Source organism: Capra hircus, chromosome 2 (genome assembly GCF_001704415.2).
Source record: "Capra hircus breed San Clemente chromosome 2, ASM170441v1, whole genome shotgun sequence".
Lineage (NCBI taxonomy): Eukaryota > Metazoa > Chordata > Mammalia > Artiodactyla > Bovidae > Capra > Capra hircus.
Window position 1 is genome coordinate 32990539 of NC_030809.1, and position 144179 is coordinate 33134717.

A 144179-nucleotide genomic window follows, 5' to 3' on the forward strand; every position below is an offset into this window, starting at 1 on the left:
AAAGAACTCATTGCACCTGCATCATAATTTACTTAATAGCACTATGAGTAGACCAGTAACAATTATTTGGTTCTCAAAGCATTTGACCAAAATGTGAAATTTTCATTTACGCTGATCACAAAGTAAAGTATGCCCTGATAAAAAATAAAAGGCATCTGATAAAAGTATTCAATGTATTTTAGGATAAGTAAAGCATTCACAGTACCAGTCATCTTCACATTGGTTTTGGGTACTTATGATGTAGGCGATTTTACATTTATTGTATTTAATAATCTGACAAATCTACAGGATAAATCCCTATTTTGTGAGTAAGGAAACAAATTCTTAGAGAACTTAGGACTTGGTGTAAATCACACAATTATTCAGTAGAGGAAGTAGGATTAGAAGTAGGGCTGTCTGAGATGCATGGAAAAAGACAGTCTTGTGTGTATCTACAATGGAATACCACTCAGCCATGAAAAAGCAATAACACCATTAGCAGCAGCATGGAAAGATCTAGAGATTATCAACTAAGTGAAGTGAGAAAGAGACAAATATCATATGATAACACTTTGTGTAATCTAAAGTACAACATAAATGAAACAGAAACAGACATTAAAAACAGACTTGTGGATCCCAAGGGGGAGGGGGTTTGGGGGGAGGGACTGAGACTTTTCCAAACTATTACATATAGAATGAATAAACAATAAGGTCCTACTTCATGGCACAGGGCATTATATTCAGTATCCTGTGATAAACCAAAATGGAAAAGAACATAAAAAAGAATATATATATATATGAAAAGTGTGGAAAGTGTCATTCTCTTTCCAACTGTGTTCCACAGTTGTGTCCAACTCTTTTCCACCTCATGGACTGGAGCTGCCAAGTTCCTCTGTCCATGGAAGTCTCCAGGCAAGAATACTAGAGTGGATAGCCATTCCCTTCTCCAGGGGATGTTCCTGACCCAGGGTTCAAACCTGGGTCTCCTGAATGACAGGCAGAGCTTTACCTTCTGAGTCACCAGGGAAGCCACAGAAGAAATTAATACAACATTGTAAATCAACTATACTTCATTAAAATTTTTAAAATTACGATAAAAAAAAGACTGGCTCCTGAAATTGCCAACTAATTCTCTAAGTTCATTTAACATTTTAAGTTTGCTAAACAATAAACTGTGGAAAATTCTGAAAGAGATGGGAATACCAGACCACCTGACCTGCCTCTTGAGAAACCTGTATGCAGGTCAGGAAGCAACAGTTAGAACCAGACATGGAACAACAGACTGGTTCCAAACAGGAAAAGGAGTACGTCAAGGCTGTATATTGTCACCCTGCTTATTTAACTTCTATGCAGAGTACATTATGAGAAACGCTGGGCTGGAGGAAGCACAAGCTGGAATCAAGATTGCCGGGAGAAATATCAATAACCTCAGATATGCAGATGACACCACCCTTATGGCAGAAAGCCAAGAAGAACTAAAGAGCCTCTTGATGAAGGTGAAAGAGGAGAGTGAAAAAGTTGGCTTAAGGCTCAACATTCAGAAAACTAAGATCATGGCAGATAGATGGGGAAACAGTGGAAACAGTGTCAGACTTTATTTTTTGGGGCTCCAAAATCACTGCAGATGGTGATTGCAGCCATGAAATTAAAAGATGCTTGCTCTTTGGAAGGAAAGTTATGACCAGCCTAGACAGCATATTAAAAAGCAGAGACATTACTTTGCCAACAAAGGTCTGTCTATGGTTTTTCCAGTAGTCATGTATGGATGTGAGAATTGGACTGTGAAGAAAGCTGAGCGCTGAAGAATTGATGCTTTTGAATTGTGGTGTTGGAGAAGACTCTTGAGAGTCCCGTACACTGCAAGGAGATCCAGCCAGTCCATCCTAAAGGAGATCAGTCCTGGGTATTCATTGGAGGGACTGATGTTGAAGCTGAAACTCCAGTACTTCGGTCACCTGATGCGGAGAGCTGAAAAGACCCTGATGCTGTGAGGGATTGGGGGCAGGAGGAGAAGGGGAAGACAGAGGATGAGATGGTTGGATGGCATCACCAACTCTATGGACATGGGTTTGGGTGGACTCTGGGAGTTGGAGATGGACAGGGAGGCCTGGCGTGCTGTGATTCATGGGGTCGCAAAGAGTCAGACACGACTGAGCGACTGAACTGAACTGAAAGCTTGTTTTGTCTGCAAATTGTAAACAATGGCTTAACAGGGTTAAAAATCAAGGATTAACTTCTTGGCTACCCCTGAACTTAAATGTATTAATAAATGCATGCTCAATTGCTCACTTGTGCCTGACTGTGCAACCTCACGGACTGTAGCCCACCAGGCTTCTCTGCCCATGGAATTATCCCAGCAAGAAAACTGGAATGGGTTGCCATATCCTCCTCCAGGGTATATTAATAAATGTTTTAGGCCACAATGGAAAAAATTATTATAAGAAGAATATCCTTATAAAAATTTTGAAATTTATGACATATATAAAAATGTAAATATATACTTATATATAAATAGAAACATATGAATAATATATATTTCAATATAATTTATATGGCTTCCCTGGTGGTTCAGACGATAAAGAATCCACCTTCAATGTGGGAGACCTGGGTCCGATCCGTGGGTTGGGAAGATCCCCTGGGGGAGAGCCTGGCTACCCACTCCAGTATTCTTGCCTGGAGAATCCTATGGACAGAGGAGCCTGGTGGGCTACAATCCATGGGGACGCAAAGAGTCAGACAGGACTGAGTGACTAAGCACCTAATTTATATATATACATATGTGTGTGTATATATATGTGTGTGTGTGTGTGTGTGTGTGTGTGTGCTTAGTTTCTCGTGCTATGGTAGGTCAGTTAAAATCTTTAGTTTTCTCCTTCCACTTCTACTAACCATGGGTTTATTTGGAAATGTTTTAGACAGTTGCAGTGTAGCTTAAAGATTGAAGGGGACTTGGGGGGACACCGGGGAATCAGCTAGAAGGTGATGGGGAAAATCTAGGCTAAAATGATACAACTGGACCTGTTGTGACGACAGAAATGGGAAAATCTGCGAGTAAGTCGGGGGGGAAAATGCAAAGATTTGGCAGTGGAGTGGATGGGGGCGGGTTGAAGGGGTGAGTAGTAGTCAGTGTCTGGGTGTATCGAAGTGAAGTTGCTCAGTCGTGTGCGACTCTTTACAGTCCCATGGGCTGTAGCCTAACAGGCTCCTCTGTCCGTGGAATTTTCCAGGCAACAGTAGTGGAGTTCCTTCTCCAGGGATCTTCCTGACCCGGGGATCGAACCCAGGTCTCTCGCATTGCAGGTGGACGCTTTACCCTCTGAGCCACCGGAGAAGTCTGTCTATATATATGGCGATCACAGAAAAGCCTGGGGTGGGGGTGGAAGAGGAAGTAGGGAAAGAAAATAAAGATACTTTCTTAGGAATCAAGAGTGGCATCTTCAGTGTCACAGCAAAGCTTTTCCAAACAAAGCAGCTGTCGAAATAGCACTCCTTATAGGGCTTCCCTGGTGGCTCAGACGGTAAAGAATTCGCCTGCCAATAAGGAGACCCAGGTTCCATCCCTGGGTCCGGAAGATTCCCTGGAGGAGGGCATGGCAACCCACTCCAGTTATCTTGCCTGGAAAATCCCATGGACAGAGGAGCCTGGCGGGCTACAGTCCACGGGGGTTGCAAAGAGTTAGACACGACTGAACGAGTAACATAGATAATACTTAAAACTTCTCGGCTTGTGACTTTCCATTGATTAAATTCAGTGAAAGTTCCTTAGAATCGTCTCAGGTTTTTGCATTTATCCCTCCAGACAGCCTGTGGCCCCGCCCCCTTTCCCTCCAACACAAGGGTTCTGCGGCGGCCGCTCCCCCTGTCTAGGCCCCGCCCCACCAGCTAGAGTGCCCCTGCTTTTGGCGCGTTTCGGCCTTGCTCCGCCCACCCCGCGCGCCCCGCCCATCCCGCGCGCCCCGCCCCCTAGGCGTCCCGCTGGCCCAGACCTAGGAACTGCTTGGGCTGGGGGCGAGGAGTCGGGTTGCCGGTCTCCGGTGTCTCGGAGGTTGCCCGAGTTCTCTCAGCCTCCCGCCTTCGGAGGAGCCTACTCCGCGAGGGCGGGGCGATGCAGGGGAACCGGCAGCCGAGGGTCCGCTCTGGGAACCAGTCTCATCCTGCGCCCGCCATGAAGCCGGCAGGTCGCGGGGCCTGGGCCCACAGCCGCGCCGCGCTTGACCGGCTGGAGAAGCTGCTGCGCTGCTCACGCTGGTAAAGACCGATTCTCGAGGGGGCTTCCGGGAGGGCCGCAGCGCGGCCAGGGGTCTCCTCAAACCTCCGATTTCCTCCTTTCATTCCCGCTTCCCTTACCGTCCCCTATTTGGGCGGGCGAGTAGTGTTAATACATGCCCAGGGATCTGGCCTGCTGCAGTCTAGGGGGTCTCAAAGAGTTCCACACGACTTACGACGGAACAGCAACAGGGATCTGGTGTTCGTTCTCCCCCGTCTGGCCCCCATTCAATCCTTTTCGGGCGACTTTCTGCCTTTCAGCTGCACCAAACACCATCTAAGATGGTAGTTTTTGAACTTTAGCGGGCAAAAGAGTCTAGAGGTGTGGCTAAAGAGGAGGATCCCAGTTCCCGCCTGCACAGTTTGAATCGGTAGGGCTGAGGCATCTGCACTGTTCACCTTGCCCCTGGTTCTTGTGTCCAGGGTGATTTCAAAACCTTAGGCCCAGGGCTGTAAGGTTTGAAGAGGCCCGCTAAATATAAAGCAGCAGTCACTTTGCTGAACTGGCTCCTTTGATCAGTTCTCCGTCGCAGCCTTGTTTGGGGAGGGGGAGTTTTGGGTACCCTTGTTGGCGATTGAAGATGCCAGTGTAATGGACACTGCCAATTGCGCATTCAGTTCCACATTTCCTTGGTTTGATCAAAGACTGTGTGGCTTGGGATTCCAGCTCCTAGAGATGCTGTATGTTATTAACTTTTGCTTGTTTTCCTTCATACTGTTAGACACCATGGGAATCCTTTCAAGGTTTTCATTCCATCATTTTTATGACTGGTACTCCTTGCTTCTCCTTTTCCTGTAGCTTCTCCTAATATAGAGGTCAAGAAGGTTTATAAAACCAGAAAAGGGTTTATCTCACTTTTCCTGCTCAAAAATCATTTATTGAGCCCCTGCTGTGTGCACAGCTCAGTATTTCTGCATCACTATCACCTTGGCAGCTTTTCTCCCTGCTTGTGACTGTTCTATCATATTTCTTTTTTGGACTTTGTTTTCTCACTGTGATTTCCAACTTGCAGAACTTAGTTGTACAGAAAGCATAAGTAATATAGCAACTTTTTCAAACTGAAAGGACTTCACTGTCAGAATTTTGTAGTTATATTTTGTTTTCAAAAACTTTAAAACTTGTGATGAAATGACATCGTGACACTAGGAAAGTGGCGTGTTTGTATATGAAGGCATTCTGATTGTGTGTGTTTTCCCATAGCTCACAGGTCATCCATCTGAGAATAAAAAATTTCAAACAAACTGGCTCTTCCAGCTGTTAAAACAGAGGCAACTGTAGTAACACCTTTAAAAGTCAATGAAAGTTAGACATTCAGATGGTACATTTCAGTATGGAAGGTGCGAGGGTAGCAACATGTTGCTTCATTAGACAGTAGAGTTCAACTGTTGGGGTGGCCATTGTGATTATCATAGAACAAGTGATTGACAATAGTTGTCTTTTTTTTTTTTTTTTGGCTACATTTGGTCTTAGTTGCTTCATGTGGGACCTTTTTCTTTTTTCGTTTTGTTATGTGAGAGATCTTTCCTTGGCGGCACATGGGGTCAGTAGCTGAGTCACTTGTGGGCTTAGTTTCTGCAAAACTTGTGGGATATTAGCTATCCAACCAGGGACGGAACCACATTCCTTGCATTGCAAGGCCGATTCTTAACCACTGGACATCAGGGAAGTCCTACAACAAGTGTCTTAAACATACAAAAATACAGTCTGCTTGCTGAATGGTTTGGGAGGAAGGTGGACAAAAGAGGTAATCTATAGGAATAATCTATAGATTGTCCTAAAATCTAATAAGGCCAGTTTCAGTTTTATCCCCTACCAGTATTTTTCCAGTTTTATTAAAGTGAGCAAACAATAAGAGCCAAAAAAGACTGAAAGTAGACATCGGTAACTAGGTCTAGATTTTTAATACAACTCATCCTGCATGGGTAATAATATTTAACTCCAGTGATTGAAAGCACAAAATTAATATGTGAACCACTGGTGGATTAACTAAATCTTGGCTATTCCTTTTGTGCTTATTTTAACATAGGGCTCTGCAAACTCTAAGGGTCATATGGTATATATTTAAGGCTTTGCTGGCCACACAATGTTCTTTTGTTTTTTACAACCCTTAAAAACATAAAAAAATTCTTAGCTCAGTTCAGTCGCTCAGTTGTGTCCAACTCTTTGCGACCCCATGAATTGCAGCACACCAGGCCTCCCTATCCATCACCAACTCCTGGAGTTCACTCAGACTCACATTCATCGAGTCAGCGATGCCATCTAGCCATCTCATCCTCTGTCATCCCCTTTTCCTCCTGCCCCCAATCCCTCCCAACATCAGAGTCTTTCCCAATGAGTCAGCAATTCGCATGAGGTGGCCAAAGTACTGGAGTTTCAACTTTAGCATCATTCCTTCGAAAGAACACCCAGGACTGATCTCCTTTATAATGGACTGGTTGGATCTCCTTTAGTCCAAGGGCCTCTCAAGAGTCTTCTCCAACACCACAGTTCAAAAGCATCAATTAAAAACATAAAAAAGTTCTTAGCTCAAAGGCTGTACAAAAATAGGCTTGATTTGGTGCATAGGCAATAGTTTGCAAAACTATTTTAAAACATCTTAAGGTTAAAAAATCCTTTTTGATGGAAAATTTAGCGTCAGATAGGGTTTAGTGTTTAGAAATGATTAGTGTTCCTCTTCCTGTCACTGCACATTTGGCATTGTCTGTGGCGAGTAAAGTATGGGAGAAAACCAGCCCAGTCTTCCCACTTATGCTTTGCTTAGTGGCTGTATCATAGCTTGGAAGGAGCAACTCAGGATGCCCTGTTTCTTGCTTTTGCTACCCATCATTCAAAACAAAGTCATATTATCTGCAATTGTGTGTCAGTATGTCCTTTTTATAGAGCTTCACAGTTTTACTCAGTGGGCCAGTGATTACCCCAATTACCCTCACATTCAGCTTGCAGCTGTTATCCATCTCCCGTTCCCAGCTGTCACCTGTCCTGTGTAGAACATTATATCTGTTTTGGAGCAAGCATTACTGGTGGGTGAGGGTGGATTGGCTACATTACAGGGCATCCTTTCTTGACCTTTAACAGGAGTATGACTTCAAGGCGAAGCTGATGAAATTGTTCAAGAGGCCAGATGTGACATTTGTGTTAAGTGCGTGCTTCACAACCAAATAGTAGCTATTTAAAGATTTGCAAAAATGAAACAGGAAGACTGTCGTTTGAGAGGCTGGCCAAAAGCATGAGAATAACGTGTTCCTAAAGGAAGCAGGAATTAGGAAATGTAGTGTGAAAGCCCAGGTGTCATTTGACACTGTTTTGTGAGATAAAATAATTAGATACCTCTTGATATATTTTTTTGGTGGGGGTTGGAGTTTAGCATCTACCACAATTTTAACTTGGAATTCTAGTGACTTTTAAAAAAATTGAAGTGTAGTTGATTTACAACGTGTTGTGTTATTGTCTGGTGTACAGCAAAGTGATTCAGTAATATATGTACATTTTTTCATATTTTCCATTATGGTTTATTACCATAAACCATTGATATTGAATATTCTCTGTGTTATACTATAGGTCTTTATTAGGTCCTTATTCTAATGATTTTTTTAAGTCAACTTTTAGTAAAAAGTAAAAATGTAGTTTTGTGTTTTTTAAGATAGGTGATTTTATTTTTCTAAATTATCTCTGGTCATTTTGTTAATAGTAAAGGTGATTGACATTGTTTTGAAGTTGCATAGCTTAGTGGTTAAGAGAATGGATTTTGGATCCTGGCTTCAAATCCTGGCTCAGCGATTTTGGACAAATTATTTCATTTTTATATATTTCCTTTTCTTCATCTGCGAGATGAGTTAGTAGTTTTTACTTTGTAAGTTTGTTAAGGGAATTAAATGAGTTAATATTTATAAGGTACTCAGAGCAGTGTGTGTTCTGTTTGAATTGCTATATGGATGCTTGTAAAATAAAGGATAGAATTCCTGATGCCAGCATCAGGAATTTGTCTTTCTTCATTAGTTCTGATTGTTCAGAGGTGTTTTTTACAGGCCATCCATCCTTTAATGGGATGATTATTGCCTTCATTGTTAGGACATTGATGAGCAACTGTGAGGCACTTGTGTGTCCCGATGCCCTGAGGCTTTCCACCCTCAAGGAGGGTATCTTGAGCTGTAAGAGGTGAAATGTGTTACCCTAACACACAATCCGGGAGAAGGCAATGGCAGCCCACTCCAGTACTCCTGCCTGGAAAATCCCATGGACGGAGGAGCCTGGTAGGCTGTAGTCCATGGGGTCGCTGAGGGTCGGACACGACTGAGCGACTTCGCTTTTACTTTTCACTTTCATGCTTTCGAGAAGGAAATGGCAACCCACTCCACTGTTCTTGCCTGGAGAATCTCAGGGATGGGGGAGCCTGTTGGGCTGCCATCTATGGGGTCACACAGAGTCGGACACGACTGAAGTGACTTAGCAACAGCAGCAACACACAATCCAGGGTAAATTAGGGGATGCAGAAATGAGTATTTGTGCAGGGCTAATGGAGGAAAGCTTCCTGGGCTTTTGAATTGGGGTTTAGATAGATTTTTATAGGTGGATCCAGATAGAAGATTATAGCACATGAAAATATGTGGAAAATTATATAGAATAGGAAGGGAGTGAGTCAGGTGGGCAGAGTTAGGACAAGGTCAGATCCTAGATTAGAAGCATTGTTACTCCCTAAGGAGAGCCACTTGTGTAACTTTCCCTGGACTCTGGCATCCTCCTAAGTAAAATGAGGAAAATGGATGACTTGATTTTTCAAACTCTTTACTGTTCTCAGATTCTGGAATTATTAGCATGTTTTGGATGCAAAATGTCATTTAAAATTTTTTAGTTAAGTTGGATGTACACATAGAAAAAGGCACAGACCATTGTATCATGTCCTCCAAATTGTGGGATTTATTTACTTCTGTGGTCTTTTGGTTTCTTTGATTGGCACCTTTCTCTTTCACTGATACTACACATTTCAGAAGGGTAGGTCCACATTTGCCACAGTGTTGGACGTATAGTTTCTTAGTGTTTGTTAAATTAAGATATTAAAGCATCTAGGTTAAGATTACATTGCAGGTGTGAGTACCAGAGGACCTGGGCAGTTCATTTGAAATGCCAGGAATCCTCCCTAGGTTCCTGGGGGATAATTACCCATAGTAAACAGTGACTAAGGCTTCATCATCACATCCGGTCCCATCATTTCATGGCAAATAGATGGAGAAACAATGGAGACAGTGACAGACTTTATTTTCTTGGGCATCCCAAATCACTGCAGACGGTGACTGCAGTTATGAAATTAAAAGATGCTTGCTCCTTGGAAGAAAAGCTGTGGCAAACCTAGACAGCATGTTAAAAAGCAGAGACATTACTTTGTCGACAGGTCTGTATAGTCAAAGCTATGGTTTTTCCAGTGGTCATGTACAGATGTGAGAGTTGGACCATAAGGAAGGCTGAAAGCTGAAGAATTGATGCTTTTGAACTGTGGTGCTGGAGAAGACTCTTGAGAATCCCTTGGACTGCAGGGAGATCAAACCAGTCAATCCTAAAGGAAGTCAGTCCTGAATATTCATTGGGAGGACCAATGCTGAAGCTGAAGCTCCAATACTTTGGCCATCTGATCCAAAGAGCCCAATCATTGGAAAAGACCCTGATGCTGGGCAAGATTGAGGGCAGGAGGAGAAGAGGACAATAGAGTATAAGATGGTTGGATGGCATAACAGACTCGATGGACATGGGTTTGAGGGAGTTGGTGATGGACAGGGAAGCCTGGCGTGCTGCAGTCCCATGGGGTTACAAAGAGCTGGACAGGAGTTAGCAACTGAACGAAACAACAACAATAAGGCTTCAGGGCAGATGTAAAGGTGCAGGTCTTTCCCCTGTGGATTTAGAGCTAGAACCAAGACATGCACAGTCCTGTTACAGGCTACACAGACCTGATGTTATATAGGGCTTGTGACTGCTGGGGAAACTTACCAGAGACATTGAGCACCTTTTAGTTACTGACCTCTGTAGCAGAGGAGATGGTCTTGCAAGTGAAGTTACTGTTATGCAGGTCTGAGGCTGAGGAGAGTTTCAGGCTCAGTGCAAATTTGAAAGTTATCAGCAAATACATGGCAATCGAAAGCATACTCCCGGAAGTAAGTGGGAAAGAGGGTATAAAAATGTCGACTTAAAAAATAGTCACAACCTAGAATTTGAGAGTTATGTTTTATTCAGTGGGAATTTTTAGGACTTCAAGCACAGGAGACAGCATGTCAGGTAACCCTGAGAGTATTGCTTGGGGGCTGGGAGGAGTCAGTTTACATAGAAGTTTGCAACAAAAGGTGGGTAGTCTGAATATCAAAAGCATTTTTGTGAATTAAAATCAAATATCTCAGGTTAAGGAATTTAGCACTTTTCTGTGTATGGGAAGATGCAGGTCTGGGCTCAGAGAAGTCATTCCTTTCAGAGGCATCTCAGCTATTTGGGGCCAGTAGCATCTGGGCCCCCTGTAGGGAGTGGCTGCAGGCTACTAACTGCTGGATTGGAGGTATTGTTTTCCTTCCTGGTTGCCCTTCAGGCTCAGACATTCAGGGTTGAAATCGCTGATGACTGTGATCCTTGTTTACTGATGTGGCTGGAATACTTCATCTATCAAAGGTGAATACCTGTGTCTAAGCCTTAAAACTCCAGAGAACCCACTCCAGTACTCTTGCCTGGAAAATCCCATGGATGGGGGAGCCTGGTGGGCTGCTGTCTATGGGGTCGCACAGAGTCAGACACGACTGAGTGCTTTCCCTTTCACTTTTCACTTTCATGCACTGGAGAAGGAAATGGCAACCCACTCCAGTGTTCTTGCCTGGAGAATCCCAGGGACAGGGAAGCCTGGTAGGCTGCTGTCTATGGGGTCGCACAGAGTCGGACACGACTGAGGCGACTTAGCAGCAGCAGCAGCAGCAAGCCTTAAAACTCAGTATATGAACATCAGGTAGGTGAAAGAAGTGAAGTGAAGTGAAGTCAAGTCGACTTGACTTGACTTGTGTCCGACTCTTTGCAGCCCCATGGACTGTAGCCTACCAGGCTCCTCTGTCCGTGGGATTTTCCAGGCAAGAATACTGGGGTAGCCATTTCCTTCTCCAGGAGATCTTCCTGACCCAGGAATTGAACCCGGGTCTCCCGCATTGCAGACAGACGCTTACCGTCTGAGCCACCTGGTAGCGGAAGTGATGCTTTAAGAACAGGAGCATCAGGAGTTACTTAGATACTGTTTTGCTTTGATAGAAAGGGAATATATCGGAAGACAAAATAACCGAAAGTATTTGAGTTGGATGTACATAATATTCTCTGTGGCTTATCTGTCTCCTAATAGTAGATTCTATTCTGTTAGACTTTAGGGTATAGAATTCTATTAACCCCTTTGATGTTTGACTCACTGATTTATTCAATATTTATTGACACTAAATAATTAGATATGCAGATGACAACACTTACGGCAGAAAGCGAAGAACTAAAGAGCCTCTTGATCAAAGTGAAACAGGAGAGTGAAAAAGTTGGCTTGAAACTCAGCATTCAGTAAACAAAGATCGTGGCATCCGGTCTCATCACTTCATGGGAAATAGATGGTGAAACAATGGAAACTGTGAGAGACTTTATTTTTGGGGGCTCCAAAATCACTGCAGATGGTGACTGGAGCCATGAAATTAAAAGATGCTTGCTCCTTGGAAGAAAAGTTAAGACCAACCTAGACAGCATATTAAAAAGCAGAGACATTACTTTGCCAGTCGAAGCTGTGGTTTTTCCAGTAGTCATATATGGATGTGAGAGTTGGACTGTAAAGAAAGCTGAGCATCGAAGAATTGATGCTTTTCAATTGTGGTGTTGGAGAAGACTCTTGAGAGCCCCTTGGACTGCAAGGGGATCCATTCTGTTCATGTCCATCCTAAAGGAAATCAGTCCTGAATATTTATTGGAAGGACTGATGCTGAAGCTGAAACTCCAGTACTGTGGCCACCTGATGCGAATAACTGACCCATTTGAAAAGACCTTGATGCTGGGAAAGATTGAAGGCGGGAGGAGAAGGGGACAACAGAGGATGAGATGGTTGGATGGCATGACCGACCCAATGGACATGAGTTTGAGTAAGCTCCGGGAGTTGGTGATGGGCCTGGAGGCCTGGTGTGCTGTAGTCCATGGGGTCACAAAGAGTCGGACAACTGAGTGACTGAACTGAATAATTAGACATGAATTATTATTTTTCCCTGTGATTTACTTGAATCTGACATACAGAATAACTGTGCAAAATAATATGCTTTCCTGTCATTGTCCATATTCCTTTATTTGCTAACAATTTTGTTTTTTTCCCCTTAAGAAAAAAACCCAGATTGTATAGTTCACTTGGTGAGCCTCTGCATTTTGGTAAGTGTGTTGGTCCACGTTTAAAAGAGCATGGGGATTTTCTGAAATGCTTGAGCACTGTAGTAGCAGTCTAAATCAGCTAAATCAGGTCCAGCTCTTTTGCTGACCCCATTGACAGTAGCCCTCCAGGCTCCTCTGTCTGTGGAATTTCCCAGGCAAGAATGCTGGAGTAGGTTGCCATTTTCTCCTCCAGGGCATCTTCCAGACCCAGGGATTGAACCCAAGTCTCCTACTTGGCAGGCGGATTCTTTACCACTGAGCCACCAGGGAAGCCCAGTAGCTATCTTGAGTGAGTGAGTGAGTGAAGTTGCTCAGTTGTATCCGACTCTTTGCGACCCCATGGACTGTAGCCTACAAGGCTCCTCTGTCCATGAAATTTTCCAGGCAAGAGTACTGGAGTGGGTTGCCATTTCCTTCTGCTATCTTGCCTAATACTAAATAGCAGTTGATATCTCATGGAAATTTAGGGACCAGTTCAGTTCAGAAATAGGTCTGCCTCAGTATTGTTATCTCAACTGAATTTACTTTCTTTTTCTTCTCTGCAAAGAAAATTTTCTGTCAGTAAGACCTTTAAAAAAAAAAGTCTGTTTTCCCTACTTATTTCTTCACTTAGTTTTAATCCTCTGATTACAGGTCTTTCTAAATCAGCTACATGTAAAGTAACAAAAGTATGACGGCAGATGGAAAAAAGTAAAGTAGCTGAATTTTCAAGGTGCAGAAATCCTGTTACCAGGCAAATGTATTTTCTTATTCCTCTGGCTTTTTTCCCCTGTATATCAGACAAAATACAGGGTGAGGATAAAATAGAATTGCTAATATAAATGCATTTTTATATGTAGTCTTCGACTTGATTCATGCACTAAGGATTTATTGAAATCACATGGCACCATGCTAGGTAGGTAATGGTGTGTTGGGGAGCTCAGAAAAAATGAAAGTCAAGTTTCTTGTCCGTAGGACTATGATCTATTTGGAGACTTAAAAAAAAAAAAAGGAATGAGGAAGATAAAATACAAAATACTTAGTTTTCAACATTGGTTTCCAGAGCCCCTGCTTGATGCCCTGTGTGGAACTTTAGATTTTGTACTTAAGACACATGTTAACTTGGCTTATAAAGCTACCTAACTAGATTAGTAAGCCCCTTAGGAAGGAGTATAATGCAGTCAGCTTTGCGTCCAGTGTGTGTCTGCTGCGGGGTACAGATTCTGCAGGAGTGAATGGTATGGAAACAAAATTCCAAGTGTTTCTATGCTTCTTTGTTTAGTGTCACTTTTATTCTGTCATCCTGGAGAGTATTTGGAAAATGTGTTGGAAGAGGAGGAACTGGGGACAGTCTGAGCAGTCCTGGGCTTGGCATTGGACTTAAGGTGTTTGAGAAATGTTAACAGACACTGACTGGTGTGATAAGAGCAGTTTTTGCTTTGGAGTAACCAAATTGTGAAGAACTGTTTAAAACTGTGTTTTAAAACCTGAAAGTAATACATGTATATGAATTAACACAGTATATAGTCATTCAGTATTTGTTAAGTGAATGACAAGTAAGTCTGAACCTTCTTCAGGAACCCACTGTGATCAATTACTTGTGTGTCCCTTGAGTGGTTCTCTATTTATATAAGCACTTTGTACCTCAGATGAGAGGATACAGTGACCAGGTAGATGTGTCATGATTTATTTAACCATTTCCTTGGTAGAAATTTAGTTTTCAGTCTTGTGCTATATAAACACAAGACTTCGCTTAGAGTAAATGTCCTTGTCCATGTGTCTTTACATTAAAAAATTTTAAATTGAAATTATGCCTGAACACGGTTGACAAAATCAGTGGGACAAAGACTGTACTACTGTAATGAAACATTCTTTCGCCTCATTCCTATCACCTTTGAGTTCTATACTCCAGGTCCAGCCTCTTTCATCTCTTAATTCTTTTAACTTCCACGTGACCAAATGTGTTTCTATTGCTAGTTCTAGATTTTTTTTTTTTCTGTTTTGGACGTTATTTGCTAATTCCCTAACTTCCTACTCTGAAAGATGACTTGTCTGATTACCAGTGATCAGCTTTCTACTGTGGGAGATGACTGGGTATCGTATTCAAAGTACAAAATAATTTTTAGTCATTACTGTGAAGACCTAATGCCCGTTGTCTCCCTTGAGATGACTTATACTATTCTGAATTCTTTAAAAAATATGTGTGTATATATATCTAACATTTTATCTTAGTCTCTGGAAGCTTTTGGCGTCTTGTTTAGATAGACATCTCTACTATTTTGAAGTTTCAGTTTTGCAAGCATCTGAGATCATCTGAAAAATAAATTGCTGGCAGTAGAATAGTTGAGTTAAAGTTTGGCACATTTAAAATTTTGATAGGTATTGTCTGGTTGTAATAAGAATTCTTTTATTCCAGAGCATCTTCTCAGCGAAGCTCTAGACATTTGAGAAAGTCTCACTATTGACAGAAATCAGTGTCACCCTCTGTGTAGCGGATCTATTCTTTGAGCTCTTCCATGAGAATTCTTTTGACCTACTCCCAGCTTTGGCTATAACACTTCTCTCCCTGCTCCTTCCCCTAACTCACACATGCACGTACTTTTCATTCACTCTTCCAGTGTCTTTTCTCATTTATTAACAGCAATAAAAAATATTTTCAAGGTCATTAATTAAAATAATTACTATAGTTGACCAGTTATTCATAGTACTAGATTCATTGCTAATTGCACTGTAGTATCTTGTTGCTGGGGTGAAGGGTAAGAACTGTAGATCAAGAAATTCAGAGTCATTTTAGGAAGGAAATTTAAGTTTATAAATAGAATCAAGTCATTGAGTCTGTCATTGAGTATTGGCAGAGAGAGCCAGAAGGCTGTGGGCTGCATCCTGAGGGTATACCTCCATTGAGAAATAGGAAAAGAAGCAGCTAAGGAAGTATTGAACTCAGCAAACTAAGAAAATTAAAACTCAGGGAAGGTTTCAGGAAAGAACGTGAGGTTGATGTTATTTCACAGGGAAGTCGGGGAGAAGGAGGACCAAAACATGTTTTGTTGAGCAGTGTGAACAGAGTGATGGGAGTTAAAGCTAGGAAGAAAAGGCAGATTAGCTAAGGGGTCCCCAACCTCCAGGATCTAATGCCTGATGATCAGAGATGGAGCTGATGTAATAATAATAGAAATAAAATGCACAATAACTGTAATGCTCTTGAATCATCCCCAAACCCCACCTACTCTCCAACTAGTGCATGGAAAAATTGCCCTCCACAAAACTAGTCCCTGGTGCTAGGGAACTCCTGGATTTGCTGGTGAAAGTGAAAGTGGAGATGAAGTCGCTCAATCCTGTCCAACTCTTTGCAACCCCATGGACTGTAGCCTACCAGGCTTCTCTGTCCATGGGATTCTCCAGGCAAGAATACTGGAGTGGGTTACCATTTCCTTCTCCAGGGTATCTTTCAGACTCAGGGATCAAACCCGGGTCTCCTGTATTGGAGGCAGACACTTTACCTCTGAGCCACCAGGGAAGCCAGGGAAGGATTTGCTGGTGAGATTCCTTATTTAAGATCTTAAATATACAAGAAAGGGAAGAGGTAGGGCGGAAGGTAGAGTGGAGGGTAGAGTCTAAAGGGTTTTTTTTTTTTTTTTCTTTTATTGCAGGAGAGATTAACTTTGGATGTTTATATGCAGCTAGCAGATGAAAGGTGGCTATAGTCATGTGAATAGACTGTTTTAGAAAGCAGAGAAGATAAGGGATCCAAGGATGAGTCTGAACCTGGAGGGTGGGGAAGTAGGAATAAATCTGGTGGGACAAAGCTCACACTGTTTGGCTTCAGTAAGATTAATGGGATTTAGAGCTTGGGCATTGCTATTCTATTCGTTTGTTTGTTTACTCACAGAACATCTACTACATCATTTTGGTAGAGATACAACGGTGAGGAAACTACCTGATGAGTTTTAGAGACAAGTTTGTATATATTTCTGTCTTCTTATGGTGGTTATTCAGAGCCTGAGTGCAGGCATAGAAAGAGCTGACTGGGGAGCCTGTCTAGCATTGTAGATTGGCATTCTTGAGTGTCTGAGAGGTTAGTAGAATTGGGGTGATGGTGAAGATGGTGCTGAAGCAGGCCTGTGGCCTGGGCTGGTAGGGAATCCAAGCAGCCAATACTGAATGGAAGTCTCTCCAGATGGAGAGCAACCTGGAGAGGTTTGGTCAGGGTGATGGGGTAGAAGAGAAGGGGGATATTATGATAAGAGGACTTTTGATCACACCACTCTTGAGATCTCAGAAGCAGAGCTTGTAATGAAGTAGAATTTAACACACTTATTCGGAGATCAGAGGTTAGGTTTGGTAGCTCAAGTAATGAACAGAAATTATAGGGCTAGCATGAGCATTGTAGCAGAAATACCTGAATTGCCAGAAGTTGCCAGCACAAGTCATATTTTTATCACTGTGTTCTATGTAGTGTGATAGAGAAATCAGATATTCTGAGTTTTTAAAAAGTGATGGGTTTTATAATGTCAGTGAGCACCATTTTCAATATCTTGAGAATAACATTGTGGGTGTGCTCTGTTTTTAGCACTCTTGCTGAAAACTCAATTTCACTTTAATGTTCATATCTATTAAAATGTGCAGTGTAATGCATTTGATCTTTCAAGAAACAGAAAACTATTTTTATTGATATGGGAGATGTGTGCAGAGATAATTGGATAATAATGATGTAAATACCTAAAGGTCCTAGGGTTAGTATAATAAGCCAAAAAAAGTTCATTTTTAAAAAGCTTTACTTCTCCTGTTTTTTCTTGCCACATTACGCCCTCTGACTAATGACTTGATCTGTGTTTATTAGTTAAGTAGCTTTACCTTCTTCGGATTATCAAATTTAGCAGGTGTTTTTTGATGGACAATGCTGGGGATACTTAATTTTCTGCAGACTGCCAACCTGATGATTCCTATTCCCAGTTGCTTTAAAGAATAAAACAATTTCCTGTAAATAGAAAGAATTGCTGCATTTCTGAAAAGACATCTGTAAAAAATAGATGGCTACTTGACAACAACTGGAAAGCAGTTTTTTTATTTTTTTTTATTATTATTTTTTTTTAATGGGAAACCATAAATTTTTATGGTCAAGGGGACCAGATGTCCTGTTTTTCTACGATAGTCTTGGTTCACACCTGCTGTTCTATCCAGTTATCACTCCCCTTTACTCTCAGAAGTATTTTCATTTGGACATTACACTGTATAGTCATTCTATTTGTGAGTCTCCTTTTGAGATTTATGGTCTACACTTTGAATCATGAATTGAAAGAAGTGGCCAGTGGTTGGTTTTACTTGAAAGAGGTTCAGAGATATTGAGCAAAGTTGCTTCTTTCTATGATTTCATAGCATATGCATTATAAAAAGTGTTACAGTTTGTCCTGAGTTTGGTAGTTGCTATTTGAATTCAGCAGATGTGTGATGATACAATATTTAATCAGGGAGTTACAGCCTTTCAAATGAATATGACCGTAATATCTTATGTTTTGAGAAACAAGTACAGTAGTGTTGGGTCTTGGACTTGTGAAATGTTGGGTAAAAAATGTTTAACAGTGACCTAAGTCTTGATTATTTTTCTTTCTTCAAATAGCACTAATATTCTGAGGGAGCCTGTGTGCTTAGGCGGATGTGAGCACATCTTCTGTAGGTAAGTAATGATGGCTTATGATAGATAGACACACACATTTAATGTAAGTGTATTTTTTACTGAGGTAATAGTCACGTGATCATGTTGATACTGGTATTACTTTCTGTTGTATAATTCTCATGGACTGCAAAATGACTTACTGTACATTATCTCCTTTTGATCCTTTTATCTGTCTTAATTTACTAATCAGAAGCTAAAAGGTCAAAGAGGATAACTTACTGACAGGTACAAAGCTTAGAAAATAGCTTTACTAAGTATGGGGAGAAAATTAATTATTATATAATTCAAATATGCCTCTCTTACTCTTCCAGTTAATGTTGAATCTAGGCCTCTACAAACTGTGAAACCTAAGTTCTTTTCATTTACTGTATTAGTTTCTGAAGGCTGCCATAACAGGGTGCCAAAAACCAGGTGACTTTGAGAACAACAGAAATTTATTGTCTCACAGTTGTGGAGCCTAGAAGTCTGATAGCGAGGTGTTAGTGAGGCTGCTCTGATACCTTCTGAGGGAGGTAAGGGAGTGTCTGTAGCATGCCTCTCTCCTACCTTCTGGTAGAAAGTCTTTGGTTTCTGGCAGTGATCCTGTTAGAGATACATCACTCTGCTCTTAGCCTGCAAGTTCACATGGCAGTCTCCCTTGTGTGCCTTTTGCCGTTGTTGAGTCACCAAGCTGTATCCGACTCTGCAATTTCATGGATTGCAGTAGGCTAGGCCTCCCTGTCCCTCACCTTTTCCCAGAGTTTGCCCAAGTTCGTGCCCTTCACATTGGTGATGCCATCCAGCCATCTCATCTTCTGTCGCCCTCTTCTCCTTCCACCTTCAATCTTTTCCATTATTAGAGTCTTTTCCAATGAGTGGGCTGTCCACATCAGGTGGCCAGAGTAGCCTCTTTGTGTCCAAATGTCCACTTTTTATAAGATTAAAATACCAGTTGGTTATATTGGATTAGGGTGCTCACCCTAATGATCTCATCTACACTAGATCATTTACGAAGACCTTGTTTCCAGATAAGATCACAGGTCCTGGGGTTTAAGACTTAAGCATCTTTTTGTCGGGGGACACAATTCAAGCCATAACAGTTGCTATGAAATTATCTACTAAAGCCCTGTCTAAGAGGTTAGAATGTTAGATTTTCATTTCATCTTATTTCTTAGTCAAGAGGAAATCAATTAAAGGAGTGAATGTCTTAGTTTAATTGTCTGTGAGACAGGGTTAATATATCCTCCTTTGAATCAACCTTTTAATTATTTCAAGTTATGACTGTGATTATCTGGCATGAGCAAACTGCAATATGAAGTTTAAGCACATATGAAAGTAATTTACAGTGTCACTTGGGTGCGCTGGGGACTGGGAGGCGGCTATGGTTAGGGTCCAGATTTTGTTTCTATGTAGAAACATAGGTCTGCTCCATGGGGCACATCCAGCAGGAGGATGGGGTAGGAAAGAGTATCTCTTGCCTACCTGATAACTCCATTTGGATGATGAAGTGGGATTCCAGGCTTGGTATGTTGAGAGCAGGTCTGTTGCTCGTCCTTACCTTTACCCTGTTCTGCCTCGGTAATCTTCATATCAGTAAACCGTGCCGTTGGAATAAATGGTACCAAAGTTGCTCAAAGCAGAAACCAGTAGGCACACCTGGCTGCTATTTTTCTTGCTTATCCCATATCATAAAGTTCTCAGTTTCACCTGAAAATGTACCCTGAGTCTTTCATTTTCCCACGTTTCTATTTCCTGTTTATGCTTTTGTCCAAGCCACCATCGAATGATCTCTCCCTGGCCTATTGTAAAACGTTCAGAACAGGTCCCCTTCTCCATTTTCTACATTCTTGTGAGTGATCTTTTGAAAATCTGAATCACATTCATATCATTACCACTCTTAAAATCCTTCAGTGGTTTCCTTTTACAATCAGAATACTCTGTGCTGGGGTCCGCAAGACTCTGCACAGGGCAGAGTCTCTGACTGCCTCTCGGACCACACTGTTCAGCCACCATCTCCTTTTGGTTCATTAAACATGTCAAACTCACTCCTGCCCCAGGACTTTTGCACTCACTGATTTTTCCATCTGAACTGTACTTCTGCCAGATTTTTGTGAGGCTAGCTTTTCATCAGTTGTATTTCAGCTCAAACATTACCTCCTTCAAATGTCTCCCATAGTGGCTGTCTAAAATTCTGTCCGCCAGATTTTTGTGAGCCTAGCTTTTCATCAGTTGCATTTCAGCTCAAATATTACCTCCTCCAAAAGGCTTCTCATAATGCCTATCTAAAATTTGTCTGCTCCCTGCCTCCACTCTGGAATAAGCAGATTTATTTCATTTTGGGGGTGTACTCACTGTATATAATAGATCAGTTACACATCTAGAGCATAACAAACTTGAAATTGTATGTAAAGCATGTGTATATGTGTGTGTTCCATACCTTTAATTGGATTCTGAAGGGGTCTATATGTAAGGTGTGTGTGTGTGTGTGACCATACCTTTAATTGGATTCTGAAGGGATCTGTGATTTAAAACAACCAATGAAAGATTAAGAGAGGCATGAGAACCATCTTAAAAGAGAAAATGGTCATCTGTATGTGAACAGAAGAAAGAACTGATTCAGTGTAGTTTTGATTCATTTTCATTATATGGTGCCAAGAATTAGGGTAGCTGTTTGTGTTTCCTGGTGATTTGGAGATGTTAAAGCTGTTGACCAGCGCTGTAAATGCCATGAAGTTTTGTTTTCATTTTGGGGCGCTGTGCTGTGCATCCTTGTGGAATCTCAGTTTCCCAACCAGGAACTGAACCTGGGCCATGGCAGTGAATGCCTGGAATCCTAACCACTAGGCCGCCAGGGAATTCCTGCCATGCAGGTTTTTAAAAAAATTAATTAATTTATTTTAATTGGAGGCTAATTACTTTACAATATTGTGGTGGTTTTTGCCATACATCGACGTGAATCAGCTGTGGGTGTACATGTGTCCCCCGATCCTGAACCCCGCTTCCTTCTCCCTCCCCACCCCATCCCTCTGGGATGTCCCAAAGCACTGGCTTCAAGTGCCCTGCTTCATGCATTGAACTTGCATTGCCCAGCTATTTTACATATGGTCATTTACATGTTTCAGTGCTGTTCTCAAGTCATCCTACCCTCGCCCTCTCTGACTGCCATGTGGGTTTAAAAGATGGCTTTAATATGTCGCAGTGCAGCTGAAGCCTTGGAGTCAAGGGAAGGTTAGCAGGAACACAGGTCTTTATCTTACTGACACATTCTGGCAGCTTCAGAATATCATACTTTTGTGCCAGTCCCTGATAAAAGTAGTTCATGAACTCTCAGATGTAAGTCTTCAAGATATGTGGCAGGAGGACCCAGACATTTTGGGCTCAAACCACTGCATTCTTGAAAATTGAGCACTGCTAAGAGCTTTTATTTATGGGTGTGTGTTTTTCCCATGTAAAACTTAGACATTTAAACAATACTAATTCACTTAATGAGAACAAACACATTGCATAGTAATATTAAAGAACACTTTTTAAGGGAAAATAACTTTGGCAAACCAAAGGAAAAATGGCAGGGTGACACTGTTTTTACGTTTTTGCAAATTTCTTTGTTTTGCTGAGTAGCTGCCGCTAAGTCGCTTCAGTCGAGTCCAACTCTTTGGGACCCCATAGACAGCAGCCTATCAGGCTCTGCTGTCCCTGGGATTCTTCAGGCAAGAACACTGGAGTGGGTTGCCAATTCCTTCTCCAATGCATGAAAGTGAAAAGTAAAAGTGAAGTCACTCAGTCGTGTCCGACTCTTCGTGACCCCGTGGAGTGTAGCCTACCAGGCTCCTCTGTCCATGGGATTTTCCAGGCAAGAGTCCTGGAGTGGGTTGCCATTTCCTTCTCCTTTGCTGAGTAGAAGTCAGGTTAAATATTCTGAAGGGGCTCCTGTGGGAGGAGTCCTCTGCCTGTAGACAAGAGGGTCACAGGAAAAGGGGTGTGGTGTTTGGAGAAGATGTGGCTGCTACGGCTATTATTTTACCCCTTCCTGCTGCAGCCCATCTGGTGAAGCTAAAGAAGGTGTAGAAGGCTTTTTTATTCATTTTTTCAGCTGTGCTGTACAGCTTGCAGAATCTCAGTTCCCCAGCCAGGGACTGAACCTGCGCTCTGGCAGTGAATGCCTGGAATCCTAACCGCTCGGTCACCAGGGAACTCCCACCATGCAGTGTAGAGGGTTCTTGTTTCGGGATTCACAGATAGGTTTCAGGGGGGAATTGTGAACAAAAGCTTGTGCACATCTTCATCGGAGTCATAAATGGTATTGTTGTGTTGGGTTGTGTTGTGTTTAGTTGCTCAGTCTTTGTGACCCCATGGACTGTAGCCTGCCAGGCTCCTCCATCCATGGGGATTCTTCAGGCAAGAATACTGAAGTGGGTTGCCATGCTCTCCTCCAGGGCATCTTCCCAACCCAGGGATCAAACCGAGGTTTCTCCCATTATGGGCGGGTTCTTTACCGTCTGAGCCACCAAGAAATTTAATAAAAGCCTTTCTAATTATGAGATTATAACTCTTGGACAGATAATCTGAGGTCATTTAACTGAATCTACAGATTAAAAGTACCTGAAAAAACCAAAATCTTTTCTCAAAAACTACTTTAAAAGCCTTTAGACACTTGTACACAAATAAAAGAAAAAATACCTTTACCTTTGTCTTTGCAGTAATTTTGGGAATTTCTATGAAGCACGGTGTTAGGTTTAGAACAGGCAAGGTTCATATGCATGGCTTGTACGCATTGGGGACTAATTTTTTTTTTTTTTTAATCTCCCACTATACTCTCTTTTGGAGAAGGCAATGGCAACCCACTCCAGTACTCTTGCCTGGCAAATCCCATGGACGGAGGAGCCTGGTAGGCTGCAGTCCATGGGCTTGCTAGGAGTCGGACACGACTGAGCGACTTCACTTTCACTTCACTTTTATGCACTGAAGAAGGAAATGGCAACCCACTCCAATGTTCTTGTCTGGAGAATCCCAGGGACAGCGGAGCCTGGTGGGCTGCCATCTGTGGGGTCGCACAGAGTCGGACACGACTGAGGCGACTTAGCAGCAGCAGCAGCAGTACTCTCTTTAGAAGCTATAGACTTATCTACAGGGAAAAGTTATGCAGACTTTTGTCTGGCCAGGTATAGTCTTTTCGTAGCAGTTACATAAGCAACTTTAGATGTGGATTGCATGATGTCTGTATTAGTGTCATATACTCTTTCAAAAACACTATTTTAACTAATTATTTTATGATTGACCAATGTTTATTAGAATAGCCTCTGCTTCATTTACTTCTGTTCATACTGTTTATTTTTTTGAATTTAGATCCTGCTGAATGTGTGTTGATATCTATATATTTTTTTATCCTTTTTAAGTTATTGTGTAAGTGACTGCATTGGAAGCGAATGTCCAGTGTGTTATACCCCAGCCTGGATACAAGATGTGAAGATAAACAGACAGCTGGACAGCATGATCCAGCTCTGTAGTAAGCTTCGGAATTTGCTGCACGACACTGATCTTTCAGGTAAGAAGGAAGTATCACTGTCTCTCTTAAATAACTGAGGTTCATATTGATTTTATAAATATATAAAATATGAATGACTTATTTCAGATTTGAAGGTTTATAGTGTTATGAATCAAGAGGTGATAGCTACCTTAGAGATAATTAAGTCTGACTACGTTATTTTATAGATGAGAAGCCAGGGTCCAGAGAAGTTACATGATCTTGCCTGAAGTCTCCCATAGTTAGTACCAGGAGCAGGAGAAATAAAGCCTGTTTCTTTTGATTCTCAGTTCAGAGATTTTCCCTCACCTACACTACCCGCTTTTTCAGTTCAGTTCAGTCACTTAGTTGTGTCTGAGTCTTTGCTACCCCATGGACTGTAGCACGCCAGGCTTCCCTGTCCATCGCCAACTCCTGGAGTTTTCTCAGACTCATGTCCATGGAGTCAGTGATGCCATCCAACCATCTCATCCTCTGTCGTCCCCTTCTCTTTCTGCCCGCTTTTTACTGTTAAATATTTTCTGTATAATATATATGGAGTAGTGATTTCTGTCCCTAGTAATAATGATTTTGTCCTTAAAACTCACTTAAATATCATTTCACTAGACAGAATGCAACCTTCTGTGTATCATTTTCCTACAGATTTATTAGATGTGCACATTTTGAAAGAGCAAAACCTAATATTCATTTTCTTTTCTGTTTAAACAGAGGTTAATGTTTTTCAAAATTGTTCTTAGGCTCTGTGTATTAACTATGTATCTTCCCATTTTGCTTTCTGCCGAGAGCTAATCAGCTGTGGAGAGAAAGTAAAGCATTTTAAATCTTCATAATCAGATATTGGAATTGGTTTTTTATTGACCAGGTAATACCATGTTAGCTTGTGTTTATGAGAGAACCTTTTCTTGACTGGTAGGATGCTATGAATGATTGATTAGGCTCATATAAAATGGTAGAATTTCTATTTTTTAATATTTATGATCTTATTTTCCAACATGATAACGTTATTGTCAACTACTAAAGGCGAAGTTGTTTGGGCAAAATAAAGAAATAAGACAACTACTTTGAGTCTTACTGACCAGGTCCATATTTTTGAGAAGACTTTGAACCATAGTTTACCAAAGAAAAGTTTTCTTTATCTAGTTTGCTGATTATTGTATTAGATTCTATTCTTTCATGATAAAATGTGCTATGGTGATAAAGTTTTTCTTATTTTCAGATATAATTTTATATGCACATATTTTTAAAAGTACTTACCTTTAAAAAATAACATAACCCTATTTAAAGGCACAATGAGGAAAAGTTTTATTAGTTCATCTGTGTTCATTTCCTTCTTTACCAGAGGCAGTGCTGATAGTGTTTTACTTTATATTTAGAAAAGATGGGTGTATGATCCTGCTCCCTTCCCATCCCCATACCGTTGATTAGGCAGGAATTCTTAATCAAGAGTCCACACATCTTTAGCAGTGTTGAGGGTGGGGATTAGTGATTCTCTTAAGTGTATGATATGAAAAATGTCATGTCTCTGTGAAAGTAGCTTGCATCAGGTTCTTAAAGATGTGTGGCCTTTTAGGAATGTCGGCCAGGCCTTGTGATTTGGGTGCTATTTTGTTTGTGGCTGTCATGATATTCTGATCTGATTCTTCTTCAGCTTCTATATAGTCAGATATTAGCTTGCTAGGACTGCTGTAAAAAAGTCCCACAGACTGGATGGGTTAAACAATAGAAATTTATTGTCTCATAGTTCTGAAGGCTAGAAATCAAGGGGTAGGTAAGTTTGGTTACTTTGAGGTCTGTGAGGAAAAGATGAGTGCCAGGCTTCTCGCTTTGATTTGTAGAAGGTGGTCTTGTGGTGTTCTCCATATATGCATGTTTGTGTCAAATTTCCCTTTTTTGTTTGATCAGGGTTCATATTACATTAGAGCCCCATCTTCCTCATCTTAACTAATCATATGTGCAAATGAGCTGGTTTCCAAATAAGGTCATGTTCTAAGGTAATGGTATTAGGACTTCAAAATGTGAATTTTGGGAGAGACACAGGTTAGCCCAAAAGCAGCACTGACACCTCTGATGATACTAATGAGGGAGCAGAATAACCTTCGGTGGGTTGCTTGTAGTCACTTCTGGCTCACTGAGGTCTGCGTGCCATGTGATGCCAAGAGGAATCAGGGGGCTCAAGAAATTTTACTATTAGTTAGTGATGTTTGAGTTATCAGTATGGTTTTCACATTTCATGGACCTTGGAATATTAAATGCCTTGATATTTCATCATTAAAAAAGAGATGCAGGAAAATTGCTGAGTAGAGAACAAGTTTTTGTGTGGAACCTGAGGCCTTCTGGAATTCTGTCTTTCTCATCTAAGCAGAGGTGGAGCGTGGGGAGTGAATTACAGCGATTCACTTTCCAAAGGCCACTTTGTGTTTATTTTCCTTATTATAATGAATGATGACTACATTAGTCATTATCAGACTTGAGCTGTGCTGGCTTTAACATTTTACGTATTTTAAAGTGAGTTGAAATTTCACTGTTTACCTAACCTATAATCACAATTTTAGGATTTTTATTCTGTAGGTGAGGAAACTGAGGGCCTAGGTTATGCAGGATGGTAATATTGTCAGTGTCTTGCCTATTGTTTTATCATTTAGCACAGTACTTTTGTTAGAAGTGTGGGTAGTTCATTGAATTGTGTTAGAAAAAAATTGGCAGTGTTAAGACTAATTCATATCCTAGAGACTAAACTTAATTAAAACAATATTAAAACAAATTCTTACATTTTGGTTTCAGTAATCCATTTTATAATGGTAACATCTCTTTTGCTATATTTAGAGAAGATGAAGTGTATCTAGAATATAAATATATTAAAGTATAAATTTCTGTCTGGATGTGTTATTCCCATGGTACAAAGTATTTTCTACTTCTTGTAAGTTGCATCATTATCACCTTTTCCTCTCAAGGTTTAGCCACCCAAAACAGATTTAGTCTTGAAGGGAATTGAGGTGGTTTCTTTTGGTATATCCCTTTGTGTCTTTATAGTTTATTCCATATATTTTTTATCTAGCAAGTACTTCTAAAGCCAAAATATTATAAGGCAAACTAGATGACTATGTAAAGGGAGCTAACAGTTGGTGACAAATAATGGTTCATCCTCTTTGTAATGAGGAACTTGGAAATAATATCATTATAAGATAAAAGTATTAGATTAAGTGATTCCTGAGTTCTAGCTCCAAAATCATATGGTTCTATTGAATGGTAATCTGTTGAATATGATTAATTAAGTGGAATGGTTGGACATAGCCACATTTTCTCTAATTTTTTAAAACCTGTAATTCATAATTTATCTTCTGAATGAACCTGGTTACTTTCATTTACTATAAAATATATAATTACTGTAATTAAAATGGGTAATTAGGAAGAACTTGTCAAATCATGGACATGGTATATGGCATACTGGAGACAAAGAAGCCTAATTTATAGTAATCCTTTCTAAAATGAGCTTTTAAATACTTGAACAGATTTTTCTTGGTTCAGTGTTCTTTAAAGAGAAGAGATTGTCATAAATTTTTCTGACAACCATTTATGGGTAATTTTACCTTATTCTTTAAAACATAATCTGCTTTCTAAGAGTGGCATTAAACTTTTAAGTTTTTATTTTCTCTTGCCCCCCATCTTATTAAATCAGACATTGCAGGTGCTGGTCAGGTTTTGTGAAGCATATGTTGGTGTTGGTGACATTAAAAAAAAAAAAAAAAACAGCAACACTTTGATTATGCTTTCATGGGTCTCAATTTTCCTTTCTGTTAGGAAAGGTTTTGGGAGAGATGCTGGTCTTTCTGTAGCGAATTGCATAGTGTTTCATATATGCTATGACTTTTTTATAATAGATGAAGATGAGCATTTGAATAGCTGTGTCACTGCTGTTTTGTTTTAAATAGAGCTGAATACTTCTTAACTTACAAAATAATCATTCTTTAGTGAAGGCGTTAATGTTGCACAGATGGTAGCAAAGTACTTTCCTTTGATTTTTAATAAGGGACTAGTTTGTCAAAGAGATTTCTCAACTTCTGTTGTGAAACCTATAATAGAGAATAATTTGAAAGGCACACAATGTACATCATTATAATCCTTTGATGTAGATTAATGATAGCTAAATCGCATTTGTTAATTGCTTCCCTTTTCTATAGTTTATTATTAAATTTTAACAAAACTCTTGGCTAAGCAGCTCCTTAGCAGCATGTACATCTCCGTTCCTCAGTGTTTTGTGGAGTACTCAGAAATACTTAAATTCAGAGAATAGAATTCTTTTATATGTCATTAAGAAATTTGCTATGTAGAGGAAGAACCAATATTTTTCTTCATGAAATGAATATGATAATTCATGCTTAACAGCATTCACCCATAAAACCTGTTGTAGCTGTTGATAGTTTGATTTATGTTCCAACAGTAGTGGTGTTTTCTCTTTTTACATTCTTAACTTAGTTATGCTGTGTAACTTAGTTATGCTGTGTAAAATCCAAAACTTAAAATCGTGTTTGCTATAGTCATTCTTGCTTAGTTAGGACAAGATGCATAATCAGAATCATCCTGAGTAAATTTATTACTGGATGATTAGTGAGATTAGTAAGATTATTGTGTACATGTAAATTGCATGAATATATGCTATCTTCATTTACTCCTGTATTTGTGTTCCGCATTTTAAAGTCTGTTGTTGATTATGTTGTTACTGAAGAAAACATGTGCTCTTCAGTTTGAAGTTCTGTTGTCTTTTTAGGTTTAGATTTTTTTTTAGTTAATTATGTTATTACTACCTGCAAGTCTTAATTTTCCCTTAAAATGCCTAATTCTACATTTTGTAAGTTTTATAACTGTTAAGGACTTCAGAATTCAATGTTTTTAATTGAAAATGTCATCACCTGTGTTTAATATTAAATTAAAAAATCAAGTATGAGTTTTTACAGACTAGCAAAGGATTAACCTTTAAGTCCTTGTAATTCTGAGTCTTTCTTAAAAAGTAATCCTGATAACATTTCATTTTGACCTTTTCTCTTGTCTCCAGATTATGTTAGAAAGGACTTAGTTTTGAAATCTATTTGTCACTGCAGAGAAAAGTGACATTTAGATGTTGAATTTAGATGTAAAGTCTGTGTGAATGGATCTTCATTTGGATTGCTTTTATTTCCAAGATCCTGTCTTAATTGCACTTTTCTGAGCATCAGTTCAGTTCAGATGGAAAAAGGGTGTTAGAGGGTCTGCTCTCACTCTGATACCCTCTTCTCCTTCCAGCTGGTTTATTGTTAACTGACTTTTCAGTGCAGTGGCTTCCTTTTCCATTCCCAGGAGGAAGGAATAGCTTCTTTGGAGTGAGTGGGGGTTTCACTGAATTGTTTTGCTTGACAGGGATCATATCTCTGAAATTTCTCCAGAGATAAATACAAGTTGATTTTCAAAATCCAGTGTTTCATTTTTCTTAATCTGTCTAAAGTGCTGTTTTTTACTTGGCAGATCTATTTATAAAGATAGGAATTTTGTACTTAAGAAACATGAGGTGAAAGAATACACCAAAGGGGTTTTGAACTTTAGGGAAGATCTGAGAGTTTATTAATCCTCTCATGTATTAAAATAATTTTAAACTGTTCTTTGTGAATAAAGAGTATCTAAAAGGAATTCAAAAATAACATTTCATAACTTCATTTTCTCTTGCTAATATTTTAAGACATGAGAAATGTTGAAATGTATTCCCAGAAACAATAGAAAAATGAAATTAAAATTACTGTGTATCTCTTTGAGTATGAAAGCTTCGTAGGAATAACGCACTTGACAGTTTCACTGTGGTAACGTCCATACACGCTTACTTCCTACTCAGTGGCTGTTACGGTCCTCAGGAGTAAGATGCATAGGTAGGTTTTCTTCTCAAAGCAACTTAGTGTCAGAACTTCATTAAAATTTTTCTCTAGATTCCATAATGTAAGAAAGATTTTATATAGAACTCTTGGAAAAGAGTCTGCCTGGCAATGCAGGGGACACGGATTCCATCCCTGGCTCAGAAGGTGCCCTGGAGGAGGAAATGACAGCCTACTCCAGTATTCTTCCATGGAGAATCCCGTGGATAGGGGAGCCTGGTGGGCTACAGTCCATCGTGTTGCAAAGAGCCAGACACGACTGGGCACTCGTGCGTGCTCCAGCTTGAATGAAGAGTGACCTTTTAAGAGAAAAACATTAGTCAAATGACTTCCTTATTCTTTTTTAAAACAGGACAAATAAAACCTATTCTACTGTCCTGGTTAGTTATGGGAGACTCAGTCCATGTTAATTCGGGGAGTAAGCGTTAGGAAATGTGAAGTTACTTGTTGGTCATTGTCAGTCCGGTCAGGTAGTCCTGGTGATTGTGGTTTTTTCCCAGTTTCTCTGCTTTTCTGGTGTTCTTCTTCATAACTGAAGTGGCCTCTTGATAATCCATTGTGTGTGAAGAGAAGAGTATTGGATTGGGAGCTGGGAGACTTCCTCTTCTTTCTTTTTAACTTTTAATTCCTTATATTTAAAATGACAGAACTGGACAGTTCCTCAACTTTCTTCTGGCCCTTAAATTGAATTCTAACCTCCCTTGAATAAATACCAGTCAAGATTTAAGAGAACATGAAAGTGAAAGTGAAGTCACTCAGTCGTGTCTGACTCTTTGCTACCCATGGACTGTAGTTGGCCAGGCTCCTCCGTCCGTGGGATTTTCCAGGCAAGAATACTGGACTGGGTTGCCATTTCCTTCTCTGGGGATCTTCCTGACTCAGGGATTAAACCTGGGTCTCCTGCATTACAGGCAGACTCTTTACCATCTGAGCCACCAGGGAATTTAAGAGAACATTCCAAATAATTTATTCATCAATTCATCAGTGTTTTCTGAGCACTGTTTATGTGCTCACCACTGTGCTGGGCTGACTGGGTTGGTTTTACCTGTCCATATGGAGTGAGAAAAGAGAATGTTAAGGGAATATTTTTGAATAATGGTTGACTCATTGGAAAAGACCCTGATGCTGGGAGGGATTGGGGACCGGAGGAGAAAGGGACAACAGAGGATGAGATGGCTGGATGGCATCACCGGCTCGATGGACAGAAGTTTGGGTGGACTCCGGGAGTTGGTGATGGACAGGGAGGCCTGGCATCCTGCGATTCATGGGGTCGCAAAGGGTCGGACACGGCTGAGTGACGTGACTGAACTGAACTGAACTGAATGGGCTTAAGGGCAAAAACAGAACAAGAGAGCTTGAAGAGGGACCACTGCCAGAGTCAGAAAGTGAGATTCTGTACAGTTATTCTCTATTTCTGGAGCCTCTGTTAACAGGCAAGATTGGTAGGTCTGAAAGAATAAAATACACGTAAAGATTATACTATAAGCTGTGTAAAGATAAGCTTTCTTCCCCTTATGTGTCCTCTGCTCACCCGACTGGGCTTCCCTCATAGCTCAGTCAGTAAAGAATCTGCCTGCAGTGCAGGACACCCAGGTTCGGTTCCTGGGTTGGGAAGATCCCCTGGAGAAGGAAGTGGCAATCCGCTCCAGTGTTCTTGCCTGGGAAATCCCAAGGACAGAGGTGCCTGGTGGGCTACGGGTTGCAAGAGTCGGACACGACTTAGCGACTAAACCACCACCACCACTCACCCTACTATCACATACAGTACTGTTTCCCTTCTGACACCAGATGTGTGGGTTTCCGCACATCGAGCCATTATGTGACATCAGCTGGGTGTCAGTTTACCCGCTGTCTACCTGGAGATAGTGTCAAATCTTACAGGTTAGGAGTCCGTAAGACCGCTCCCACTTCCTCCTAGGTGCCACTCTCAGGTCCAGTTTCTGCTTCTGAACCCACTGGCTATAAATTGTAGGCTCCTGTCAACACCTCGAATTTAAATAATTTGCTAGAGTGTCTCACAGAATCCAGGCATACATGTTACTTACCAGATTCTTGGTTTATTATAATAGGATATACCACAGGAACAGCCAAACAGGAGGAGGTCCATAGGGCTAAGTGTGTTGAAGGGGCAAAGGGCTTCCATGTCCCTTCTGGGTGTACAGCTTCCCCAGCACCTTCACACGTTCATCAGCCCGGAAACTCGCCAACTATGTTTTGGAGGGCTTTTTTTTAGTGGAGACTTCTTTATATAGGGGGGTGTGTGGGTGTGGGTGTGGGTGTGGGTGTGTGGGGGGTGTGTGTGTGTGTGTGTGTGTGTTTTGGAGGGTTTTTTTTTTTAATGGAGACTTCTTTATATAGGGGTGTGTGTTTGTGTGTGTGTATGTGTATGTGTCACTCAGTCGTGTCTGTGTGTCTGTGTGTGTGTGTGTTAGTCGCTCAGTCGTGTCTGACTTTGTGACACCATGGACTGTAGCCCACCAGGCTCCTCTGTCCCTGGGATTCTCTGCGTAAGAATACTGGAGTGAATTGCTATTTCCTTCTCCAGAGGATCTTCACAAGACAGGAACTGAACCTGTGTGGATCACAATAAACTGGAAAATTCTGAAAGAGATGGGAATACCAGACAACCTGACCTGCCTCTTGAGAAACCTATATGCAGGTCAGGAAGCAACAGTTAGAACTGGACATGGAAAAACAGACTGGTTCCAAATAGGAAAAGGAGTATGTCAAGGCTGTATATTGTCACCCTGCTTATTTAACTTCTATGCAGAGTACATCATGAGAAATGCTGGGCTGGAAGAAGCACAAGCTGGAATCAAGACTGCCGGGAGAAATATCAATAACCTCAGATATGCAGATGACACCACCCTTATGGCAGAAAGCCAAGAAGAACTAAAGAGCTTCTTGATGAAAGTGACAGAGGAGAGTGAAAAAGTTGGCTTAAAGCTCAACATTCAGAAAACAAAGATCATGGCATCCGGTCCTGTCACTTCATGGCAAACAGATGGGGAAACAGTGGAAACAGTGGTTGACTTTATTTTCTTAGGCTCCAAAATCACTGCAGATGGTGATTGCAGCCATGAAATTAAAAGACACTTACTCCTAGGAAGGAAAGTTATGAACAACCTAGATAGCGTATTCAAAAGCAGAGACACTACTTTGTCAGCAAAGGTCCATCTAGTCAAGGCTATGGTTTTTCCAGTGGTCATGTATGGATGTGAGAATTAGACTGTGAAGAAGGCTGAGCGCTGAAGAATTGATGCTTTTGAACTGTGGTGTTGGAGAAGACTCTTGAGAGTCCCTTGGACTGCAAGGAGATCCAACCAGTCCATTCTGAAGGAAACCAGCCTGGGTGTTCATTGGAAGGACTGATGCTGAGGCTGAAACTCCAGTACTTTGGCCACCTCATGAGAAGAGTTGACTCATTGGAAAAGAGTCTGATGCTGGGAGGGATTGGGGACAGGAGGAAAAGGGGACGACAGAGGATGAGATGGCCGGAATGCGATTCATGGGGTTGCAAAGAGTCCGACGTGACTGAGCGACTGAACTGAACTAAACTCCTGCATTGCAGGCAGATTCTTTATGGTCTTAGCCACCAGGGAAGCCTGATCAAAGTTTTGATTGATTAAATCATTGGCCTTCGGTGATGGGCTCAACCTCTGTCCCACTCTTCCTGGCGGTCAGGGGGTGGGATTGAAAGTTATAACCCTCTAATCCAGGTCGGTTCCCTTGGCAACCAGCCTCCAACATTAGGGACTTTCTGATATCTTATTAACATAAACTCAGGTGTGGTTGAACCAGGGCTTGTTATGAATAATAAAAGACACCAATTTTATCTTTTTACTGGAGCTGTTTCGGTAACTAGGAACACAATTAAATGTAACAAAAGAAGCCCCTGTGGTTCATATAGGAAATTTCAAGGGTTTTAGGAACTCTGTGCCTGGTTCATTGGGCTTCCCTGGTGGCTCAGTAGTAAATAATCTGCCTGCCAATGCAGGAGACACAGGTTCAATTCATGGGTTTGGAAGATCCCCTGGAGAAGGAAATGGAAACACCCTCCAGTATTCTTGCCTGGGAAATCCCATGGACAGAGGAGCCTGGCGGGCTATAGTCCATGATGTCGCAAAAGAGCTGGACACAATTTAGTGACTAAACAGCAACAACAATGGTGGACAAAGACCAAATGTATATTTCTTATAAATCACAGTATTACATATAGCATGTATTTAGTGAAAAGTTTTAATTTTTACATAGTGAGAACTTAGGAATTCAAGTGCCAGCTCAGTCACCAATTAGGTATATAACTTGTATTATACAAGTTTTATTTTCTTTTTGTTTAATTTACATAAGAAATATAAGAGAACATTCTATTAGCAACTGAGTAAGCAGTATGAAAGTGTGTAGAGTAACATGTGAAAGTCCCCCTCTACCCTTTATTCCCAACCAAAAAACACAAAATCTTTTTCAGAGGTACTGTTTTTAGTTAACCTTCCTAATCTTTCTTTGCATGAAATGTTCCCTTGGTATCTCTGATTTTCTCGAAGAGATCTCTAGGCTTTCCCATTCTGTTGTTTTCCTCTATTTCTTTGCATTGATGACTGAAGAAGGCTTTCTTATCTCTTCTTGCTATTCTCTGGAACTCTGCATTCAGATGCTTATATCTTTCCTTTTCTCCTTTCCTTTTCACCTCTCTTCTTTTCACAGCTATTTGTAAGGCCTCCCCAGACAGCCATTTTGCTTTTTTGCATTTCTTTTCCATGGGGATGGTCTTGATCCCTGTCTCCTGTACAATGTCACGAACCTCATTCCATAGTTCATCAGGCACTCTATCTATCAGATCTAGGCCCTTAAATCTATTTCTCACTTCCACTGTATAATCATAAGGGATTTGATTTAGGTCATACCTGAATGTTCTAGTGGTTTTCCCTTCTTTCTTCAATTTAAGTCTGAATTTGGAAATAAGGAGTTCATGATCTGAGCCACAGTCAGCTCCTGGTCTTGTTTTTGTTGACTGTATAGAGCTTCTCCATCTTTGACTGCAAAGAATAGAATCAATCTGATTTCAGTGTTGACCATCTGGTGATGTCCATGTGTAGAGTCTTCTCTTGTGTTGTTGGAAGAGGGTGTTTGCTATGACCAGTGCATTTTCTTGGCAAAACTCTATCAGTATGGCATCCGGTCCCATCACTTCGTGGGAAATAGATGGGGAAACAGTGGAAACAGTGTCAGACTTTATTTTTCTGGGTTCCAGAATCACTGCAGATCATGACTGCAGCCATGAAATTAAAAGACGCTTACTCCTTGGAAGAAAAGTTATGAACAACCTAAACAGCATATTCAAAAGCAGGGACATTACTTTGCCGACTAAGGTCCGTCTAGTCAAGGCTATGGTTTTTCCTGTGGTCATGTATGGATGTGAGAGTTGGACTGTGAAGAAGGCTGAGCACTGAAGAATTGATGCTTTTGAACTGTGGTGTTGGAGAAGACTCTTGAGAGTCCCTTGGACTGCAGGGAGATCCAACCAGTCCATTCTGAAGGAGATCAGCCCTGGGATTTCTTTGGAAGGAATGATGCTAAAGCTGAAACTCCAGTCCTTTGGCCACCTCATGCGAAGAGCTGACTCATTGGAGAAGACTCTGATGCTGGGAGGGATTGGGGGCAGGAGGAGAAGGGGACGACAGAGGATGAGATGGCTGGATGGCATCACTGACTCGATGGACATGAGTCTGAGTGAACTCCTGGAGTTGGTGATGGACAGGGATGCTGCGGTTCATGGGGTCGCGAAGAGTCGGACACGACTGAGCGACTGGACTGAACTGAATCTTTCTTTATGAATTTATGAAAATATTAGAATATAAACACAATAGAATTTTTAAAATTTAAATAGGATTGTACTACTCTTAAAGTGTCTTGAGGATCTTTGCATGTTAGTTGATGTGTATAGCAGCTCCATAAGATTTTGTAATATAAATGCTCCATAGTTAACTGATTTCCAGTTGATAAACACTGACTTTTTTCCTCATTTGGGCTATCACAAATATTGCTGCAGTTAGCATTCACACATCCAGATTTGCAGACACATGAATGAATATTTTGTATATTTTGTAAGATAGGTTACTAGAGATAAAATTGCCTTGTGAAAGAGTACATGCGTAAAAAAAATTGCAAATATTTTATCACATTGCCGTTGAGATTCCTCAGTGCACCTTTGCATTTGTGATGATGCTTGACAAAGGGCCCATCATGGATTGCTACACATACAGGTGGTTGCGATACAGGAAAGGAACTCAGAGCTTTGGGGAATTGACTATATAACACTAGTACTCTTGCCTGGAGAATCCCAGGGACAGAGGAGCCTGATGGGCTAGAGTCCATAGGGCTGCACAGAGTCAGACATGACTGAAGTGCCTTAACATGCACAGAGAAAGCAGAAATGGACCTGCTTTTTTTCCCTGGGGAAACACTGATGCTCCCTCAGGTTTGCTTGCTGCACACAGTCCTGAGAAATGGCCTGGGAAAAAGCATCCAGGGCCTTACCCTCTTAGTACACCCCACAAGAGCATGTCAGTGTGCTCGGGAGCCTGAGCAGATTGTCCCTGCCAGCATAAGTGTTTTTTCTCTAGGTGCATCCAGTGCTATAAGTCAGAAACATATGAATGGTTTTGTCACCTTTTTCTTTATTCATTTCATCTCCAAATCCTGTAAATCTTATCTCCTAAATATTTTTCAAGTAATTCTACTTCTTTCTCGACTGTCACCTCTCTAGGCTGTTATCTTCTCCTTGTATTACTACTTTGCCTCTTGACGATTATTCTTGCATCCATTCTTGCCCTCTTCCAACCTGTTCTCCCACACTCCAGCCAAGAGGGATCTTTTAAAAACACAGATATAGTCATGCCACCGGATTGACACAAAACATTTTAGTGGTTTTCTTTTGCTCTTAGCGTATGTGTTGAAGTCTTTAACATTGCCAACAAGAATTTGCATTGTCTGGTAGTTTACATATGTTCATTTTTAGTGTGTAGGAATACAGTTGCAATTGAACTTGGTATATTGATTTTGTATTCTGTGACCTTGAACAGTCACTTGGTTTATTAGTGATTTTTTAAGAGATTCTTTGGGATATTCTGTATAGCTAATCAAGTTAGCTTTGAGCAGATACATTTTTATATCTTCTAATTCATGTGATTTTTATCTTTTTCTTAACCTTGGTGTGCTATCACACTTTCAGTGTGATGTTGAATAGGAATGATGAGAGTGGACATCTTTGCCTTGTCTTGATGACAGAAACAAGATAATAGGAACAAAATAGTAGTCCAATTTTTCTCATTAAGGATGGCACTAGCGGTGTGTAGTTTTGTAGATGTCCTTAGCAGGTTGATGAAGTTTCCTTCTATCCCTAATGCTGAGCCTTTTTAAAAATAATGAATGGATACTGGATTTGGTCAGTGTATATATTTTTCTATATCTGTTGAGAAAAACCACCTATTTTTCTTTTTAGTTTGTTTTATAGTGAATTATATTGATTAATTTTCAAAAGTCCTCTTTTAAAATTAAGCATCAGCTAATAAGTCTGTTTTTTTTCTTGACTTTATTCCCTCCCCAGCTAATAAGTCTTAATTTTTTTGACTACTGTTTATTAAGTCTCACCTGTTAATCTGTTTATTTAATATAGCTTTTCCCCATGGCTATACTTCCATACAGCAGACTGTATGTTCTAATTATTTGTTTGTATATTTTGTCTTTCCCAGTGGACTGTACGTTTCTAGAACATGGTCTAAAATCAGATAGGACTCTGTAAATATTTGTTGAATGAGGCTATCTGCTTTCATAATCAAGGAAGGAAGGAAGAGGTACACAAATAAAAGGTGATACACCTTAGAAGAACTATCAACACAATTCTTTGGGAGTTCAAGATGGGAGAGATTAAGTTCATGTAACAATTTCTTTTCCTTTTTCCTATCAGATATGAAAGAAGAAACATCTAGGAAACATTTATTTAAAGATGCACAAAGTAAGAAGAATTCAATAAAAATGTGGTTTAGTCCTCGAAGTAAGAAAGTCAGATATACTGTGAGTAAACTTTCAGTGCAAACCCACCCTTCTGTGAAAAATGATGAAAATGCTCAGCAGACCTCCATGTACGAATTTGTCTCTATGACCCCTCCGGTGGAGGTTTCTGAGAGGCCTAAGAAGCCTTCCACAAAATCTAGAAAAAAACAGAAAAAGAAAACCTTAGCTGAAGTCAACCAAAAATGGAATTTAGAGGCAGAAAAGGAAGATGGTGACCTTGACTCCAAAGAGGAAAGTAAGGAAAAGCTGGTATCCTTCTGTAGCCAACCATCTGTGATTCCTAACCTGCAGATAAATGGTGAAATAGACTTACTAGCAAGTGGGTCCGTAACAGAATCTGAAAGTTTCGGAAGCTTGGCTGAAGTCTTTTTACCATTGGCTGAGCATATAGAGTCTCCAGAAATTGAAAGCAAGAATGAAGTAGTGACTCCTGAAAAGACAGTCTCTGCAAACTGTCTTCCGTCCGAGAAATCTTTGCCATCAGGTTGTAATGGGAAGCGTGGGCATCACAACAGAATTTCCAGTCCTGTTTCTAAGAGATGCAGAAGCAGCAGCCAGAGCACTGGTGGAAACTCTGTTAAGCCAACAGTGCTCTCAGAAAACACGCCATTGCCTGCATGTTCTTCACCACCTTCAAACAAAAAAGCTGGGGACACATTAAGGAGGAGAAGCCATACTATATTGGATGAATCCATTAGCCTGTCACCAGGTACGCCGCCTTCTGCCCTGAACAGTCCAAGTTACAGACGAATGATGTGTAGTCCCTCAGCAACAAAGCTTTGGCCCATTAGCCTTACAGCTGTGAAGAGAAATCATCGAGGAGAGACTTTGCTCCATATTGCTTCAATTAAGGTAGGATGCTTACTGTGAAATACAGCTTCACAATGAGACCCAGTATAAAGTGGTTTCTTTGGAGTTTGTGAAAAATGACATGATTACTAGGCTAATTAACCTGACCATAAGTGGTACTTCCTGTGAACCGGGGAAGCAAGAATTGATAAGGACTTGAACCCTACCTCAGAGCAGGGTCCCTGGGCCAGAGGAGCATGACCTTGCAGGAGAAAACCAGTATTTCCATATTTCAGCTTCAACTTTGCCAAGTGCTTTTGTTTTTTTCTATTCCATACTGGTTTTGTTTGGGCTTCCCTCATAGCTCAGTTGGTAAAGAATCTGCCTGAAATGCAAGAGACCCTGCTTCGATTCCTGGGTCGGGAAGATCCCCTGGAGAAGGGAAAGGGTACCCACTCCAGTATTCTGGCCTGGAGAATTCCATGGACTGTGTAGTCCATGGGGTCACAGAGTTGGACATGACTGAGCAACTTTCACTTTCAGTGGTTTGTTTCTTCTTATGCTTTATGGATATAGACACAACATTGCCAAGTTTACTGCTGGCAACATGTCTTTTACCCAGCTTCTGAGCTCAGGGCAGTTCGAGAAGGCATGAGCTTCTGTATGTTTGACCCTCCTAACGGGCCTGTGCAGAGTCCGGGAGGTCTCACTACATGGCCTGGGCATTCCTCCAGTGACTGGAAATTTGAGTGTCATGAATGACTCCTGTGGTTCACCGCAGAGGGACTTCTCTGGGCCCCACAGCCAGCCTATTCCTTTCAATAGCCCATTCTTTGAGTTATGTCTGTTTATTGCCTCTATACCTCGGAAGTGGCAGTATTTGTTTTTTGGAAGCTACCTCTTTTGCTGAGCATGAGGTGTACTGGCAGTGGTTACTCTTTGAAATTGACACAAGTGCTGGACATAGAGGGAGCGCTTAGTGACACAGCTTTATAGACTTTGGTTTGTAAATTCATGCAGGTGTTATGAAACGATAATATAGGAAAGATTAGCACTGAATTAGGATAGCTTTTTTTTTAATCGTACATTAAATTCACTGGGAAACTTAGATCTTTTGCATGGGTAGAGAACTTTGGGAGGTCTGGAGAGAACCCCTTGAGACCCGTGAGCATGAAGGTGGTGAGCATCATAAAATGTTTGGGAGGAACATGGAGTAGGCCAAGTCCAGATATATTCTTTCTGGTAGAAAGGGAAAAACACAAAAGTAAGTTTCTTCTAATATTTTTCTTTATTTCTAATAAATGATGAATGTAGAATATTCTTTGTCTGGTTCCCCTGTAAGACGACTATTTTCTAGGCTGTCCATATACTTTGAACAACTTGAATTTTTGGACTTGGCTCTAGTTCCATTTTAGTCTGATTTTTGCAAGGTATGGTTTTAAAAAATCAGACTTTATTTTGTGTCTTCTTTATATATGTGTGTGTGTGTGTATGTTCATGTGTGTATTACAGTAGGTATAACAGTATTAACATTATAGTGTTAGTAATGCTTTATAGATATAAGTAGTTAGTATAGTAATCAATGTGTTTTGTTCATTTTTCTAGCTAGTACATGAATGTAGATTGCTCTAGTTTCTACATTCTGCTTTCTGGGAATTATTTTCTGACCACTAGTTAAGCATCCACTTACTTTGGTAGAGAATTTTTCTTTCAATCATAAGAATCATTTATCTTTATTAGTGGGGATCTCTAGGACCTAGAGTCCAGGCCATGGTTTGTCAAACACTTTATTAAAGGAGAAATTAAAGTGAATATTTTCAGCTCTGTAGTAATATGGTCTTAACTATTCAACTCTATTTTAGTGCCAGAGTAGTCATAGACAATATTGTAAACCAATAAAGTTTTGTACACAAAATCGGGTGTCGAGCCTTCAGGCCATAGTTTATCTATGCTCAACATGGGCCGTGGAAAAAAGCCCAGGGGAATACTAAGGCAGGAAAATACGGTGGCATGATGCTGTCTTGGTGAATTTTCTCCATTGATGATGTTCAAGATTGCTTCAATGCAAGTTTTGTCAGATTGTCATTTCACTTAGAAATTGTAACGCCAGAACTAGAATTTTGATTCTCTCCAACTTATCAGATACTGTTTTGTCACTCACTGGCAGATTCTGATACAGTACCTTTAAGAAAAGTTAATTGATTGCTATTGTTTTTAAAATACCTATTTAACAGTAATGTTCTTTGAAAAAATTTTTATAAGTAGAGTGTATGCTCCTATCTCAGCTTGATTTTAATAGTCAAAACAAATACTTGAAGAAAAATCAACGAATTTATCAGTATATTTATCTTTTTATAAATAGTATTCATTTCACTTACTACCTTGATTTTTCTGTTTGCAACCCAGAATGAATAATCCGTGTGTACTTGAAAACCGATTGCTGCGGTACTGCTGTCTTGCTTATGCTTTCTATCCACCTACTTCAGAAAAGGATTTGAGGTGACTCTAAAGTTAAAGCTGCAGTTGACCCTTGAACAAGGCCGAGGTTAAGAGGGCTGACCTCCACACAGTCAAAATCCACGCATAACTTGGGATTCTTTAAAAAGTTAATAGCCATCTATTGACTAGAAGCCCTTACTGGTAATATAAACAGTCAATGAATACATATTTTCTATAAGTATTATATACTATAATCTTACAATAAAGGAAGCTAGAAGTGAAAGTTGCTCAGTCAGGTCTGACTCTTTGTGGACCATATAGTCCATGGAATTCTCCAGGCCAGAATACTGGAGTGGTTAGCCATTCCCTTCTCCAGGGCATCTTCCCAACCTAGGGATCAAACCCAGGTCTCCCGCATTGCAGGTGGATTCTTTACCAACTGAACCACAGGAGAATCCCAAGGAAGCTAGAGATAAAAGTGTTAATTAAGAAAATCATAAGGAAAACATTTATGATACTGTATTGCTTTTATACAATACAAAATAACATTAGTTTATGTTATAGTCAGTACATACATCAGTGTTGTCTTGTACGATATAAAATAGTGTACTTGGTATATGGAATACTAACACTAGACATCAAAAATGAAGAGATATTGTGAAAAAGAAATTCATATTTATTAACAGGTATAATGATTCATGCATTGATAGTGAAGCAGCAATGTGATTGCTTTATGGTAGACTAGTGTAATTGATACAGTTGCATCACTGTAGCCCAGCCTATACTCTGTAAGTGAATCATAAGATTTTTATGGCCCACAGTGTCATACTCCTAATACACTATTGGAAATATTGTTACATTTTTTAAAAAATGACTTACCTGTGATGACAGACTGATGTGCAGTTTCTCCATTTGCAAGAGAGAGGCATACTGTACAGAGAGGCATCTTGAATGGTAGTGTAGTTCTTTGAGAGCAAAGTTATAAAAGAGTAGGAATACTAATGCATTATTAATTTAATTTAAATAGCAGCATAGATCAGGGTAAGGACCAACTGTCATCTACATGTATTTTATGCATTCATGACACACCTAACTTTTCTTTATTCTTTTCGACAGTTCTATGCTACCTCGTGTGTCTGCAAGTTGTTTCAAAATGTCACAAACTTTGAAAATTTTTCCAGTATATTTATTGAAAACAATGTGTGTTTAAGTGGACCCATGCAGTTCAAATCTGTGTTGTTTAAGGGTCAGCTATACTATAACGTGGGATAAAGCGCAGGGAAGAGGAAGGAGTTAGAGCAGCCGAGTGATGAATACGGATCTGATGACATTACAGGTCGACAGAACAGATGCAGTGTTTTGCTGTTGTTATTTTCTCCAGAAACATCTTGTAAACGTGCAGCGCCCACATTCTTGTTTCCCCCAGATGCTAAGAGTGCACCGTTGCACGGTGGACACCTGGTGGATGTGCTGAGGTCTGAGAATCCCATAGGAGTTCTACTCTTCTATTGGGCTGGTTAGCATCCCTTGCTACAGTGATGGCTTTATAGAAGGACCTTTGAGCTTGGCCACATCATTACTAAAATTCTTTAATATCTTGCCCCATACCTACTTCGGGCATCTTTTTTGGCCGTAGCTATCACCCTAGTGGAAGTTACTTGTGTTTTCTTGCCCGAGCCACGTGAAATAGCTTCCTGTTGCTGTCATAGCTAGTAACCACAAATTTAGTGAGTTAAACAAGCAAATTAGTTTTCTTACAGCTTTCTGGGTCAGAGTCTGGTATGAGTCTCACCAGATTATAATCAGTTCATCGGCTGTGTTATTTTCTGGAGGCATTGAGAGAGAACCCATTTCCTTGCTTATCTGGTTTATTCGCAGGAACTGTATACTTCCTTGTGGTTATAGTGCTGAGATCCTGTTTTCTTGCTGGCTTATAGCTAAGAGCTGTTCTCAGGTTCTAGAGACTCGCATTCCTGGGTATGTGACCCTTTTCCTTTGTCTTCAAGTTGGCAACAACAGTACTTAATTGCTAAAAGGAGAAACGTTAGGTACCTGGTTAATTCATTTATGTGTAAAAACTTAACCGTTTTGGGTGTTGCTGTGTGTAAGTACTCAGTCATGTCTGACTGTTTGTGACCCCATGGACAGTAGCCCACCAGGCTTCTCTGTTCCGTGGGATTCTCCAGGCAAAAATACTGGAGTGGTTTGCCATTTCATACTCCAGGGAACTTTTCCGACCCAGTTATTGAACCCACATCTCTTGCATCTATCACGATGGCAGGCAGTTTCTTTACAACAAGTGCCACTTTGGGTAGGAATTATTATTGTTGTACTTACTGTCCTGTATTATTTTTATACAGATATTTATTCTGAAGAGCTTACCTTTATAAGGAAAAAGTTTTGTTTGTGTGTGAGTGTATTTGTTTTTGAAAAGTTAACTTATGTTGATGCCATATGCATGAATACGTGAAGAATATTTCCTTTGAATGAAAGATTAGCAATAAGAAGATTCAGTGTGACACATGTTCCCTTTAAGGTATTATTTGAAAACATCAAGTCTGTTTAAAAATTTTTTTATAAGCCTTGGTAAATACTGTTTCCTCTGATTTTTCCTCCTTCTGTGGTTTAAGAGAATCTCAATTATTCTTGTAAGTTGTAAGAAGCCTAGAGTTCTTATTACTCAGAAAATATTCTGTTTCAGAGTATTTCTGTTTTAAAGTAACTCCAAGAAATCAGAAGCAGAAGTGAATTTATTTCCTGGAAACTATATATTGGTTCAAGCTTACCCCGTTACTGTGGACCCTATCAAATTATCATAATTTTATTTATGTGCATGACATTACATCTACATAAAGGAGAAAGAGAAAATATGACAAACTTTTCAGAATTAGGGAGGAAAAAACAGATTGAGTATGAAAAACAAGCAATTTGCAAATCAGCTATACATTTCAGGGTTCAGTTCAGTTCAGTCGCTCAGTCGTGTCCGACTCTTTGCGACCCCATGAACCGCAGCATGCCAGGCCTCCCTGTCCATCACCAACTTCCAGAGTTTACCCAAACTCATGTCCATTTAGTTGGTGATGCCATCCAACCATCTCATCTTCTGTTGTCCCCTTCTCCTCCTGCCCTCAATCTTTCCCAGCATCAGGGTCTTTTCAGATGAGTCAGCTGTTTGCATCAGTTGGCCAAAGTATTGGAGTTTCAGCTTCAACATCAGTCCTTCCAATGAACACCCAGGACTGATTCCTTTAGGATAGCCTGCTCGGATCTCCTTGCAGTCCAAAGGACTCTCAAGAGTCTTCTCCAACACCACAGTTCAAAAGCATCAATTTTTCAGTGCTCAGCTTTCTTTATAGTCCAACTCTCACATCCATACATGACCACTGGAAAAACCATAGCCTTGACTAGATGGACCTTTGCTGACAAAGTAATGTCTCTGCTTTTTAATATGCTGTCTAGGGTGGTCATAATTTTCCTTCTTAGGAGTAAGCGTCTTTTAATTTCATGGCTGCAGTCACCATCTGCAGTGATTTTGGAGCCCCTCAAAATAAAGTCAGCCACTGTTTCCATTGTTTCCCCATCTATTTCACATGAAGTGATGGGACCAGATGCCATGATCTTAGTTTTCTGAATGTTGAGCTTTAAGCCAACTTTTTCACTCTCCTCTTTCACTTTCATCAAGAGGCTCTTTAGTTCTTCTTAACTTTCTGCCATAAAGGGGGGTGTCATCTACAAATCTGAGGTTATTGATATTTCTCCCGGCAAGTCTTGATTTGATTACAGCTTGTGCTTCCTCCAGCCCAGTGTTTCTCATGATGTTCTCTGCATATAATTTAAATAAGCAGGGTGACAATATACAGCCTTGACGTACTCCTTTTCCTATTTGGAACCAATCTATTGTTCCATGTCCAGTTCTAACTGTTGCTTCCTGACCTGCATACAGGTTCCTCAAGAGGCAGGTCAGGTGGTCTGGTATTCCCATCTCTTTCAGAATCTTCCAGTTTATTGTGATCCACACAGTCAAACGCTTTGGCATAGTCAATAAAGTGGAAATAGATGTTTTTCTGGAACTCTCTTGCTTTCTTGATGTTCCAGTGGATATTGGCAATTTGATCTCTGGTTGCTCTACCTTTTCTAAAACCAGCTTGAACATCTGGAAGTTCACAGTTCACGTATTGCCTAAGCCTGGCTTGGAGAATTTTGAGTATTACTGTACAAGCGTGTGAGATGAGAGCAATTGTGTGGTAGTTTGAGCATTCTTTTGCATTGCCTTTCTTTGGGATTAGAATGAAAACTGACCTTTTCCAGTCCTGTGGCCACTGCTGAGTTTTCCAAATTTGCTGGCATATTCACAGCACTTTCACAGCATCATCTTTTAGGATTTGAAATAGCTCAACTGGAATTCCGTCACCTCCACTAACTTTGTTCGTACATGTCAGGGTAGTCTAGGGGTAGTATGTTAACATAAGACACCTTTGATAATATGAAGAGGTGACTTGAAAGAAAACTGCCTCCAGCTAGCAACTTTAAAAGAGATTCTCCTTTTAGTTTCCAAATTGTCGCTCTAATTGTCTACGTGACTTCCATATGACTCTTTATTCCACAGTTGTGTTTATATTATTTTACAGGCTTCTTTAATATGTTTTTGTGACTGCTGTGTAGAATTAGACTGAGGATATTTTTGAGAAGGTTTTTGTGTATTTTTTGTGTATACTTTGATTTTGAAGATTGGGAATGTGTATGGTTCTGGCAGTTCATCTGCCTCTGTATTCATGGGATTGTTTTAAAAAGTAAAATTTGTATCTTGACAGATGTTCCTGAGCTCATTTGGAACTGACTTAAACATAGTGCAACAGTAGCTAAATGTACGCTAACTTGCACCACAGGTGTAGAATTGCTCCTCTGAGGAACTGTGGGAAAAATTTTTTTTATTGGATGTGGTGCAACTGATTTGAAACATGTGGAGTGCTTGCTTTTTAGGCCCATTGAGTATTTAAGGTATTTTTGGTAATCTAGGAACTTAAGAATATATATTGCATGAAGATTTGTTTTTTTTTGTATTTTCAAAAACTGAGTAAGCTACCAGCTTAGATTTGCTGTATTTGCGAGGTAGTCTGAAACAGCCCATAAAAGCAAATGTTACTGTCTTGAGGGGATTTAGTGACTTCTACGTTTTCCAACCAATACAGAATAGCTTATTTCATAGAGTTGGGGCTGCTTATTGTAGGAGAGAGATTTCCTTCTCCCTGAAGAAGCTCTTCTCAAAACACAACATTGGTGTATGTAATTTTTATCACATGTAACTTTTATTTATTCAGCATTTCAGAGTAAGCTGTCATTTTTTTTTTTTTTTTTTGGAGAAAATAAGCCTTTCCTTTGCCTGAAAAATAACTTTGAGAAAATAAGGTGAATAGGATCACTCACACTCACCTAGAGTCAGACATCCTGGAATGTGAAGTCAAGTGGGCCTTAGGAAGCATCACTACGAACAAAGCTAGTGGAGGTGATGGAATTCCAGTTGGGCTATTTTAAATCCCAAAAGACAATGCTGTAAAAGTGCTGCACTCAATATGCCAGCAAATTTGGAAAACTCAGCAGTGGCCACAGGACTGGAAAAGGTCAGTTTTCATTCCAATCCCAAAGAAAAGCAATGCCAAAGAATGCTCAAACTACCACACAATTGCACTCATCTCACACACTAGTAAAGTAATGCTCAAAATTCTCCAAGCCAGGCTTCAGCAGTACATGAACCGTGAACTTCCAGATGTTCAAGCTGGTTTTAGAAAAGGCAGAGGAACAGAGATCAATTTGCCAACATCTGCTGCATCATCGAAAAAGCAAGAGAGTTTCAGAAAAACATCTATTTCTGCTTTATTGACTATGCCAAAGCCTTTGACTGTGTTGGTCACAATAAACTGGAAAATTCTGAAAGAGATGGGAATACCAGACAACCTGACCTGCCTCTTGAGAAACCTGTATACAAGTCAGGAAGCAACAGTTAGAACTGGACATGGAACAACAGACTGGTTCCAAATAGGAAAAAGAGTACATCAAGGCTGTATATTGTCACCCTGTTTGTATAACTTCTATGCAGAGTACATCATGAGAAACACTGGGCTGGTGGAAGCACAAGCTGTAATCAAGATTGCTGGGAGAAATATCAGTAACCTCAGATATGCAGATGACACCACCCTTATGGCAGAAAGTTAAGAAGAACTAGAGAGCCTCTTGATGAAGGTGAAAGAGGAGAGTGAAAAAGTTGGCTTAAAGCTCAACATTCAGAAAACTAAGATCATGGCATCCGGTCCTGTCACTTCATGGCAAATAGATGGGGAAACAGTAGCTGACTTTATTTTGGGGGGCTCCAAAATCACAGCAGATGGTGATTGCAGCCATGAATTTAAGAGATGCTTACTCCTTGGAAGGAAAATTATGACCAACCTAGACAGCATATTAAAAAACAGAGACATTACTTTGTCAACAAAGGTCCGTCTAGTCAAGGTTATGGTTTTTCCAGTGGTCATGTATGGATATGAGAGTTGGACTATAAAGAAAGGTTAGCGCTGAAGAATTCATGCTTTTGAACTGTGGTGTTGGAGGAGACTCTTGAGAGTCCTTTGGATGGCAAGGAGATCCAAGCAGTCCATCCTAAAGGAGATTAGTCTTGGGCGTTCATTGGAAGGACTGATGTTGAAGCTGAAACTCCAGTTCTTTGGCCACCTGATGCGAAGAGCTGACTCATTTGAAAAGACCCTGATGCTGGGAAAGTTTGAAGGCAGGAGGAGAAGGGGACGACGAAGAATGAGACAGTTGGATGGCATCACCGACTCAATGGATATCGGTTTGGGTGGACTCCGGGAGTTGGTGATGGACAGGGAAGCCTAGCGTACCGCGGTTCATAGGGTCGCAAGGAGTCGGACCCGACTGAGCCACTGAACTGAACTGAAACTAAATTGGTGTCTTGAGGATAAGTTGATTAACTACCAGTAAGACTCCAGTTTTGGGTTTAACATTGGCTTCACCAAGATGCCCTCTTGGCTTTAATTTTGTTTTAAATGATAATAAGAAACCATTTTCTTATATGTTCAAAAAGGATGTTTTTCACAAATGAAATGGTGACTTTAAAAACTTCATTATGATCAGATGAACTTTGGCTACTGTCCTTGGTATTTTGACATGAATTTTGATATAGGTTGCTAATATCAGAGATACTGGAGTCTGTTCAGAGATGGACTACATGAGTTTGAGTTGGTATCTCAGAACAATCCATGAATGAGTAACTTATTATTTATTGACTCATGAGCAATGGGTATAGAACAGGTTTAAATTGTATCTTGAAGAAGACAGAATCTTAAAGAAGAAATACAAAATCATGAGTTTTTTTTTCTTTTCCTTTATAATTTTTAATTTTACTTTCTCATTGTTCTACTAGGGCGACATCCCTTCTGTTGAATACCTCTTACAAAGTGGAAGCGACCCCAATGTTAAAGACCATGCTGGATGGACACCATTGGTAGTTTTCTTCTTGTTTGTTTTTTATTATCTTTCTGTTTATGGTTTATAGTTATTATAGTTATGTAGGTTTCTATATATCCCCCTCTCCCATATATATATAATCTCTTTTTAATCTGAAGAACTCATATTTTAAATAAATAAGGGTAAATGTCATGTTTCATCTAGCTTTTCAGTTGTGCCAGGTGAAAAATTGCCTACCTTTTGACGGACTACTTCTAGATTTCAGAGTCTGGTTCCACTATATTGCTGAATTTACCGCATGTATGGAAAGCTAACTGCTACAACAGACGTTAGGCTCTGTTCTGCAGCACTGCATCTCATTGGAACCGCAATTTTCGGGAAAAAGAAGTCAAGAACTGGGTATAGGAATGTAGCACAAGGCAATGGTTGTTACTGAGGATCCGTCTTGGCCTCAGTAATAGCCTGTCCAATTACAGACACACAGAGGTAGTAGAAATCTTTGCTCACATTAAATAATTTTTAAAGTCTTTGCTTTTTATTGCTAGAAATACGATGTAAAGGACAGTCTGGAAAAAGGATGGCACAAGTACATGGAAACAAGTGCTATATGGACCATTGGGACAGTTAGCATGTGGTTTGAATACAACCATAGAATATCAAGAGATGAGATGGATACCCTTATTCTGTGAACTGTAAATTCGAAGAAATGGAGAGATTCTCATTAGACCAGGTGCAAAAAAGGTTTTAAACTCGTCTATACCGACTTCTCCCTGCAATGTTTTAAGCTGGGAGTGTTTATTCTGGATTAGAGTCCCTTTGTTGTTTGGACTCCACACACAGTCTGGCTAACCTTTTCAAAGAAAGGTTGATTTTTCTTTTAAACAACTAAGTCAAACTTTAATAAAAATTGGTGAATAATTTAGGGGACATGAGACCTAATTTGGAAATAGAAATAGACCAGAAGCATTCAGTGTGGTGTTTTGCCTATTAAGATTTGATGGTATGTGCTTAAAGGCATGGTATGCCAGAGATTTCTTAGAATACGACACAGTGGCATCGTTAGCAGATCATTAAACATAAGGAAGATTTGCAGTGTGAAGCATCTTTGAACACTCCACCATTCCCAGTTATGTCATTCATTAAGTTCCTTCTGAGCATCTCCTCTATGTTATATCTTTGTCACTGAGACCAGCCTTACAATATCTGTAGCTTCCACAACTAGAGGCTTGTCTTGTCAGTTCTCATTCTAAGATATTCACTTTGCTGGGTGCTTACGTATATATATGCCACTTGGCTTATGGCTAAGCAGTTGATTTAGTGAATACTTTTCAGCCTTGAAGGATTTCAGGTTTTATGCATGATCTGGTTTTGAAATATTTTCTGTGTTTTTTTTTTTTTTTTTTGCCCCTTGTTTTAAATTTCTTGCTATAGAGCAATTTAGGAGCTGTAATTGGACTAAAGCTACTTTTTCTTCCAAGTAAAGAGCGTTTGACCCAAGGCTCAAATGAGAAAAATCTTTTTTCATGAATTGCGTAAATCTTGATTGCTACCTATCTTACCTTTAAGACTGTTAAGAGTGATTTTACTCTGTCAATAACTTATGGTCTGTGTGAGTATTTAGGAAAGAACCAGTTTTCTGATTCGAGGTTCGTATTATTTTTCTGAAGTGTGGGTTTTGTTATTATTCATTGGTCTTCCTCATTACTCTTCTCACTCTCCTTTAATCAGCATGAAGCCTGCAATCACGGGCACCTGAAGGTGGTGGAATTGCTGCTCCAGCACAAGGCGTTGGTGAATACCACTGGGTATCAGAACGACTCACCCCTTCATGACGCAGTGAAGAATGGGCATGTGGACATTGTCAAGCTGCTACTTGCCTATGGAGCCTCCAGGGAGGCAGTGTAAGTAGTTCACCATAAAGCCTATTTTTTTTCTGCTGACTTTTTATTGAAACCAGGTCTTTGATGAAGCAGAGACTTTACTACCTAAGTTGATGACTGTTTCTTTTTTTTTTTCACAACTATATTTAAATGTGGCCAATATATTCTAGACTTAAAATCAGCATTCATGCCCTTTTCCTTTATAATTCTTACGTGTCGAAGGGAGGTGTACTCTTTTAATTCAGAAAGTTTTCAGATTAATTTTGGAAGCTTCGAGTTTCTGGAAAAAGTCATTCAGTTTTTATATAGATTGACTCATACTTATTAGTAAGGCAAGAGTTAGAAGCCTGTAAATAACTACTTTGTATGCTCCCTAGCACTTTAGAATTGTTGTAAATCTTCTATTCCTTTTCTTTTCCTGAATATTTAGTATAACCCCATTTAAAATATGTAAGAATTCAGATGTTAGGGAAGTGCAGTCAAATTATTTCTTAGATTTTTCAAATCATTCAAGTGAACCTCCAGGTAAATTGTTTCCCAGTATTGGAGCACAGAGACACATCAGTGAATGCTGGCGGCTGCATTTTAAAGTTGCTGTTGTCAAGAGTGTCACAAGTAAATGCTCCATGTGGATTTTATATCTGTAATCTCTAACTTGGTTCATGTCTCCCTATGTATTATTTTACTCTTTTTAATTAATGAAGTAGTTGGAATGAAAATGCAAGCATTGCCTCTCTGTTTACCCATTACTGCTGCAGGTTTGGAAGTAGCACACAGAAGTCAGGACTTGCTCTGTTTACAGAAGGGAATAAATATTACAAAATGCAGATCTTCTAGGTTTCATTTTTTAAAAAAATAGGTAATCATAAAACATAGTTGAAAGATAATAATGCAGGAATCTACTATACCTTGGTGCTGTTAGTTTTGGTGCTTTTAATGTCCTTTATTTCTCATCACATGTGATAAGGTGGTTGGGGCAAACTCAGAAAATACATCTCTTCTATTTCTTAAATTTTTTTAAAAAATTTTTTACGCACACGTCACATACATGTGTATTAGACTAGGCCGTGTGTTTGTGTGTATGTATACATATATACGTGTCTAACAGGTATGACCCTCTTGTTGGGATAGCGATCCATTTGGTAGAGCAGGTGGTTGCTTTGTTCAGGTGAAACAGAATAGTTCCTGTTCGTGGGCGCTTAAATCAGCCATGACTACTCTAACGAATGGAGCACTGGTCAGGGTGTTAGGGATTCCAGCTTTTATTTGTGACTCCATTATTGCCTTTATAGCTTCAGTCAGGGTCGTTTCTGTGCCTTGGTGTCCTCACCTATAAAACATGGGTGATGCCTGCTGCTCTTCTATTTCTTCAGAGTATAGTGGGGATTCATGAGCCAAAACACAGGATCTGTTGTATGGTCTGTACACCGTGATTCTTCACTGCACTGTGAAGCTCATTAATACACAGGGTGTGGGCCTAAGACACTAAGCGGGTCTGCTTTCAGAAGTGCCTTCTCAGATGGCTGTGTTGTTCCCAACAGGGTTATGGGGTGGAGCAGCAGGTGTCGGCACACCGCTAGCCCGTTACTGTCCAGTAGATCTTCCTGCACTGATGGAAATGCCCCGTGACAGGTGCAGGCACTCAGTAGCCACTGGACATCTCTTATTATTCAGCACTTGAAATGGAGCTGTTGCTACTGAGGAAATACATTTTAAAATATATTTTAATTAATTTAAATAGTCACATACGCCAGATGGTTACTGCATTGGCGAGCTGCTTGGTACCGTTTGGATAGTAGGGAAGGCAGGTTTATTTGGTGACTGAAGTCAGGAATGATTTGGGGTAGAGGATACTAAGGCAACTGTAGGACAATTGCAAGAGTTGATTTAATTTAAGGTGTAACAGACCGGGAGCTATTTCTAAACATCGTTATTCCTTCTGTTCTGGACTGTTGGTCATCATACTTAAGTATTTTCTGTATTTCTTGGTTTCTGTTTTATCTTGTGATAATTGCTGTTGACCTGATTAGCCTCGCCATTTCCTAACTGATCTCCTTTTCAGATTACTTTTCATACTACACAGCCCAAGAGCTTTCAAAATATACAGTTCTGGCCAAATGACTTACTTGCTTAAAACTCTTCCCGGTAACTCTTAACGTTTTTAAAACAGAAGTCAGACTTAAGAACTTGATTTGTAGAGCCTCAGGTAGTCCAGCTTTCCTCATCTCTCCAGCTCCGTCTCTCTGGTCCCTCCTGTTCCCCTTCTTCAACTTTTTTTGCACTAATGAAGTCGCTCAGCTGTGTCCGACTGTTTGCGACCCGTGGACTGTATGTAGCCCACCAAGCTCCTCCGTCCATGGGATTCTCCAGGCAAGAGTACTGGAGTGGGTTGCCATTTCCTTCTCCAGGGGATCGTCCTGACCGAGGGATCAAACCCAGGTTTCCCACATGGCAGGCAGACACTTTAACCTCTGCACCACCAGGAAAGCCCTTAAATTCAAGAATATAGTCTCTCAGAAAACCTCCTATAGAGACACAGAACTTCAGATTCAAGTGCTAACATCAAAGATTTCAAGGGAGGAAAGGAAGCCAGGTTGAAAGACGAGGGGGAGGAGGCGGGAGCGGGGGCGCCGAAAGGGGTGGCCTTACAGATGTCTCCTGCCACCTACAGACACCCAGGTGTTATGGGACTTTTCTCTGGGCCTCCAGAGAAGGGAGGACTGGAACTCGGCCCTACCAGAAATCAGACCAGACCAGAACCAGAATTCGAGTTCTCTACCAAGAGGAGGTGATCAGTCTCCAATCCTCAGCTCAGGCTGAGGGCCCTTCGACCAGATTCATGCGTCCAGGACCGGGAGACTAGAAAAACAGGGAAGGACAGGAGGGGTTAAGGAGAGGAAAGAGAGAGGGAAGGGGAGAGAGGGCAATAAGAGTCTCTTGTTCCTTACTGGTCAGGGCACTCTGGCCAGTTTTTGCACTAGCCTTTCTAAATTTTTATTTCCTTAAGATGTGCAAAGCTGTTTTTTCTCCTAACCATCAAATATGCTTTTGGTTTGTGTGGTATATTCTTCCTTTGGGTTTCATCTTAGGTATGGTTTGTTTTTGGCTGGCCTTCGCAAGTCCTTTGTATATGGTGCTTCCTCCTGGTTATAAATGGAGGTGGCAGTGTACCTGCTTCTTACTATCTTCCCGTTAGGCTGTGTGCTCTTGTGTTCCAGGGATTGTGCCTGCTCTCCCAGGCCCTCCTGAGTGCCTGATGTAGTCTGTTGTTGTTCCGTCACTAAGTCGTGTCCAACTCTGCGACACCATGGACTGTAGCATGCCAGGTAGTCTGAACCCACAGTTATTTGTAGAGTGAATTGGTAAGTCTTTGAATGCATAAAGAGTTTCCCTTGTGGCTCAGCTGGTAAAGAATCCTCTTGCAATGTGGAAGACCTGGGTTCGATCCCTGGGTTGAAAAGATCTGGAGAAGGGAAAGGCTCCCCATTCCAGTATTCTGGCCTGGAGAATTTCATGGACTGTATAGTCCATGGGGGCGCAAGGAGTTGGACATGACTGAACAACTTCTACTTTCATTTTTCTGAGTGCATAAAGGGCTTCCCTGGTGGCTCAGATGGTAAAGAATCTACCTGCAATGCAGGAGACCTGGGAAGTTCAGTTCATTCCTTGCGTTGGGAGGATCCACTGGAGAAGGGAATGGCAACTCACTCCATTATTCTTGCCTGGAATATCCCATGGAGAGACTGGTGGGCTACAGTCCATGGGGTCACAAAGAGCCGGACATGACTGAGCGACTAACACTTGCACTTTTCTGAATCCATAAAATGATGATATGTTTTTTCATCTCTTGGTTAAAGGGACAGACAAGATGAAAATAGGAATTGCCTCCCTCTGCTCCCAACTTCACTATAACTATGAAGAGAATGTGTAAATCTAAGTTTCCGTAAGCTGCACCTTATCTCGGATGGTAGAACTGGTTCCTGGTATTCATCGGCGTGAGCAAACGATGTATGCTCCCTGAGCAGAATTGTTAGTCTCTTGTCCATTGTTCATTCCTATTCCCTTTTGTGGGATCAAGGCCGCCCAAAGTAATTCTAGCCTTGACGTTTTTAAGGTCTATTTTTCTTTCTGCCAATGTTCTATATGTTGTTTTTCTAGAGTTAAGTATTAACAGGTGAGAACAGATGAAATTTGTTTCTGTGCTTTCCTTCATATCTGACATAGAGCATGGGAGGGGCTCGTGGAGACTTTGTAGGATTCTTACTACTCTTGTTTTTTTTTTCGCCTTAAGTTCATTTTCCATTTAAGCCGTTAATATCTCAGACTCTGAAATCTGAGTTGATAGGTGTGCTTCCATTTTTTTCTCTGCTTACCATGTATTTTACTCTTAATATATCTTGTCTCAGAGTAACCAGGACTAGACTTTTTCCATCTCTAGAAGAAGGATAGAGACGAGAAAGGGCAAAAACTGTTCTTTTATCCTTCCTTCTTTGGCCCTTGGTGCTTTGGCTAATTGAAGTTGTAGATAAATAGTGTCCTTTTGCCTATTCTAAATTTCTAAATACCATTCTTTAGCTCTAGAAGAGACATTTTGGAATCTTCTTCATTATCTCAAAGCTAAAGGCTTCTTTCTACTTAGATGCTTTCTTTTCATGAATTTCCAACAGAATGCGTGTTAGATTTTTCTCTTACCCTTTACATCTTCATCTCCCTAGTTGTTTTATCTGCTACTTTTATTCTAGTAGATGTGAACAGACATTTATGTTAGTGGTTACAGAATAGAATGATACATGTCTTCATAGCTCAATGCCCCCGAGATTCTATGAGTATCTAGGATAGGGGCTAGAAATAACGACTAGAGGAAGTCATGAAAGGTTTCCTAGAGGATGTAGCACTTCAACTGAATTTGAAGAAGAAGGATAAGAGGGTGGACTTTGCAGAAAGAGGATGATGGTTGCTAAGGTACTAGGCACTTGTTTCACTTCTAGGAGCTGATACAAGACTGGAATGAAGGGAGGGAGGATGGTGAGACAAGAGGCCAGAGAAGGTGGGCAGAGGCAGTGAAAGGCCTTGTGTGCTAAAGAGTTCACATATGAAGTTGAAAATTTTCACCTCCACACTGGGAAGGAATCCAATTGAAATTGATCCCAAATTGAAAAGGTCTGTTAAGTAATCAAGGGGAGAAGTAAAGAGAAGGATTAAATGATCATATATTAGCTTTTATTTTGTATTGCATTTGTCACAGTTTCCAGAGCAATATTATAAAATAATAGTGATAATCTTGGCACACTTGGCTTTATTCTCATTTTAGAAAAAATATTGGCCATAGGTTTACAGGTCAATATTAAGGTTGTATTAAAAATAATGATCTTGTCATACAGAAGGCTGACAGAGACATGAAAAAATACTCAAAATCACTAATTATTAGAGAAATGCAAATCAAAATATAATAAGATACCACCTCACACCAATCAGAATAGCCACCATAAGAAAAGTCTATAAATAGTGAATGCTGGAAGGGTGTGGAGGAAACACTGTTGATGGGACTGTAAATTGGTACAGCTCCTATGGAAAGATATATGGAAATTTCTTAAAAAAATAAAACTAGAGCTGCCATATGATCCAGGAATCCCACTGCTAGGAATATATCTGGAGAAAACTTTAATTGAAAAGATGCATGCCTACAAGTGTTCATAAAAGAACTATTCACAGTAGCCAAGACTTGGCAGCAACCTAAATGTCCGTCCACACAGGAATAGATAAAGAAGAGGTAGGATATGTATACAATGAAATAATAAGAGCTGGAATATTAATGGAACATTACTCCAAAATAAAATAGAATGAAATAATACCATATGCAGCAACATGGATGGACCTAGAGATTCTCTTCAGTGCAGTTCAGTTGCTCAGTCGTGTCCAACTCTTTTCGACCCCATGGACTGCAGCACACCAGGCCTCCTTGTCCATCACCAGCTCCCAGAGTTTATTCAAACTCATGTCCATAGAGTCGGTGATGCCATCCAACCATCTCATCCTCTATCGTCCCCTTCTCCTCCTGTCCCGAATCCCCCCCAGCATCAGGATCATTTCAAATGAGTTATTTCTTCGCATCAGGTGGCCAAAGTATTGGAGTTTCAGCCTCAGTATCAGTCCTTCCAATGATTATTCAGGATTGATTTTCTTTAGGATGGACTGGTTGGATCTCCTTGGAGTCCAAGGGACTCTCAAGAGTCTTCTCTAACACCACAGTTCAAAATCATCAATTCTTTGGCTCTCAGCTTTCATTTTAGTCCAACTCTTACATCCATACATGCCTACTGGAAGAATGGTAGCCTTGACTAATCAGGTCTTTGTTGGCAAAGTAATATCTCTGCTTTTTAATATGCTGTCTAGGTTGGTCATAACTTTTCTTCCAAGGAGCAAACGTCTTTTAATTTCATGGCAACAGTCATCATCTGCAGTGATTTTGGAGCCCGAAAAAATAAAGTCTGTCATTATTTCCATTGTTTCCCCATCTATTTGTCCATGAAGTGTTGGGACAAGATGCCATGATCTTAGTTTTCTGAATGTTGAGTTCTAAGCCAAATTTTTCACTCTTTTCTTTCGCTTTTTTCAAGAGGCTCTTTAGTTCTTCTTGGCTTTCTCCCATAAGGGTGGTGTAATCTGCATATCTGAGGTTATTGATCTTTCTCCTGGCAATCTTGATTCTAGCTTGTGCTTCATCCAGCCCAGCGTTTCTCATGATGTACTCTGCATATAAGTTAAATAAGCAGGGAATATACAGCCTTGACATATTCCTTTCCCTATTTGGAACTGGTCTTTTGTTCCATGTCCAGTTCTAATTGTTGCTTCCTTCTCACGAGTGAGGTCAGGTGATCTGATATTTCCATCTCTTAAAGAATTTTCCATGGTTTGTCATGATCCTCACAGTCAAAGGCTTGGGCATAGTCAATAAAGCAGAAGTAGATGGGTTTTTGGGACTCTCTTGCTTTTTTGATGATCCAGCAGCTGTTGGCAATTTGATCTCTGGTTCTTCTGCCTTTTCTAAATCCAGCTTGAAGGTGTGGAAGTTCATGGTTCATGTACTGTTAAAGTTCATGTACTGTTGGCTTGGAGGATTTTGAGCATTATTTTACTAGTGTGTGAGATGATTGCAGTTGTGCAGTACCTTGAGCATTCTTTGGCGTTGCCTTTCTTTGACATTGGAATGAAAGCTGATCTTTTCCATTCTTGTGCCCACTGCTGGGGTTTCCAAATTTGCTGGCATATTGAGTGTAGCACTTTCACAGCATCATCTTTTAGGATTTGAAATAGCTCAACTGGAATTCCATCACCTCTGCTAGCTTTGTTCATAGTGATTCTTCCTAAGGCCCCCTTAGTTCACATTCCAGGATGTTTGGCTCTAGGTGAGTGATCATACTATCATGATTATCTGGGTCGTGAAGATCTTTTTTGTATAGTTCTTCTTTGTATTCTTGCCACCTCTTCTTAATATCTTCTGTTTCTGTTAGGTCCATACCATTTCTGTCCTTTATTATGCCCATCTTTGCATAAAATGTTCCCTTGGTATCTGATTTTCTTGAAGAGATCTGTAGTCTTTCCCATTCTGTTGTTTCCCTCTATTTCTTTGCATTGATCACTGAGGAAGTCTTTATCTCTCTTTGCTCTTCTTTGGAACTCTGCATTCAAATGAGTGTATCTTTCCTTTTCTCCTTTGCCTTTAGCTTCTCTTCTATTCACAGCTATTTGTAAGACCTCCTCAGACAACCATTTGGCCTTTTTGCATTTCTTTTCCTTGTGGATAGTCTTGATCCCTGCCTCCTGTACAATGTCAGGAACCTCTGTCCATCGTTCTTCAGGGACTCTGTCTATGAGATATAATCCCTTGAATCTTATTTCTCACTCCACTGTAAAATTGTAAGGGATTTGATTTAGTTTATATCTGAATGGTCTAGTGGTTTTCCCTACTTCCTTCAATTTAAGTCTGAATTTGGCAGTAAGGAGTTTATGATCTGTACCACAGTCAGCTCCTGGTATTGTTTTTGCTGACTGTATATAGCTTCTCCATCTTTGGCTGCAAAGAATATAAACAATCTGATTTTGGTACTATCCTACTGAGCTAATTATCTTAGGTTATCATATCAGAGGTAATCACAGCAGAGATTATCATACTGAGTAAATCAGAAGGAAAAAGACAAATAGTGTATGATATCACTTACATGTGAAATCTAAAATATGATACAAATGAACTTATTTACGAAACAGAAACAGACTCACAGACATAGAAAACAAACAAGGGCAGTGGGGGTAAGAGAGGAATAAATCAGGAGTTTGGGATTAGCAGATACAAACCACTATATATAAAATAAAGAGCAAGGTCCTATTGTGTAGCACAGGGAACTCCTGTAATCAATAACCTGTAATTAACCATAGCGTAAAAGAATATGAAAAAGAATATATATATGTGTGTGTATGTGTATATATGTGTATGTATTTATAAATGTATGTATGTGTATATAACTGAATCACTTTGCTATATACCAACAACTAGCACATTGTAAGTCACCTATACTTCAATTAAAAAAAAAGATTTTCCTTCCGGTTATTTTACCATTTTTAAACAAGACTGGATTTTATTTTATTAAGTGATTTTGAGATGATCTTGCACTTTTTGCCTGTTGATGTTACTACCGCATTTAAAAATATTACTTCATGTTGCATTGTTGGGATAAACTTAGTGTACTGTGTTAATCTTTACACAAATAGTTCGTATTAGTTTCCTAGGATTTATTTAAGACTTTTGCATCTATAGCTATAAATTAGAATAATTTGTTGTTTTAACTTCCATTTTTTACCTTCAGGTTTTGATGTTAAAATGATACTTATAGTTCTTAAAAATAATCAGGATGCTTTCCACCTTCTCTGGTCTTGGGTATGTGAATAGAGTATCTAACAAATAATTCCCACCCTCCTTCCTGTTTCCCATCCCCTGTCCTTTGTCCCCAACCTGACATAACATTATTTATTTTGATCACTTTCATATAGTATATTTGGAGATATCTCTCAGTTTGGTTACTACTAGTAGTTATCACTCTGAAATTCTAATGTATTAACATTAGAATATAATGTATTGAATTAATGAAATTAATTAATTTAATGAAATTCTAATGTATTAACATTAACCTATATTCTACTAGGTTAATATAGGTACTAAAGAGAAGATGGAGTTTTTGTTATCCTTTTAATTTATCCTGAAATTGTCCCTGTGAACTATGAAACTAAGTTGTCTATTTTGTAGTTAAATCTGAGACCATATAAATGTATACTTCTGACTTTATCTTTGATTTTGATTTAATTTTAATATTCTATTTCTTTACTGTTTTCTTATAGTCACATTTTGCTTAGAATACTTTCTTAATGTGCTTTGAGCTTTTGCTGTGCAAACTGGCATTTTTTAAATGGCTCTTGCATTTGAATATAGTATTAATTTGCTTTTTCAAATCCTAAAAGATGATGCTGTGAAAGTGCTGCACTCAATATGCCAGCGAATTTGGAAAAAAAAGTCCATCTGGTCAAGGCAGTGGTTTTTCCAGTGGTCATATATGGATGTGAGATTTGGACTATAAAGAAAGCTGAGCACCGAAGAACTGATGCTTTTGAACTGTGGTGTTGGAGAAGACTCTTGGAGTCCCTTGGACTGCAAGGCGATCCAACCAGTCCATCCTAAAGGACATTAGTCCTGGGTGTTCATTGGAAGGACTGATGCTGAAACTGAAACTCCAATACTTTGGCCACCTCATGCAAAGAGTTGACTCATTGGGAAAGACCCTGATGCTGGGAGGAATTAGGGGCAGGAAGAGAAGGGGATGACAGAGGATGACATGGCTGGATGGCATTACCGAGTCGACGGACATGAGTTTCAGTGAACTCTGGGAGTTGTTGATGGACAGGGAGTCCTGTCGTGCTGCAGTTCATGGCGTCGCAAAGAGTCGGACATGACTGAGCTACTGAACTGAACTAAACTGAACTACTCCTTCGAAGGAAAGTTATGACCAACCTAGATAGCATATTATAAACCAGAGACATTACTTTGCCAACAATGGTCCGTCTAGTCAAGGCTACGATTTTTCCAGTAGTCATGTATGGATATGAGGGTTGGACTATAAAGAAAGTTGAGCACCGAAGAAGTGATGCTTTTGAACTGTGGTTTTGGGGAAGACTCTTGAGAGTCCCTTGGAGTGCAAGGAGATCCAGCCAGTCCATCCTAAAGGAGATCAGTCCTGGCTGTTCATTGAAGGGATTGATGTTGAAGCTGAAACTCCAATCCTCTGGCCACCTGATGCAGAGAGCTGACTTATACTGGGAAAGATGAGGGCTGAAGGAGAAGGGAATGACAGAGGGTGAGATGGTTGGATGGCATCACCAACTCAATGGGCATGGGTTTGGGTGGACTCCGGAAGTTGGTGATGGACAGGGAGGCCTGGTGTGTTGTGGTTCATGGGGTCACAAAGAGTTTGACACGACTGAGCAACTGAACTGAACTGATTAATTAGCTTAGCTCTGAATTTACTGTGTTTTGCATGAGACATTTACCCATTGTTACCCAGGAGGGAAAATTTGTTCTATTTTTAACTTCATATATGAAAATAAATTTCATATCTTATGTGTTTCTTTGTTGCTCAGAAATATGTTGGTAACTATTTAAAACCTCATAGGCTGTCCTTTCCCACGGCTTTCTATGTGTCTCAGAGTGAACCTAAAACAGAAAACTATTCCAGAAACATGAGAAGTATATTGATTGTTTGGAGCATATCATATGCTGTTTTTTTGTTTGTTTGTTTGTTTTAACAGAAATAGATAGAGTTCAGGATTTGATACTTGGTCAGAATAGGAAAGACTAGAGATCTCTTCAAGAAAATTAGAGATACCAAGGGAACATTTCATGCAAAGATGGGCTTGATAAAGGACAGAAATGATCTGGACCTAACAGAAGCAGAAGATATTAAGAAGAGATGGCAAGAATACGCAGAAGAACTGTACCAAAAAGATCTTCACGACCCAGATAATCATGATGGTGTGATCACTCATCTAGAGCCAGACATCCTGGAATGTGAAGTCAAGTGGGCCTTAGAAAGCATCACTATGAACAAAGCTAGTGGAGGTGATGGAATTCCAGTTGAGCTGTTTCAAATCCTGAAAGATGATGGTATGAAAGTGTTGCACTCAATATGCCAGCAAATTTGGAAAACTCAGCAGTGGCCACAGGACTGGAAAAGGTCAGTTTTCATTCCAGTCCCAAAGAAAGGCAATGCCAAAGAATGCTCAAACTACTGCACAATTGCACTCATCTTACATGCTAGTAAAGTAATGCTCAAAATTCTCCAAGCCAGGCTTCAGCAACACATGAACTGTGAACTTCCTGATGTTCAATGTGGTTTTAGAAAAGGCAGAGCAATCAGAGATCAAATTGCCAATATCTGCTGGATCATGGAAAAAGCAAGAGAGTTTCAGAAAAACATCTATTTCTGCTTTATTGACTATGCCAAAGCGTTTGACTATGTGGATCACTATAAACTGGAAAATTCTGAAAGAGATGGGAATACCAGACCACCTGACCTGACTCTTGCATAACCTGTATACAGGTCAGGAAGCAACAGTTAGAACTGGACATGGAACAACAGACTGGTTCCAAATAGGAAAAGGTGTACGTCAAGGCTGTATATTGTCACCCTGCTTATTTAACTTATATGCAGAGTACATCATGAGAAATGCTGGACTGGAAGAAGCACAAGCTGGAATCAAGATTGCCGGTAGAAATATCAATAACCTCAGATATGCAGATGACACCACCCTTATGGCAGAAAGTGAAGAGGAACTAAAAAGCCTCTTGATGAAAGTGAAAGAGGAGAGTGAAAAAGTTGGCTTAAGGCTCAACATTCAGAAAATGAAGATCATGGCATCCGGTCCCATCACTTCATGGGAAATACATGGCGAAACAGTGTCAGACTTTATTTTTCTGGGCTCTAAAATCACTGCAGATGGTGATTGCAGCCATGAAAATAAAAGATGCTTACTCCTTGCAAGAAAGTTATGACCAACCTAGATAGTATATTTAAAAGCAGAGACATTAGTTTGCCGACTAAAGTTCGTCTAGCCAAGGCTATAGTTTTTCCTGTGGTCATGTATGGATGTGAGAGTTGGACTGTGAAGAAGGCTGAACGCCGAAGAATTGATGCTTTTGAACTGTGGTGTTGGAGAAGACTCTTGAGAGTCCCTTGGACTGCAAGGAAGTCCAAGCAGTCCATTCTGAAGATCAGCCCTGGGATTTCTTTGGAAGGAATGATGCTAAAGCTGAAGCGCCAGTACTTTGGCCACCTCTTTCGAAGAGTTAACTCATTGGAAAAGACTCTGATGCTGGGAGGGATTGAGGGTAGGAGGAGAAGGGGACGACAGAGGATGAGATGGCTGGATGGCATCACTGACTCGATGGACGTGAGTCTGAGTGAACTCTGGGAGTTGGTGATGGACAGGGAGGCCTGGCATGCTGCGATTGATGGGGTCGCAAAGAGTCGGACATGACTGAGCGCCTGAACTGAACTGAACTGCTATTAACAGAATTTTCATTTGAAGGATGTAGAATTCTTATAGTATATACATTGGACTTATTATTCCACTACTGTTTTTAATTTTTAAAATATTCATCTTCTATAACAGATAATTTATATTTTATAGCTGTTAAGAATCATGTTGCTCTTTTGAATTTCTCTGCTGTTTCTTTTTCACCACAAATTAAGTGACTTGAAAAATTAAAATCTGTGTGTTTGCAGTTTCATAGTTGTTCATAAAGGATTTCATCGTGCACCGTCTTGGTATCCTGTCATATGTTATAGGTTTAGTATTAGTAAAAATGCTCTTTCATGTGTTATTTGGGATAGACTTGATTTATACATGCAAGTGCAAGTTTAAATTAGCCCATCTCTCCTTCTCCCGTTGTACTAGTGTTCAAGTTCATCTCCAGGACAGCTGTAGGTGCGTGTCTATTCGTCATTCTTTTTTTCTTTTTTTAAGTTTTTATTGGAATATAGTTGATATAAGATGTTGTGTTAGTTTCTGCTGTACTACCAAGTAAATCAGATAAACATATGTATATTTCTTGTTGTTCAGTGGCTACGTCATGTCTGACTCTTTGCTACCCCATGAATTGTAGCCCACCAGGCTCCTCTGTCCTTCACTGAATTTCAGAGTGTGCTCAACACATATACCTGTAACCACTCCTTTTTAGATTCTTTTCCCATTGAGAAGAGTTCCCTGTGTTATACAGTAGGTCCTTATTAATTATTCTGTCATTCATGAGGGGGAGGACATTGAAGGCCTATACTGTATTCTGATCTCTGCCTTTTGGGTAAAACTGAAATGTTAAACACCTGAAAAAAAGGCTGAAATGTTAAAACACACTCCAATAAGTGCTTTCTTTTTATTAGCCTTAGTGATGAGAAAGAATCCGAGTGAGGATTGTGCCTTTCATTTTTTTTTATCCTCGTGTTGTATCTTATGGTTGTGTGCTTAGTCACTAAGTCGTGTCCAACTCTTTGTGACTCCATAGACTATAGCCCGCCAGGCTCCTCTGTCCATGGGCTTTTCCAGGCAAGGAAACTAGAGTGGGTTGCCATTTCCTCATCCAGGGGGTCTTCCCATCCCAGGGTTTGAAGCTGCATCTCCTGTGTCTTCTGTGTCTCCAGCATTGTCAAGCAGATTCTTTACCACTGAGCCACCTGGGAAGCATGTAGGACAACATAAATCTGCATGTGTTTTAATGTTGCTAAAAAACCAGGCTTCTGTCCTTCCTTCCCTTTAGTGCACATCCATATTGTCATTACCGTGCATGCATGAAGTATATCATAAAAATGGGGAAAAATGAAGAGGCCAATACTTGAAATATAACATATATTCCCAAATCTTCATTTTGTTTCTGTCTCCCCCCAAATGCCAATCTGATAATAACAAACAATTATTGAGCTCTTACTGTTTGCCAGGCACTGTCTTACGTGCTCTTGATACATTAATTCATTTGGTCCTTATATATATTAATCCTACAAAGTGAGTTGTATTCTCATTATACAGATGAGAAAAGAGACATAGGAGATTAAATACCTCTAAAGTCATACAGCTACTGAGTGGCAGAGTGAAAAGTGAAAGTGAAGTCGCTCAGTCGTGTCTGACTTTTTGCGATCCCGTGGACTGTAGCCTACCAGACTCCTCTGTCCATGGGATTTTCCAGGCTTTAGTACTAGAATGGATTGCCATTTCCTTCTCCAGGGGGTCTTCCCAACCCAGGGATCGAACCCGGCTCTCCTGCATTGTAGACAGACGCTTTCTAAATTCAGGCTGTCTGGTTGTGTAACCCCAGCTCCCAGCTGTCCTGCTGTGTTGATGCCTCCCGCCTGCTGATAGCCGTTCAGGGAGCTGTTCAGGGTCCTTAGGAGACAGTCCACCTCTTCAGCTCCTTCCTTTTTGTTTCAGGTCACAGTTTACATTTCCAGAACACTGCATTCTTTGTCTTCTCTGTCTTTCTTCCTCTTTTCTTCTTTCTTGCTCTTCTCTTTATATTTTTCGGTGTTTCTCATTTTCCACACTAGCTCATGTCAAGGCTTTCACACAAGCTTTTCTCTCTCCTGGGAGATTCTTATTCTACTTCTCTGTCTCCTTTTATTGTTTCTCCTTTCATGTCTACGCACCTTTACCAAGCTTTAAAGTTCTTCTTGTTTTCTTTCCTTGGCTTTTGCCCCACTGTGCTCTGTGAGGCCCTTTTATCTCGTTGGTTTTTTAGTGACTAAGAGAACTTAGAAGTACTTGAGTGCCAAGCTGATTACAAAATGACATTTGTAGCTTTTCTCCTAGGTGGACAGAATTGCCTCTTGGTGTCCACAAAGGACTTGGAACCAGTCCCCCCATGGATACCAAAATCTGGTACTCAGGTCCCTTAAATAAAGTGGCATGGTATTTGCATATAACTTACACATGTGCGTGCCCCTGCATATCAAGTTGCTTTAGTCGTGTCCAGCTCTTTGCAACCCCATAGCCTGTAGCCCACTAGGGGCTCCTCTGTCCATGGGATCATCCCGGCAAGAATACTGGAGTGGGTTGCCATTTCCTACTCCAGGGTATCTTCCCGACCCAGGGATTGAACCCAGGTCTTCTACATCTCCTGCGTTGGCAGTCAGATTCTTCACCACTAGTGCCACCATGCACTTCCTCCAGTGTCCTTTAAAGCATCACTAGATTACTTATAATACTTAATACAGTGTAATGCTATGTAAATAGTTGCTAGTACATGACAAATTCATTTTGTTTCTGGAATTTCCTAAAAAAATTTTTTTTTTCTCTTCTTTCATGTTTTTGATCCACTCACTGTTAGTTGAATCCATGGATATGGAACCTGTGGAAATGGAGGGTAGGCTGCACGCACATATACCCAGTCTATGTGTGTTAAATAAATAAACAAATAAATGATTATTACTAGTTGTGATATATATACATTATGTATATTAATACATATATGCACTTTTGTGTTGAATCTATTAACCTCGGTCAGTTACAGGTCAGCAACAATGACCCTCCAACATTTCTTATTAATTTTTCTGTAGTAAAAAAGCAATAATATATGGACACTTAGATTGTCAAGATTTTAAACTAAATTTTTGAAGAGAAATTTAAAATCGTCAGTTGTACCTTCAAAACTTTTATGTGAAATATATTTAAAATTATTTAAAATCAGCACTAAAGAAATAGAGCAGGAATATATCAGAGGAAAACAAGTGGTAAAATTTGCTAATATAACGTGTTGTGAAGAAACCGAAAAAAATTGGGATCAGAAAGATACTTCCCTGGTTAGTGACTATATAAAATGTTTTACTTATCAGTTTTTATGATTTAGTATTGATGAAGTATGTTATCTATATGTAGTCATTTGCCATTCACTGAATCATAAAGAGATTTCTTTGATAGGTCGTAAGAGAACTGAACTGTCAAAAATGGTGCATATGAAAGTTGTTAATATACCGTCCTGCACTACGTGTAAATTCAGCACTGAAGATGTTGATGTGTTCCTATATTCTGAAAATAGTTTTAATTATACTGGTGTTACATTGACCCATAGTTTAGCCAGTAGACATTTATGTTTTTCTGCTTTCACAGCTCCATGCTGTCTTCGTCTCTGATGACTGTTGCTTTATGCCTTATTTGTGGCATTCAGTTGCTCAGTCATGTCTGACTCTTTGCAGCCCCATAGCCTGCAGCACTCCAGGGTTCCCTGTCCTTCACCATCTCCTGGAGTTTGCTTAAACTCATGTCCCTATCATCCTCTGTCACCCGCTTTTCCTCTTGCCTTCAATCTTTCCCAGCATCAGGGTCTTTCCAGTGAGTTGGCTCTGCATCAGGTGGCCGAAGTGTTGGAGCTTCAGCATCAGTCCTTGCAGTGAATTCAGGGTTGACTTCCTTTAGGATTGACTGGTATAAACTTGCTTTCCAAGGGATTCTCAAGAGTCTTCTCCAGCACCACAGTTTGAAAGCATCAATTCTTTGGAGCTCTGTCTTCTTTATGGTCCATCTCTCATGTCCGGACATGACTACTGGAAAAACCATAGCTTTAACTGTACAGACCTTTGTCAGCAAAGTGACGTCTTTGCTTTTTAATACACTGTCTAGGTTGGTGATAGCTTTTCTCCCAAGGAGCAGGCATCTTTTAATTTCATGTCTGCAGTCATCTTCTGCAGTGATTTTAGCACCCAAGAAAATAAAGTCTGCCACTGTTTCAATTGTTTCCCTGTTTGTTTGCTGTGAAGTGATGGGACCAGATGCCATGATCTTCGTTTCTTGAATGTTGAATTTTAAGCCAGCTTTTTCACTCCCCTCTTTCACCTTCATCACGAGGCTCTTTACTTCCCCTTCACTTCTGCCATTAGGGTGGTGTCATCTGCATATCTGAGGTTACTGATATTTCTCCTCACAGCCTTGATTCCACCTTATGCTTCATCCACCCCAGCATTTTGCATGATGTACTTTACATATAAGTTAAGTAAGCAGAGTGACAGTGTACAGCCTTGACGTACTCCTTTCCCTATTTGGAACCAGCCCATTGTTTCACGTCTGGTTCTAACTCTTGCTTCTTGACCTGCATACAGTTTTCAATTTTCCATGTTCTATTTGGCTTAGACACATGAGCATAAAGTAATTAGTCTCTTTAACCCTGATAGAAAGCTTTCTTGCATTAATTCCATCCATTTCATAAATCACATTGCTTATTCCCCCAACAAGCCCTTCACACTCATCTTCCAAATTCTAGTTTCTAGTCCTGAGTTTGAATTCATTTTATTTGTGTGTGTGTTTTTTTAACCTCCTGTAAAATCCATCTCACATTTCACCTCATTATTTGTGCCTTGATTAATACTTTTTAGTTTTATACTTACCTATTGGAAGAGTATTTGTCCTCAGTAGGATTACAGGCAAAGACAGTGTTTTCTAAGTATTATGTATTCCTCCAAAATAATCTGTTTTAAGGTTAAGGTTTTAGATTAAAGTATGTCAGAAAATAAAGAACATGCTATATTTAAGAACATTTAGGAAAAAAATTGTTCTATTAGCTCCCTTGGTAACCCATTCTAATAGCAAATTATTGATACTTGTTCTGCATCCATGATATTGCAGTAAATCTAAAGCAAACATAAAACACTTCTTCCTTATATAGTGATGGGGAACAATATCATGTCGTCAGTTAATACTTGATCACATCAATAGTCCCTTGTGGCTTTTCCTCTATGTATTACCTATTTTTTTTTTAAAAAAGAATAAATCTAAGTATATTTTAAACTGATTTTTGACATAAAATGTAAGCAAAGTATTCATTCAAATATATCATCATGGGGAAAAAGTTTTATGCCTTTTTTGTGCCCACATAATAAAGGAGAGATCTTACATATGCTCTGTCTTCTCTTGCTATGGTTTTTGAAGGTGTCACATAAAAACTTGTGCCTAATTCCAAATTTCAGTGGTCCATGGCAAAGCAGTATCATGACAGAATTTAATAGACTACATCTCCCATGATGCAGGACTAAGGGTTAACTGATTATTTCAGTAGCATTTTTAATGTGCCATTCTCCAGTTCATTAGCAATGCAGGAAGGCTAAGCGTTTAGTAAATTGTGTATAAGCAGAAGCCATCGATAATCCAGGTAGAGAAATCACATGTTTAAAAACAATATTGAGGTAGTAAGCTTTGTGTAGTAAGGACTCTAAATGACTAGAATCTTGCTAGTCATTTTATGAAGCAGTTTTTTTAAAATTGTAAAAGCATCTTCCTTGTTCAGAGGCCATTTTTTTTTTTTTAAGCCTTTTTAAGCTGATTTGGTTCTTTGGAAAGTACTTTCATTTAACATTTTTAAATGTTGTCATGGTTCTCTTCAGTTTGTATTTGTATAAAATAATTATGCTGTAGTTACTGTGCATTAAAGTACACTTGATTGGGCTCTTAAATTTCATTTCCTTGGAGAAATCTACATTTGTCTTTGATAAAAAGTCTCTATGTCTGCACTGATTGATTTTTTTTTTATGCATATAGTGTGACTTTTTTGTTTATTTTTGCATCTGGGGATAGAAGATCTAGCATATTGATTCCTTTTTGATTGTCATACTTACAACGTATGTATGTGAGGAGATTGTGTATTTGGTACATGGGCATAACAGATAATAAAATTGAGAAATGTCAAGTGTAGTAGATGAGATCAACTCTCTTTTGAAAGAAAACGAACTTATCTGCTTTGAGAGTGAAAGTGAAAGTCGCTCAGTCCTGTCCGACTCTTTGCAACCCCATGGACTATACAGTCCGTGAAATTCTCTAGGTCAGAACACTGGAGTGGGTAGCCTTTGCCTTCTCCAGGGGATCTTCCCAACCCAGGGATCGAACCCAGGTCTCCCGCATTGCAGGCAGATTCTTTACCAGCTGAGACACAAGGGAAGCTCCCGCTTCTGCTTTAAATGTATAATAATTTGGGAGGACCCAATTTCCAGTGCAATAACTGGTGTCATTCTTTTTGTAATCAGAAAGTTGAAATACAGATGATTGTATTATACTTTGGTTTGAGAAAAACTATTGCCAGAAGAAAGACACATGCTATAGGACTTGGGCATGTAAGGGAATCTGAGAATACACGTTGATCAGAGTTTACACAGCACTTGCCCAAGGAGAAAGAGTGACTGAGCCTGATAGTCGTGAATAGCAGTCATTAGAGAAACATTTGCTGTGGTTCATTTCTTTTCCCAATCTACCATCAAAACAGCTTTCTCTAAGATCATTAATGACCTTGACTCTAAACCCAGTAGGTGCTCGTATCTCTCATCCCTGCGCTCTCAGATTTGACACCTTCATTTCTCTCCCTCTTAATGTTTCCCTGTTTCCATGCAGATCTTTTCCTGCATGTTTGATACAAATTTAAAAGCTCATATTTTACCAAGTTTATAATTTTATATCCTATTTAACACATTGCATTTTTTTTACATAAACAATAATGACTGCTATATGGATATCCTGTACTCTAAAAACCAGAGAAGGTTTCAAAAGACAGGTTCAGTTTAGAAAAGTTTTCTGCCATGATATAATGCATTAAAATCATTTTGAAACTATATGTAAAGAAGTGGACTATTAGACAAAATGCTGTAATTTTAACAGTGTCCTTATTGAAATATGGGCAATATGGAATATTGTTAGAATGAATAGAAGGAAAGCGAGACCTTTGTCAAGTCAGTGGAAGCTTTCTTTCAGTGAAGTAACAGCCATATCATGTGTCTGAGGTCTCTTGCATTGTAATGTTCTGTGACTCTCAAATTTGTGCAGCAGGGAAGTCTGGGTCGCTTTCTGAACTCCATCAGTTTATTCTGTGATGGCTGTAATTATTATAGATTGTAGTGTACATACACATTAAAAATTAATTTTAAAATGCCCTGTTTACTACTTTATTAAATTATCATGTGGCATAGTTTTCCTTCTAGTGAATCTAAATACCTATCTTGTGAATTTGTCTAATTTTTGTGTTTGTTTATATAGACTACAGAGCCTGTAACAGCTATAGTAAGTGATTTTTATTTGCATTTGAAAGCATGTAATCAGCCCATAGTGATTAATGATTATGAAGCTATATTTTCAAATAAGAATTTGAATACCAGTACGGAGTTGTGAAAAAAAAAAAATCATGTTTAAGTAACAATATATTCAGTTAAGAATAGTTCCTATAATGGTCTGGTGTTAAATTGAAATTTCACATCTTTTTTTCTATTTTCACATATTTTTTCTATTTTTCAGCAGATTGTAGTTCTTGATTCTTATACCTTATATGAATTCTTGAGTCATTTATTTTCAAAAAATTGTGTCTTATTAGGGAGATTGAAAAAATTGTTCCACTAGTATATTCATTTAGTTAAAAATCAGATCACACATTTTATTTACTTAAACCCATCTGTACTTATTTTACCAGCAACATATTTGGTCTGCGGCCTGTGGATTATGCAGACAGTAAAGATATGAAATCACTGTTGCTGCTACCGGAGAAGAACGCATCCTCATCAATCAGCCATTGCTCAGTAGTGAGTATGGATGTAGCCTTGGGACATTTATGTGTTTTATTTAAATTGATTATAAAATGGCAAAATTTCTAGTTAGTGAACTGCTTTCATTCACCAGTTGAGCACTTTCTATAAAGTAGCTGTTGTGATTTCAAAGACATAACCAGAATAAATCAACAAATACTTATTGTTTTCCCCCCTCCATATATTAGGTAGCATTCATATAGCAGTAAATATGACTGATAGAACTCTTATTCTCAAGAAGTATACTTTCTAATGAGAGCTAGGAAAGATACAGACTGTTGATATATATACTAATATAAATGAAATAATTTTTGAAACTTACAAATGAGTTCTTTGAAGAAGACTTTATAGAGTGTAAATAGACTGGAGGTTGTGGGCTTCAAGAAAGGTACCATTTTACCTGGGTCATCGAGGAGAGCCTTTAAACATCTGATATTTGGTCGGAAACCTGATTGATGTCAAGGGAGCACCTAGGTGAATGTCTGGAGGACAAGTGTTCTAGCAGGGGGAACAGCAAGTGTGTAGGTCGCTCAGTGGGTGACCTTGGCGTGTTTGAAGGTTAGAGAGAAAGTCATTATTACTGGTGACTCAGTTCAGTTCAGTTGCTCAGTCATGTCCGACTCTTTGCGACCCCATGAACCGCAGCATGCCAGGCCTCCCTGTCCATCACTAACTCCCAGAGTCCACCCAGACCCATGTCCATCGAGTCGGTGATCCCATCCAACCATCTCATCCTCTGTCGTCCCCTTCTCCTCCTACCCCCTATCCCTCCTAGCATCAGGGGCTTTTCCAGTGGGTCAGCTCTTTACATCAGTTGGCCAAAGAATTGGAGTTTCAGCTTCAGCATCAGTCCTTCCAGTGAACACCCAGGACTGATCTCCTTTAGGATGGACTGATTGGATCTCCTTGCAGTCCAAGGGACTCTCAAGAGTGTTCTCCAACACCACAGTTCAAAAGCATCAATTCTTCAGCACTCCGCTTTCTTCACAGTCCAACTCACACATCCATACATGACCACTGGATAAACCATAGCCTTGACTAGACAGACCTTTGTTGGCAAAGTAATGTCTCTGCTTTTTAATATGCTGTCTAGGTTGGTCATAACTTTCCTTCCAAAGAGTAAGCATCTTTTAATTTCATGGCTGCAATCACCATCTGCAGTGATTTTGGAGCCCCCCAAAATAAAGTCTGACACTGTTTCCACTGTTTCCCTGTCTATTTGCCATGAAGTGATGGGACCAGATGCCATGATCTTCGTTTTCTGAATGTTGAGCGTTAAGCCAACATTTTCACTCTCCTCTTTCACTTTCATCAAGAGGCTCTTTAGTTGTTCTTCACTTTCTGCCATAAAGGTAGTGTCATCTGCATGCCTGAGGTTATTGAAATTTCTCCCAGCAATCTTGATTCCAGCTTGTGCTTCCTCCAGCCCAGTGTTTCTCATGATGTACTCTGCATAGAAGTTAAATAAGCAGGGTGACAATATACAGCCTTGACGTACTCCTTTTCCTATTTGGAACCAGTCTGTTGTTCCATGTCCGGTTTTAACTGTTGCTTCCTGACTTGCATATAGGTTTCTCAAGAGGCAGGTCCAGTGGTCTCGTATTCCCATCTCTTTCAGAATTTTCCACAGTTTATTGTGATCCACACAGTCAAAGGCTTTGGCACAGGGCATGTCTAAGAGTAATGGGAAAACCACTGAAAGAATTTAAAGCAAGGAATGGTATAATCTGATTTATACTTTAGAAAGTTCACTCTGGCAGCTTCTAATCAGAAGATGAGGCGGCAGCAAGAGTGGCAGCAGGGAGATTACTTGGACTCTTTCTTGGTAAAGAAGAGAGAGAGACCATGATGACCTGGATTAAGGGAACAGCAATGGAAGCTGTGAGAAGTAATGAGATTGGTATGTATTTTTGAGTTAGTGCCAATAGAACTTTTGGATAGATTATAGGCGAAGTGTGGAGAAAGAGTAGAATTAATATGACTTAGGCCTCACTGTTTTCTCAGATCGTAAAGAATCTACCTGCAATATGGGAGACCCAGGTTTGATCCCTAGGTCAGGAAGATCCCCTGGAGTAGGAAATGGCAACACAGTCCAGTATTCTTACCTGGAGAATTCCATGGACAGAGCAGCCTGCGGGTTATAGTCCATAGGATCGCAAAGAGTCAAACCCCACTGAGCGACTAACATTTCCACTTTTTACTTTAGCAATGGACGAGATGTGGGTGCCATTTGCTGCCTTGTGGAAAGAATGCCTATTTCTTAGGAACCTGTAGTTTAGTCGGGAATATGGATGTAAAAAAATTATTACACACTGCAGTAAATTTGTAATAGATGCCATACAAATATATAGTAGAGTCTTAAAGAAAGAAGCTGATTTTAGGAGGGATCAGAAGAGAAGGTAACATGATGTCTAAGTAAGCCTTTAAAGGTACAAGTTTTAGAAAGATATATAATACTGTGTTATATTGGCTGCAAATAACAGAAAACATTCATTCAAATACTTAAAGAGTATATTCTCTTAAATAATCTTAGTATACCACAGCTCTTGTTATCATTTGGCTTAGCAATTACAAGGCTGCACCAAAGATCTAAATTCTTTCTGTTCTTCTGCTTCACTCTCTTCAGTGTGGTCTAATCTCCCTCCTGGTGATTGTAGGGTGATTGCCACAATTCCAGATACAACAGTGTCCAGCATTAGGACTGAAACCTTTCCCAGAAGCCTTCAATGGACTTCCTCTGATGTCTTATTGGTCAGAACTGGTCACATAATTACTTTTGACATACATTGTGGTTGAAGGTAGGGTCAGTCTTTGAAGATCTGAACAGAATTGGGACTCTACTAGAGTCTAGAGGGAGTGAGGAATGGATTTTCATTGCCCACTGCAATCAGGTACACGAAGCAGAAATAGAAGCCTAGATCTAAGGAACAGCTGCTCAGAGACAAGGAGACATAAAGGACCTTAGAAATTTGAGAAACTAGAATTTAGTGTGAGAGGAGCATGAGGTGCATTAAAGAGGAACTGGAAGTAAAGACCTGGGTTGGGATCAGATTGTGAAAGACCTTGAGCTCTCTGTGGAGGAACAGAGACTTCATTCCCCAATTAGTGAGGCACCCTCAGTAGAATGGGACTCTGGGGGATAGTGAGGGTGGGCTGGGACTGAAGACTGGTGAGGAGGCTGTTGTTGTGTGTCCATGTGAAGTGGAGAGGATTGGAACTACAAGTGGTTTTGGGGATGGGGGTATGAAGTGAAGATGAGAGGCTTTAACGAGAGAGGGATGATGGACTCAGTGCATCTTAACTGCTCAGATGGGGGAAAATGAGAGAAAAGGGTAAACTGAGATCTAGAACTGTTCCGAGAAGGCTTCTTGTCCAGTAAGGGCAGCAGAGTTTGTTTAAGATAAGGAGGTAACTGAAGGTGTTTATAATTTGAGGTGGTCGTTTCTTGGGCTCCAGAATCACTGCAAATGGTGACTGAAGCCGTGAAATTAAAAGACACTTGCTCCTTGGAAGAAAAGCCTAGACAGTGTATTAAAAAGCAGAGACATCACTTTACCAACAAAGGTCCGTCTAGTCAAAGCTATAGTTTTTCCAGTAGTCATGTACAGATGTGAATGTTGGACCATAAAGAAGGCTGAGCACCGAAGAATTGATGCTTTTGAAGTGTGGTGCTGGAGAAGACTCTGAGAGTCTCAGGCAACAAGGAGAACAAACCAGTCAGTCTGCAGTCCATGGAGTCACTGAGTCAGACATGACTGAGCGACTGAACTGAAACTGAAAGGAAATCAATCCTGAATATTCATTGAAGGGACTGATGCTGAAGCTGCAGTACCTTGGCCATCTGATGCAAAGAGCCAACTCATTGGAAAAGACCCTGATGCTGAGAAAGATTGAGGACAAGACGAGAAGGGGGCAGCAGAGGATAAGAAAGCTGGGTGGCATCATCACCACAGTAGACATGGGTATGTGCAGACTCCAGGCGACAATGAAGGACAGAGAAGCCTGGCGTGCTGCAGTCAGTCCCTGGGGTCGCAAAGTGCTGGACATGACTGAGCAGCTGAACAACAGTAGAGGCTATCATAGGCTGGTTACCCTTATTCTTTGAAAGCTCTTAATCTCCTTGCTCCAGGCATCAGCCTTGGAAGTGTGCCCTACCTATAGACCTGGAAGAGAACCTAGAAATCAGCAGTTTAATTTCCTTGTTTTATAAATGAGAAAACTGATATGTAGTGTGATTTGGTCAGGGTTAGCCCACCACAGGAAAAAAAAAAAAAACAAAACCCCACAATTTTTCCCCCCAATAGATCAATTAGAAGTTGAGTGAATTCAGAATAATAAGAAAATTTTAGGTCAGTATTGATTCGGTCCTATTGTACTTAACTATAAATTGATCCTTACTCTATTCGTTTGGACTTGGATTCTGCTGGCAGAACATAATGTAACTAAGTTGTCATTTGCCAATATTTCTTTTATGTTAGAAACGGGAAAAGGATTATTTTAGATGTGTCAAAAATAAAGATATGTTAATGGTATTATTGGAATCTGAGAGTGGCAGTCTTCCTCTTAATTTAGCCTTCCAGTTACTCTTGTGTTTTTGTTAAATGTAAGAAACCTACACTTTCTGCATGTCACATGGACACTGCCCGTGAGTGAGTATGGTTATCTACTCTCTTAATGGTAGATACTTGGCTAAGGAAATGATCATGAACGGTAACAATTCCTTAAGTTTTAAAGAGTTGTTTCTTTGTGTATACTCACTAAAGACAAGATCTTTGCCAAATAGCATCAGTCTCCCTTTCACTCATCTCTTTCAGCCCCATAGGCTGCCTTGCTGTTTCTTGAATCCCTCAGACACGTCCCCATTTCAAGTCCTTGGTGCTAGCATTTTTTTCCACCAGGAACAAATGTAGGGAGCCAGATGTACACGTGGCATGCTTCCTCACTCCCTCTGGCTCTTGTTGTAGTTTTTTAAACTCTGTTTTTGATAAACTCATTAATTTTGATAAATTCAGAGTAACTAATTTTTCCAAGAAAAAGTTTCATATCAAATTATTCCTTAGATAAGTTTATTTAATGCTGGTGTACATAGTATCTAATATCTCTAAAAACAGATTATTGACCCTTTGGATTATTTTCTGAACAGCTTTTGAATCTCCTGATTCTGAGACCTCTGCTTACTCAAATCAAATGCCTCCACACTCCCACCTCCTGCCCCAAATTAAACATGTGGCTCTGACAGCTCTTTGCTTGATTTTGTTTATTTATTTTTAATAGCGTTCCTTAATTATGAGAAATTAGTGCCAGTTTCTATTTTTTATTCAAACTTAGAAACTAGATAGAAAAATGCTTGACCCACTTTGGTGCTTTCCTGAGCTTGATGGAAGTAGTACCATATGCTATATTTACAATTGATATATTTTCACTTTTTATTTTGTGCAGAGAACTCATTTAGCTGAAGTGGAGTTATAAAAATGGAAAAGTAATGTGTTCCATTTAGAACTACTTTATGATGCTCATTTGTAAACTGACAGGAATATTTGAAATACTGTTTTTTAACATGATTGTAATATAGTAATTGATTGATAAAGTAGACTGAACTATTTTCATGCTATGGAGTGTTTACAGTGTTTAGGTTAAACATAGTTACCTCATGTTATAACTGAGTGAATAGGGAAGATAAATGGACAGAAATGTGATGTCAGTATGTGTGTGGTGTTTGCACAGTATGTCCAGTAAAACCTCTGTAACTTGAACCTTCGAGAAAAGTAGTTCAGGAAGCTGAAACTTTAAGTGCTGAATATTGTCATAAAAAAACTGTATAGAAATGTTTTTTAAAATGTCATGAATACATACTGGCTTAATATATAATAGAATCCTATTTAATGCATTTTGGGTGAATGAATTATTGAGATCAGTCTGTTTAGAGATGTAGCCAGCAATTTACATGTAATATTGTAGGGCATCAGACCAGATAAATTATCATTATTCAGATATGTGAAGTGAATATTTAAATATAAATTTCCTCTAATCTAGTTGCTGAACTATACTGGTAATTATACCTGCAGTGTTTCACTCATGTTCTGTGGAACTTCTGAGAGCCCATTCATACATGTAGGAGGGTCCTTTGTGTTGTATTTGAAAATTAAAGTATTATGTCTTGCTTTTTATCTTGTAATACAGTAGTGCTCATTTACCCTTTCTTTCTTATCTGCTGGATCATTGCTTTTTTTCATCAGGTAGCTTTTGGCTAACTCTCATCCCAGTTTCTTGGAATTAAATTTCTTGTCTTTTTTTGTCTCCTGTAAATTCTTTCTATTAAAGTAAAAAATATTATTCTTTGTTAGAGCACTTTCCTTTTCATAAACTGCAGTGACTTATTTCTGTTGGTAAATCCGATATAATAACTTCAGTATTCCCTTGTCTGTTTTTACTTTGTTGGTTTTGAAAAATAATTCTTTCATTGTTAAAATTTTGTTTTCTGTTTTTGAGATTAGTGCTGTTCTAGAAGCCTTGGTGTTTTTTTATTTTTTACTTAATCTCAGTTTAAATTAAACACATCAGGCTGGATTTAGCTCTGTTGGAATAAGTTAGTTTAGGGAGGGTAGAGAATTGATCATTTTAAGTGGGTATTTGGGGTTATTTTATAAAAAGGTGGGGCTTACTGGTAACAGAATGAAGTTAGAAAACCCTAGAGAGATCCACTTTAGAATCGAGGTAACAAGACACCCTAGCTACAGAGAGGTGTCGCAAATGGTGTTTTACTGGGGGTAAGTGGTAAAGAAATAGAAAAACAGTTATCCAGATGCATTGAGCTTTGACGTTCTGAGTGACGGTTCATGGAAATTATTGGGAATTACTAGATAAAGTACAGAAATCCAAGCTCATATCAAGTGAAACTCAGTTTAATCTTTAGCCTTTAAATGTTTTTGACACTATGGCATCGCCTCTTCTATTGACAGGTAAACACTGGTCAGCGTCGGGATGGGCCTCTTGCACTTATAGGCAGTGGACTTTCTTCCGAACAACAGAAAATGCTCAGTGAGCTTGTAACGATTCTTAAGGCTAAAAAATGTGCTGAGTTTGACAGTACAGGTGAGGATTATTGATTTATTTAGTTTTGGTAGAAGAGAATTTTAAATGGGTAATTCCATTGTAGAACTCACCTTGATAATTTATACATTTTACCCATTGGAATCTGACTATATACTTTGAATCTGGTAATAAATTCTAAAATGTTTCTACAGTTATAAATTACTTACAGTCTTCATTTAATTAGGAAATATAAAGTTTAAAGCTTTGCCCCTATTTTAGGGCATATGTCAGAAGAGCAATTTTATGAGTTTGCTAATGACAAATAAATGGTCAAACAATGTAATGGCTTTATTTAATTCCTTAGTTGTAATTGGAAATAGAAAAGAAATCTGCTTTGGCCAATGTGGCTTTGGGCTTCTCAGGTGGCTCAGTTATTAAAAAAAAATCCACCTGCCAATGCAGGAGATGTGGGTTTGATTCCTGAGTTGGGAATATCTCCTGGAGGAGGAAATGGCATCCCATTCTAGTATTGCCTGGAGAATCCCGTGGACAGAGGAGCCTGGGAGGCTATAGTTCATAGCATCACAAAGACCCAGACGCGAGTGAGCATACACATACACTCTGTGTGGCATTAAGATTTATGATTTATGATCTAATTTTTCATGTTGGTAGCCATAATAGAGAATGAAACTAAATAAGTCTTTACCGAAGTATAAAAATTGTTGCCTTTGAAGAAAATTCAGATGTAAGTAGACTAGTTAAATGATTGTTTTGGTTTATATTTCTGTTTCTCTTACTGCTTTTTTTGTATTGTAGTAACTCATGTCATTGTTCCTGGGGATACAGTTCAAAGCACCCTGAAATGTATGCTTGGAATTCTCAGTGGATGCTGGATCCTAAAATTTGAATGTAAGTACTGGATTTGGGAGAATTACAAAGGGAATTAAATAGACTAATTTCATTTTTTAATTGCAGTATTGCCAGTAATTATTTAAGGACCTTATGCTAATGTTTTTTACCTCTGTTTAGTCCCTACATTTTGAAAAAGCTTTTCATATTAATGGTATCATTTAGGTATTTTTGGTAAAAGTATACAAGTATGTTCTCATTTCAAAATCTTCCTGTAATACCAACTATTTTAATCCAGAGTAAATGGATCCTGTAATAGACCTGTAAGCTTAAGCAATCTGTGTTACCATTATTGTTGTTGTTGTTTAGTCGCTCAGTCATGTCAGACTGTTTGTGGCCCCATGGACTGTAGCCAGACAGGCTCCTCTGTCCGTGGGATTTTCCAGACAAGAGTACTGGAGTTGGTTGCCATTTCCTTCTCCGGGTCATCTTCCTGATCCAGGAATCAAACCCGCATCTCCTGCTTGGCAGATGAATTCTCGACCACTGAGTTATCTGGGAAGTCCATATTACCAATGTATGATATATTTAACTCAATAAATGCTTGTTTTACATATGACTATTAAATGAAATTAGTTTATTGCTTTTCCTTGTGATGTCTAAAAACTTATCTGCATAACTCTCTTTAGCTCTCTCTGCTAATATGGTTTGTTTTAGGAAGGTCTTTGGAAATTGAGACCGCCTTGTACCACCTGCTGCTGCTGCTAAGTCGCTTCAGTCGTGTCCGACTCTGTGTGACCCCATAGACGGCAGCCCACCAGGCTCCCCTGTCCCTGGGATCCTCCAGGCAATTGTACCACCTGATTGGGGGCAATTACACTAGCAATTCTCAAAACCTCTGATGAAAATGTGTTCCTGTTACTCCTTTCCAGTTAGCAGTCAACCACCTTCACCTTTGCTGCTGCCTCTCGCCTTCCCAGCTCTCACCTGTTTGTTTTACCTAGGACTTAACAAAATAAAAAGAAAGTTTGTACAAGGTTATTTTCTACTCCTCAATCACTAAAGTATCTTCTGCTTTTGATATGACAACTAAAATAGGAGAATGAAATGACCTTTTTGCTAACTGATTGTTTGTAAAAAGAAAAGTGTCTGTTAAAGAGGGACCTGAGAAGTCCTGTCATGATACAGTTGAATATCTTGATCTTAGAGGTGGTTGTGTTACGTAGTCTACATCTATGATTAAATGTCAGGTCTGTGTGTGCACACACACACAAATGGTGAATGTATAACTGATGAAATCTGAATAAGTTCTTCGGACTGTATTAATGTCAAATTCTTGGTGCTGATAATTGTGCTATTGTTGTGTAAGATATTAACACTGGATACTAGAAAAAGAGTGCATGACGCTTTCCTGGGCATGTCTTTGCAATCACCTGTGAATCTATAATTATTTCAAATCTAAAAATTAAAGAATAGTGAGTGTTTTTAATGAAACTTTCTTTGTAAGCAAATGATGGGTTAGAGTTAGTTTTGAAAAATCTTTTGTTTTATAGGTTTGTACTTTCAAGGTTTTATGGTAGAGTTGCTTGATTGAATCAAAGCCTTAATTATATTACTAATTTAATCTGTTGTTTTAAATTAACTTGGTTGGTAAGAAGTTTTCTTTTAGCAGTTGGTATTCATCTCAGTGAAGTACGGCTACCACTTTTCTTTTGATGGTTGTCTCCACTGATTTGGTCTGTGACATATATAACTGCGGTGCCACTCTTGTCTGTTCTAGTCTGTGTCTGTTACTCCACTCTGCCAGTCAGCCAAGCTAAGAGGTATGAGAATAAGTTGGACTGATTGGCCACTTATGTAGAAAAAAAGTTTTTTCTCTAGTCCCTTATTTTTGGTCCTTTGTTTCCCTTTCAGACCTGTATCAAGTCTTCTTGGGCCTCAGTATTTTAAAAATTGACCTAAAATGTTTCCATGATTATAGATGTTTTTGTACTGAACTTTTGCCAGAAAGCTTGCCAGTGGTTATAGAAAGAAATGGATTTTCATAGTAACAAGAATCTCAGTAATAAAGAAGCTGTGTGAAATTTTAAATATTAAGGCACTTACCACTTAACCCTGTAAGTCTAGTTGTGAATTTGCTGAACTTGCATCTTGTTACATATACAGACTACATGATTCATTTCCATAAAATCTGCCTTCTTAAGAAATGGAGGTTTTGTCACTTTAATGGCTTGGCCATGTCATTTTTATAGAATCACTAATGGACTCAAGCTGACTTAATAGTGTGCCATTTGGTGATTGTCACAGTAGTGAATAACATACTCTAATATCAATGGTTCTTTTAGGATAAAAAGTGGATGGAATCTCTTACTGAACTTCATATCCCCATATTTTCTAATTCAAAGTACAAAGAGGAATAGGTTCAGGGTTGGAGACAATGAATTTAAATAGTTGCTGGGTTTAGTTGCAAGAAATAGTTGCAAGAACACTTTCTTTCCTAATATATTTTTCTGTTGTTTTGTGTTGTTCTTAATGTCAGGCAACTTAGTGTGATTTTTAAAAACATGTTGAGAGCTATTCAAAATTAGTTGAAAATCATCTATGTTAAGGAATGATATGGTGGGCCAAAGCATTCAAAACTAATCACAAAGATCTATGAGTTATTAAAACTAGATTTTGTGTTTGAGATATTCACTGACTTGCCTGAAAGACAAAATCTTTACTGGCTGAACTCTGTAGAATGTTTAGTATTAGCTTTTTCAGTATTTTCTATAAACCAAGTAGACTGAAAAGAAAGTTTCATGTAAACTTTCTCTGTAGGGAATTGACTTACTTTAATAATTAAACAAATTTAAGTAAATTAACAAAAATAGAAAACAGTCTGGATTCCTTGGATCCAAATTTAACTGGAGGTTTTCTGTTTAAATGTATTTTTCTCTTAACTGGTTAATATCTCTTATTTTTCTATTTTATATATATGGAGCATATGGAGCAGTGTCATAGTTAATGAACTGTGCATGAACATTCTAAGAAAAGGGCATAATTATGCTATTGTACGAGGCATTCTTTCTCATCATGTTTATTTTACAGATATTTTATTGGATGGTATTTATTTTGTAGAAACAGGAGGTATAGATAGGAAAATTCCTTTGTCAAGATTTGAGTTTGTGCCTCAGATTCTACTTTCGTCCTAGTTTTGTTGACAATTCCTCACAGGAAACTACTAACCATCCCTGTACAGGGTGATTTTGGTAATTAAAGAAGTGGCTAGAATGAAAAATAGGAGATGTATAAATTGTATTCATCTCTTAGAGAATGAAGAAGATGGAACTGCATCCTAAAGGTGTAAACTAACCTTCAGAAAGAGAAAATGTGTTTTACTGAACTGTTCTTTCAGTACACTGCTTTCAAATCTCTAGTCTAACCTTTTTTTTTTTTTTTTTTTGAAAAAAATTGAATTCTGCCTCTTCACTTCTCATCTCATTGTGGAGGGGAGAGCAGATGGCTGTCATCTTTTCTTTCATAATCTCTTCCTCTTCCCCCCTATCATCTGAGTTGAAATAAAATGTAGAAGTTTTGAAAGACCTTAGCACCTAAGGAAATTAGTGTGGAAATGTGCCAAACATTTTACTCTGAACTTTTATCTGTGAGGAAAGGAAGGGCCAGATACAGTATTGCTTTGTTTTAGTTTTAGATGTGGAAGATGGAACCTAAAAGGCAATCACTACATCATTTTATAAATAACTTCATAATCAGATTAATGAACATGCTTTTCAATTAAAATTTTCTTTAAATGGATATTGAGAGTGCTGTGGAATTTTTAAAATAAAGAAAATTTTATTCATATTTTGCTAATTATCAAAAAATAAATATACCAAAGCATTTCTATCAACTAAGATTAGTTAGGCAACTTCATGCTTACAGAAATCTTTTACCAAAGATTGTCTAAGAAAAAAAATAATAACATCTGTTAATATAATAATAGTCCTATTTCTGAGATATACCCCAAGCAAGTAATAGAGAAGGAAAAAAAACTGATTACTATTGTTATTTCTTAAAACAAGAAATAGGGGGAATAAATGGAGTCTCAGAGAATTAAGAAAATTCTGAAATACTTAAAGATATTTTCTGAAAAAAATTTATATTTTTATATGATAACTTAGGTCTGAAATACGAAAAACAAATTTGTTTAAACTTTTTAAAGAGCATAAAACATTTATGTCTTTTCTATCAATATTACATAAATGTGTGAGTATGTACAGGCGAAAGAAGTAAACAGTCATGGATTGGATTAGGTAGAGGTCTGTTTATAACAGTTTTAACATCAATATATGTCTCTTAAATGTTTTAGGAAGAAATTCAAATTCTTAAATTCTAATAACAATTAGATCTTCTTTTTGATCTTTTCTCAAAATTTATTGAGTTAATGGTTTCATTCTTAATCAGGGAAATTAGAACCTATGTGTGTATATTGCTTGAATCTGATACAATGAATTGTTTATACCTGTTACGTAGATCTAGCCAGATACATTTTAATATGATTATTGTCCAATGAACATAGAAATCTTACATAAATAATTTGTGTTAAAAATATGATGAGAAAAGAGCACCAAGTATGAGTTTTTAAAGTATTTTATTAGGAAAACTTTTGGCCATTAAAATGACTTTGTTCATTAACCACATTTATAAAAAGGATTGTTTTAATATTATTATTCATAATACAAAGATTTAGAATTGATACCAAATTTTGCCTAAGCAAATTTTATGATACAGTAATATATTTTTGTGATAGAAGTTGACCTGCTTCTCAGTATGCATTAAGTAAAATAAATAAACTTAGCACACTGTCTTATGAAGAAACATATTTTTATGTATAAATATGCTTGTAATTAGAATATTGGCTTAAAATGTAGCCAAAAATAAACAATTGTTCAGTGATATTTATATGAAAATGCAAAATCTAGTGATTTGTGACAGTTGATTTCTAAATCCAAATGTTTATGATGGCATGAGAGGAGCATTTACCTTTTATGTTTTCAGCCTTCATTTTATTGGCCTTCCATCCTCACTGTGGGATTTCATAATATTGGTTTTAGCTTTTACTTGCCATCCAGTCTTTTAAAAATAACAGTAAGAATAGAAGTTGTTTTCCCATTTTTGTCATTGTTGTAGAAAGTTTCCTCTTAAAAATAATTTCCTTTTGTCTAAAATTTAGTGATATGATAGCCTATTTGACTAAAAAGCCCACTAGAAAAGAACCTAAAAAATAATTTTTTGTTTTGTTTTTACAACTTGGGTGTACATAGAAAGGAAATTTACTAATATGCAGTTTTCTTGAGTTATATTAGTGCCTAGTTTGGATCTAATGACATATTTATTAGGATTTTTGATTTTGACATAAAATTTTTGATTCTGTATTTTTATTTTTTTTTTAGGATACCATTTAGCGTTGGCTGAGAGTAATATTTAATTCTAATTGTCAATGCAAATAGCCACTGGCTCCAGAAGAATAACAGTTCTTTAAAATAAGAGTTTGTTTATTGCTCTGGCTTTTGAAGAGAGTGAGCACGTTCTATGGCTTCATCGAGGGATCATTTCCCCTTTGGACATTTGGAATTTGGAGCATTTGACAGATTTCCATTTTAAAGCTTTATTCTGTCTTCATTGAATTCTATAGCTGTGGATTCAGGAACCTACTCCCATTTGTGTAATCCTTTTTTTCCTTCTAAAACTAGGAAAAGTGACTAAGCTTAATAGAAATTAATGAACATCATCAGTGGTTCATGTAGCTAAAATGAAAATACACACCCATAGATTTGTATGGTTTTATGAAGTAGGAGGCAAGAGTGGTTACTGGAGATTTAGAATAAAGAAGTACATTTCTGGATGGTACAAGACTCTTTTTTAAAGAAATCATATCCCAGAATTCATAAGCTGCATTAGTATGCAGGTTCCAGACGTTGCTTAGGTAGCCGGAGCTGCCTTAATGAGTTAGAGTTAATGACTTTGAGTTAAGCAGTAGTTTGGGAATTGGGCTGCTTACCTCTATATCAAAAAGTAATAAAATCAGGGCACAAGGAAAGCTTACGTAAAATGGTACACATGATCAAGAATACATCTGAACTGAAAAGAATCTCTTCCTTTTAATAAGATAGCTAGTTCATTTCTATGTCTCTGCAAAATGATAGCTTTGGTCACAATCTTAAAATACAACATGTGATAAGTAAAGGTGTTATAAAGCATACATTTTACAAGAGTAGTGGCTTGACACATTTTAAAGTATGTATCTTTCTGGCATATTCAGAAATCTGTGTTTATATAAGCAATATTAAGTTACTCATGTAAAGTCATTTCAGTTTGGATTCAGATCCTCCTATTTAGCTGAGAAAGTTAAGCAGTGATCTTGCATATATTTTTATTTCTGCTGAACTATTGCAGATGATGAAATAATATGGACTTTATTAAGTACAAATATAAAATTAATTTGTTTCAGTTTTAGAAAGTATTTTTATTGCAGTATAATTGGTTTATACTGTGCTAATTACTGCTTTACAGTAAAATTACTGCTTTAAAGTAATTCAGTTATATGTATATATGCATCCTTTTTAAAAATATTCTTTTGAATTGTGTTTTATCATAGGATATTAAGTATTGTCTCTCTGCTATACAGTAAGGAAATATAAAGTTGGTGAAAATGGCCTGTTTTAAAGTCTTTATAGAGATTAATGATTACAGTATATATTATTACTTTAGATGAGTTTATGACTAGGAATATTTTGAAAGTTCTGATTGTTTAATATGGAAAATAGATTTAATAATTCTTGCTGCAGTTTGGTTAACTATAGTATTGAGTAATTAGAACTTTGATTATTATTAATAATAATCTTAATAATAACTACCTTAATGATTATCTATTTAGGTTTGTTAAAGTAGTAACTTTAAATAGTATTTTGGCTTGTAGATTCATCCATTTCATTGCTTTGGATAAATGAAATTGGATTAGATAAATATCACCATTTAAGTTACTGAAAGTTTAAAGTATTCTTTTCATGTTGTAGTAAATCTGTTCAATTGGTTTATTGCAAAAGAAGTCAACTAGGAAGTTGATATGAAGTGTAATTATAAATGTCTACTGACAAGTATTACTATTTGGAAACTCAAAGGGTACAAATGAGAGAGTGGCAGCTTTGGTTTCAAATTAAACAAACTCATTGAATTCACTAAAGACAAAGCCAAATGCACTATTCTCTCTGCTCCCAATCTCCCAGGTAGTCAGCAGTTTTTGACATTTTGATACACTTTTTGGCTAATCTCTTAAAAATAAGGATCCTCCTATTTAGTCATCTGTTTAGTGGTTAAGTCATTTATTTTAAGAGAGCTACAATATATTAAATCTGAGTAGAGAGTACCTGGCATTTCCTAAGATGCTTTATTTTTTTTAAATAAAATAAAGATAGGAAAAAACTGATCTAGGAGTTGGAAGATATCTGAATTTTTTTCCCACTTATGTCACTTAAAGAATTTAACTTTCTTTACCTGTGAAATGAAGAATTTGTTTAGATGAAGCATCAGGAGTTTCAAATTGGCAGTCTTTAGTCCAAAACAGGTACAATTTATGTGATTTAGTTCATCATAATCATTTAATTTCTGTGTCTTTGAGTAAGATGTTCATATTATGATTGCAGTCTCTATAACTTCCTCCCACTTAACATGAGATACCCAACATGGTTACGTCATTTGAAAGGCTCTTGTAGGCATCATTCTCACCCAGGCTTCAAAAACTTCTCCATGTTTTCCGTGCAGCAATAATTCTATCATGTTATCATAGAACTGGAAGCTGTTCCTTAGTTTTCAGCGGGGGAGTGGGAAACTATAGTCTCCTTCTTTAGTCAATATTAAGTGGCAGAGAGAGTTGGCAAAATGTTTCTTTTTGTAATAAGAGAATATCAGAGGAATGCATTCTTCATTTAGCTCAGCAATTATAATTAGAGCCTTGGATTTTTCTGACTACCTTTACAGAAATTTACTGACCAATTACGATAAAGCTGAAAGTTTTATGATTTGAGGCATATTTACACTGAAAAAGCTGCCCTCTTGGTGTCTGCCATCTCATTTCTCTTGATGCCATGCTTGTCTCATTCTGCTATCTGTTAAGGCTATATTCTGTTAATTGACTAATGCTGGCACATCCCTTGGGTCAATTAAAATAATTTTAGTATGATTTTTTGATAGTTTAAATAACCAATCACATAAACCCATAAGGTGGGTAAGCAGCCAGCATAGGCACAGTGTATTTATTTATTTTTGTAGTTATACATTAGCTGTTTACTTATTACAGTTAGATATCATAGGGGTATTCAATGTTCAGTTCTTGGCTTTATGTACTGGCATGTACAGTTCATCTAAAGAAACCAGTATAAATAAATGCTCTGCAAATATCATTAGGAGAAGGGGGCTACATATTTAAGTGACATAAAGTAAAAGGAATAATTTATATGTGAAATAATAAGTCTGAGGTAAGTCAGTTATTTGGTTATATTGGTAATGTTTTTTGTATTAATATTTAGTATAGGATATCATGTAAGCACACTGTCAGTGTTTCTGGTATGATTTTGACCTAGTCATAATTTTTATTTTGACATTCATTTTTAATAAATGGTAAAATTGATAGTTTAGTATTAGCTTCATTGGAAAGATAGTTTTTCATACCCTGTGAGTGGTTATTAAAATTATATTTTTAAAATAAAGTTTTTAAGTACATACCAAAAAACATTTTTTATAAAACTATCATATTTATAAGTTATTGATCAGAATAGGATTCAGCATAGCAGACTTAGCTAAATAGAATTCTTGTATTGAAAACATTGGGGGAAGGGGACCTCAAAACAGGCAAAACTAGCAGAAAATTAAGAATCATGTGATAGAGAAGTACAGCTATGCCAGCACTGAGCACTGAATTGTAATGTACATTCATAGCTCCAAGTTAAGAAAAATTCAGTCCCTTGACAAAGCTATGCTTTTGAAGAGATGGAGTATTCAGTCATTAAAATATTCTGACTTTTGTTATACTATATAATATCTTGGAACATCTCAACTGAAGCAGCTGTCAGTTCAGTTCAGTTCAGTTGCTCAGTCGTGTCTGACTTTGCGACCCCGTGGACTGCAGCACTTCAGGCTTCCCTGTCCATCACCAACTCCTGAGGCTTGCCTAAACTCATGTCCATTGAGTCAGTGATGCCATCCAACCATCTCATCCTCTGTCATCCCCTTCTTCCCCTGCCTTCAGTCTTTCCCAGCATCAGGGTCTTTTCCAGTGGGTCAGTTCTTCACATCAGGTGGCCAAAGTATTGGAGTTTCAGCTTCAGCATCAGTCCTCTTCCAATGAACATTCAGGACTGATTTCCTTGAGGCGGCTCTAAGGCATTTGAAATACTCACCAGTCGTCCCTTGGTGACTGCAGTGTGTACCTGTCAATTCCAAACATGTCAGACTCTTCTTTACTGTTTACTTTAACAAGTGCTATAGAGCCCCTGTATGTCAGATCACTTATAGTCTGTGTAACAGGAGGTTAGACATGGGATTGCCAGGATGAGTGGGGCAGATGGTTAGATCTCAGAGTCAGATCATTGTGAGCTGAACTTAACGTGGAACTTTTTATTCACTCTAATTTTGATCATGGCCATAAACTAAAATTTAGATTTTTACTTTGTACATGGAATAATGTATTGAGTTAGGTTTTTTAGAAAGAAAACTCAAATTTGTATTCAGTACTGCCTCATTGCTTAGTCTTCTGAAGGAAAGATCAGTTTTACTCCCTTTTGTTTTGGCATAAGTTAGGTTTCTTTTTCTGTTTCAGAGCAATACTTAACCATGAAGAAGAAAAATCGCTTAGGTAAATGGCTTCATTTCACTGTGAAAGAAATAGTTTTCACTTGATATTTATTTTGCTTTTATCCTTGGTTTTTGCCAGGGGTGAAAGCATGTCTACAAAGCAAAGAATGTGAACAGGAAGAAAAGTATGAAATTCCTGAAGGACCACAGAAAAGCAGGCTCAACAGAGAACAGCTGGTATTTTCCTTTTGATTCTACTTTCGTTGTTCTTATCATAAATTAATACTGTTATTACCATCAGGAAAAACTTCTGCCTTTTTAACAAGTACAGGTGACTGATTAAAAATTTTTGTAATTATTTATTTATTGGCTGTGTTGGTTCTTCATTGCTATGCAGGTTTTTCTCTAGTTGCAGCCAGCAGGGGCTACACTCTGTAGCTGTGCTCCGGCTTCTCATTGTGGTGGCTTCTTTTGTGTGGACCACAGGCTGTAGGGCATGCAGGGTTCGGTAGTTGCTGTTCCCGGGTTCCAGAGCCCAGGCTCAGTAGTTGTAGCACGCTGGCTTATTTGCTCCACAGCGTGTGGGATCTTTCCCAATCAGCGATTAAACCCATGTCTCCTGCCCTGGCAGATGGATTCTTTACCAGTGAGCCACCAGGGAAACACCTGGTTAAAATTTTAATTGTGCTCATTTCGAGTGCTTGATTCTGAGAGATGATAACAATGAGCAGTAAAACCCAGAAGGTAATAATTTCATACGGGTACTGCATTTTGGGCATTTCAAACATTACCATAAACCTTTCAGAATCTGAGGGAAGTCTTAGATACAAGTAGTTTGAGAGAAGACAGAGCTGCTGCTCAAGTTTAGTTAACCATGTCTTTATTACCACATATTGAGATTTTAATGGACAAAATTCCATTTTTCTATTGACAAACAAGTATATTAAAAATGTTGAAGAATTTTTGTAAAAGGGACTTGTGAAGCTTTTTTTGTAAAGCACACAGAAATGTGTTTATAGCTAAGTGGCTCTCTGGCCGTGGCTTTCTAATGTGTTGTGCTGTAAGAAAAATGTTTCTAGAACCCTGGAGGCCACCCTCCCACATGCTGCCCTGGGGGAACCTGGGTTGGTAGTATATAGGGACCTGAATGTGGATGGGCAGAGTTGTAAAGATCCATGGACAAGCTGTTACACTTACAGTAAAGTTTAGCTTGGTATACGCAAAGCATATTTTAGATACAGTAGGAAGGAATTCTTGAGGCTTTAAGTCCTAACAAGTATGAATAAAGATTCTGATACAAGAAGTTTGAAGAACAGATTTTAAACGTGTATGTGTACCAAACACACATATACACACACATTCATAACACACCTAAAATGTGAGAAGAGTGAAAAGGACCAGAGTCTTCAGGAGAAAAAAATTATAGGAAACCTTTATTTTCATGAGTATTTTTCTTAACCCAAAGAGTTACTTAACCCAAAGAGTTCTTGAAGTGTGTCTTGTCCTTGCACCTCATTAAATAGCTTCTTAACTGCTTATGACTTTTATTTCCCTTATTTCATGTGCAGTGTTTTAAAATATTTTTGTCTGCTTTTAATGAGCTTTTTTTGTTTGTTTGTTTTTCAGTTGCCAAAGCTGTTTGATGGATGTTACTTCTATTTGGGGGGAACCTTCAAACACCATCCAAAGGACAACCTTATTAAGCTTGTCGCTGCCGGTGGGGGCCAGATCCTCATTAGAAAGCCCAAGCCAGACAGTGACGTGACTCAAACCATCAATACAGTTGCGTACCATGCCAAACCTGATTCTGATCAGCGCTTCTGCACACAGTATATCATCTATGAGGACTTGTCTAATTATCGCCCAGAAAGGGTTCGGCAGGGCAAAGTCTGGATGGCTCCTTCCAGCTGGTTTATAGATTGTGTGATGTCCTTTGAGTTGCTCCCTCTTGACAACTGAACTCGCACAGTGTGATAACCTGTGATGGCACTGTTTTCATCAGTCACATTTTTACAAATAGGTAGACTAATTCATCGGAGAAGGTGATGGCACCCCACTCCAGTACTCTTGCCTGGAAAATCCCATTGACAGAGGAGCCTGGTAGGTTGCAGTCCATGGGGTCGCGAAGAGTCGGACACGACTGAGTGACTTCCCTTTCACTTTTCACTTTGATGCATTGGAGAAGGAAATGGCAACCCACTCCAGTGTTCTTGCCTGGAGAATCCCAGGGATAGAGGAGCCTGGTGGGCTGCCGTCTATGGGGTCACACAGAGTCGGACACTACTGAAGTGACTTAGCAGCAGCAACAGTAGCAGACTCATTCATATAGTTTTTTCCCTTGAATTAAAAAAAATATATATATTCTTTGCCAGAGTAGGAATTCATTCTGTATTTACCATTTACATTCACATACTGAGTGCTGAGACTGCTTTAGAGAATTTTTCTTTTTAAAACTAGCATATGTGTTGATTCATCATGTCTTTCTATTCACATTGTGCTCAGATGCTCAGTCATGTCCTGCTCTTTGCAACGCCATGGACTGTGCCCACCAGGCTCCTCTGTCCATGGGATTCGCCTCTCAAGAATACTGGAGTTGGTTGCCATTTTCCTCCTCCAGGGGGTCTTCCAGACCCAAGGATAGAACCCGCATCTCTTGCATCTCATGTAGGCAAATTGTTTACTCCTAGCACCACCTGGGAAGTCACTATTCATGCTATCAGATGTCAAAGATTTATGAGACAATATCAGAACTGTTGGTTACATCTACAAGTGGTATCATCATGTCTGTCTCTTTTAATGTTCTTTGATGAAAAAAAATCCACACTTGCCACCAGCAAAAATATTTGCATTTGTTTAGTAAGCAGATAATACTGTCAAATAATTTATTTTGGTTTTATTATAATGAAAATAGTTTACCTGGTCTAAATGTGTCACCATAGGTGTTAAAATTCTTTTGCTTTCTACAGTTCTGTTTTAGTTACTTATAATTTACCTGGATGTCTGTTCCTACATTTTCATCTCCCTTTTCTAAAAAGAAAAAAAGTCTTTTAATCAGAAAATCATGATTTGAATCTTCACATTACTGTTTTTTGGTGAAAATCAACATTGGGCTCATGATATTTTATTGTATATACTTGCTTATTAATAATCAGCTTATAACTGTGTTAATAGTATATGTATCTATCTGTGTAGAACATTTTCTCTAACATTTTAATTTCAGTATTTCTTAGGAGGTCTCACTAGACTAACAAATTTTTAGTCACGTATAAGTGAATTAGAATGCAGTCTCTCTGGTAGACCTTAACATATATCCTTAACATAATTTTTTCATAGATCTTAATTTCTTTCTTCATAAATTGTTTTTCATGTTTAGGTTTCTGGGAGAGCAGAAGTTGGTAATTGATTTGGAACAGAGTTTGTCCAGATGATACAAATGGTTGTGACAATCAGTTTAATGGTAGCAACGAAAAGGGCTCACTCATGATTCCAGTACTGCCAAGGCTGCAGAGTAGTGGACAGGACATCTTCTGAGAATGGGGAGACCTGGGAAGGTTGCTGTGGTCTGAGTGTTCTTATTTGTGAATCAGCAAGGTAGATTGGATCATTTAAAACATTTTTCTAAGAAGTAGAATTCTTTAATAGTCTTTCTAGAAATTTAATGTACTTACAATATTGAAAACATGGGGAGGGTGTTACTGTTGAGACTTGCCAGCTTTGTCCCTTTTGGTAACCATTAGGTTAGAATATGGACAGTCTGAAGTTCGTGAATATTTTAAGATCCATTTTTTTGAAGTTTGAAATTTGGCTGATTGTTTCAAAATAAAGTTTACTTTAATTTCTTCTTTGCAATGTTATTTTTCCATATTAAGAAATGTATTATGTGAACACAATACTGCTGATCCTGACCTTCAAAGGGTGAATTAGCTCTGAAACTCTCTCTTCAACCAGTAATGTGTTTGTTTTGCATTTCATTCTAATGGAGAAAGATGAAGAACATATTTAGCAGGAAGCAATTCTGAGGGGCTAGATAATGTCTGGATTAAATAATTTAAGACTCCCTGGGATTTTGGTTGTCATTTTTGATTTATAACTGACTTTTGGTTGCTTTCTATTGCCTCATTGGTCATATCCTAGACAAATTTGTGTTTGTTTTCTCTGATCTGAATCCCTATTTGTAAAAACACTTCTGATATTTACATCTCGCCTTCCTTCGTTCATTCTCTTGATTTGTCCTCCCTCTTTGTGCCCCACTATTAAGCATTTTTATATTTGGTTTCCTTAACTATTTATTTTGACAGCAGCTAATTGATGTTAAGCTCTTATATTTTCTGTATAGATACACTTGTAATTATTTTCATTTTTCAGCCAGAGATTCAAGCTTCCTTCTTAATTACCGTAAACCATTACAGTTGTTTGTGCTTGCATATCTCTGTTTCTTCTATAGAAGGGGCCTATTCTGCACTGTTGAAGAACGAGGCTCAGCAAGACATGTGAGGAAATCTTTCAGCTGACAAAAGCTTAATCTTTTTGAGTACTATATTTCAAATCTATATTAAGTACTTTATTACTTAAATAAAATGTTTTGAATACAGTGTAACGTTGGTAATTTGGAATCGTGATTAAGAGTGTCATTTATTACACAGTGATTCCATTGTTTTTTTTTAATTGAAATGTAATTGACAGAGTATTGTATTAGTTTCATATGTGCATCATAGTGATTCAGTACTTTATACATTTCAGATGGTCACCTTGTTAACTAGTTGCTGTTTATCACCACAGTTATTACAACATTATTGACTATATTTCCTACGCTGCATATTACATCCCAGTGACTTAAGTTTCTTTTATAACTAGAAGTCTTTACTTCTTAATCCCCTTCACTGATTTTGCCTGACTCCCAACCCACCCACCCCTTTTCCCTCTGGTAGCCACTGGTTTGTTTGCTGTATCTGTGAGTCATTTTCTGTTTTGTTTTTTAGATTCCACGTATAAGTGAAATGATAGAATAGTTGTATTTCTATCTAAGTTGTCTTATTTCACTTAGCAAAATACCCTTTAGAGCCTTCCATGTTGTCATAAATGACAAGACTTTATTCTTCCTTACAGCTGAATTTGTCAATATTGTACATTTACATTGTACGTGTATGTCACTTCTTTTTCCATTATCTGTCGATAGGCACTTAGGTTCTGTATCTCGGTTATTGTAAATAATGCTTTAGTGAACATTGGGGTGCATACATATTTTCAAGTTTAATGTTTTTGTTTTCTTCAGATAAGTACCCAGAAGTAGGATTGCTGGATCATAATGGTAGTTCTATTTTTTAACTTCTAGTGTTTTCTATAGTGGCATCATCAATTACAGGGCTTCCCTGATAGTGTTGGTAAAGAATCCGCCTGCAATGCAGGTAGACCCTGGCTCAATTCCTGGATCGTGAAGTTCCCCAGGAGAAGGCACAGGCTACCCACTCCAGTATTCTTGGGCTTGCATTGTGGTTCAGCTGGTAAAGAGTCTACCTGCAATGTGGGAGACCTGGATTCTGTCCCTGGGTTCTGGCCTGGAGAATTCCATGGACTACAGTCCATGGGGTCGCAAAGAGTTTGACATGACTGAGCAACGTTCACTTTTCACCAGTTACATTCCCATCAATGTAGCACAAGTATTCCTTTTTCTCCTCATTTTCTCCAACGCTTAAAAAAAAAAAAAATTAGGTTGGTACAAAAGTAATTGTGGTTTTGAGTTGTTGAATCTTGCTGTTTGATACTAGAATACATTCTTAAATGTTATACATCATTTTAGTGAGCATTGCTTGCTTTATGTTTTTTTGCTAATGACATTACTTGCTATATATTTTATATGTATTTTAGACTATAAAAATGATGTTAGAAAAAAAGCAAATTGGATCAATTTTCTTATTTGAGTTCAAAATGAGTCACAAAGCAGTGGAGACAACTCAACATCAACAATGCATTTGGCCTAGAAACTGCTAACAAATGTACAGTGCAGTGGTAGTTCAAGAAGCTTTGCAAATGAGACAAGAGCCTTGAAGATGAGTGTAGTGGCTGGCCATCAGACGTTGACAAGGACCAAATGAGAGCAATCATCAAAGCTATGCTCTTAAAGCTATACTAGAAGGTGTCAAAGAACAACCATTCTAAGGTCATTTGGCATTTGAAGCAAATTGGAAAGATGAAAAAGCTTGATAAGTAGGTGCCTTATGAGCTGACTGAAAATCAAAAAGATTGTCATTTAAAAGTGTTGTCTTTTACGCTATACAACAACAATGAACCCATTTCTCAGATTGTGATACGTAATGAAAAGTGGATTTTATACAACTGATGATGACCAGATCGGTGATTAGACTGAGGAGAAGCTCCAAAGCACTTCCCAAAGCTGAACTTGCACCAGGGAAAGGGCATGGTCACTGGTGGACTGCTGCAGGTCTGATTCACTATAGCTTTCTGAATCCTGGCGAAAACATTGCATCTGAGAAGTATGCTCAGCAAATTGATGAGGTGCACCAAAAACTGCAAGGCCTGCAGCCAGCATTGGTCAACAGAATAGGCCTAATTCTTCAGGACAACGCCTGACCACATGTTATACAGCCATCACTTCAAAAGTTGAACGAATTGGGCTGTGATGTTTTGCCTCATCCACCATATTCACCTGACCATTCACTAACCAACCACTTCTTCAAGCATCTTGATGACTTTTTGCAGGGAAAATGCTTCCACAATGACCAGGAGGCAGAAAATGCTTCCCAAAAGTTTGTTGAATCCCAAAGCACAAATTTTTTATGTTACAGGAATAAACAAACATTTCTCATTGGCAAAAATGTGTTGATTTTACTGGTTCCTATTTTGAGTAATAAAGATATGCTGAGCCCAATATCTATTGAAGAAATTGTCTTTCCTCCATTGTATATTCTTTTCTCCTGTCATAGATTAATTGACCATATATACATGGTTATTTCTGGGCTAGTATGTTTTGAAAGCAGGGAGTATGATCCCTCCAGCTTTGTTCTTTCTCAAGGTTATTTTGGCTATTTGGGTCTTTTGTGGTTCCATACAGATTTTAGGATTCTTTGTTCTAATTCTGTGAAACATGCCATGGGTATTTTGATAGGGATTGATTGTACATTGCCTGGGGTAGTATGAACATTTTAACAATGTTAATTCTTCAAATCAATGAGCAAGGTATATTTTCCCATTTAATTATGTTGTCTTCAAATTCCTTTAAAGTACAGGTCTCACCGCCTGGTTAAATTTATTCCTAGGTTTTTTATTCTCCTTATACAGTTGTAAATTAGACTGTTTTTCTATTGCTGGTACCTTGTTTTTGGTATATGGAAACACAACTTTTGATACCTGGAAGTTTCTATTAGAATGGTAATGTGGGAGAAGTGGGGAAAACACTTAACTGTTCAGACTCTGACCTGGTTTGTGACTAACACCCTAGCTTAGATAAGGATTACTTTGGCCACAGTGCTCCAGTTTGCCTGTACATACCATTCTGAGAAGGGTCAGTGAGCCTAATGGCAGGCATGAAGATTGGATTAAAGATCCAGGAAGGGCATGCCTCCTGCACAGGCTTTAAAGTCAGTTGGACTTGTTTACCGTATCTTTACTAGTTTAGTTAACCTGTGTCTACAGTTATAAAGGTGGGAAAATGCTGTCTGTCGCCCATGGATGTCAAGGTGGATGAAAGCACAGCACCGTGCAGGCACTCACAGGATCACTTTTCATTCCTCTGTGAGCAGATGGATCAGAGACTTCTCTAAAAGCAGCTCGTTGAGAAGTCGGTCGGTCCTGGTCTTGGTCGTCTCGGTCCTGATTCGTTCTTGCCATCGTCATCGGCTCTAGCTTAAATGCTGCCTGTGCTGTCTTCACTTTACTCATGTTAGCCTTAACAGCGTCCAGGACCTGGCTTCCCTGGCTAATTTCTCTCCTCTGATTTCTCTCCCCGGCTGAGTGAAGCTTCCCCAGCTATGTAGATTCTCCTGCCCATTCAGGTAAGGTTTTATTTAGCTTTCATTCCCTAAATTGTGTGTATTATGCTTTGGTTACCAAGATTGCTTAGGCTTCTATCCTTACTATGTACACCTTAGAAAGCACTGGCCAAACCGTTCCTGTCGGCTTTGTATCACAGTACTTTCTGGGCACTTCAGTCTTTGTGCTGTATGACTTTAGGATAACCTTACTTTCTGTGCTCAGTCGCATCCAACTTTGTGACCCCATGGACTGGAGCCTGCCAGGCTCCAGTCCATGGGGATTCTCCAGGCAAGAATACTGGAGTGGGTTGCCATTTCCTCCTCCAGGGGATCTTCCCAATCCAGAGATCGAGCTCATGTCTCTTGTGTCTCCTGCATTGGCAAGTGGATTCTTTACCACTAGCACCACCTGGGAAGCCCAATCTTTACACATCGCTTAAATAAAGAAAGTTGATTTTTTTTCTACCTTTAGTTAATAATTTGTAAAATAATTTGTGAAAATCATATTTTCATTATTAATACTACAGAATTTTCAAAATCACTCCCCATTGCCTGCTGCTAAAATAATAGTGCCAAAATATTCTTCCATCAGTGAAATATATAGGTCTTTTTCTGAATTTTACCAATGTACTACCTTCAAGTTTTTAAGTTCTTACAGAAATATTACATAATTACTGTAGAAAATTTGCAAGGTATAAAAACACAAGGAAGACAATAGTAGCCAGATTCAGGAATCAAACTGACAAATTAGTTTTTGGCTTTCATAATGTGGAAAAAAAAAAAAATAGAATGAACACTATTACAAGGGCTTGAGTGCTTCAGTTTTCCACAGCCTCCATCATTCCTTACTCTCCTGCCTCTCCACTTCTTGGGCCTTGGGAGTATTGAGTTAGTCCACAACTCAGAAGCACAGTTATTAACATTCTTTTCTATTCAACCACACACACACATGCAACTTTTATAACTAAGGAATTAAATCCTAAATGCACTTCCCATATTTTCCCATGTGATTAAATATTTTTATATGTAATTTCCTATTTGTATAGTTGCCTACTACAAACGTATTACAATTTTATCAAATTCATGCTATTGAATATTTGGGTTATTTCTGTTACAGAGATTGGAGAAGGAAATGGCAGCCCACTCCAGTACTCTTGCCTGGAAAATTCCATGGACAGAGGAGCCTTGTAGGCTACAGTCCATGGGGTCACAAAGAGTTGGGCATGACTGAGTGACTTCATTTCACTTCACTATTACAGATAAAGCTGTATAGTTCAGTCGCTCAGTCCTGTCCAACCCTGCGACCCCATGAACCGCAGCACGCCAGGCCTCCCTGTCCATCACCAACTGCCGGAGTCCACCCAAACCCATGTCCTTTGAGTTGGTGACGCCATACAACCATCTTATCCTCTGTCGTCCCCTTCTCCTCCTGCCTTCAATCTTTCCCAGCCTCAGGGTCTTTCCCAACGAGTCAGCTCTTTGCATCAGGTGGCCAAAGTATTGGAGTTTCAGCTTCAACATCAGTCCTTCCAATGAATATTCAGGACTGATTTCCTTTAGGATGGACTGGTTGGTACTCCTTGCAGTCCAAGGGACTCTCAAGAGTCTTCTCCAACACCACAGTTCAAAAGCATCAATTCTACACTCAGCTTTCTTTATAGTCCAACTCACACCCATATATGACCACTGGAAAAACCATAGCCTTGACTAGATGGACCTTTGTTGACAAAGTAATTTCTCTGCCATTTAATATGCTGTCTAGTTTGGTCATATATATACATATTTATATAAACATTTTGGTCCTGGGGAAAGGGAGAGAATTTCTTTAAAATGTAAAGCTAAGTCACTATCATTATCATCTCGATAAAATGCAGTGCACACCCTACCTATTTAAATTAAGACTTACAGTTATGCTTAAAATATAAAAATTAAAAAGAGCCTTAGTTGATTGCTGCAATTTTCATGAGTTGATGAAGCTTTACTTATAAGAGTCAGAACACCCCAGCTCTTACAGGTTAGAAGCTAAAAGGAAAAAGAGGCAAAGGAATTTTAGGCTTTTTGGTAGAGATCTTATGGATCACCTTGCCAGTGAGGGAGTTCCGCTGGTAGCTCAGATGGTAAAGAATTTGCCTGCAATGCAGGACACTTGGGTTCGATCCCTGGGTCAGGAAGATCCCCTGGAGAATGGCAACCCATTCCAATATCCTTGGAGAATTCTATGGAAAGAAGAGCCTGGCAGGCTAAGGTTACAGTCCATGGGGTTGCACAAGAGTTGGACACGACTGAGTGACTAAAATTTGACCAGTGAGGAGCTCTTCTGTTAGGATGAGGAAATGGGTCTGGAGACCTTTAGGTCACATACCTCATTATTGGCAGGGCCCACATTAAAAGCATGTGTTGTTCTGCTTCTGCCATCTCACCTTCCAGGGTACATTGTTTCTTTTTGTTTTGTTTTGTTTTTTTTTGTTTGTTTGTTTGTTTGTTTGTTTGTTTGTTTTTGATCTTTCAATGAAACTTTATTTTTTTTTATTTTTTTAAAATTTTTTTTTTTTTTAAATTTTAAAGTCTTACATTGTTTCTTTAAGAAATCCAAAGCAGTCACTGTTACAGAGCCTGTAATCTGATTTCTACTTGATTGAACTTTGCAAGCTGATCTGGAAGAGGAGATAGCATTCATCCCACATTTGCTGCAGCCCTATCCACCTCCACCTCATTGCAGGCATTGCATGTCATTGCATCTGTATTTGAGACCAAAAAGGATCTTCAAATCCTTCTTTAAATCTTTCTTATTTCAGGCAGTCACAGCCAACTAGTCAAATTGGTTTTTCAGTTAGAATTATTTACCTTCACTAAAACCAGCCATGCTTGAAAAACCTAAGTAATCTTTATATGTGTGTGGCTTTCTCCACAGTGTATGGGAAGTGTAGGACATATTCCAGTCAGTAACTGTGGCTCAGTCGAGAAGTGATTCTCAACTAGGAGGCCATGCCCTCCTAATTGGTGGTTGAAGGGGGGAAAACAAGCTCAAAGGCAGCAAGAGAGTCGGAAGGAGGAAGATAATTTGAAAAAGCTCTCTAGGTGATCTTTATGCCTGCACTTCCCACAGTTGCAAGTTACATCTTTGGTACCATTTCTTGTTGGAAATTTGTGATGTGGTCACACCATTTAGAGATTATTTTTTGATTCAGGCAACTATTGTAATGCAAAATGTGCATGGTGTAATTTGACTAAATGTAGCCATATCTTATGTATGTAATATAGCTCATCTCTCAAAACACACATTTATAAAGCTAAAGTATGTGGAATTTGCTATAGAATGTGATTGATGCATGTGTCTTAAAATCGTCACCGTTCTCACTGTAATAATCATTTCTTTTTTCCTATAAGTTCTAGAGGTCTGATACCTAGTGGTAAATTAATATATTTCTTGACTGTGGAAGTAATGATAACAGGTATGGTGTTTTAATTTCTTTTAAGAAGGAATTAATACATTCTGAAAAGTAAATGAAATTTGAAGCTATTTTTCACTGGCCTTTCTTTTACAGATGGATGACAAAAGCACAAAGGGCAGACAGTTAAAAAAGTATCCTCTTTAAAAGTGGTATGCAAAGATGCACTAGTAATTACACATATGCAGTTTATCCTTTTTCTTTTTAAAAATGTAGATCTCATTAACATTTTTAAAGGAGGCTGAACAAGAGTCTGATACTGATTCACTCACTAGTTTGTACATTGATGCATTAGATATTTATTGGGAAACTGCTGGATATCACATCTTGCTTGGGCTTCCCTGGTGGCTCAGAGGGTAAAGCGTCTGCCTACAATGTGGGAGACCCGGGTTCGATCCCTGGGTCGGGAAGATCCCCTGGAGAAGGCAATGGCGACCCACTCCAGTACTTTTGCTTGGAAAATCTCATGGACTGAAAAGCCTAGTAGGCTACAGTCCATGGGGTCGCAAAGAGTCGGACACGACTGAGCGACTTCACTTCACTTTGGAGCAGTGAAAAATGAATGATGTGGCCACAGTCCTCAAAGGGCTTACACTTCAGTAGGAAAGTCAAACAAGTAGACAGATGGCTGCACAGATACTGTGTCTGGCAAAGCAGGCCACTTTTACCAGTTCAGGAAGAAGGGCTTGGAAGAGCCATGTACCCTAGGGGGCATTTCTATGTCAGGACATCAGGAAGGCTGTCTCACACACAGCTACCCATGACTTACTTGGCAAAAGAACCCACGAGTGTTTGCTCTGGACATGCAGCTTAATGTTTTGAAAAGGGTTCTAGGACTCATCCTTAGGATCAAATGAATTAATATTCACTGTGATACTCACTAAACATTTTTTGATTCCCCTTGAGTGATATTTGTAAGAGAATGACATTTTATCAATATTTTATTAGAAGGTTTTTTCTTTAATTAGAAAGTCAAGTCAGAAATAAGAAATGTATCTTACTGAAGCCATGAATAGGAAATAAGAGGTTTTTTTGTTTGTTTGTTTGTTTTTTTGGTGTCAGTATTTAATTTGCTCAGTTACCAAAGTTAATCTCAAGATAATTTAAACAGAGTTAAAGCTATCCAGATTTATTTCATCTAACTTTTCCTCTCCCCAAACATATGCTTTTAATATTCATGCTGGTTTTCTCTGAATTCAGATGTAGTCATTAAGATTTTTTTTTAATGTATTGTAAGAAAGCCTTTTAATATGGATCATTGGTGGTTAAAAGAATTTACATTTTGCAGAGGAGTAATGTGTGTACATAGTTTAAAAAGTCAAATAATACTAAAAGATTCAGATGAAAAAGCATCAGTTTCCTGAACTTCCCTCTTTGTCTCTCCCCAGAAGCAATCATTCTGTGCACTTGCAGCAGTTCACATTGGTATTTGCCTTCTCCATTAGTAAGTATGTATGCTCTGGGTTCTCCTGATTCATCCATTCTAGACATGTATTGATTTTCTCTTCTGGTAGATGGTCGGTCATCTCGGCACTCCTGGCACATCTTTCCTCTACAAACCTTCCTAATAGGTGGCTTAAATCTCTCTTCAGGGCTTTCACCATAAGGACTGGAAATATTTCTTGCTCTTCCAAGTTATCTGCAGTGGTTGCATTTTTTTTTTTTTGTAAACCTTTTTGGTTTTATTTTTATTAGTTTCTAAAATTTACACCCAGATGTTTAGCCTATGTCTGTATCTTCCACTACTTCCTGAGATCTTTGAGAAAGGTCTCATGATATAATTTTTCTCCAAGAAACACCTGGTTAGGCAATAGACTGGCTTCAGTGTTTTCCTGAACACGTCCCTCCTAACTAAGCCTTCTGTCTTCCCTTCTTGAGTGTTGACTGCTCACTTGTCAGATCTGCTGCCAGCTTTCATCCTGCGACTTCCCTTTCACAGGTCCTGGGAAGCCCCCTGCTGCTTTTCTCTATTGGAGTCGCTGTTTTCTGCTTTATGTCAATATTTTGATGGAGAATATCCTCCAGTAGCTTCATGAGAAAAAATCTAATCTCTAAATATTTTGTCTGAAAAATATTTTATTCTCCCATCACCACTGACCTTTGGCTTGGTAAATAATTCTTAGGCGGTAATGGACTTCCCTCAGAGTCGAGCTTTAAGGGGTTAATCAGCTTCTGCCTTCTTGTCTGTCTGCCCTCTAAGGCACTGGGGTTTGACCTTCTCCTGTCTATGAAGTTGTTTTCATGGGTTTCTCAGTGTGGTTTTCAGGCAAAGAAAGGGGCAGGCAAGGGTATAATGTCTTCAACATCTATTTACATCCCTCTGAAAACCAGAAATTTTTACCTTTTATATATAGTTAATAAAACGGTGCTTTCGACTATTTCTGCCATTTGGAAATTGGACATACCCTTGTTTAGAAAGGTGTAGACTAACCTTTTAGAGTAATATTTGACAAAATAAGCAGGCTAGTCGTGTGGGACTTGGAGCAACTTGCCGACTGATATAAGTTCTACAGATTCTTTTCCAAATGAGATTTGGGGCTTTGAATGATGATTTTAAATGGCTGACTCATTCTTTGCTCAGAAAAGTCCACTGATTCTATCTGTAATATTCTATATACAAAGTACCATGATATTCATGGTTAATCTTTTAAGCACTAAGCCTTCTTATCTCATGTTTCCTGGCCAGGCATGCTTTTACCTTTGCTGTTGTTCAGTCACTCAGTCATGTCCGAGTCCCTGTGACCCCATGGGCTGCAGCACACCAGGCTTCCCTGTCCTTCACCATCTCCTGCAGTTTGCTCGAACTCATGTCCATTGAGTCAGTGATGCCATCCAACCATCTCATCCTCTGTCATCCCCTTCTCCTCCTGCCTTCAATCTTTCCCAGCATCAGGGTCTTACAGTGAATCTGCTCTTTGCATCAAGTTTTTTCCTTAGGTAGTACTATTGAGATTTATAAGCCTTAGTACCTGAAAGTAAAGGCTGTATTCACAGGAGATCTGGTAAGATGAAATGGAAGTCATCTAGGTGTAGGGGAGGTGGTGGGGATTTTAAAAGTGTGTATGAAGAGGAAGCTATCAGGTAATGATGATACAAAAAGATAAGGCCATTGGTGATGACCATTTGGACATTTTGGAAGATGGAAATACCAAGTGGAAAGTCTGTCAATCTCCTAGGACTATGGTTGAGGGAAGAGGAAGAAGGAGTAAACAAAATGAAGCATACACAATAATTGCTTTATGTCATTTTATGTTATGCTGTAATTTCTTAAATATTTGCAGGTAAGCCAAGCTTCTTTATTCAAAGATAAGCTTGTGGTTTTGTAATTTTTTATCCTTAAGAAAATAGTCATTCAATTCTGAGCATATCGGTACCTTGTGGGAGTTTAGGGCAATAGACCTCTTACCCTGCGTTGGATGATAAATAATCCATAGAAATATCATATTCAGGTGGTTATCTCTGGAGAATATTTTAATATTTTATAATAACTTTTGAAGGAAAAGAATCCATAGAACAACAAAAAAAAGTTTTTCGGAGTTCAACATGTCCTTGATGGGCTTATCCCTTGTAATATTTTCAGCTGTGTCGAGTGTCAGAAAATGGTGATTTAGAATCTTGGTCCTCAGCCATTTCCTTCTCTTGTTTTGAATCTTTTCCAAAATTCGGTTCCATTATTAATCATTTCCATTTGTAGGTGATCCTAAGGATCACTAAAAATAGCTTATTCTTTCAGTTGTCTTTGTGTTTAAAATGTTACATCACATGTAAACGGAAAGGTTACAGAGTTGGACCTCAGGAGTTTTTCCCCATTATTCGCCATATTTGAGTGTTTTCTTACTGTCAGTTCTGCCACCAGATGTCTTGAATACATTCTTCCTTAATAGAAAGGTCTCTGCCTCCATCCCTGTGCTACACCTTGAGCAGAAGACTAATTGCATTGTCTTCAGCTAGACTTCCATTCCCCCTGTATCATCTGCTCTCTCTGTATTTTTACCCTTCATTGACCGGTCAATGGCATTCAGTCTCAAAACTGAGCTTCTATGCTCTCTAGTTATTTTCTAGCTTTGTCATCTAAGAGTAAACAAGCTTCCACAGGATTCTTGAAATTGTCTAGTTTTATAAAGCAGAGTTAGACACGATTGAGTGACTGAACTGAAGGTAGAGAATGGGACCCACTGTACCAGCCTTGGACCATTTGCCTCTAGGTTTTATATTGCATAAGATAAAAATAATTAAAGATGTTCACCCACTTGTGTAGATAAAACACTTTTTTTTGCCTTATGAATTATTAGCTTTTTTTCCTTCTCTCTTTTTTTCTCTCTAGAATTTAGGTTTTACTTCAACATTAACACAGTGTAGCTATCAGAAATTACCAAAAGCTCCTATTTCCAGTTACTGGTGAAGGTCAATGGTCCTTTGGCTCTTGCTAAAGAAACCATGACCTAATTTGTATAAGCTTCTTAAAGTCAGGACTATATAGTAATGAAAGATGTTAATGTCTTCTTGTTGCATGCCTACCATGATCAAACACCATTTTCATTGGTTTACATGTATTAAATAATTCTTGCAACAGCCTTGATTTCCCCAGAACAATTTTTGTCCCATTTGAAAGATAAGAAAACAGACTTTGAAAGTTTAAGCACCTTGACCAAAGTCATACAGATAGCTTTAGTCCTGCTGAGAGTTGAGTCTACATAATCTGACTAAATAGTGTGAACTATTTACTACCACCTCAGCCCCCCACAACATCTCTGAATCCAGATGTGGCTCCAGAAGAGTTTTTGGTGCAAAGAATCAATGCCTGATCTCACTGAGCAACTCACTAAGGAGGATGAACCAGGAAAAGCATGTGAAAGGTACAACGTAGTGTAGTGGTTCATAACAGGCTAACTTTAAATTATTAGGTTAATTTGAATGATTCATGTCTGGCTCTCAATTTCCTTATCTGTAAAATGAGGAGAAACACATCCTGAAGGGTCATGAAGATTAAATGAATACATTTAAGTTGCTTATTGTGAAAAGAGTAATACTTAAACAGGGAATCTATCTTAGGAATCGATCTGAAAGGCAGCAGTCTAAATTAGGTAGGGAATTATTTTTATCTTATGCAATATAAAACCTAGAGGCAAATGGTCCAAGGCTGGTACAGTGGGTCCCATTCTCTACCTTCAGTTCAGTCACTCAATCGTGTCTAACTCTGCGACCCCATGGACTGCAGCATGCCAGGCTTCCTTGTCCATCACCAACTCCCAGAGCTTACTCAAACTCATGTCCACTGAGTTGGTGATGCCATCCATCCAAATTATCATCTGTTGTCCCCTTTTCCTCCTGCCTTCAATCTTTCCCAGCATCAGGGTCTTTTCCAATAAGTCAGTTCTGCACATCAGGTGGCCAAAGTATTGGAGCTTCAACTTCAGCGTCAGGCCTTCCAATGAATATTCAGGACTGATTTCATTTAGGATGGACTGGTTGGATCTCCTCGCAGTCCAAGCGACTCTCAAGAGTCTTCTCCAACACCACAGATCAAAAGCATAAATTCCTCAGTTCTCAGTTTTCTTTATAATCTGACTCTCACATCCATACATGACTCCTGGAAAAACCATAGCTTTGACTAGATGGACCTTTGTTGACAATGTCTCTGCTTTTTAATATGCTGTCTAGGTTGGTCATAGCTTTTCTTCCAAGGAGCAAGTGTCTTTTAATTTCATGGTTGCAGTCACCATCCACAATGATTTTGGAGCCCAAGAAACAAAAATCTCTCACTGTTTCCATTTTTTCCCCATCTACTTGCCATGAAGTGATGGGACCAGATGCCATGGTTTTAGTTTTCTGAATGTTGAACTTTCAGCCAACTTTTTCACTCTTCTTTCACTTTCATCAAGAGGCTCTTTAGTTCTTTTTCACTTTCTGCCAAAAGGGTGGTGTCATCTGCATATCTGAGGTTATTGATATTTCTCCCAGAGATTTTGATTCCAGCTTGTGCTTCTTCGAGCCCAGCGTTTTTCTTGATGTACTCTGCATAGAAGTTAAATAAGCAGGATGACAATATACAGCCTTGACATACTCCTTTCCCAATTTTGAACCAGTCTGTTGTTACATGTCTGCTTCTAACTCTTTTTTCTTGACCTGCATCCAGATTTCTCAGGAGGCAGGTAAGGTGGTCTCATATTCCCATCTCCTGAAGAATTTTCCACAATTTATTGTGATCCATACAGTCAAAGGTTTTGGCATAGTCAAGAAAGTAGAAATAGATGTTTTTCTGGAACTCTCTTGCTTTTTTGATGATCCAGCAGATGTTGGCCATTTGATCTCGGTTCCTCCGACTTTTCTGAATCCAACTTGAACATCTGGAAGTTCTCAGTTCATGTACTGTTGAAGCCTGACTTGGAGAATTTGGGGCATTATTTTGTTAGCATGTGAGATGAGTACAATTGTGCAGTTATTTGAACATTCTTTGGCATTGCCTTTCTTTGGGATTGGAATGAAAACTGACCTTTTCCAGTCCTGTGGCCACTGCTGAGTTTTCCAAATTTGCTGGCATATTGAGTGCAGCACTTTCACAGCATCATCTTTTAGAATCTGAAATAGCTCAACTGGAATTCTGTCACCTCCACTAGCTTTGTTCATAGTGATGCTTCCTAAGGCCCACTTGATTTCACATTCCAGGATGTCTGGCTGTGGGTGAGTGATCACACCATCGTGCTTATCTGGGTCATGAAGATCTTTTTTGTATAGTTCTTCTGTGTGTTCTTGCCACCTCTTCTTAATATCTTCTGCTTCTGTTAGGTCCATACTGTTTCTGTCCTTTATCAAGCCCATCTTTGCATGAAATGTTCCCTTGGTAGCTCTCATTTTCTTGAAGAGATCTCTGGTCTTTCCCATTCTGTTGTTTTCCTCTTTCTTTGCCTTGATCAGTGAGGAAGACTTTCTTATCTCTTCTTGCTATTCTTTGGAACTCTGCATTCAAATGGGTATACCTTTCCTTTTTACTTTTGTCTTACCTCCTTGTCCTTGTCTTGTTTGCCTTTCTCTCTACCTTACAGCATTGTTATTAATATAGGTGTTCCTTATAGCTCTAGCCATCATGTCTGCATTTTAGACTGAAAGGAGCGAGCAAAAGAGCTGCTGGCTCTGTAAGGCACACCCCAGATCTGCTTCTTTGGTCTCACTGATCAGAAAGTCACATGAGCACCCCATCTGCAAAGTGTTGACTATAACAGCAACAAAAGAAAATGGAACTGTTTGCGAAGAATCAGGAGCTAGCCAACATAGGTATGTGACTACATGTGTGTTCATACATGGTGATACATGTGTGTACTGTGTACCAGAGGCCATAGCATCAGGAAAAAACTACCACAAAACTACATGTATGCAGGTCAAGGAGCAACAGTTGGAACTGAACTTGGAACAACGAACTGCTCAATATTGGGAAAGGAGTACGTCAAGGCTGTATATTGTCACCCTGCTTATTTAACTTCTATGCAGAGTAAATCATGTGAAATGCAGGGCTCAGTGAAGCACAAGCTGGAATCAATATTCCTGGGAGAAATATCAACAACCTCAAATATGCAAATGGTACCATACTAATGTCAAAAAGTGATGAGGACCTAAAGAGCCTCTTGTTGAAGATAAAAGAGGAGAGTGAAAAAGCTGGCTTAAAACTCAACAGTCAAAAGATGAAGATCATGGCATCTTGTCCCATCACTTCATGGCAAATAGATGGGGAAGAAGTGAAAACAGTGACAGATTTCATTTCTTGGAGGGGCTTCCCTGGTGGCTCAGATGGTAAAGAATCTGCCTGCAATGTGGGAGACACGAATTCGATCCCTGGGTTGGGAAGACCCCCTGGAGAAGGGAATAGCTAGCTCTTCCAGTATTCTTGCCTGGAGAATTCCATGTACATAGGAACCTGGCAGGCTAAAGTCCATGTGGTCGCAAAGAGGTAGACACGACTGAGCTACTAACACAACATAAAATCACTGTGGATGGTGACTGTAGCCATGAAATTAAAAGACACTTGCTCCTTGGAAGAAAAGCTAATGACCAACCTAGACAGCATATGGCAAAGCAGAGACATTACTTTGCCAACAAAGGTCCATATAGCCAAAAGTGTGGTTTTTCCAGTTGTCATGTACTATTGTGAGAGTTGGACCAAAAAGAAGGATGAGTGCTGAAGACATCAACCCTCAATATTCATTGGAAGGACTGATGCTGAAGCTGAAGCTCCAATACTTTGGCCACCTGATGTGAAGAACCAACTCATTGGAAAAGACTCTGATGCTGGGAAAGATTGAAAGCAGGAGGAGAAGGGGACAACAGAGGATGATATGGTTGGATGGCATGGCCAACTCAATAGACATGAGTTTGAGAAAACTCCAGGTGATGGTAAAGGACAGGGAAGCCTGGAGTGCTAGAGTTGGACATGACTTAGGGAATGAACAACAACCACCACAAAACTAGGGAAGAATTGAAGCAATAGTATCCTATCCAGCAGCAAACCTGAGGAGCAGAAGCACCTCATAAAAAGCTGAGGGAAATAAGTTGGAGAGGGTATGAAAAGATGTTCCTACTACATATGTTAAAATATTAAGACAAAAAATGTGCTTGACCATTGTAAAAGGATGATGTGTAAATGCCATTATATATATATCACATATATAGATCTTAAGGTCATATCTAAAGGTCACATCCAGGTCTTAAGAAGTTGCCTTAATTGGTTAGGCAGAATTATCACAAAGCCTCGGTCCTGGGCTTAAACTCCACAGAGATTAATTACCATCCCCTTATCATTGGTCCTTGGCCAGCCTTCTCATAAATGAAAGTAGTCCAGACAGTAATGAATGTAAGGTTTTTTTTTTCAACCTATCTCCACTCCCAAACCACAGAACATCCATTCAAAGAGATAGTGAACTGATAGCATCATCTTTGTTCTGAAGGACAAGAGGAGGTCTGTGGTAACAGAAGGCATATGCTTGGCTGGGGCTTAGCAGCCATCAGAAGGGGCCCATTTGTCATCAGCCCACTGCACACTGGATTCATTTCTGGAGAAAACTTTTCACATCGGAGGTCTCCTGACCAGGATGAACCAGAGGATTACCTGACATTTGCCCTGCCAGTGGTTGATTTCATTAGCCTTATTGATCTATAATGAAAAATAAAGATTTTCAGTGCCTGGGCTACATTGCTCAAGCAATTATATAATCAAAGGTTTATTTAACCTTGGATACTTGATTGGATTATATTTAGATGACATTTTGGTGTCTTTTTGCTTGACAAGGCTTGAGTTCATTTGAGGGTAAGTGCACATTTCTGAAGTTGATTTAAAACAAGGAAATGGTAGGTAGAAAACAGGGTGATTTTAAAGATACTGAGTTTCTTTCCTTTTTTTGGCCATAGCTTGTGGCATGCAGGATCTTAGTTCTCTGACCAGGGACTGAACCCATGCCGCCACTGAACCACCAGGGAAGTCCCAATGATAGTTAGTTTCATTAAAAAAATTTAATCATCAATATTTAATAGCTAAGATGATAAATAAGAAGTTTATACATTTTTCAGCTATATATATATATATATATATATATATATATGTAGTGGGTTAAATAAAGAAGTCTTCAGGAGTGGCCATGCAAGATGGATGGAATAGATAGAAGTAGAGCCCACAAAGAATAATGCCCAGGTTCACTGCTAATGGTGAATTTCTTATAATGCTGGGAAACATCCTGGCTGAAAAAGATAACTGACTTTTTCTCCCTATCTGCTTTAAAATATGAAGGTAATGTGATTTTAATATGCCTGCATTTGAGAGCGGACAGTGACCTATATACATTTCTTTTGCCGTTGGTCCAAGAAATTAATTTTTACCATTTCATAAGATAGGCCATTTCAGAGAAGATTCTTGCTCATTTATACAAAACAAACTAGTAACAAAAGAATGCAGAAAAGAGGCAAACTTTATCCCATCTAGTGAACAAGGAACATGAAAAAAAATGAAAAATTCTTAAGTTCTGGGCTGTCTGGGGAATTTACTAAAAAATATTCTAGAACCAAGCCTTTCATGTTTGAGTCATCATCACTCTTGGAGGAAGACAGGAATATTTGTGTCCTGCAGTTATGAGTTGGGCTGGTTTCATTGTGTCATTGATGGAGTTTGCTGGCTTCAGCCACTGGGTGTTTGCCATTATAAAGATAAGAGCTGATGCAGTCATACAGAAGCTCTGATATTTATGTAGATGTACTGTCTATGGCTTGAACGATTTTGCTTTACCTAATTTCAAATCTGCTAGGCGTGATTAGGCCAGGACAATGCTTCTCAATTTTTTTAGCTTTGCTACATATTTCTACCACACAAAACTCAAGAATTTTAAATCACCACCTCCTGATAATAAGATCTGCGACTGCCGCTCTTGTGAGCATACTCACATATCCATCACTTAAGATGTCAAGCATTTCTGTCTCTATCAAAACAAATTCAAGTATTTCTGAAACAGGGTTCAAATACAACATTTTGCCAAATGTTTTCATTTTATACATTAAAACATAACACTGAAACCATTTTTTTTAAACAAAAATTCTTTTGGCTTATGTATCATTGCCAACAATGGCAACTCTGAAATCAGAATTTAGGCAGCTATATTTTTGATTTGTGAGGCAGAACAGCATGTATTTTGCTCTTCTGTAGCAAGACTGGTTCCACAGAGGAGGTGGTAGTAAAAAATTTATTTTTCCTGAGTTAGCTATGCAGACGTGAATCAGAAGACACACGGGGAAGAAATATATGTTCTTCTGAGGTGCTGTTTTTGCAAAGGCTCTTTTTGACAGTAACCACACTTTATGTCCCTGCCCTTTACAATATTCTGTAATTTCTAATAAAACATAAAATAAATTTACACTTCTATTTAAAGTCAACAGTTGTAGGTTCTGCTATCAATCCCTCAAGTTAAAGTATATTGTGTCATCGGGAACAACATGATACAGTAGCGAGTGCATTAGACAAGGTGTTAGATATTCTGGACTGAGTTCCCACTGGGCCATTTACGGTCGATTTGGACAAGGCTTTTCACAGCCTCCTTTTCTTGACCTATATCACAAGAATAAGCATCTTTGCCTATCCCATGGGGTTGCTTTGCACATGAAGTAATGTAAATGTAAATTGTTAGTTCCTTTATAGATATAAAAGAATTCTAGTTGGTTTTTAACACCACAGTAGCCTTTCTAATTCAGGGTTTATTCTATCAAGGGAAGAAATTCACTGATGGATATAGAAAACAAAGTTACTGGCTGTAGAAGAAATGGGAAGAGTTTTTGACATCAAATAGGTATGATATTTTAGAAATGGATAATGTCTCCAGAAGGTCTCTAGTCTCAAGATATAGAATTGCAGTAATTGTAAAATTATTATCAGAATATTAGCCACCTGTCTAAATTTGAAATATGTTATAGATGTTGGGTAGTAAAAAAATCAATGGTAGCTTTAAATGAATGCTTTATACTATTGTTACCAGGATACAACTATTATGCAGTTCTGATAATCAGATGATTTATGGTCATGAGTTATTTCTTGAAAAGGGTTATTTACATTCTTAGATAAGGAGAAATGCTTAGGCAAAAATGTTTTATTCCTATTCCTTACATTTTTTTAACCTTAAGAATAGAAAGAATATCTTCTTGAACTGTTCTTCATAATTGCGTACTCTTACTGGTATCAAATAATCTTAAATTGCAACCAAGGTTGATCTTTACATTGGATTCTCAGTCATACATAGATTCACCTTCAAGAATTAAAAAGGGGGACTTTAATGGCATTGACTATTGAATTCACAAAGTAATCACATGAAAATCATCTTAAAAATGCATGTATTCTTGTTCATTTCAGTGTAGTAAAATAGGCAAATTTGAAATTTGGATCTGAACTTAAAAACTTGCAAGACTCTAATAGTACAGGAAATATGTTCTCAAAAGTAGTCAGCCATCAGAGGTCAATATGACTAACAGATTACTAAAAGTCATTTTTTTTCTTTCTTCCTTTTTTTTTGATTATTTTTGAAGGAAATCATTCTATGTGTCATTCTTAAAATGCTCAAAATAATTTCCAAAAGAATGTTTTTATCAAGATTTTTATGCTGCTTATAAAAAATCTTCATTCTTTACACTCCATTTACTTTTGACATTGTAAGTGTATATTTTTAAAAAATCCTCATTTCTTACATGATGACCAGGTGTACTACTGGTCAAGACAGTATGGATTTAAAGATAAAACACAATTTTTGATTTGTGCAGATAAGTTGTGTTTTCCTGATGATTTAACAAATTTAAGAAGCATTTTATAAAGACAAGAAATATTTTAAGTCTAAGTCAATGAAAGCAAATTATATATTTTGTCCTCAATCTAACATGGGAGGGTGTGTGTCAATTATTATTACACTAAAGAAAGATTTAGTGACTAAAATGTATCATATTTCATGAAGCTGGGCTTGATTGACTCACTTGGGTGGTTCTATTCCACATAATATCAGCTGGGACTACAGATATCTGTAACTTGGAATGGGCTGGGCTATTCAATACATGTCACCACAGAATGGACAGCCGCTATTGGCTGCATAACCTCCTTGTGTGTTGGCTCTCTACGTGACCTCTCCAGTTAGACTGCTAAGACTGTGTCAGCTGGGCTCAAAAGAGAACAGTATTTCAAGTAGTGAAGGAAAACATGGCAGACCGCTTGATGCTTTGCCTCAGAAGTTACAGCATCACTCATGCTGCATTCTGTTGATCAGAGCATATCCCGGGACCAGCCCAGGTACAGGGGAGGGAAGACAGAGCACATATGTCAATGGAAGGAAGAAGGTTATAAACTATCTTCAATCCCCAGGGACTTCCCTGGTGGCTCAGACGGCAAAGCGTCTGTCTACAATGCGGGAGACCTGGGTTCCATCCCTGGGTCGGGAAGGTCCACTGGAGAAGGAAATGAAGATCCTGGAGAAGGAAATGGCAACCCACTCCAGGACTATTGCCTGGAAAATCCCAGGGACAGAGGAGCCTGGCAGGGTACAGTCCATGGGGTCGCAGAGAGTCGGACAGGACTGAGCCACTCCACTTTCCTTTCCTTTCAATCCCCAGTAGGGGGAGAAGTCTCCATGTTTGGTGAGAAATTGTCATGGCATCCTATAAAGAATTTCAGATGCTGTCATTACTTAGATGGTTATTTGCTTTTTCTAAATGTCTGTTCTCATTGTGTAATGATTCAAAACAAGAACTCATTGTATACGTAGAACATTATGACTTTTTGATCTAGCACACAACTTTTAAAATATATATGTTTGTAAATGGCTGCAGAGTAGTTACCATCACTGCATAAAAACAGAAGAAAAAACGTAAACTGTTTATGCTTGTTGTTTGCTTAGACTTGATGAGCTGGCAAATTTTCATCATTGTTGCACTTAGTCTTTATGGCAGAGGCTTCTAGATGTTGTCACCTTTTATGCATTTTTCCCTGTCTTAGTATAGATTTGCAATCTTTGACTCTAATCAAAAGACTACATTTCCTAGTGTCCATTGCAGTTTTTTTTTTCCTGTGATTAAGTGCCAGCAATCAGTCAAAAACTGTTGGATGAGATGTTTTTGTCTTGTTTCGTTTTACTGTTGAAAGTGGATAGATTTGCTGCTGCTGCTGCTAAGTCACTTCAGTCGTGTCCACCTCTGTACGACCCCATAGATGGCAGCCCACCAGGTTCCCCCACCCCTGGGATTCTCCAGGCAAGAATGCTGGAGTGGGTTGCCATTTCCTTCTCCAATGCATGAAAGTGAAAAGTGAAAGTGAAGTTGCTTAGTTGTGTCTGACTCCTAGCGACCCCATGGACTGCAGCCTACCAGGCTCCTCCATCCATGGGATTTTCCAGGCAAGAGTACTGGAGTGGGGTGCCATTGCCTTCTCCGGATAGATTTACTGGTAGCTTCATTGAAAGAAACATTGTGTATTCACACACGGTCATTTTATGCAAGGAAAATTAAGAAAACTTTAAAGCTGGCCTCAGATAATATCCCACTGTGTCATGGTAAATAATCCTTTTTCTGTATTGCTGGATTCTTTGTGTTGAATTCTGTGGCTATATTCACAGGAGATGTTGCCATGTGGTTCTATTTTCTCATGATGTCTTTGCTTGATTTTGATGTCAGGGAAATTCTGGGCTCAAGAGTGAGTTGTAAAGTTGCTTTCTTTCCCAATTTTTTGGGGAAGGATTGGTAGAAGACAAATTTTAAGCCTTCTTTAAATATGTGGTAGAATTTACCAGTAAAGTCATCTTGGCCAGGGATTGTTCTTTGTAGGAAGTATTTTGATTATTAATTTGATCTCTTTTCCTGTTATGGATATGTTCAAATTTTCAAAAAATCTTCTTGAGTTAGGTTCAGTAGCTTGTGTTTTTCTAGAAATCTGTCCATTTCATATAGGTTACCTAATTTTTTTGTCATATAGTTGTTCCTAGTATTCATTTTAAATCCTTTTTATTTCTGTAATCTTGGTAGTAATATACCCTCTCTCATTCCTGATTCTAATAATTTTAGTCTTCTCTCTGTTTTTCCTTGGTCAGTCTAAACAAAGTTTAGCCAATATTGCTAATCTTTTCAGAGAACCAACTCTTGATTTTATTGATTTTCTTTCTTATTTCCTGTTCTTCACTTCTACCCACTCTGATCTTTATTATTTTTTTCTACTTGCTTTTGGTTTAGTTTGTTCTTTTTCTAGTTTTTTCAGATATGAACTTAAAATATTTTCTTTTTGTAATACAGAAATTTATAGCTATAAATTTCCCACTAAGTACTAATTTATTTGCATCCCATAAATTTTGGTATGCTGTATCTTCATTTTCATTAATATCAAAGTATTTTTTAATTTCCCTTTGCTGCTGCTGCTGCTAAGTCACTTCAGTTGTGTCCGACTCTGTGCGACCCCATAGATGGCAGTCCACCCGGCTCTGCCATCCCTGGGATTCTCCAGGCAAGAACACTGGAGTGGGTTGCCATTTCCTTCTCCAGTGCATGAAAGTGAAAAGGGAAAGTGAAGTCACACAGTCATGTCGCACTCTTTGCAATCCCATGGACTGCAGCCTACCAGGCTCCTCCGTCCATGGGATTTTCCAGGCAAGAGTACTGGAATGGATTGCCATTGCCTTCTCCGAATTTCCCTTTGGATTCTTCATTAATCAATTGATTATTAGGAGTATATCTACTCTTGATATCAAAGTATAGGATAACAAAGGGAAAAATAAAAAAGAAAAGTTAATGATATAGTATGAACCAAATCCTACTCTAAAAGCCATTACTTGCATTTAATAGAACATGCCATTGTTCTTTTTCATCTTATACCTGTGTTCCTTTATTATTACATATTCTAAGATGGTATGGATGGATCTTCCCAAGGTTTTATCATGTTTTCTATGATACTTGATATGTCTTTACCTTTGATCTCAGTTTACCTGATTGTTTAACAATCAGTGAAATGTAACAGTTTTTCTCTTTCTCCCTCTTATGGAGGCAATATGGACAGCAAAGAAAGTTAAGTGTATATTATATCTCTTACTTTCAGCATAACAAGAATTGCAGGAAAAGAACTGACACTTAATGGTCTTGTATCTTTTTGTGTGTGTATTATTTTAATTAATTGTTGTAATACCATGTGGTAAGGCAGGTTGTTCTTATTTTTCATATGAGACTCAGGAAAATTAAGTAATTTTGCATTGTGTTACCTTGATAAATAATGTATCTGGGGTTTGAATGCAGTTCTGACTATGGAAAGAGCCTATTCTCTTTCCACTGATCTTTCCAAGAAGCAAAGGAAATAGCTCCTCCTGAGTAGTCATTCTGGAAGTTTTTGTAATAGGTAATAAGGATCTATTAGCCACAGCCAGGCTATACAATGTGTTCTCTACTTCGATCTCAAAACTCTCACTTGTTCTTCCTTTAATTCTCACTTGAATATTTTCCATCAAATGGTCCCACTCTCTTTGATACCTTCTTTGCATATTATATCTGATTATTGTATTATCCACATTCTAGCCATAATTTCCATGCCAGCAAAAGATAACATACATAATTTTCCTGTACAATTCTATCTCCATTTTTTCATGTTATATCCCAGTACACTTGAAATTAAGATGATTTTTTTTTTTTAATCATTTACCCTCCTTTTTTTTTTTTGGTTGAACTTCCCTGGTGGCTCAGACGGTAAAGCGTCTGCCTACAATGCAAGAGACCTGGGTTCAATCCCTGGGTCAGGAAGATCTCCTAGAGAAGGAAATGGCAACCCATTCCAGTATTCTTGCCTGGAAAATCCCATGGATGGAGGAGCCTGGTAGGCTACAGTACATGGGGTCGCAAAGAGTGAAACATGACTGAGTGACTTCACTTTTTTTTTATTCTTAATCTTTTTGTCACAGCTGTTGACTTTCCATCATCTCATTATCCTATTATTAACAGTAATTTCTCCATTTCCATTGTCAGCTTAAAACTAACAAGTTTTAAGTAAAGTTTAAATAAAAATTCTTTGAGGAAAGAGGATAAATTCTGAAGTCTGACTTTTAGATTTCAGACCCTTTCTGCCACTGATCAATCCTAGCTGCAAGAACCTGGAAAAATTACTTCATCTCTTAAAACCTACCTCTTAGGATTATGGTAAGATGAAATAAGTAGATTCATGTCAGGTTCTTGGACAGAGCCCAGCGTAAATTTTATGTGGCATAAAAATTATGCCATAACATTATTATTTTTTTAATTAGTATTATTTATTGTTAGCCACTATTGATCCAAATATATATAGTATTTTTTTCAATGAAGGCATAGCTGAAGCCTAGCTTTATAATATTTTTGAAAGAATTTCTGCAAGTTTAATCATTAATTTACCCAATTCCTTCATTTTTTCACTATTGCATTCATAGCTTTTCCTGAAGAAATTTAAGAAAAGAATTCTAGGACGAAGCACGCCAAAATGAAAGAAGCTCCACTTTGGGTTTTGAGAAGAATTTTATGAACTTGATAGGGTCTAATTCTTCCTTGTCTGTCAAGTACAGTGCAATTAATGATCCTTCAGAAGATTTGAGTTACCTTAATGGAAAATGAAGATCATGGCATCCAGTCCCATCACTTCGTGGGAAATAGATGGGGAAACAGTGGAAATAGTGTCAGACTTTATTTTGAGGGGCTCCAAAATCACTGCAGATGGTGACTGCAGCCATGAAATTCAAAGACGCTTACTCCTTGGAAGAAAAGTTATGACCAACTTAGATAGCGTATTCAAAAGCAGAGACATTACTTTGCCGACTAAGGTCCATCTAGTCAAGGCTATGGTTTTTCCTGTGGTCATGTATGGATGTGAGAGTTGGACTGTGAAGAAGGCTGAGCGCCGAAGAATTGATGCGTTTGAACTGTGATGTTGGAGAAGACTCTTGAGAGTCCCTTGGACTGCAAGGAGATCCAAGCAGTCCATTCTGAAGGAGATCAGCCCTGGAATTTCTTTGGAAGGAATGATGCTAAAGCTGAAACTCCAGTACTTTGGCCACCTCATGCGAAGAGTTGACTCATTGGAAAAGACTGTGATGCTGGGAGGGATTGGGGGCAGGAGGAGAAGGGGACGATAGAGGATGAGATGGCTGGATGGCATCACTGACTTGATGGACGTGAATCTGAATGAACTCCGGGAGTTGGTGATGGACAGGGAGGCCTGGCGTGCAGTGATTCATGGGGTCACAAAGAGTCGGACAAGACTGAGCGACTGAACTGAACCAAATGGAAAGGAATGCATCCTCATATAGTACTAGAAGGACTTCCCTGGTGGCTCAGACGTTAAAGCATCTGCCTACAATGCGGGAGACCTGGGTTCAATCCCAGGGGTCAAGGAGATCTCCTGGAGAAGGAAATGGCAACCCACTCCAGTATTGTTGCCTGGAAAATCCCATGGATGGAGGCGCCTGGTGGGCTACACAGTTCATGGGGTCGCAAAGAGTCAGACACGACTGAATGACACTCACTCATAGTACTAGAAGGGCCCACCTCCTTCCCTTTCCCCTAGTCAGCCTCTTCACAGTATTTTGATCTCATTATATAAATTGCCAACATCTGCTGGATCATTGAAAAAGCAAGAGAGTTCCAGAAAAACATCTATTTCTGCTTTACTGACTATGCCAAAGCTTTTGACTGTGTGGATCACAATAAACTGTGGGAAATTCTTCAAGAGATGGGAATACGAGACCACCTTACCTGCGTCTTGAGAAATCTGTATGCAAGTCAGGAGTTAGAACAACAGTTAGAACTGGACATGGAACAACAGACTGGTTCCAATAGGAAAAGGAGTATGTCAAGGCTGTATATTGTCACCCTGCTTATTTAGTTTATATGCAGAGTACATCATGAGAAACACTGGGCTGGAAGAAGCACAAGCTGGAATTAAGATTGCTGGGAGAAATATCAATAACCTCAGATATGCAGATGACACCACCCTTATGGCAGAAAGTGAAGAAGAACTAAAGAGCCCCTTGATGAAAGCGAAAAGAGGAGAGTGAAAAAGTTGGCTTAAAGTTCAACCTTCAGAAAGCTAGGGCTTCCCTGGTGGCTCAGATGGTAAAGTGTCTGCCTGCGATGTGGGAGACCTGGGTTCAATCCCTGGGTTGAGAAGATCCCCTGGAGAAGGAAATGGCAACCCACTCCAGTACTCTTGCTTGGAAAATTCCATGGACTGAGGAGCCTGGTAGGCTACAGTCCATGGGGTCACAAAGAGTCAGCCATGACTGAGCAACTTCACTTTCACTTCATAAAACTAAGATCATGACACCCAGTCCTGTCACTTCATGGCAAATAGATGGGGAAACAGTGGCAGACTTTATTTTGGAGGGCTCCAACATCACTGCAATTGGTGACTGCAGCCATGAAATTAAAAGACGCTTACTCCTTGGAAGGAAAATTATGACCAACTTAGACAGTATATTAAAAAACAGAGACATTACTTTGCCAACAAAGGGCCATCTAGTCAAGTCTATGGTTTTTCCAGTGGTCATGTATGGATGTAAGAGTTGGACTATAAAGAAAGCTGAGCACTGAAGAATTGATGCTTTTGAACTGTGGTGTTGGAGAAGACTCTTGAGAGTCCCTTGGACAGCATGAAGACCCAACCAGTCCATCCTAAAGGAAATCAGTTCTGAATATTCATTGGAAGGACCTATGTCAAAGCTGAAACTCCAATACTTTGACCTGATGTGAAGAGCTGATTCATTTGTAAAGACCCTGATGCTGGGGAAGATTGAAGGCAGGAGGAGAAGGGGATGACAGAGGATGAGAAAGTTGGATCACCAACTGAATGGACATGAGTTGAAGTAAACTCCGAGAGCTGGTGATGGACAGGGAGGCCTGGTGTGCTGCAGTCCATGGGGTCACAAAGACTCGGACATGACTGAGTGACTGAACTGACTGAACATTATTAAACAAAGCATAAAAACTTCAAGATATTGGCCTACCTCAGTTCAGTCTTGATGTGAAATATAAAATTTATGTTTCCTCTTGGATACAGCTTTTGAGCATTTAAGGAATGGGGGGTGGAAGAAATGCTTTTGGAAAGAGTACTCATTAGCTTTTCCAGGTTTGTCAGTTTTCTTCTCTTTTCTACATTTATTTCTACCCAAACTTCCAACCGAAGATCACTCCAAACAGTAATAGCCTTTTTCAGCAACTGCACTAAAACCAGAATCACTGAGGCGCTTGTAAAATTATAGTTGCCAAGGTCTGACCCTTGATCTCCTGAGTCAGAATCTTTGAGTACAGGGTTGTGCAGTTAAGTATTTTTTAAAATATCATTCAGAATGTACGCATCTTTTGTATTCCTTTTTTTCCTTCTTTTTGATATGCCCATCAGTTCAAATGTAAACTCTAGGTCTTTTTTCTTCTTTTTTTTCTTCCTTCTTCTTTTCTTTCTTTCTCTTCCTCTCTTTCCTTCCTTCCTCTTTATTTCCTCCTTTTTTACTTTCTTTCTTGATAATTTTCATACTTGTGTCTTTAAATCTATCTTCTGAGAGATTTGCTTGTAAAATTTATTTAAAAATATTGAAATTGTTTAAGTGCTTTTGTTTTCTAAATATCATAAATTACTGTTCTTTTTTTTTCTCAATGTTATCTCAAGTGATACAATAAATTGATTTGGAATTAACATATTTCCTTGAAGTTGTAGAAAATTTAAAACAATGATGAGGGAAAAAAATACATAAATTTGAAACCTTAAAGATAGTTTCTGACTTTAAAATTTTAGTGAAAATTTTCCTTTCAGCTTTATTATTAAAAATGATAAGACTTGAAAAAAATCATGGCACCAATTTTGCTTGTATCTTCTGCATGCAATATCTTCATGAATATCTTCAAAGATGCAAAATCCCTTTCATTTTATCTGGAGTTACTTATCTTGGTTTTCATCATTAATGTTTTAGATTTTTCACAGCTTTTTATGACCTTGGATATTAAGTAAAATTCTAGAAAATGGGATTGATAGGTGGGGAGCTCTATGTATAAGGGCAGTATTAGTATTTATACCACCAAGCTTTTTTTGTTTTGTTTTTTGTCTCCATAGGGACTGCTGAGGCAGCTATCTATTACTGCCAAGTGTCAGATTTAGCAGAACTATGCTCAAGGGCCTGAATACATTCACTAACTACCCTAGTTATCCCTACATCTAGGAATTTCCCCTGCTTTTTCATTTTTCCCTTGGAGGTAAATACCGGCCACCTTTACTCTATATGCAAGTGCGGGATGTGAGGGTAAGTGGGCAGTGAATCAACTTTTCCATGGTGCACACAGACCAGCAATCAATTACCTATTATCTGCTTTCTCTCTCCCTCCTGTCCTTTGTCTTACCTGCTCTTTGTCTTTGTCCTAAGTCTGGATATTTTATTATCTCTACTGCACCGAATCCTACTTGGTTTGAACTCTTCAGTTCAGTTCAGTTCAGTCCGCTCAGTCGTGTCCGACTCTTTGCAACCCCATGAATTGCAGCACGCCAGGCCTCCCTGTCCATCACCAACTCCCGGAATTCACTCAGACTCACGTCCATCGAGTCAGTGATGCCATCCAGCCATCTCATCCTCTGTCATCCCCTTCTCCTCCTGCCCCCAATCCCTCCCAGCATCACAGTCTTTTCCAATGAGTCAACTCTTCGCATGAGGTGGCCAAAGTACTGGAGTTTCAGCTTTAGCATCATTCCTTCCAAAGAAACTTTTACAGCTCCCGTAATTTTATCTCATTTGTCAACACTCTTCCATCTGCTTTTTCTATTCTAGAAATATATTGAAATAGCTCATCTGCTTAAGGCCTCATCTAGTCTTAGAAGACTTTTCTCCTTTACTGTCTTTTGAATGGTAAGATAAGCCGGTCCATTGGACCTTTCAGCAGATTTCCTTTAAAGCTTTTAATTGTGGTAAAATGCACAAAACATAAAGTTTACCATTTGAACTATTTTTAAGTCAACTGTTACACAGAATTAAGTACATTCGCATTGTTGTGCAGTCAATCTCCAGAGCTCTGTTCATTTTACAAAACTGAAACTCTATACCCATTAAAATGATTACTCCAGAGTTCCCTTCTAGTGGTTAAGATTCCAGGCTTTCACTGCTGTGGCCTGGGTTCAGGCCCTGATCAGGGAACTGAGATCCCACAAGCTGCACAGTGTGGGCAAAAAGTAAAAAAAAAATGACAACTCAACACTCCGACCTTCCCCTGAACTCCTGTCTCAATGAATTTTACTCCCCTAAGTCCCTCCTATAAGTGGAATGATACAGTTTTGGGGACTGGCTTATCTCCCTAGCATGTTCTGAATCAGTTCTTATATAATGGGATTCCAAACTCATCCCAGTCACTCTTGTTTGAATTCTCTCTTGTTTTTCCACATCTCATTCAGGGAGGTGAGGTACAAATAGCACATATTAATCTTGGAAAAGACCCTGATGCTTGGAAAGATTGAAGGCAGGAGGAGAAGGGGACAACAGAGGATGAGATGGTTAGATGGCAATACTGACTTGATGGACATGAATTTGAATAAGCTCTGGGAGATGGTGCTGGACAGGGAGATCTGGTGTGCTGCAGTCCATGGGGTTGCAAAGAGACACGACTAAGAGACTAAACTGAACTGAATCTAGGTACAGTGTGCAAGGCAGAGAAAGAACTCATTCTGAATATTACATTTCTAATAAGGAATGTATGAGATTTTGTGATTGCCTCCTACTGCTGTTGACTCATATTGAGCTTTGCTATCAACTCAGACTCCTAAATACTTTAAGCCACTTCTTCTCTGGTGCCCTTCCCTCACCATTTTGTCTCACCAGGCACAAGGAACATTAGAAATTGCATATTAAGGTCATAATGAGATTTTGAAAATCTGCATAAGATCTGCATGATGAATTAATTTTCTTATGCAATTTCTCCTATAATAACATTTCACATTTTCATTAAAATCTAGTCCACAGGTAGAATGAATGCTGTGACTTTGGGAGATAGAAAATAATAAAAATTATTAATACACACTGACCCTGTTCTCCAAATGCATGTTCTATAATGATCCAGAATTACTATGCTGAGCATGTCTTTTTTTCCCTGAAGGCACAAGCATATGAAATTGAATTTTTTCTTTACAAACACTTTAGTCTGCCTTTAATAGGCTAGCAGTTCTCAAAAATGATGTCAAGCCACACTTACACATCTGTGATAAAATGGATTGTGAACCCAGGTATAGGTCATTTATTACTAACAAGAGTACTAAAATTTATACATGAGTTATCTTTTGTTGAAAATTAAGGTATACCCAAATTCTTTTCTTATCAGCTTTCTAATATGGGAGGAAAGGTGTTGAGTTGTAATGCATTAGTTGAGTGGGAAATGTTCATAATTCACAACCTTGTCCTTGAAATGCAACTGCTATTACTGTGCTGATAATATGTGAGTGATTATGAGTTATTTAAATCCTTAGAGGTTGCAATTTTAATGATTATTGTTTAGTTTTACCAATAAGGAAGAATATAAGGATAAAGGATGAATAAAAATATGAATTATAACTGCATTACATCCAGACGTCCCAGCTATTTCTTTCTTTGTATCAGCAAAATCTATATAATGAAGGAAATGAAACTTGTGAACACTGTCCATTACATATGTTAAACCTGAAAAAAAAAGTTGAGAACCACTAATGTAGGCAATTAGGATAAAATACATACACATATAAGATATATATGTATAACTGAATCACTTTGCTGTAAAATTGAAACACACACATTGTTCACTAACTATACTTTCAAAAACATATCTGAGGACACAAATATAATTTTTACATTAAAAAAAAAACTTATGCCTGCTAAGTCGCTTCAGTCGTCTCCAACTATGCGACTCTATGGACTGTAACCTGCCAGGTTCCTCTGTCCATGGAATTCTCCAGGCAAGGAAACTGGAGTGGGTTGCAATGCCTCCTCCTGGGGGTCTTTCTGACACAGTTATCAACTTGTGTCTCTTATGTCTCCTGCATTGGCAGATGGGTTCTTTACCATTAGTGCCATCTGGGAAGCCAGTTTGTATTTTATGAGGCACCCAAAGCATTTGTATTTAGGCAAGCAATTATGTTGCACTGCTGAAATTCCCTAAGGCTGAAATTTCCTAAGGATGTAATTCACTGGTCCCTGCTAGAGTAGCACTTTTGTAAAGTAGTCCTTAAAGTGGATTACATTCCATAAGAGCATAAGAAGACTCCCCTGCAAGTAACATCAACAGAATTGCTTTCCCATCTCAATGGTCAGAACTGCATTGTTGGACCAGCTCTGAAACTAGTCACTGAGGAGGGAAATGGACCTGCCATGACTGATCTCTCCCCGATCTGGGGAGGGGCCCAGCTTCCACTAAATACAAGGGTACAAATACTTGTGCAGAATCAAGGTTTTCTTAGCAAGAAGTCAGGGATGGGATTGGCTATTGGCTAGGCCACAACTCTATCTTCTATAGGAATGAAGACATTTGATTGAACATGACTAGGTTCAGATAGGGGCTTCCCTGGTCGCTCAGACTGTAAAGAATCTGCCTGCAATTCAGGAGACCCAGGTTCTACCTCCTGGAGAAGGGAGTGGCAACTCACTCCAGTATCCTTGCCTGGAGAATTTCATGGACAGAGGAACCTGGCAAGCTACAGTCCATGGGTTTGCAGAGTCGGACACAACTCAGTGACTAACACACACACACACAGGGCCAAATAACAAATCTAATTTGAGAAACTATTGTACCTAAAGGAGTTTCTTTCAGGTCAATCAGGGTCCTTTTGATTCCTAAAGCAATTGTTGATATAATACTGACACTTAGCGTGTCTGAACTTTTAGAGTTAATTATACTCTCATGAATGTCTATGTTTGGTTTTCCCCCAATCTAGATAATAGTGGTAGATAATATTTTGACATGTGAAAATCAACAAAAGGACAATTTAGGGGTTAAGTTCATGACCTTGTTCCTAATCTCAGTCACACTTGCAGAACAGAGATTAGCTCAGTCAGAGTACTGAATGACTGACTCTTGCCTTCCTCTCGTCCATCCAGAGGTTGTAGACTGCCAGCTGTGGGTGTGTTAAGTTCACAGACATGCTTTGTTTCAAAATTACAGTGTTTGGGGAATATATTTTGAGTTTTTATATTTACAAATTGAGAAACATTATTTAAAAAGTCCTGATTTCTCATTTCTTTTGAAAAATCTGATGCTATGATGCCATTGGGTCTGCATTCTTCAGGGCCACAATTGGCTTGGGCTGGCCATTGCTGGCCTTTTGAGAATGGAGCCTGTGTTTGCCTGTCCTCCCAAGATGGTGTTCTTTATATTTTTTTCAAACTTTAAACTTTTTATTTTGTACTGAGGTGTACCCAGTTAACAATGTTGTGGTAGTTTTAGGTGAACAGTGAAGGGATTCAGCTGTACTTATACATGTATCCATTCTCTTTCCCCCAAGCCCCTGTCCCATCCAGGTTGTCACATAATACTGAATAGCATTCCATGTGTGTTCTTTTTATACTATGAGCATTTCATTCACTTAAGGTACCTGATTGGCCCCGAGAGCATTTATATTTGCAACTCTTATTCCAAATCATTCCTTACAACACTGTTATATTAATTTTTAAAAACATTCTTCTGTTCTACACTTTTGATTGCTTCCAGTTGTTTCTAAATATTTTTCAGCCTCCCTTGTAGCATTTTGTCCTACTGCTTGTCCTGCCTCTATTGCATAAACTCTTCCATAATCATTCCTCCAGGGGCAATATCCCCATCTGCTTCCATGCGTTTCATCGAAAGCGTTGGTGTCCTGGAACACTTCGTGGTAGGCTGAATAATGTCTTCCCTACCCCTGAAGATGGCTACATCCTGATCTTTGGAATCTGTGACTGCGTTACTCTGTATGGCAAAGGAAACTTTGCAGATGTGGTTTAGTTAAGAATCTTGGGATGGAGAGATTATTCTGCATTACCCAGGTTGGTCCCATGTATACACAGGGTCTTTACAGAAGAGACACAGGATATCAGATTGGGAGAAGGTGAAAGGAAGACAGAAGCAGTGATTGGAATGATGTTATTATGAGTTTAAAAAGTGCCAAAATAGCCTTGAAAAGATGGAAGAGGCAAGGATTGGATTCTCCTCTGGGGCTTCCCAGGTGGTGATAGTGGTAAAAAATCCACCTGCCAATTCAGGAGACACAAGAGACTAGGGTTTGATCCCTGGGTTGGAAAATCCCCTGGAGTAGGGAATGTCAACCATTCCAGTATTCTTGCCTGGAAAATTCCATGGACAAAGGAGCCAGTGGGTTCAGACCATGGCACTACCGAGATTTGGACACGACTAAGTGCATACTAGAGCCTCAGAAAGAAACCGGCCTTATCAACCTTGATTTTAGCCTTCTAACACACGGTGAATTTCTGACTTCCAGAACTGTTTACTATGAGACTATATTTACTATAAGTTTGTTCTGTTTTAAGCCACTAAGTTAGCAATCATTTGTTACAGCTGGAACTAGAAAAAAATTACAGTAACCTCCTTTTCTATCTTTCCTTATAAATGTTACCTTCTTGAAACACTGGTAACTTATCAAAACAATGCACAATCTCTCACTTATTTTGTGTGGATATATTTCTTAGTTCCCCTACTGGGTTCCAAGCTCATTGACAACAGGCCCTTGGTGATTGATTGCTGTTTTTTTCCCTGGGATTTATTGAGTGTTTCAGCCCAGTTAATAATTAAGAGCTCTTTGCTGAGTGAAAAGATTAAGGATCAGTTCAGTTCAGTTCAGTTGCTCAGTGGTGTTGAGGCTTTGCGACCCAGTGGACTGCAGCATGCCAGGCTTCCCCGTCCATCACCAACTTCTGGAGCTTGCTCAAACCCATGTCCATCAAGTCAATGATGCCATCCAAACATCTAATCTTCTGTCCTCTCCTCCTCTGGCCTTCGATCTTCCCAGCATCAGGGTCTTTTCAAATGAGTCGGCTCTTTGCATCAGGTAGCCAAAATATTAGAGTTTCAGCTTCAGTATGAGTTCTTCCAGGACTGTTTTCCTTTAGGATGGACTGAATCTCCTCACTGTCTAAGGGACTCTCAAGAGTCCCTTTTGCAACACCATAGTTCAAAAGCATTAATTCTTCAGCACTCAGCTTTCTTTATAGTCCAACTCTCACATCCATATGGGACTACTGGAAAAAAGATAGCTTTGACTAGATGGATCTTTTTTGGCAAAGTAATGTCTCCACTGTTTAATATGTTGTCTAGGTTGGTCATAACTTTCCTTCCAAGGAGTAAGCGTTTTTTAATTTTGTGGCTGCAATCACTATCTGCAGTGATTTTGGAGCCCCCCAAAATAAAGTCAGCCACTGTTTCCATTGTTTCCCCATCTATTTGGCATGAAGTGATGGGAACAGATGCCATGATCTTAGTTTTCTGAATGTTGAGTTTTAAGCCAACTTTTTCATTCTTCTCTTTCACTTTCATTAAGAGGCTCTTTAGTTCCTCTTCCTTCCCTGCCATAAAGGTGGTGTCATCTGCATATCTGAGGTTATTGATATTTCTTCTGGCAATCTGGATTCCAGCTTGTGCTTCATCCAGCCCTGCATTTCGCATGATGTACTCTGCATAGAAGTTAAATAAACAGAGTGACAATATACAGTCTTGATGTACTTCGTTCCTGATTTGGAACCAGTCAGTTGTTACATATCCAGTTCTAACTGTTGCTTCTTGACCTGCATACAAATTTCTCAGGGGGCATGTCAGGTGGTCTGGTATTCCCATCTCTTTTAAGAATTTTCTACAGTTTGTTGTGATCCGCACAGTCAAAGGCTTTGGCATAGTCAATAAATCAGAAATAGATGATTTTCTAGGACTCCCTTGCTTTTTTGATGATACAACTGGATGTTGGCAATTTGGTCTCTGGTTCCTCTGCCTTTTCTAAACCCAGCTTGAACATCTGGAAGTTCACGGTTCACATACTGTTGAAGCCTGACTTGGAGAATTTTGAGCATTGCTTAGCTCACTTGTGAGATGAGTGTAATTGTGCGGTATTTTGAGCATTCTTTGGCATTGCCTTTCTTTGGGATTGGAATGAAAACTGACCATTTCCAGTCCTGTGGCCACTGTGGAGTTTTCTAAATTTGCTGGCATATTGAGTGCAACACTTTCACAGCATCATCTTTTAGGATTTGAAATAGCTCAACTGGAATTCCATCACCTCCACTAGCTTTGTTCATAGTGATGCTTTCTAAGGCCCACTTGACTTCATGTTCCAGGATGTCTGGCTCTAGTTGGGTGATCACACCATCGTGATTATCTGGGTCATGAAGATCTTATTTGTATAGTTCTGTGTGTTTTTGCCACCTCTTCTTAATATCGTCTGTTTCTGTTAGATCCATACCGTTTCTGTCCTTTACTGTCTCCATCTTTGCATGAAATGTTCTCTTGGTATCTCTAATTTTCTTGAAGTTATCTCTAGTCTTTCCCATTCTATTGTTTTCCTCTTATTTCTTTGCATTGATCGCTTAGGAAGGTTTCTTATCTCTCCTTGCTATTCCTTGGAACTCTGCATTCAAATGGGTATATCTTTCCTTTCCTCCTTTGCCTTTCACATCTCTTCTTTTCTCAGCTATTTGTAAGGCCTCCTCAGACAACCATTTTGTCTTTTTTGCATTTCTTTTTCTTGGGGATGGTCTTAATCACTGCCTCCTGTACAATGTCATGAACCTCTGTCCATAGTTCACCAGGCACTCTATCAGATTTAATCCCTTGAATCTGTTTGTCACTTCCACTGTATAAACCTAAGGGATTTGATTTAGGTCATACCTGAATGGTCTAGTAGTTTCCCCTACTTTCTTCAATTTCAGTCTGAATTTGGCAATAAGGAGTTCATGATCTGACCCACAGTCAGCTCCTCGTCTTTTTTTTTTTTTTTTGCTAACTGTATAGAGCTTCTCCTTCTTTGGCTGCAAAGAATATGATCAATCTTGTTTCAGTATTGACCATCTGGTGATGTCCATGTGTAGCGTCTTCTTTTGTGTTGTTGGAACAGAGTGTCTGCTATGACTAATGCATTCTATTAGCAAAACTCTGTTAGACTTTGACCTGCTTTGTTTTGTATTCCAAGGCCAAATTTGCTTGTTACTCCAGGTATCTCTTGACTTCCTACTTTTGCATTCCAATCCCCTATAATGAAAAGGACATCTTTTTTGGGTGTTAGTTCTAGAAGGTCTTGTAGGTATTCATAGAACCATTCAACTTCAGCTTCGTCAGCATTACTGCTCTGGGCATAGACTTGGATTACTGTAATATTGAATGATTTGCCTTGGAAATGAACAGAGATCATTCTGTCATTTTTGAGATTGTATCCAAGTACTGCATTTTGGACTATTTTGTTGACTATGATGGCTACTGCATTTCTTCTAAGGGATTTTTTTCCCCACAGTAGTAGATATAATGGTGATCTGACTTAAATTCACCCATTCCAGTCCATTTTAGTTCGCTGATTCCTAGAATGTCGATGTTCACTCTTGCCATCTCCTGTTTGACCACTTCCAATTTCCCTTGATTCATGGACCTAACATTCCAGGTTCCTATGCAATTTTGCTTTTTGCAGCATCGGACTTTACTTCCATTACCAGTTACATCTACAACTGGGTATTGTTTTTGCTTTGGCTCCATCTCTTCATTCTTTCTGGAGTTATTTCTCTGCTGATCTCCGATGGCATATTGGGCACCTATTGACCTGAGGAGTTCCTCTTTCAGTATTATATCTTTTTGCCTTTTCATACTGTTCATGGGGTCTGCAAGGCAAGCATACTGAAGTGGTTTGCCGTTCCCTTGTCCAGTGAACCACATTTTGTCAGAACTCTCCACCGTGACCCATCCTCTTGGGCACAGACAAAACCTTGTGTTTACCATTGTGCAGGAGAAAGGAGCAGTGACCCCACAAGAGACTGACCCAGACTTTCCCGTGAGCATCCAGAAGCCTCTGGCAGAGGTGTGGGTTGGCAGTGGCCTGCTGCAGAGTCAGGGGCACTGAGTGCAACAGTGCATGTATGGGACCTTTTGAAGGAGGTCACCATTATCTTCATTATCTCCGCCATAATTTAAGTTAAGTTGCTCAGTCATGTCCAACTCTTTACGACCCCATGAACTGTAGCCCACCAGGCTCCTCCGCCCATGGGATTCTCCAGGCAAGAATACTGGAGTGGGTTGCCATTTCCTTTTCCAGGGGATCTTCCCAACCCAGGGTTCGAACCCAGGTCTCCTGTATTAGGGGCAGATGCTTTAACATCTGAGCCACCAAGGAAGCCCATAGTTTGGCCTAAGGTAAATAACAGGGAGGGAACACAGCTCCACCCATCAAAAGAAAATTGGATTAAAGATTTATTGAGCATGGCCCCGCCCATCAGAATAAGACCCAATTTCCCCCTCAGTTAGTCTCTCCTGTCAGAAAGCTTCCATAAACCTCTTACCCTTATCCATCAGAGGGAAGACAGAGTGAAAACCACAATCACAGAAAACTAACCAAACTGATTCACTTGTCTAACTCAATGAAACTATGAGCCATGGAATGTAGGGCTGTTAGGTAGTTAGAATAGGGAAAAGGAGTCCAAAATGGTGGTGGCTAAAAGACAAGGAAGGGAAAAGCCCGCGAAAATAGAACAAAAGAAGGTCCGAGGACCAGAGTGAAGACTTCAGGTAGAACAAACAGCACTCCTGGCAAAGCCCAATTTGCACAGGGCAGGCCCAGGGGGAGGAAAAACATAAAAAGGGAGGAGCCAAAGCCTCGCTCTCTCTCTCTCTCTCTCTCTCTCTCTCTCTCTCTCTCTCTCCCTCCCTCCCCCTCCCTCTCTCCCTCTCTCCTTCTGTCCCTCTGTCCCTCTGTCCCTCTGTCCCTCTGTCCCTCTGTCCCTCTCTCTCTCTCTCTCCCTCTCTCTCTCTCTGACTCTCCCACGTGCTCCTCCACTCTTTTCCATGCAAATCTTTGGGTTGGCATGCCCTCACGCTTCGAGGATGGATTCTCCTGCTATCTTCTAAATAAAATAGAGCTGTAACACTGATTTGCCTAAGAGCTATAACACGGTTTGTCCAAGACCCGAGAGCTGTGATGCATCAAGGGCTTTAATGTCCGTCACTTCAGATCTTTGTTGTGATGAGACAAAGAACCGAGGAATATACACTCATGTGACAGGGCCACACAAGACTAAGGATGTTGGTGGCTAAAATGATCATGAGGAGTAATTGTTGGCAAGCCAGATGGAGGAGCCTGGTGGGCTGCCATCTGTGGGATCGCGCAGAGTTGGACATGACTAGGCTGGGAAGATCCCCTGGAGAAGGAAATGGCAATCCACTCCAGCACTCTTGCCTGGAAAATCCCATGGACGGAGGAGCCTGACAGGCTACAGTCCCTGGGGTTGCAAAGAATAGGACACAACTGAGCGACCTATGGTAGAGCAACTTATCAGCAGTTGATTAGGATGCCTAAGTAATGAGGGGTTATATGCTTCAGTATCTTGGAAGTTTAGTACATCTAGGTTAATTGCATTGGCCCAGTGAACCCATATCCAAGGTAAGGAGCAGCGGCTGTGCTTTGCTGGAGCAGCTATGAAGAGATACCCCACGTCCAAGGTAAGAGAAACCCAAGTAAGACAGTAGGTGTTGCAGGAGGGCATCAGAGGTCAGACACACTGAAACCATACTCACAGAAAACTAGCCAATCTGATCACATGGACCACAGCTTTGTCTAACTCAATGAAACTAAGCCATGCCATGTGGGGCCACCCAAGATGGGAGGGTCATGGTGGAGAGGTCTGACAGAATGTGGGGTCCACTGGAGAAGGGAATGGCAAACCACTTCAGTTTTCTTGCCTTAAGAACCCCATGAACAGTATGAAAAGGCAAAATGATAGGATACTGAAAGGGGAATTACCTGGATTGGTAGGTGCCCAATATGCTACTGGAGATCAGTGGAGAAATAACTCCAGAAAGAATGAAAGGATGGAGCCAAAGCAAAAGCAATATCCAGCTGTGGATGTGACTGGTGATAGCAGCAAGGTCCGATGCTGTAAAGAGCAATATTACATAGGAACCTGGAATGTCAGGTCCATGAATCAAGGCAAATTGGAAGTGGTCAAACAGGAGATGGCAAAAGTGAACATCGACACTCTAGGAATCAGCGAACTAAAATGGACTGGAATGGATGAATTTAACTCAGATGACCATTATATCTACTACTGCAGGCTGGAATCCCTTAGAAGAAATGGAGTAGCCATCACGGTCAACAAAAGGGTCCGAAATGCAGTACTTGGATGCAATCTCAAAAATGACAGAATGATCTCTGTTTGTTTCCAAGGAAAGCCATTCAATATCATGGTAATCCAAGGCTATGCCCCAACCAGTAATGTTGAAGAAGCTGAAGTTGAAGGTTCTATGAAGACCTAAAAGACTTTTCTAGAATGAACACCCAAAAAAGATGTCCTTTTCATTATAGGCAACTGAAATGCAAAGGTAGGAAATCAAGAAACACCTGCAGTAACAGGAAAATTTGGCCTTGGAGTACGGAATGAAGCAGTGCAAAGGCTAATAGAGTTTTGCCAAGAGAATGCACTGGTCATAGCAAACATAGAGAAGACTCTACACATGGACATCACCAGATGGTCAACACTGAAATCAGATTGATTATATTCTTTGCAGCCAAAGATGGAGAAGTTCTATACAGTCAACAAAAACAAGGCTGGGAGCTGACTGTGGCTCAGATCATGAACTCCTTATTGCCAAATTCAGACTGAAATTGAAGAAAGTGGGGAAAACCACTGGACCATTCAGGTATGACCTAAATCAAATCCTTTAGGTTTATACAGTGGAAGTGAGAAATAGATTTAAGGGACTAGATCTGGTAGAGAGAGTGCCTGATGAACTATGGATGGAGGTTCATGACATTGTACAGGAGACAGGGATCAAGATCATCCCCATGGAAAACAAATGCAAAAAAGCAAAATGGCTGTCTGAGGAGGCCTTACAAATAGCTGTGAAAAGAAGAGAAGTGAAAAGCAAAGGAGAAAAGGAAAGATATAAGCATCTGAATGCAGAGTTCCAACGAATAGCAAGGAGAGATAAGAAAACCTTCTTCAGTGATCAATGCAAAGAAATAGAGGAAAACAACAGAATAGGAAAGACTAGAGATCTCTTTAAGAAAGTTAGAGATACCAAGGGAACATTTCATGCAAAGATGGGCTCGATAAAGGACAGAAATGGTATGGACCTAACAGAAACAGAAGATATTAAGAAGAGATGGCAAGAATACACAGAAGAAGTGTACAAAAAAGGTCATTACCAAGATAATCACGATGGTGTGATCACTCACCTAGAGCCAGGCATCCTGGAATGTGAAGTCAAGTGGGCCTTAGAAAGCATCACTACGAACAAAGCTAGTGGAGGTGGTGGAATTCCAGTTGAGCTATTTCAAATCCTAAAAGACAATGCTGTGAAAGTGTTGCACTCAATATACCAGCAAATTTGGAAAACTCAGCAGTGGCCACAGGACTGGAAAAGGTCAGTTTTCATTCCAATCACAAAGAAAGGCAATACCAAAGAATGCTCAAACTACTGCACAATTGCATTCATCTCACGCACTAGTAAAGTAATGCTCAAAATTCTTCAAGCCAGGCTTCAGCAGTACATGAACCATGAACTTCCAGATGTTCAAGCTGGTTTTAGAAAAAGCAGAGGAACCAGAGATCAAGTTGCCAACATCCTCTGGATCATCAAAAAAGCAACAGAGTTCCAACAAAACATGTATTTCTGCTTTATTGACTATGCCAAAGCCTTTGACTGTGTGGATCACAATCAACTGTGGAAAATTCTGAGAGAGATGGGAATACCAGACCACCTGACGTGCCTCTTGAGAAATCTGTATGCAGGTCAGGAAGCAACAGTTAGAACTGGACATGGAACAACAGACTGGTTCCAAATAGGAAAAGGAGAACGTCAAGGCTGTATATTGTCACCCTGCTTATTTAACTTCTATGCAGAGTACATTATGAGAACCGCTGGGCTGGAAGAAGCACAAGCTGGAATCAAGATTGCCGGGAGAAATATCAATAACCTCAGATATGCAGACACCACCACCCTTATGGCAGAAAGTGAAGAGGAACTAAAAAGCCTCCTGATGAAAGTGAAAGAGGAGAGTGAAAAAGTTGACTTAAAGCTCAACATTCAGGAAACTAAGATCATGGCATGTGGTCCTATTACTTCGTGGCAGATAGATGGGGAAACAGTGTCAAACTTTATTTTGGGGGGCTCCAAAATCACTGCTGATGGTGATTTCAGCCATGAAATTAAAAGACGCTTACTCCTTGGAAGGAAAGTTATGACCAACCTGGATATCATAAGAAGCAGAGATATTACTTTGCCAACAAAGGTCCGTCTAGTCAAGGCTATGGTTTTTCCAGTGTTCCATAATGAATGTGAGAGTTGGACTGTGAAGAAAGCTGAGTGCTGAAGAATTGATGCTTTTGAACTGCAGTGTTGAAGAAGACTCTTGAGAGTCCCTTGGACTGCAAGGAGAGCCAACCAATCCATCCTAAAGGAGATCAGTCCTGGGTGTTCATTGGAAGGACTGATGTTGAAGCTGAAACTCCAATACTTTGGCCACCTCATGTGAAGAGTTGACTCATTGGAAAAAGATCCTGATGCTTGGAGAGGTTTGGGGCAAGAGGAGAAGGGGACGACAGAGAATGAGATGGCTGGATGGCATCACCGACTCGATGGGCATGAGTTTGACTGAACTCCGTGAGTTGGTGATGGACAGGAAGGCCTGGCATGCTGTGATTCATAGGGTTGCAGAGAGTCAGACACGACTGAGTGACTCAACTTTACTGAACTGAATGGCCCTGAAGAAGAGGAGGACACAGCTGAAATGGAAAGAGTGACTTCTCCTTCAATTTGGTTGTGGTATAGACCATGAAAATCCTACATTGCCTATTGGATCCCAGGAGAAGCGGTTTTACTCAGTGAGTTTTAAATTTGACTTCTGTCAATGTCTCCTCTTGCATGACATGGCTCATGGATTTCTAAAGTATTGTTTCCTTGTGGGGCCTTTGGTTTAGAAGGCTATTCCATTCTAGAAACTATAGATGCCATTTGCAAATGAGGTCAAGATCATTTTTCTGTGTCTTTCTGACACATTAGATTACAGCTGTTGAAGTGGACAATGTGTTATTTCAGTGAAAGCCAGACAATGGCCTCCAGGTAGAAATTCTCCAGAGAAGGTGATCCATTTGCATAATGTCACTGAAGGTTTGTGTTCCTGTATTAACTGACACAGATGGGTGATGACAGGATGCAATGATGACAGAGCTCTGAAAATAGAGATTGCATGTTCCCTCCAGATGACATCAGCCTTCAATTACTGGAAGGTGGAGGACGCCCAGACGAAGGAGACAGGGAAAGGTGGAAAAGAGCTGCTGAGGCGCTGAGAGGGTGAAGAGCAGTGTGTGATCACTGAAGGAAGGAGGGAAGCAAATGTTATAATTATGTTAGACTCTGATAACAGAATGAGGAACTTGTCACAGATGGGTTAAGCTTTTTATATAACTAAAGTGTTAAGGAAAGAGGAGAAGAAATAAGATTAGTCTAATATATGGCTGTTGTTTTTTTCAGTTCCATCTTGTTGATTACAACTTAAAATCATGTATTTTATATTTGTGCATGTGTGCATGCTCACTCAGTCGTGTCTGACTCTGCAACCCCATGGACTATAGCCTGCCAGCCTCCTCTGTTCATGGGATTTTCCAGGCAAGAATACTAGAGGAGGTTGCCATTTTCTTCTCCAGGGGATCTTCTCAACCCAGGGATTGAGCCAGCATCTCTTGAATCTCCCACAATTTTATATGTGTAACCAGAATGAAATGTACCCTAAATCTGTGCCTGTATAGGTTCAGCAGAGCAATATCTGCATTTATTTCTTGCTCCTCCTAATGAAAAACTCAGCACATGGCCTGTTCTTAAAAAGAATCCACTTGCGTGTATGAACATCTTAAAGGGTGACATAGAAATTATTTGATATTTTACGGAGATGACTTGAACATATGTATGTCTGGGACTGGTTATATCACACAAATACCAGCTCTATCTCAGCTAAATTTAAATTCTCAAATCCACTGGAACAATGGGCTCTCCAGTTAATAGGCTCTGCCAATGTCAGAGGGTAGGTTACCTTTTGTTACCTAGGAATTCTTTTCTTGTTGCAGCTAACAACTGAAGCAGTTCCCTGTCTTAGGTTGTATTCTCAGAAGCAAACCCTGAGAGGAAAAGTCAAGCTCAAGTGATTTATTTAAGATTCTCTCAGGAGAAAACCAGAGAAGTGATGGAAGTAAAACACAGAACAGGAAAAAACCAAGCAAAGGTGTAACCACAAGTGAAGCCCTAGACTTGACCTGAAACTGTGTGATACAAATTACGCCTCATATTTTGTGACTTAGGGCAATAAGACTGGGCTTCCATGCTCTGGTGCTTTCAGTTATTGGCCAAGGACCAGCCTGAGGGTAATAAACTCTCATGTATTTGAGGCTGTCCAAATGTGCAAGTAAAGGACTGCCGGACCCTAAGTGCAGTCCCTTATAGAAGAATACCATCATGGGCCTATCACAGTGTCTGCTACTCTATCAAAGTACTCTTTCCAAATGGTGACTGCCCTTTTCAAGAGGAATTCTTGATGACTTCCTCTGTCTCCTATTTAATCTTTATTGCCCCTCCCCACATTTCCCTGTTCTTGAATATTATGATGGGAATTGATCAAGGCAAATTGCCCTTTAAAAATGGCATGGAGAGTGGGACAGGCTATATGGGTCAAAAATTTTCTTTCTATGTGAACACTTCATCCTTTTGACTCCATTTGAGTAGTTTGTCTAAAGTGACTTTTTGGGTTCTGGTCTAGTGTTCCCAAGCCCCTTAGCTGTGGTGTTTCTGCTGGTTTTCTAAAGCTTTGTTGGTTTTGGAATGACATCTTGATAAAATTCTTTCTTTCTGTGATCTCTCTGTCCATGGGGATTCTCCAGGCCAGAATACTGGAGTGGGTAGCTATTCCCTTCTTGAAGGGATCTTCCCAACCCAGGGATCAAACCCAGGTCTCCCACATTGCAAGCAGATTTTTTATTGTCTTAACCACCAAGGAAGCCCAAGAACAATGGAGTGGGTAGCTGAATTACTGAGATTCACTCCTCCCTTTTTAACGATGATGATACTAATAAAAGTGACAGCTACCATTTATGGAGTGCTTTGCAGGCAATTTAGGTATAAATTCTCACTAAAATCTCACATTGGCCCTGAGAAATGGTATTATTATCTTCCTTTTATGGATGAGAAAGCTGAGAATAAGTAGGAAAAACAGACAAAGACAGAAAAAAACTTTCCTGAGGACCTTTCTACTCTCCACATGGTACACAGAGTCAAGGCTGTATATTGTCACCCTGCTTATTTAACTTATATGCAGAGTACATCATGAGAAATGCTGGGCTGGAAGAAGCACAAGCTGCCATCCAGATTGCCAGGAGAAATATCAATAACCTCAGATATGCAGACACCACCACCCTTATGGCAGAAAGTGAAGAAGAACTAAAAAGCATCTTGATGAAAGTGAAGGAGGAGAGTGAAAAAGTTGGCTTAAGCTCAACATTCAGAAAACTAAGATCATGGCATCTGATCCCATCACTTCGTGGCAGATAGATGGGGAAACAGTGGAAACAGTGGTTGACTTTATTTTGGGGGGCTCCAAAATCACTGCAGATGGTGATTGCAGCCACAAAATTAAAAAACGCTTACTCCTTGGAAGGAAAGTTATGACCAACCTAGACAGCATATTAAAAAGCAGAGATATTACTTTGCCAACAAAAGTCCATCTAGTCAAGGCTATGGTTTTTCCAGTAGTCATGCATAGATATGAGAGTTGGATGGTGAAGAAAGCTGAGTGCCGAAGAATTGATGCTTTTGAATTGTGGTGTTGGAGAAGACTCTTGAGAGTCCCTTGGACTTCAAGGAGATCCAACCAGTCCATCCTAAAGGAGATCAGTCCTGGGTGTTCATTGGAAGGACTGATGCTGAAGCTGAAACTCCAGTACTATGACCACCTCATGCAAAGAGCTGACTCATTGGAAAAGACCCTGATGCTGGGAGGGATTGGGGGCAGGAGGTGAAGGGGACGACAGAGGATGAGATGGTTGGATGGCATCACCGACTCAATGGACTCTGGGAGTTGGTGATGGACAGCGAGGCCTGGTGTGCTGCGATTCATGGAGTTGCAGAGTCAGACATGACTGAGCGACTGAACTAAGCTGAACCCCGGGTTTATTATATCAAGAACTCTTCACTCATTCTCCCCTCATACAGGTACTCAGCCTTCTCTCCAATGCAAGTGACTTTTGAATTTTACATACACATTAAGGGCAAATTAAAGGCAAAAACATGTTCCCTCAAGGTCAGTAGTAGGTTGTCTTCTTTCGATGAATGACAGTCTATTATTTGACCCCTATGCGTGGGCTGTCAAGTAACAGCAAAAAGGATAGTTACCCATTCCTTTTGAAGCCTGATGTTTTTTTGAATTGATGGTTTCTGTCCTTATTTAGAGGCTCTCAGCCTATAAAAAGGTATTTTAAAAATCACTCTGAGAATCCAAACAGCAAACACAAGCACAATCTGATGTATTCGTAATGAGGCTAGTTACTTCAGTTAATAAACAGGACACAGCACTCTGAACAGAAGTGCCCCCCAATGGTCCACACAGATGAATCTAGTGATGTGCAAGCCGCTGAGAGTTCAGCCTTTCTACTGTGCTGTGACTTTTGTGACTCCATGGAGTGGTAAGAGCAGGGAAAAGGCCATCTGTATTGAGACCAGTCTGGGCAGGTTTTACTTTCCTTTTAAAGTCTAGATTAAACTCTTTTCGATTATTTTTATTTTCTTGTCAAAATCTAGACTGAAGTTTTATTTATCTGTCTCTCAAAGTTGCAACTTCATTTACCACCATCTCATGATGGTCTGGGGAAAGAAATGGCAACCCACTCCAGTATTCTTGCTGGGAAAATCCCACAGACAGAGGAGCCTGGTGGGCTACAGTCCATGGGGTCACAAAGAGTCGGACATGATTGAAGAGACTAAGCACGTGATGGTCTTGTTATCAATTGTTGTGTAGCTAACTGGGTAAAAATTAGCGGCATCTTTAAGAAAAAAAATGTATTATCTTCCACAAGTTTTTGCATGAGGGATTAGGTCAGAGATCACCCAGGTATGATCTCTTGATTACACTATATAACATCAGTGACTTTGACTCAGTAGTTTTAAGTTAACATTTAAGCGGTTGAAATAATTTGATGGGGGGGGGTGGTTCAAGTGAAGAGAAAATGCAATTGAAGTAAGACTTAGTCAGTTGGAAGATTACATTGAGGGGCTTTCTTTTAAGGCATCAGATAAGTATTTTAAAAAATGGAAGGAATGAAAGAAGAATTAAGAGATATGAAGCTTAAATGTAGAAATGCCAATACCTTTAATATTAATCCCAGAAAGGAAGGGGAAAAAAAAGAACAGAAGATAGAAGATATCTAAATAAATAATGTGGATACTATTTCCACATGCAAAATCAATATCTTTCTTCTGCAAAAGAGAATAAAAACTAAGTAGAAAATATAAGAAAACAAAATGCCTTTCATAAGAGCAACAGAAACAATGAAATGTTGAAAATACAACTAACAGAATTTACAAGATCTTTCAGTAAAAAATATTCTTGAATTATTAAAGTTAGCAAAAGAAGGCAAATGATGTCAAAAGATATAATTTGTTTATATCAATTACACATAAAGATGGTACATTAAGGGTATATTTTAAATACAGTAAAGTAGATGACTAGAGATGAGAAAGTGAATGGGATGTGAACAGAGACAAAGCAGATATGTAATAGAACAAAGTGGATAGCTAGGGATGGTGATGGGCTATGAGGAGAGCCTTCTTATCTTAACTGAGTGTATCTGGTTCCAAATAGGAAAAGGAGTATGTCAAGGCTGTATATTGTCACCCTGCTTATTTAACTTATATGCAGAGTACATCATGAGAAACACTGGACTGGAAGAAACACAAGCTGGAATCAAGATTGCTGGGAGAAATATCAATAACCTCAGATATGCAGATGACACCACCCTTATGGTAGAAAATGAAGCAGAACTAAAAAGCCTCTTGATGAAAGTGGAAGAGGAGAGTGAAAAAGTTGGCTTAAAGCTCAACATTCAGAAAATGAAGATCATGGCATCCGGTCCCATCACTTCATGGATCAAACTTTATTTTTTTGGGCTCCAAAATCACTGCAGATGGTGATTGCAGCCATGAAATTAAAAGACGGTTAGTCCTTGGAAGAAAAGCTATGACCAACCTAGATAGCGTATTCAAAAGCAGAGACATTACTTTGTCGACTAAGGTCTGTCTAGTCAAGGCTATGGTTTTTCCTGTGGTCATGTATGGATGTGAGAGTTGGACTGTGAAGAAGGCTGAGCGGCAAAGAATTGATGCTTTTGAACTGTGGTGTTGGAGAAGACTCTTGAGAGTCCCTTGTACTGCAAGGAGATCCAACCAGTTCCTTTTGAAGGAGATCAACCCTGGGATTTCTTTGGAAGGAATGATGCTAAAGCTGGAACTCCAGTGCTTTGGCCACCTCATGTGAAGAGTTGACTCATTGGAAAAGACTCTGATGCTGGGAGGGATTGGGGGCAGGAGGAGAAGGGGACGACAAAGGATGAGATGGCTGGATGGCATCACTGACTCGATGGACGTGAGTCTGAATGAACTCCGGGAGTTGGTGATGGACAGGGAGGCCTGGCGTGCTGCGATTCATGGGGTCGCAAAGAGTGGGACACAACTAAATGACTAAACTGAACTGAAAGATAAAGGAACTAAAGATCAAAAAGGGAGGGAGGGATAAAGTAAAAAGACAAAAAGCAGGAGAGTGAAACAGAATGAAGGATCTTGTGGAGCAGGGGACTCATGAGGCAAAATTGAGGCATTTCACTGACTGGCCAAGCAAATCATCAACTTATAGTTCCCTAAACTCCTACAGTCCTTGTAATTCATTCGTCCAATCCATAGCCATTTCCCTTCAAATTTGCTGATGAAAATGGGGCCAATGACAAATATTCTTGGTACAAATAGCATTAGAAATATTTAAAACAGGAAATAAACACAATACCCTTTTTAGTAAAGCCTCTGAAAGCAATCATACAATTCTGCTGACTGTAGTCCGACTTCTATTAAAGGTGATCTGGTTTTGAATTTTTTTTAATTAAAGTTGTAGGCAGAAAAGTCTATTTTCTAAGAACTGTTCTTAATGTAAATGTTGATTTAATCATGGACACCAAGAGTGGGTGTTTTGTTTTTTTCTGTGTTGCCCATCTTTACTTTGCACTGTCTTTAACATACTATCAAATGAGAAACTGAAAAGCCACTCAAGTGTGAAGTTATTTTCTCCAAATGACTTTGTATCACCTTGAAATTGGAAGCTTGTGTATTGACTGACATGCATTCCCAGAACCTCTTCTGATGAAAACCCATTGGCAATTGTTTTGGGAAATGGGAGATGGCAGATTTCTTTCAAAATAGGAAATAGACAAAGAGCATCTGTTGGAAATATTTGAGATTTTCAAAAACTTAAATGACATGCCAAAAATCTGATGACTTTTACACAATTGTTTGGCTTCAAATTCTAGTGTCTAAAGAAGTCAGACCAAAATAGAAGATTGTGAGAATTGTAGTTATATTTACTTATTTCATGAGATTACAATGGCAGGAACTTTATACCACTCCTGTAGCATGTTTCTTTGAAGGATAGTCATCAATGCATTACAAAGAGGGAGGTTTGTGGACCAGATACATAGAGAGCAGACATCCAGAAACACTTAATGTAGCTCCTGCTTGCAGAGCCCTTTAAACATTCTGCGTCCTGACCTCTGCCTTGATGGATTTCTAAGAAAGCATTGACATCTGGGGTTTTCTTACTGTGCCTCATAAAGAAGAACTGGATTCCATAATGAGACAAATAACAGAATTATTCTGCCTAAAATAGTCCCTCATTTTGCTCTTGGGTAGCTGTGTCTTTTGAGTACAGTAATACTAAGAAAACATTTTAAATTGTTCCCAAAGAGACAGTATATCTAAAAATGACCAAGTTATTAAAAATAAAACCATATATACATGTGTATATATACAGAGTTATATGTATATACATATACACACACTTGCATGCATGTATCCATATATAGGTATATATGTAAGTTGCCTGTAGTGTATCTAATCCAGTCATGTCTGACTCTTTGCCACCCCATGGACAGAGGAGCCTTGCAGGCTACAGTCCATAGGATGGCAAAGAATCAGATAAGACTGACAGACTAACATTTTCACACGTAAGTATGTGTGTGTGTATATATATATATATATATTACACATTTACACATGTATTTATACATGTCTCCAACTGACCTAGCCCATTTGATCTGTCAAATATCCTTTTGCAGCAATCTGTAGCATCCAGTAGACAGAAGAAGGCGAGCAACTGTTGGTTCCATTTTCTTGGACCAGATTCTCTTTGTGCCTATTATTCTAGTGTACCATTCAGTTTAATAGCTTAGCACTCTTAAAAGTGGCCTGCTTGGATGATAAATTATATGGTTACCCTGCTTTGATCTCCTCCCCAGTAACCTCCTTACTGGGAAGTATATTCTGTAGGAAACAAGTCTTAGGTCCAATTTTGTCACATATAAAAACATTTATTAGCAAGCAGGCACAAAACCTTGCAGCCTATTATGAAAGCTTGATCAAAACCCATCTCTGTTCTTACAGGATCCCAGGCAGCACCTTGTCTAAAGGTCTTGTGCAGTCTAAAGCTTAAGTACTTCTGAGAGCTTTCTTTAAGAAAAAAAAAAAAAAGTACATAATGCCAAATTCAAAACTGCAGGTAAAAATAAGTATGTATTTAGATAGAGAAAGCAATCACAGAAAAGTCATTCATTTTTTGTGGAGCTGATAGGTATCACAAGCAATACAAAATTCAGACAAATAATATATTCTACCTCACTCTGGACATTTCTTCATATATAAAATTTCATGCTATATAAATTTTATAGTGTTTAGCTTTTCAGAATTATGTCTGCTGAATTCTAATTTTTACAGGATTTTTTATACCTATTTTTAACTTATCTGAGTCTAACATTATATTATATAAGCCTTAAACAGCATTATGTTCATTTCTCCCTCCTGTCCCATTTGCTATCATTGTTTCATTATATTTTTTCAACTGTTATAAATCCCACAATATATTAGTATTATTTTTAATAGGTAAAAACTTTGGAATATAAAAATTATATGTTACCTACATGTTAACTGTAGATAATATTACATACATTTTTCTTGTAAACAGGTCTTCTAGTGACAAGTTTCTCTTTTTTGTTGTCTGATAAAAGCCTTATTTTTCCCTTCATCTTTGAAGTCTAATTTCACTGGACATCGAATTTGAGGTTGATAGTTTCCTTTCCATCACTTTAAAGATATCATTCTACTGTCTTTTGGAATGTTTTCCTTAAAGTGATGTGTCTCTTTTCTCTGGTTGCTTTTAAGATTGCCTTTTTATCACTGGTTTTCAGCAATTTGATTATGATGTGCCTACTGGGGATTTGTTGAGTATATTGGATCTCTGTGGGTTTCTGTTTTTTCAACAAATTTTGTAAAAACTGACCATTAATTCTTCAACGCCTCTTCCTTTACTCTCTGCTGATCCTTGAATTTCAGTATTCAAATTTTGTATGTATTTAAAGTCTTGATACTGTCTCATTTTGCTAATTTTTAGACTGCTTTTTTCTTTTTGTGATTAAGTTTGGATGGTTTGTTTTTCCATATCTTCAAGTTAGTGTGTGTGTCTTATTTGATAGTAAGCATATACAGTGAATTTATCATTTCATACTCTTTATTCCTAGAAGTTCTTATTACTTTTTTTCCCACAGGTTCCATTTCTTTCTTCATTTTGCTTGTTTTCCTTTAAATCCAAGAACATGTTTATAGCAACTGTTTTAAAGTTTTTGTTTACTAGTTTAATTATCTCTGACATCCTGTGACTTTTCCTTTTGATTGATTTTCTTGGTTATGGATCACATTTTTTCTGCTTCTTTGCATGTATAGTGATTTTTGATTGGATGCCAGACATTGTAATGATAAATTATTGAGAATCAAGGTTTTATTATCTTTTTTAGAAAGAATGTTGCATTTTGTTTAGCAAGCATCTGGGATATTGTGATAGTTTTGAGGCTTATTCTTAAGATCTGTTTGAGTGAGTCTTGTGTAGCCCCTACTGTAGGACTAGTTTAGCCCCATTACTAAAGCATGGCCCTTCTGAGGTCTCTGTTGAATGTGCAGGTGCTTCAGTGATCTCCCCACTTTGGCTCATTGGAACTTGGATGTCTCCCAGTTCTGTGTGAGTATGGAAAATTATATAGCTTAC

At 39.1% G+C, this 144179-nt stretch overlaps 1 protein-coding gene across 2 annotated transcripts; it reads left to right on the forward strand.

The window, feature by feature from the left end:
* Nucleotides 3939-90805, forward strand: BARD1 (BRCA1 associated RING domain 1). Of its 2 annotated transcripts, XM_013972552.2 has the most exons (11): nt 3939-4227; nt 18243-18299; nt 23672-23820; nt 37660-38618; nt 48427-48507; nt 50199-50371; nt 70872-70980; nt 77943-78075; nt 78832-78924; nt 88835-88932; nt 90322-90805. In XM_013972552.2, exons 1-11 carry the CDS (start codon nt 4085-4087, stop codon nt 90652-90654), a joined length of 2328 nt encoding a protein of 775 aa, XP_013828006.2. In that variant the 5' UTR covers nt 3939-4084; the 3' UTR covers nt 90655-90805. The 2 variants fall into 2 exon arrangements, with proteins under 2 accessions (XP_013828006.2, XP_017915371.1); XM_018059882.1 differs by lacking the exon at nt 18243-18299.

Excerpts from the sequence above, each read along its gene's own strand:
- BARD1 (XM_013972552.2), top strand. The coding sequence starts at position 4,085 with ATGCAGGGGAACCGGCAGCCGAGGGTCCGCTCTGGGAACCAGTCTCAT. Across the intron at positions 48,508-50,198 it reads ATGCTGGATGGACACCATTG|CATGAAGCCTGCAATCACGG; the intron begins GTAGTTTTCTTC and ends TCCTTTAATCAG. Across the intron at positions 70,981-77,942 it reads CAATCAGCCATTGCTCAGTA|GTAAACACTGGTCAGCGTCG; the intron begins GTGAGTATGGAT and ends TTCTATTGACAG.